Source organism: Podarcis raffonei, chromosome 8 (assembly GCF_027172205.1).
Source record: "Podarcis raffonei isolate rPodRaf1 chromosome 8, rPodRaf1.pri, whole genome shotgun sequence".
Lineage (NCBI taxonomy): Eukaryota > Metazoa > Chordata > Lepidosauria > Squamata > Lacertidae > Podarcis > Podarcis raffonei.
The window spans coordinates 13,794,366-13,933,185 of record NC_070609.1 but is presented as its reverse complement, the minus strand read 5'-3'; the positions used below and the strand labels follow the sequence as shown (position 1 = coordinate 13,933,185).

Here is a 138,820-nt window from a genome sequence, read left to right as displayed (position 1 = left end):
CCACATAACTTCATTCCAGCATCCTTCTAGCATTCCTTAATTTTACAGTGTTTCTGTAAATAGTCTTTAAATTTCTTCCAATCTCTTTCTACCGACTCTTCTCCCAGGTCTCGGATTCTGCCAGTCATTTCCGCCAGTTCCATGTACTCCATCACCTTCATCTGCCATTCTTCCCGGGTGGGTAGATCTTGTGTCTTCCAATACTTTGCGATGAGTATTCTTGCTGCTGTTGTGGCATACATAAAAAGGTTCTATCCTTCTTTGACACCATGCCCAGGAGAAAGGCCTCTGGTTTCTTCAGAAAGGTATATTTAAATACCTTTTTCATTTCATTATAAATCATCTCCCAGAAAGCCTTAATCCTTGGGCACGTCCAACAAAGGTGAAAGAATGTACCTTCAGTCTCTTTACATTTCCAGCATTTATTATCAGGCAAATGATATATTTTTGCGAGCTTGACTGGTGTCATGTACCACCTGTATATCATTTTCATAATATTCTCTCTTAAGGCATTACATGCCGTGAACTTCATACCTGTGGTCCATAACTGTTCCCAGTCAGCCAGCATAATGTTGTGTCCCACATCTTGTGCCCATTTAATCATAGCAGATTTCACCATTTCATCCTGAGTGTTCCATTTCAGCAGCAAGTTATACATTCTTGACAGAATCTTAGTTTTGGGATCTAGCAGTTCTGTTTCCAATTTTGATTTTTCCACCTGGAAGCCAATTTTCTTGTCCAAATTGTATGCCTCCATTATTTGATAATAATGAAGCCAATCTCGCACTTTGTCTTTTAGTTTTTCAAAGCTCTGCAATTTCAATTTATCTCCCTCCTGTTCCAAAATTTCCCAATATTTCGGCCATTTAGCCTCCATATTGAGCTTTTTCTGAGCCTTCGCTTCCATCGGTGACAACCACCTTGGGGTTTTATTTTCAAGTAGGTCTTTATATCTTGTCCAGACATTAAACAATGCTTTCCTGACAATATGGTTTTTAAATGCTTTATGTGCTTTGACCTTGTCATACCACAGATATGCATGCCACCCAAATACATTGTTGAAACCTTCTAAGTCCAAAATGTCTGTGTTTTCAAGAAGCAGCCATTCTCTCAGCCAGCAAAATGTGGCTGATTCATAGTAAAGTTTAAGGTCTGGCAGGGCAAATCCACCTCTTTCTTTTGCATCCGTTAGTATTTTAAATTTTATTCTGGGCTTCTTGCCCTGCCAGACGAATCTAGAAATATCTCTCTGCCACTTCTTGAAACAGTCCATTTTATCCAAAATTTGCAGTGTTTGAAAGAAAAACAACATTCTTGGCAATACATTCATTTTTATCGCAGCGATACGGCCTAGCAATGAAAGCTTCAAATTTGACCATACTTCTAAATCTTTTTTCACTTCTGTCCAGCATTTTTCATAGTTATCTTTAAATAAATTCACATTCTTGGCTGTCATATTAACCCCCAGGTATTTCACTTTCTTAACCAATGTTAAACCTGTCTCCTTCTGAAACCCCTCTCTCTCAATCACTGTTAGATTTTTTCTCTAAAACCTTAGTTTTTAACTTATTCAACTTAAATCCTGCAACCTGACCAAATTCTTGAATCAGTTCCAATACTCTTTTAGTACTAGATTCTGGCTCCTGTAATGTCAATACTAAGTCATCTGCAAATGCTTTCAATTTGTACTGTTTGGCTCCGACTTGTATACCCTTAACCAATTGCTCTTTTTCTATTACACATTGTTATCCATCTTATTTAGTATTTCAGCATTTAAAACGGAACTTGTTTATTCTAATAGGAGTTCTGATTTTTCAATATGGTTTTGCAAGTATCCTTTAAACACCTTCCAGTCCTTGTCTATCTTCTCTTTTGAGATCCTTCCAATTTCTCCCATTGTTTTGGATATATTGTAATACTCCAATAATTTGGCAAGTCAATCTGTTTTTGTCGGTATAATACCACTTTTCCAATTTTTAAATCTCTGTTGTAATTCTGAACCGTTGTCTTCTTCTCTGGAAGGGTCAGGTTGGGGAGATGGTCTCCACCATTCCTCCTCTGTTCTGTCCCTGACATCACCCCCCCTTCCCACAGTCCTCCTCCACCCACCCTAGTGGTTTTGGTACATTGGGGTAGTGTGTATGAAACGCCCTTTGCAAATCTGGTGCATGGACGTGTTCTGTGTACTCCCATGATCTTTCTTCTGGTCAATACCCCTTCCACGCAATCAGGTATTGCAACTTCTTTCTTCACATCCTGGAGTCTAAAATTTGTTCTAATTCATACTCTTCCTCTCCTACCATGACAGGCGGTGGAGGTGCTTGTCTAGGTGCCTGGTAAGGGTGTGCAGGTACAACCGGTGACAAGACCGATCTGTGGATGACGGGGTGAATCTTCCTGGATTGCTGACAGTTTTTCTACAAAGTCTTCTGCTGCTGGAACCGACAGAGTGTTGGTTGGGGTTGAGAAGGTTGTGAGGATGTTATCCATAACTGACAACACGACAGAGGCTGAATCCCACAGTGTTCATTAAAAAGATTGCATCCAACATGAAAAAAGAGCTTTGTGTTACAACAGAAAAATATAGCATTTCTGGGGAAGCATGCACTCTCTATTTCCATAATTTCCTGCTCCTCACTGGACCAGTTCTTCCCAGTTGGAATCCTTGAGCACCTTTCCTTGGCCCATAAATTCCTCCAAGTCAGCTTCTTCTTCCAAAGGTCACCTGCTGGTTCGTTTCTCCTTGGCTTTTGATCACTCTGTCATTATGAGGGCCTTCTTGAGTATATTCTTCTTCTTATACGGTTGCTTTCGACTACTGCCCAGGTTAAGCAATATAGAGGTATGGGAGCAGTGCAATGGTTGGGCAAGCCCCTTCTTTCTGGTCTGAAAGAAGCAGCAGAAGGAGGTCTCCTGGCTGGAGGTGTGAGGACAGGTTCCTAGTGTGAAACGGCCTTCTTCCAAAGCCTTCTTTCAAAGCCTAGTAAGCACAAACTATGCTTTGGGAAGGAGCCCTCATGTCTCTTTCCCAATGCCACTGCCACCCCAGGAGCTGCTTCCGTGGCCCTTCTCTGGTGGCAGGGAGAAATCATGACACCTGGAACCAAGGCACAACCCATGACAGCTTAATGAATTCTGTGGCCATTCTGGCCAAATTGGGACTGTTAAAATAACTTTGCCTCCAAGGTGAATAATAATAAATAAACATTAAGAATAAGAATAAAACTTTATTGTCACTACACAACCTATGTGCAGTGAAATTAAATGAGCCGGGGGCCCCCATACACTCAGTCTTGTTCACACTCTGTGTGCTTGTCAGAAGTCAATTGCACCACTATTTTTTTTTCCCATTCAGCAGCCCAACAGCCTATGGATAAAAACTTTTCTTTAACCTGTTGGTGCGGCTGACTATACTTCTGTATCTCCTGCCTGAAGGTAGGAGATTAAAGAGGTGCTGGCCGGGTTGTGAGTCATCCCTAAGAATTTTCCTCACTCTCCTGAGGCAGCGGTCTCCCATTATGTCATTTAGTGAACTCAGGGGACAGCCCATGATGTCATGTGCTGTATTCACCACCCTTTGTAGGGACTTACTGTCCGTGGCTGTCAAACCAGCTTACCACACTGTAATATAGTATGAAAGGACACTTTCTATTGTGGACCGGTAGAAGGAGACCATCAGGGTTTTTTTGCAAGACCCTGAGGAAACAGAGTCTCTGTTGGGCCTTCCTAACCACCTGGGTTATATTGATTTTCCAAGTGAGGTCTTCACTAAGGTAGACTCCCAGGAATTTAAAGGAAGAGACTCTCTCCAAACAGCCCCCCTGATCTACAACAAGGCTAGTTCCCCTCTTATCCTCTGAAAGTCCAACACCATCTCCTTTGTCTTACTGATATCTAGGTTCAAGTTGTTCTCTAGGCACCATGTCAAGACTTTATGAACCTTCTCCCTATAGGCTGATTCATCTCCACCTGTAATTAGACCCATTATGGTGGTATCACCTGCAAACTTAATAATCACAGTAGATGGATCAGATGAGATACAGTCATATGTATACAACGAGTACAGGTAGGGATTCAGCACGCATCCCTGTGGGGTGCCAATGCCGAGCTTCAGAGAGGAAGATGTAACAGGCCCAATCCTCACTATTTGTGTGTGATCCTCAGAAAGTCTTTAATCCGATCACAGATGGTAGAAGAAAGGTCCAGGTCCCTCAGCTTTTTAAAAACAATGTCCGGAAGGATGGTATTAAAAGCCGAGTTATAATCAATAAACAGCATTCTGACATAATTCCCTGGTTTCTCCAGATAACTCGCTGCAAGGTGAAAAGCTGTGGCTATGGCATCGTCTGTTGATGGAACACAATCAGTCTGCAGGGAGATGCTTAAAATCCTTGTCAGGAACCCTGTTAGTTGATCAGCACAGTTTTTATTTACCACTATCCTCATCACCCCATCAGGACCAGCAACTTTATTGGGATTCACTGCCCGCAATGCAGCTTTCATTTGATGGTCATATAGAATAAGTGGCTGAGAGTTTGTAGGCTGGCAGGCAGGAGCCGTGATATTTGATCTTTCTACTTCATAGCGGACAAAGATGTCCAGCTCCTCCGCTAACAAATCATCAGCCTTAACCATGTTCCTTTTATTGCCCTTGTAGTTGGTTAGGTGCTGCAGTCCCTGCCACACTTGTCTCGTTTTCTTATCGGCTAAGCAATTCTCCACTGTATGCCTGCTTCAGATTGGAATACACACAATCGAAAATATTCTTCCCTCTAGTGGGGAATTTCACATACTGTTCAAACTTAGGAAAGACTGCCTTCAGGCAGGCCTGATTAAAGTCCCCTGCCACAACAATAGCACCCTCTGGATGGATTTGCTGCTTCCTAGAAATGACGTCATATAACTTAGAAAGTGCCGCTCTGATATTAGCATCAGGTGGAATGTAAACGGCTATGATAATTGTCACAGTTACTTCTCTAGGCAGATAAAATGGCCTACATGTAACTGCCACCAATTCCACATCTGAGGAGCATTATGTATAAACTCCTCTACTATTGACACACCACCCACCGTGTATATAAATACAGATTCCTCCACCTCTGGCCTTACCAGAATTACTGTCTCTGTCAGTTTTGGATGCTGTAATCTAAAGAGATATTTAGGAACTGGAACATGTGCAAAGAAGGACTACAAAATTGATTTAGGATCTGGAAACCAAGCCTTATGTGAAATGGATGAGGAAGTTGGGTATACTGAGCCTGGAAAGGCGACAACTGAGAGGTCTCCTTTTCAAAGCATTAGCCATTGGACTGTGACAATTAACCTCAGGATTCTGTCCTGCCCTCAGTGCTATTCAACATTTACATGAAACTGTTAGGAGAGGAAATGCCATACCAACTCAGTGAAGGTTGGTTTCTTGGATCCAAGTGAGGACAAAATAGATTGCAAATATAATTTTATTCCACAGGAAACTTTGTGTGTGATTGTGTAAGTGAGAGAAGATTCTTAAACAGTGGCTGTATTTGTAGGATTAAAGTGTGTGAGGCAGGGGAGATAGAGGGAAGCGCCAGAGAAACCAAAAATCCTAACAATACCTTGAAGAAGTCACAAGACAGAACTATACAGTGGTACCTCTAGATACGAACGGGATCCGTTCCGGAGCCCCATTCGCATCTAGAGGTAAACTTATCTAGCGACGGCACATCTGCGCACGCATCGCTTTTTGCCGCTTCTGCGCATGTGCATGACGTCATTTTGAGCGTCTGCCCATGCGCAAGCGGCTAAACCCGGAAGTAATGCGCTCTGTTACTTCCGGGTTGCCGAGGAGCGCAACTCAAATGCGCTCAACTCGAAGCATATTTAACCCAAGGTATGACTGTACACAGTTATCTGGGTGTAGAAGCCATTGAAATCAGTGACACTTACATCTAGGAAGACAGGTATAGAATTGCATTGTAATCCCTTTGAAATAAATGGTTACTACTTCCACCAACAGTGCATAGGTGTGTGCTGAAATACCTACACTGCCTCCAATCTTTCCAGCCAAATTTATTCATTGGTGAGCGATGGGGTGGAAACATGAGAAGCATATTTCGCTTTCAAGGAAGTAACCAAACTTCCTTTGAAAGCGGAGGTAGAACATAGACATTGTGGGTTATTTTGCCCTGCCTGAATTTGTCAAATCCTCTTTTCAAGTAGTCTAAGCTGCTGGCCATCACTGCCTCCTGTGGAAGTGAATTCCATGATTGAACTATGAACTGCATAAAATTTTATACAGCACATAGCTACTGAACTGCACTAAGCATGGTTTTTCCCCTCCTTTCAACTATCTCAGGTAAAATATTTATGAAATTATGGAGTAATTAAAAAGTAGAATACTTTTCTGTCTTCTTTAACTTTATTACACGCAAGCAAAATGAATGTCACAGTCCAGTTTACATGCGGTTGATGTCCCGGCTGAGGATGTTGGGACCAGGGGCAAGACGGCTGGGTGGGTGCAGGAATGAGAGTCCAGAAGCTAGGAGTCCGGAAGCCAAGAGTCCAAGGGTCAGAGAACCAGGAGTCATGAAGCCAAGGGTCCAGGGGTCCGGAAGCCAGTAGTCAAGAAGCCAAATGCAGCAAGGCAGGAAGTGTGTTGCTGTGGCAAAGGGGCAAAGGGAAATGCTGACCTAATATGCCTTACTGGCTCTTGCCACCAGCTGCTGTGAGTTACCAATTGGCCTCACCTGTGCGGCCGCACCTTGCCTCTTCAGAAAAAACTTAGGAAAGCCCCAGTCCTGAGAAGCCCTACCGGTCACAGGCCCTGGCTCCTGAACACACTCCTGCCAATAAATAAGATCAATTAGATTATCTTCTCCAGGACAATCCTTCCAGCCAAATATATTTATTGGGATGGTTGGGAGGGGACACTTGAGAAGCACTTTTGGCTATCAAGGAAGGAGTTGCATTGCTAAGTAGGTCTAACATGAAGCAAAGAAAAACACCCTAAGATAGACAGCTTAGTGCAGAATGTCCTCTGTGACTTTTGTATTGTGTGGCTAAAAAATGCCTTGAGTGGTGGTATGAATAGGAAATTGCTCTGCATCTAAAGCAATGGAAGAAGAAGAAGAAGACAGGCAAAAAGAGAGCACAGCCAGAGCAGTTTCTAGCGTGTCAACTGGGGAGAGAGTCATGAGGCCACAATGGAAGTGAGCTACTGCCCTCCTGTCATGATAGTCCTGTACCCTTGCACAGGAGGGGAGAGACTTCATCAGGCAAGGCCTCTTTCCACCTGCCTTGCCCCACCCCCTGGCCCTGGGATTCTTCATAAGGAAGCTGTGCCTGGAGGAAGAATTGTGAGGGGAGAGACTTCATCAGGCAAGGCCTCCTTCCACCTGCCTTGCCCCACCCTCCGGCCTTGAGTCTCCTCATAAGGAAGCTATGCCTGGAGGAAGAACTGTGAGGGGAGAGACTTTATCAGGCAAGGCCTCTTTCCACCTGCCTTGCCCCACCCCCTGGCCCTGGGATTCTTCATAAGGAAGCTGTGCCTGGAGGAAGAACTGTGAGGGGAGAGACTTCATCAGACAGGGCCTCCTTCCACCTACCTTGCCCCACCCTCCAGTCTCTGCTTCTCATTTTGTATTGTATTATGTTGTGCACTGTGGTTTGCTGTTGTTTTATTGATTGGAGTTTAGAAATTACTTATTGTAACTGATTGAGGGGATTTCTGTTTAATTTTGAAATGCTGATATTTAATATTATTCTATATTATTTTAATGAATGTTGAATGTTATTTTATTTGCATATTGTATATCGTATTATGCATATTGTCTTATTTATATGATATTAGCTGCTCTGAGCCTGGCTTTGGCTGGGGACAGCGGGATACAAATAAATTTTATTATTATTATTATTATTATTATTATTATTATTATTATTATTATCTGATCAGCTGCTCCAAGAAGGATGCTGTAGTATTTCACAGTTCTTCTCATCTTTTGAAAATGGAAGATGGGATTTGAAGCTGGTATAAACAACTAGCTGGGTTCAATTCAAGACAATGTGGCTAAGGACAGTCATCACTAAACAGATCAGCTGAGTCAAAGTATCACTCCCTGTCCCAACAATCTGACACAATTAGAATAAGGAGGGACAAAGTTCCATAAATTGATTTAATTAGCTCTCAGTGATGATCTTGGAGCCATTGTATTCTATTCAGTGTGTACCGGTGTGTCCCTGGCACCTTTCAACAGTCTTGAGCTATGTCTAGCTTTGCCAGCTGAGCAGTCACCTGAGCAGTACCTTGAAACTCTCGTTGCACTTTGATTAGTGGCCTGAAAGATCAGAAAAAGTATTTCGCTCCTTCCAACTCAGTAAGACTTCACATCAAGCAAGAGGAAAGACAGAGGCACTGGCTCACAAAAGACCTTTATCCATGAAGGACCCAGCAACTTCCCATAGACCTTGGATGTGATACTATTAACAGTTTGTGCACATGTCTGTAGCAAATGAGGGCTAGAGGTAGGCACTGAAGAATATGGTTGGCCGTCTTAGCCATTGCTGTTAGTTGTTCTGCTTTAATGATGGGCATAGTCAGATGACCTCAACTGACTTGGTAGCCTTCTTTGAACAAGTTCCTCATTTGGAGCTGTCCGTAGTCCCTACCAGGGGGAGTTGACACCTTCCCTGCTGCCCTGCACCAATTCATGAGACAGCTGCCTCATCTGCTGACAGATAATCTTCTGTACTCTCACTATCCAAAACCTTTCAGGATTCTTTAAGAAGTTTCTGCTTTAGAATTGCTATGTAGATACAACCTCATAAAACTGAATTGTATGCTTTTAAAATAATAAAAACTTAAAAATTAAGTTACAGATAGGTAGCCGTGTTCTTCAGATACCAATATCAGATACAAGTATCTGAAGAAGTGTGCATGCACACGAAAGCTCATACCAAGAACTAACTTAGTTGGTCTTTAAGGTGCTACTGGAAGGAAAACAATTTTTTGTTAAAAATTAAGATTACTAAAGAAAAATTGAAGAGTTGTAGTAGCCTGGCTGCATAAAACAACAAAGTCTCAGAGAAGCGCTGTATTAGATTCAATGTACTGCATCAGATTCAACTTTAGCCACTTTACTAATAATTACTGAAAAACTCTGACCACATGAGCACAGTATTCAAATAATCAGGTTTCCATGCTTTCTGGGAAGTCTACCCTACAGGGAGGAAGGCTAAGTTAATCCTCTGGAGGAACTGAAAACCAAATTTAGGCAATTTCAGAAAATGTGGGCAGGACAGGATTTTGTCTAACTCTTGTATGGAAGCAGCCCTCCCCAAGACTGCCAGCTGTATACTATAGCCTCCAACTGTGACTTCCTGAGAAAAGGACTCACTACTTGTTAGGTGAACTTTGGGTATCAGGTGAAGGTGATGGTAAAGGAAAATGACCCCTGGACGGTTAACTCCAGTTGAATTTGACTTTGGGGTGCGGCACTCATCTCCACTTTCAGGCCGAGGGAGTTGGTGTTTGATTGCAGACAGCTTTATGGCCCATGTTGCCAGCATGACTAAATCGCTTCTGGTGCATAGAGGACTGTGACGAGTGCCTGAGCGCACAAAAACACTGTTTACCTTACGTCAGCTGGGGTATCTATTTATCTACTTGCACTGGTATGCTTTTGAACTGCTCATTTGGAGGATTTGGGACAGAGCAAGAGGAGCTCACCCGTAGTACTGATTCGAACCGCAGACCTTCTGATCAGTAAGCCATTGAGGTTCATTGGTTTAGGCCTCAGCACCACCTGCATCCCTTTGGGTATTAACCCAACATGTACACCTAGGTCCCACTGCTCCATGTTTTCCCAACATTTTCATGGCAGGTCAGAATCCCCCACAAGGAATTAAGGATTGGCAGATGTCTGAAGTGTGCCCTTAACCCCATAAAGGCCATAGAATGCCTAATGTTTTTCACCCCAACCTCATCACCTGCCAAGATGCAGAAGAAGCCAATGGGACCAATTTCTGTCTACTTTCTTTTTTCAGTAGCTCTCCATCTCATCAGCTTTGTTCTTATGTATTTCCTCTGGGGCAAAAATAAAAAGCCTCCCGCAAACAGAATTTCCTTTACTTCCAGATACATATCCTTACATTCTACGTCTGTCTTACTTGTCTTCACATGAAGAGATTGATTCACCCCCCCCACTCTTTTTCTGTGTGGATGCACTAACAGCTTTTGGGGGTAATTTGGAGCTGAACCAACAATGTCTCTTCCTCAAGTGGCCTTTGCCTATGGCCTGGTACCTCCCACTCGACTGGTTCAGAGAATGGCCATGTTTGTGTAGCTCCCTAATGCAGGAAGCTCCATGGCCACTGATGGCTCCAATCAAGACCTTCCTCATCATTGTGTGGGTGACTAATTCATACCTGGCACTCTCTCAGTCATTGGCACATTCAACTCCTGAAGTCTCACTTCATCCCTTCTACCTTTTGGAAAGCACGGCCAAGACAGCAGGATCAGTTTTACTGCTGAAAGCCTCCATTTCATCCATGTGCACCCACAGCCCTTTCCATATGGATCTATTATCCAGGCTTTTCCTGAAGGAGCATCTCCACCCCTGTCATTCAGTCCAGACACTGAGATCCAGCTCTCAGGGCCTTCTGATGGTCCTCTCACTTTGAGAAGTGAGTTCTGAGGGAAGCAGGCAGAGGGCCTTCTTGGTAGTGGTGCCGACACTTTGCAATGACCTTCCATCAAAAGTCAAGTGGATAAGTAACTATAAAACCTTCAGGTGACCTCTGAAGGCAGCCCTGCAAAGGGATGTTTTTAATGTGTGATATTTGATTATGCTTCTGTATTTGCTTGAAGCGACCCAGAGTATCTGCGGTGACCTAGTCAGATGGGTGGGGTTAAAAAAAGTGAAAAATTACTATTATTATTATTATTATTAGGAAGAAATCTGAGAAGTGTCTATGAACAACTACTGAGACCATAGAGAAATAATTCCGACAATTCTGACAGTGAGCTTTGAATTTCAGTATGTCCCTCTTTATCTTTGGTGGTGAAGAAACAACTCCCATTCCCAGACCTCCCTGAACTATTTGTTCCCAAGTGTTCCCTCTGACACAAGTCCATGGCCTATAAATCCATCCAGGTAAGCCTCTACCTGCATCAATTCCCTTTTTGATCCATCTCTGCTCTGAGTGTCCTAATATTTCTAGAATGTTGAAAGCACTCCTGAGCGCATGTCTCCTCTTGGCCCTGCTTTCTCCAGGTAAGATGGGGAACATTTGATAATCTTTAGAGGACACTGAAGAGAACTTGCTTCTTGGGAGGGAAGGGGAGTTAGGAGTGTAGATCAACATCATAGAGAGCAAGGACTGCTGGGTTACCAAGAGGAAATAGAGGAGAGTCAAGTCACGAGATTATTTCTTGTGATGTCTTATACATATACATAGATATACGTAGATTAATTATAGATCTAGATATACATACATATACAGATATAGGGGTGGGTGTAAAATGTGTGTGCGTGAGAGAGAAAGAAAGAAAGAAAGAAAGAAAGAAAGAGAGAGAGATCTTTTAACATTTGAACATTGGACATTTAAGTGTGTGCAGATGCACACAACCACAAACAGACTGGTAGGTATGGAAACTGGGAGGGAGGGATGATTGCAAAGGCGAGAGATTGCCAGATGAAAATGTTGGGCATGATTTCAAAGTGCAGTGAAAGTGCTAAGAAGGTGAACAATCTTTTCTTTAGAGGGGAGGGGGAGAAAATATGTCTTAGAAAACATGATAGAATAATAATTGCTTTGCAATGGAGGGTAAAAGTTCCTCCGGAATGGGAAGGAAAGAAGACAAAGTATGGCCATAGCACGAAGAAATTAAATACATTTTAAAAAGAAAGAAGCCTTCAATTCTACACCTTGGAACAGATCACATAAACCCTCTAGTGCTGTTCCAGATTCCTTTCTAATACTCATTGGTTGTGGAAATCTGGGGAGCTGAATTTAAGAGAGCGAGTGTGCTGTTGTGATTTGATTGTCAGACAAGGATCCAGGAGACCAGGGTTTGAATCCCCACACAGCCATGAAGCTCACTGGACCAGGCACTATCCCTCGTCTTAACCTACCTGACAAGAATCTTGTAAGGATAAAATGGGGGAGGGAAGAAGCATGTATACAACCTTGAGCTTCTTGGAGGAAGTGGTTGCAGATATATAATTAAATTAGAAAAATTAGAAATTAAGAGCAAGCGAAATTGATAGATTGGTTCAACCGTAGTCCTGGATCCTGTCCTCACACTGGCCAATGCAATGACTATGGGAAGCACATAATTAAGCAAGCGGCAAAACCAAATAATAATAATCTTAATGATAATAATAATCAACTAAGTAATATTTTGTTCCTCTCCTCAGCATTACCTCTGAACTGCAGCTATCATTTCAAAATCAAAAGTGCTGAACTGACAGATAATGTCTATGGTGAACAAGCTTGTGAGTCCTTTCAAGATTTCTGTGCTGCCAGTGCTCTGCGAACAAATATAGGTATGATTTGCTTGACTTTTTGTCTTTTGCTGTTGGATTAGATCCAAGTTAAGATAGTTGAACTTTAAGGGCTCTAGTGGCATATAGAAGTTGATGGTGGGGCAACTCACCTATGCAAAAAGTGAGATGAGGAAGCTGTGATACTTCAGCTTTAGATGAATTAAAACTCCCATCAGCCTCAGCTAGCCTGGCCACCAGTCAGGGATGATGGGAGATGTAGTCCAACAACATCTGGAGGATCACAGCTTCCCAATCCTGAAGTAAGGAATGGCAGTTTGTAGTTCGCCTTGAGTACCAAAATGTCTTGGGGCAATCCTAGGGGGATGGTGGTGCACACTTGACCATATTTCCGAACATCATTGCTACATTTTTGGAGGGAGAGGGGCAAGGGGGCAGTGAGGTTGGTGCAGTGCAAGTTTCTTGTCAAGTGTCTTGCGTTGGGCACACAGGAGTTCAGGGAAGCATTTTCCCCAACCTGTAAACTGTTATGATCGACTAGCAGAGAGAGTACAGTGCATGTCAGATGTATTTATATTTTGTCACTGCAGAACCATAAAAGCAGAGGCTGGTCATTTGGATTGAGGAGGCAAGAGACCCCTGCTTGTGGCAAAGAGCAGAACTCTTAAATGCCTGCAGAAAACTTTTCTGTTCCACCGGGGTGGGGTAGAAATTAACAACAACAACAACAACAATTTACATTTAATATAGTTTTTATTGTATCTTTTATGAATTATTACGGAAAAAATATTTTGATATTTTTCCTTTTATGATATAGCCATGCGCACACATTGAAATAAATAAACAGCACCTATCTTTAGAAAGCCAAATTGAATAATACTTTCCATATTGTTAGTTGGAAAATGTCCTGATTCAGTCGACTCAGAAAATTGGAACCATTACAATTAATGTGCCTTAGGAGCAACGGACCTGCATATTTCTTCCAGATCTAGATATTTCTTTCACATTCTTTTTCATAGGGAAACCCCAAGAGCAACTTTTAAATAGATGCTCGTTATCCCGCGATTGCTTCTCAGGTGATTACAGCTTCACTGCAGGGAATGGTAAATTCTTTCAGACAAAGAATCACTGCTGCAACACTGAACTGTGCAACAATGCAACTCTCAGCCGTAAGTTTCTGAAGCATTTTAGAATCCTTAGCATGTTAGGGCTTTGCACTAGACTTGGCCAAGGCTTGGATCCTTAGTCAATCAGCAGTACTCAGAGGACCTGTGCCTTATTCAAATGGGGTGAGCCAGCCCCAGATGGCTACAGGTTGGGTTGAGCAGTACAGCACTATGAGGGCGTCTCAAGGGGTGGAGATGGAGAGGCAAGGATGAGGAGCAACTGTGAAAAAGAGGGACCTACTAGGCAGCTACATCTCTCTGACTGAGAAGGGATGGGTTGCCTTTCCAACCAGGCCTCTCCTTCTTCCTGCCCCTTGAAACAGCACAATGGAGGTGCCAGTGCCCCTTGTCCCAGCCATGTTTTTGCTGGATGTTAAGATATTGTTACACACCGTCCCTATATCCAAGTGATTTGAGATTCCAGAGGTACCAGGTGTGCTTTAACCAAGGGTATGTGTTTCCTGTGGGACCATAGTGCACAAAGGACCCTGTGATATGGGGTATTTATAATATGGGGTATTTATAAATATATACAACCTGAGGCTTACAATGAAGACATCCACCAGAAGATGTCCTGTCCCTCCCATAGACACTGCAGCATCCTCGCCTTGGCAGCTTTCTTTTCTTGAGAACGGTCACATCCCACTTGTTCTAGATTTGCTGACCTAATGCTGGTCTTATTACTACACATGGAGAAGCCCCCATTCCTTTGATGTGTTGCTGTCTTAATCTGTTATTTTAATGATCCACTTTCCCCAAATGGTCACCTCAGAAGTAGATTGGTTCAGAGATAATTCATATTATTTCCTAGGATTAAGAGGTATCTAAGGAGACACAATTTAAGAATTTTGCCCAGATTATTTAACCCAGTGGATAAGTAAACAACAACAACAACAACAACAACAACAACAACAACAACAACATCAACAAACTGGTCCAAGAATACAAAGTTCAAGACACCTTTATAACACTCCCCATGCACGATTACCCTGTGAACGATCTATTTCAACCAATATAACTGGATATCTAAGGTCATGAACAGCTCATAATTAATTTATGGTCCCTTCAAGTTAACTTTCAATTGAATATTCCAAAAATGAACCTTACAATCCACCTATCTTATTCAGGTGTCCTCCTAAATCACCCTTGAGCTGGTTCTGGTCAGTTTTTTAATTGGGAAAATAAGCACTATCTAAGCTGGGAGTTATGAGAGTGCATAAGATAAGTCCCTACCTTACAGCGTTCTCTTAAATTAATTTTTTTATTTATTGAATTTATATACCACCCTATACCTGGGGGTCTCAGGATGGTTCACAGAAACTCATGGATAGCTCATTGTTAAAGAGCAGGAGAGAGAGAGAATCTCCATACAAAAACAGGGGACTATATTTTCAGAGAGGTTACACCGTAATAGATGGCATGAAAACCTTCAGGGAGATTGAGATGGAAAAGAAAGTTCACAATGCCCCACCTCAAATTTGGTAAAGGTCATTCATCTCAGACTCCACTGGTGACTTTATCCTATGGTCAGCCCTGAATGCAGATTGTGCCTTGATCATATTTTATTCAAGAGTACTTGCAGCCCCCCCAAAAAACTGTAAGGCCCTAGGGTTTTTTTCAAAAATATAACAAACAGATACAAAGACAAAGTGATTAGCATGCTCACTATACTTTGGATTTTGGCAGTTCCTGATCGCAACTTGCTGGCTGAAAATGGTCTGCAGTGCCCAGCCTGCTATTCAAATGGAACCAAAAGATGTAAAAGTGAGAAGACCATCAACTGTCTTGAGAATGAGACCCAGTGTGTTGATTTTCAAGGAGCTCTTAATATAGGTAACATTGGTACTCAGACGGGGGGGGGGGGAGCCAACTCATTGGCTGGGTTCTGCAGACTCCCTCCTACTCTCCCTTCCATCCTCCATTAGTGCAAGGATATATAGCTGTGCATCAGAATTTCCACTCTCTTCTGCCTGCACCTTCTCTTCCACACCTGTAGCTTTGTTTTTTTTTTTTTGTTTTTTTTTTGAGGCTGCATCACACTGTGGACTCATGCCAGGTTCACACACTCATGGCTCACACACCAGAGAGGGAGTGTTGTTTTCAAATCTTGCTGTGTGGCCACAGCATGTGGCTTTAAACATGTCCAGGAGATGGCAGGGATAGAATTCCTCCAATTTTTTTTGCAACTCACTTCCCCACAAGAATTTGATTTGGTTAAACTAGCTAATTAGGCCTATTAGCTGATTCTCTAATTTCATTATATTTTATAAATATAACCTGTTTATTAACAATCTTTGTGTCTTGAGACTACTTTGGGTATGATGGCAATGTTGATTTACATTTGAGATTTTTTCCCCCTGAACTTCTGATGTTGAAAATTTTGTATATTCATGTTCCAATGAAATTATGATATTTTTCAGATTTCTTAAATATACACATTTATAACTTATTAAAATTCATATCAGGGATGCGGGTGGTGCTGTGGGTTAAACCACAGAACCTAGGACTTGCCAATCAGAAGGTCGGCGGATCGAAACCCCGCAACGGGGTGAGCTCCCGTTGCTCGGTCCCTGCTCTTGCCAACCTAGCAGTTCGAAAGCATGTCAAAGTGCAAGTAGATAAATAGGTACCACTCCAGTGGGAAGGTAAATGACATTTCCGTGCGCTGTTCTGGTTCACCAAATGACTGTACACCGGCTCCCTTGGCCAATAAAGCAAGATGAACGCCACAACCCCAGAGTCAATCACGACTGGACGTAATGGTCAGGGGTCCCATTTACCATCACAGGCACAATCTCCAATTCCCTGGATAAAGGACTAATCTCAATATTTCTTTCCTTTCCCCTCCAGCTCTCATTCAGCTCCATAAGTTCACTTTCCAAGGCTGTGGAACAACAGATTTTTGTGCCATCTTGAAAAATGAAAGAAGAACAATCAGATTTGGGAACTTTCTCCTTTTTGTTAAGCAAATAAGCTGTTATAATGATTCACAAATCTCACACCAGCTTGAGCATGAGGGGTGAATAGGACAGTGTAGACCTCCTCCTTGTTTATTCCAAAATCCATAGCAATGAGAGGGAATTGGAGTCCTAGTGGTGAAATCCAAGACTCAGGATCTCTGGTTCTTACTTTTTTGATTTTGGTGGTGGAAAAGGAAAGCAAGTGGCACAGAAAAAGGGGTTAAAATTGCCAGTTTGCATTTCTTGAAGTAGAAAATATTCATCTGGTGTGTGGACATCTTTCCTATTCTGATTGATTGAAGAGGGCTCTGGAAGTTTATTTGTGTGAAAGAAACAAGCAGAAGGTTCCTTCAGAGAGGCTTAGTACAGCTAGGTTAAACTGGTTTTCTGTTATCTCTTCTTCAAGGTCATACAGACTCTAGTAAGAGGCCAGAAGGAACCTGACTTTCACTTTCTCTTTCTATCTCTCTTCCTTTTGGTGTGGTGTTCTGAATATAGTGTTAAGATTTAGACTTATTACAGTGGAGGCTTGGGTTGTGAACATGATCCGTGCCGGAAGTATGTTCGCAACCTGCAGCGTTCGCAACCCGTAGCGCTGCGTATGCGCACATGTGTGTGCACATGTGAGTTGCGATTCGGCACTTCTACGCATGTGCAAAGTGCGATTTAGCGTTTCTTCACATGTGCGACTGCTGAAACCCAGAAGTACCCCATTCCAGTGCTTCCAGGTTTCGGTGTGTCTGTAACCCCAAAAAAACGCAACCTGAAGCCTCTGTAACCCGAGGTATGACTGTGTAAGTTCTTTTAAGTTTATGTTAAGTCTTGATGCAAATGGATTTCTTATGGACAGTGCCAATCCTGAAAGTATTGGATTTGTGACTATTATGCTCATTATCCTTCAGTAGCCATAAAGCTCTGCTCGATGAAATGTTAATTTCCTGTGGTCTAATTTTGGGGAATCCTGAAATGTGTTTAAGTTTTTACCCTGCTGACTATACATTGGAATCTGCTGCGGATCAATATTGAGTAGAATTTCCATGACAGGAATGAGGGGATTGTGGATTCTAACTACGAAGAACCCGGTAGTGTATCATTTAAAAATAGTTGAATTTTATTATGTTCATTGCAATAGAAAATAAATGGTTATGGGAAATAAAATGCTGGTTCTGAGATTTGTTTCTTTCACACACAAATGCCATTATTATTTATTTGTTTAGCTGAAGTGATTACAAAAGATAAAATACATAAAACAGGATGAAAACAAACAAAAAAAAATTGCACTGGTAAATCAAGAAAAATAGCAATGATCCCCAGAAAAAATTTCTCCTTATAATCGTCACTGTAAGGGCAGAACGGACCACTTTTTCAGAGGTATAAGGGGACTTACCCCTTAATAAAAAGTTAATCATATACCCAATCCATCTCTCAGTTGGGAGATTTAAATATTTGGACAAAGATTTGTCCACTGCCACCCTAATCAGGTCGCCTCTTAAGTGACCTCTTAGGAGGTGATGCTAGTCTCCTTCCATCCTTGTTTCCCGTGGAGGTCTTTATTCCTCACCCCTTGCATTGTTCATGATGTTGATTTTCACTCAACGCTTCTTCCCTGGAATGGGGAGGGAGCCTTGTCAAGGAGCACATTTTACCAGACAGGCAGAAGTGTGATGAGCACACAAATCATGCTTTAACATATGAGATTTCATATGACAAGGTGCCACCTCAATAGCTAACTCACACAGAATGTCCCAAGAAATATCATAATCATCAATAATGCATAGCATTTCCTTATTCCATGATGGAGGCTCCCTATTGCCAAAAATCAGAATCTCCTTGAAACTTCCACCCCTTCTTTAAACTTTAGCCAATACCTAAGGGAAAGGATATGCACTCTAGCCTTCACTGAACAAACACCAGCTTCCATCGAAGCCAACTCCTAGGGGACAAGGGGTCTTCCCCCCCTCCAATAAAGTATCTGAGGGAGCCGGGCCCTGCCAAAGTTGATAGGCATTAACATTCAAATGGTACATGTGCACCGCATTATGTGATTGATTATACAGGGCAGGGCTTACTTGCCCATCCTCCTTCTTTTATTCAGATTGGCACTGCTGACAACTTCCAAAAGGAGAAGCTTTGAGCAGCTCAAAGATAGTGGAAATATATTTATTCCGTGGTATTTACAGATTCAGTTTTAGAGGAGAACCCCATATTTGTGCACCATAATAGATTTGTGGGATGACTTTGACTTCATAAGTTTTGAGGGCTGGTGGAATTTGTCTACCCCCTTTACTCCAACAGAACCATGATAGAGAGTTCACTGTAGTAATAACCAATGTATTGTATTTACAAAGTGCTTATTCCAATTGAAAAAGCATAAACCTAGATATTTAAAGGATTTCATCTGATCAGTGACGTGTTCCTCAAGTTGCCACTTGTGTTTTTAAACCTATTGGCAGAAATCAAAACATTAAGTTTTAGGTTTTTTGCATTATAAAGCCTTCTTTTGAATGCATACTTCAGAATGCGGAAGCTTATAAAGCAGACAGGAGGGCTGAAAGTTACAGGACCATTGGGGCAATCACGGTGAAATTTCAGTATCAGGATTCAGGTTCAGTTTTCCATTCAATGGTGTATCATTCCTGGACTTAGCCATTCATGTCTCCTGACACTGATCTACAGGCCAGGGTCATGGAAACTGGTCTATCTGTTTCTTCTAGTTGCCTTCAGACAGGGTGACATACACAGTAACTCCCCCGCCCAAATTCCTCTGACTGAGCAGCCTGGCAGAACACATTGGTCATGCATACAGCAGGCATCAGTAGTATAAGGATACTACCTCCTGTCAATTGCTTATGAACCAGCCCTCCTGACCTTGATTGATGATGTCATATGCCATTCCACACCAAAAGTCCCTTCCCAGAAGTTCCAACTTCAAGGGCCACCATGAAATGACTTGGAGTGGGGGTCCATGTAACCCATTGTGTTGATGGCACACCACTGCCTCCTTCAAGTAGGCAGGGACCACCCTGTCTTGCAAGAACCTCCCTACATGGTCAACTTTCCCCTCCCTGCTCCTTATGAAGGGAAGTGTGGTGTAGTGGTTAAGAGTGGTAGACTCCTAATCTGGGGAACCGGGTTCATGTCTCCGCTCCTCCACATGCAGCTGCTGGGTGACCTTGGGCCAGTCACACTTCTTTGAAGTCTCTCAGCCTCACTCACCTCACAGAGTGTTTGTTGTGGGGGAGGAAGGGAAAGGAGAATGTTAGCTGCTTTGAGACTCCTTAAAGGGAGTGAAAGGCGGGGTATCAAATCCAAACTCTTCTTCTTTTCCTCAGACAAGAGGGGCAAGGGGCAATGTCCTTGAATCTTACTAGCTGAAACGTTTCCAACATGAGAAAGCTAGACAGTGCTCGGGACACCCCTTGAGATTCATCTGCTGTACCAGTTCCCAGTGGATGCAAGCAACTTCATCCTCAAAATGCTTTGCAAACAGGTCACAGCATTGACATGTCACAAGCACATTCCCCAACTCCCAATGACAGGCCCTCCCCATTTTTACCTTGGAGCTTTCCTTTCCTCACCCAGTCTCTCGATGCCCACTACTCCACCTCTCAACCTGGTTACTGGCACCAGGTTCAGATTACCCACCACCACTACTTGCAGCACATTAAACATTTTATTTTATTTTTAAAGCTCAGACCAATGTTTCATATGATCATGTGGTTGAGATATCTTAAATTCTGAGATTTAGAGATATCTATATTCTGTTAGTATAAGCAAATACAATAGACACACCAATACAAAGGAAATGAGTAGAAAGAGGAATATTTAAATAAAATTAATAGCAATATTGAAGGTAATGATGATGATTTTAGGGTTTGTGAAAGAGAAAACACCACAAAAGAAAGAAAGGGAAGAGAAAATACAGTTGGCAATATGGTGCATGGACATGTTCTGTGTACTCCCATGATCTTTCTTCCTGTCAATACCCCTTCCACACAATCAGGTATTGCAACTTCTTTCTTCACATCCTGGAGTCTAAAATTTGTTCTAATTCATACTCTTCCTCTCCTTCTACCATGACAAGAGGCGGAGGTGCTTGTCTAGGTGCCTGGTAAGGGTGTGCAGGTACAACCGGTAACAAGACCAATCTGTGGAAGACGGGGTGAATCTTCTTGGATTGCTGGCAATTTTTCTACAAATCATTAATATCCAAGACAACACGATGACCAAGTACAACAATGCAATATCAATATAAACTCTTTATATAGTCTATACAGAACATTGAACAACATGAGAAACCAAATACAGTCATCATCATCAAACCTTTATTGCATTAGCATACAGCCATAGAAGGATAAGACAAAAATGCTAGAGAGAAGCAACCTAACAAAATTCAAACGATATTACTGGCATTGTGACATTTAAATTACCCTAAAACAATAATGTAAAAATTTAGTTGCCAGCGCCAGGAATCTAAAATGCAGATGTATATAAAACATATAATGGCCCCAAAATAGGCTCGGCACATTAGGTTGAAAAGGTAATACAAAGAATTAAAACAGGTCCAGGTCTGGGACACACTACCCAGTCAGTGTAGCCCTGAGTTTCAAAGCCTGCACTATAAAGATTGCCACCCCACGTGAAATTTGGGGATTTGCGTCCACAAGAAGCGATTTCAAACAGTCTTCCTTAGATGTGATGGTGGGCGGGATCAAGAGGAGGAGCTTAGTTCTTATTAGCTCATAAATAGGGCAGTAGAAAAAGAAGTGTATGAAGTCCTCTACTTCATTCATTGTGCATGGACATAGACGCTGAGTATTTTTTTTAAAAGAATATTTATTAGATTTTCCAATTTTTTAAACAAACAAACAAAAACAGAACAAACAAAAACATTAAAAAAGACATAAAGTTCATAAATCATACTTTAAAATAACAAATTTCTCAGACCTCCTCATACTTCTCCTCCTTGTATCCCAATTAAGGTTATTTGTTCAGCAAATCCTTCATTTAAAGCATTACAGCTTATAACATTACCTTATTTTTCAAACCCTTTTTTCCCATCTATGTTTCTTTATATCATTACAGCTAGAAACCACTCAATTTCAATCCAACACCATTTAACTTTCCTTAATTTTACAGTATTTCTGTAAATAGTCCTTAATTTTTTTCCAATCTTCTTCAGCCGACTCTTCTCCCTGGTCACGGATTCTGCTCGTCATTTCTGCCAGTCCCATACAGTCAATCAGTTTCATCTGCCATTCTTCCAGAGTGGGTAGATCTTGCGTCTTCCAATACTTTGCGATAAGTATTCTTGCTGCTGTTGTAGCATACATAAAGAAAGATCTGTCCTTCTTTGGCACCACTTGGCCAGACATACCCAAGAGAAAGGCCTCTGGTTTCTTCAAGAAAGTATATTTAAATACCTTTTTCAATTCATTATATATCATTTCCCAGAAAGCCTTAATCCTGGGACACGTCCACCAAAGGTGAAAGAATGTACCTTCATTTTCCTTACATTTCCAACATTTGTTGTCGGGCAAATGATAGATTTTTGCAAGCTTGACTGGGGTCATGTACCACCTGTATATCATTTTCATAATATTCTCTCTTAAGGCATTACATGCCGGAAATTTAATCCCGGTGGTCCACAACTGTTCCCAGTCAGCAAACATAATATTATGTCCAACGTCTTGTGCCCATTTAATCATTACAGATTTAACCGTCTCATCCTGAGTATTCCATTTCAGCAGCAAGTTATACATTTTTTGACAAAGTCTTAGTTTGGGATTCTAGCAATTCTGTTTCCAATTTAGACATAGACGCTGAGTAATGGGGGTCTTAAAGTAAATCCCCTGCAAGAAGGCCGTGGGTATAGAATGGAAACGGGCCATGGTAAACGCTCTTCTCAAATTGGGCTCCGTCAGGTCTATCAAGTAGTTGCCAAGTGATCTTACCACTTTCACTTTAGGGAGCCACTTGGAGAGGCGAGCTGTGGTGGACTGTGCCCGGTCCATGGCCTTGTCTCTTGTAAGAATCCAGGCCCGGATATTATGATGGTCCCAAGATGACAGCGTGTCAAGATCTGGGAGGGAGTAGCGTGCCGTGATAATCTCCATGGCCTTGGACCATTTGTTGTTATGAGCACAAGTTAAAAAGGCTTGCCTGGCTAGTAGGGAGCCTGGGGCTTTGATTAATTTACAATAAAAACTAATAATTCTAATGTGGGCTCTCGCAACAATAGAGGGGAGGCCCAGTTCTGTTCTTAACTGTGCAGCAACCGAGCCCTTGGGGAGGCCCAGTAACTTTCGTGCAAAAGAGTTTTGTAGAATCTCGAGCCGTTGTAGTGTTTTTAAATTCCACCCCCAGATTTCAACCCCATACAGTAACATCGGGAGGACTTTGCTGATAAATGCTTTTCTGATTGGAGGAACCAACTGGCCGCCTTTTGCATAGAAGAATTTCTCCAAGGCTTTGATGGTTCTACAGGCAGCCAGGATGGTCATATTTAGGTGAGCTGACCAACTAAGCCCATGCTGAAAAGTGATGCCCAAATACTTGAATGCTGAACAATATTCAATAGAGTGGCCCTCAAAATTCCAGAATGGCTTCCGAGTTTTCGTGCCAAACGTAACAATTTTGGTTTTGGCGAAATTGATTTTGAGGGAGTTGGTATCACAATATGTCATGAGCCCTCTGAGCATGTTGTTTAAGCCCTGCTTGGTTAAAGACAGTATCACCATGTCGTCCGCATAGAGTAATATGGGGATCTTGAGCTGTTGTAAAGAGGGGGCAGATTGGTTTAGGGCCTTCATGGTTGTAACGATGTCATTAATGTAGAAATTAAATAGAAAAGGGGCCAAGAGGCAGCCTTGTTTGACCCCTTTATTCAGAGGGAAAGAATCAGAAAAAGCTCCCAGATGGCCAAATTTTACTCTGGCTGATATGTCATTATGAATTTCCATAAGAAGGTGGAGGAGTCTCTTATCTATGTTGGTGTAACTAAGCTTCTGCCATAGCCTATCTCTAGGGATGGAGTCAAAAGCGGAGGTCAGGTCCACAAAAGCCGCGTGTAGTTTGCAGTTGAACCTGATAGGGAAGTAATCAATCAATGTAAATAGAACAAGACATTGGCCAGATGTACTATGACCTTTACGGAAGCCAGCCTGTTCCGGATGGAATAGCTTTGTTTCTTCTGCCCACTCGATTAATTTCTCTAACAAGAATCTAGAGTAAACCTTGTATGATATGTCCAGCAGGCTAATAGGTCGGTAGTTACGCGGATCTTGTGGGTCCCCCTTTTTATGTATTGGGATGACTATGCTCTGTTTCCAGTTAGGTGGAATCTTAAGAGTAGCATTAATAGTGGTAAAGAGAGATGCTAAAATAGGGGCCCACCACGTCTGGTTCGATAAAAATACCTCAGGTGGTATCATATCCTCCCCCAGGGATTTATCCCCTGATAGCATGCTAATTAGTTTATCCGATGAAAACAAGCTGTAAAGCTTTGTTTTATGACGTCCAACGCTGTCGAGGTGGTCTGCAAACAGATGTAGTGAACAGTGATTCTGGATATACCCACTGTTTCGTAGAATTCTTCTTCAGCACAGCAGAAGGATACAGAAATGCTTCATAAACTGCAAATGAATTATTGAAACGATGACCTGCATATACATGGTAACTTACAATAACTCAAATTATTACAACTGATACGCATGAACTATAATGACAATTCAATATGAAATAAAATGAAAAGTACATACCTCATCTATATGGGGTATAATATCTATGGAGCAGTGGTCATAAAGTTATGTAACCACTGCTACTGACTACATGTTGCAAGAAACCTATAAAGCCGACCCCAGGTGGTGCTCATCACCAGGAGATTGAGCTTAAAGATACAGTATAGTTTAAGAGCCAGAATGTAAAGAATGAAATAAAACAATTGAGATCCAGTTTAGAATTAAGTCCTCAAGGATGAATGGTTTTAAACATAAAGATAAACCGAGATTCTTGCTGTCGTAACCGTCTTTCATAATCTTGTCTAATACTTATGGCTTTCTGATTCACCCACAATACCGTTTATAATAAATTCATGTCAGAATGGTTATGAGAAACAAATGTTCTACGAATGCGTGAACTCTGTATTGCTGACAGTTTTCTATGAAGTCTTCTGCTGCCGGAACCAACAGAGTGTTGGTTGGGGTTGAGAAGGCTGCGAGGATGTTATCCATAACTGACAACACCACAGAGGCTGAATCCCACAGTCAATTGCACCACTATTTTTTTTTTCCATTCAGCAGCCCAACAGACCACGGATAAAAACTTTTTTTTAACCTGTTGGTGCGGCTAACTATAATTTTGTATCTCCTGCCTGAAGGTAGGAGATTAAAGAGGTGCTGGCCCGGTTGTGAGTCATCACTAAGAATTTTCCTCACTCTCCTGAGGCAGTGGTCTCCCGAGATGTCATTTAGTGAACTCAGGGGACAGCGCATGATGTATTCACCACACTCTGTAGGGACTTCCTGTCTGTGTCTGTCAAACCAGTGTACCACACTGTACACTTTCTATTGTGGACCGGTAGAAGGAGATCATCAGTTTTTGTTTGACATTGTTCTTTCACAAGACCCTGAGGAAATGAAGTCTCTGTTGGACCTTCCTAACCACCTGGGTTATATTGATTTTCCAAGTGAGGTCTTCACTAAGGTAGACTACCAGGAATTTAAAGGAAGAGACTCTCTCCACACAGCCCCCCTGATCTACAACGAGGCTAGTTCCCTCTTTTCCTCCGAAAGTCCAACACTATCTCCTTTGTCTTACTGATATTTAGGTGCAAGTTGTTCTCTAGGCACCATGTCAGGACTTTATGAACCTCCTCCCTATAGGCTGATTCATCTCCACCTGTAATTAGACCCATTATGGTGGTATCACCTGCAAACTTAATAATCACAGTAGATGGATCGGATGAGATACAGTCATATGTATACAACGAGTACAGGTAGGAATTCAGCACGCATCCCTGTGGGGTGCCAATGCCGAGCTTCAGAGAGGAAGATGTAACAGGCCCAATTCTCACTATTTGTGTGTGATCCCTCAGAAAGTCTTTAATCCGATCACAGATGGTAGAAGAAAGGTCCAGGTCCCTCAGCTTTTTAAAAACAATGTCCGGAAGGATGGTATTAAAAGCCGAGCTATAATCAATAAACAGCATTCTGACATAATTCCCTGGTTTCTCCAGATAACTCGCTGCAAGGTGAAAAGCTGTGGCTATGGCATCGTCTGTTGACCTATTTCTCCTGTAAGCGAACTGGTGTTCATCAAAATCTGGTGGAAAACATGTCCTAAGATGTTGAAGGACCAGTCTCTCAAAGCATTTCATCATTACAGATGTTAATGCAATGGGTCTGTAGTCATTTAGGCAGTTAGTTGCTGTTTTCTTTGGGACTGGGATAACGGTGGCCGCTTTCAAACATGATGGAACACAATCAGTCTGCAGGGAGATGTTTAAAATCCTTGTCAGGACCCCTGTTAGTTGATCAGCACAGTTTTTATTTACCACTATCCTCATCACCCCATCAGGACCAGCAACTTTATTGGGATTCACTGCCCGCAATGCAGCTTTCATTTGATGGTCAAAGAGAATAAGTGGCTGAGAGTTTGTAGGCTGGCAGGCAGGAGCCGTGATATTTGATCTTTCTACTTCATAGCGGGCAAAGATGTTCAGCTCCTCCACTAACACATCATCAGCCTTAACCATGTTCCTTTTATTGCCCTTGTAGTTGGTTAGGTGCTGCAGTCCCTGCCACACTTGTCTCGTTTTCTTATCGGCTAAGCAATTCTCCACTGTATGCCTGCTTCAGATTGGAATACACACAATCAAAAATATTCTTCCCTCTAGTGGGGAATTTCACATACTGTTCAAACTTAGGAAAGACTGCCTTCAGGCAGGCCTGATTAAAGTCCCCTGCCACAACAATAGCACCCTCTGGATGGATTTGCTGCTGCCTAGAAATGACGTCATTTAACTTAGAAAGTGCCGCTCTGATATTAGCATCAGGTGGAATGTAAACGGCTATGATAATTGTCACAGTTACTTCTCTAGGCAGATAAAATGGCCTACATGTAACTGCCATCAATTCCACATCTGAGGAGCATTATGTATAAACTCCTCTACTATTGACACACCACCCACCGTGTATATAAATACAGATTCCTCCACCTCTGGCCTTACCAGAATTACTGTCTCTGTCAGTTTTGGACGCTGTAATCTAAAGAGATATTTAGGAACTGGAACATGTGCAAAGAAGGACTACAAAATTGATTTAGGATCTGGAAACCAAGCCTTATGTGAAATGGATGAGGAAGTTGGGTATACTGAGCCTGGAAAGGCGACAACTGAGAGGTCTCCTTTTCAAAGCCTTAGCCATTGGACTGTGACAATTAACCTCAGGATTCTGTCCTGCCCTCAGTGCTAGTCAACATTTACATGAAACTGTTGGGAGAGGAAATGCCACAGCAACTCAGTGAAGGTTGGTTTCTTGGATTGAGTTTAAAATCCAAGTGAGGACAAAATAGATTGCAAATATAATTTTATTCCACAGGAAACTTTGTGTGTGATTGTGTAAGTGAGAGAAGATTCTTAAACAGTGGCTGTATTTGTAGGATTAAAGAGTGTGAGGCAGGGGAGATAGAGGGAAGCGCCAGAGAAACCAAAACTCCTAACAATACCTTGAAGAAGTCACAAGACAGAACTATACAGTGGTACCTCTAGATACGAACGGGATCCGTTCCGGAGCCCCATTCGCATCTAGAGGTAAACGTATCTAGTGACGGCACGTCTGCGCACGCATCGCTTTTTGCCGCTTCTGCGCATGTGCATGACGTCATTTTGAGCGTCTGCCCATGCGCAAGCGGCTAAACCCGGAAGTAACGCACTCCGTTACTTCCGGGTTGCCAAGGAACACAACTCGAAAGCGCTCAACTCATAGCATATTTAACCCAAGGTATGACTGTACACAGTTATCTGGGTGTAGAACCCATTGAAATCAGTGACACTTACATCTAGGAAGACAGGTATAGAATTGCATTGTAATCCCTTTGAAATAAATGGTTACTACTTCCACCAACAGTGCATAGGTGTGTGCTGAAATACCTACACTGCCTCCAATCTTTTCAGCCAAATTTATTCATTGGTGAGCGATGGGGTGGAAACATGAGAAGCATATTTCGCTTTCAAGGAAGTAACCAAACTTCATTTGAAAGTGGAGGTAGAACATAGAGATTGTGGGTTATTTTGCCCTGCCTGAATTTGTCAAATCCTCTTTTCAAGTAGTCTAAGCTGCTGGCCATCACTGCCTCTTGTGGAAGTGAGTTCCATGATTGAACTATGAACTGCATAAAATTTTATACAGCACATAGCTTCTGAACTACACTAAGCATGGTTTTTCCCCTCCTTTCAACTATCTCATGTAAAATATTTATGAAATTATGGAGTAATTAAAAATTAGAATACTCCGTCTATAACTTTATTCAACACAAGCAAAATGAATGTCACGGTCCAGTTTACAGGCGATTGATGTCCCAGCTGAAGATGTCGGGACCAGGGGCAAGGCGGCTGGGTGGGTGCAGGAATGAGAGTCCAGAAGCTAGGAGTCTGGAAGCCAAGAGTCCAAGGGTCAGAGAACTGGGAGTCATGAAGCCAAGGGTCCAGGGGTCCGGAAGCCAGTAGTCAAGAAGCCAAATGCAGCAAGGCAGGAAGTGTGTTGCTGTGGCAAAGGAGCAAAGGGAAATGCTGACCTAATATGCCTTCCTGGCTCTTGCCACCAGCTGCTGTGAGTTACCAATTGGCCTCACCTGTGCGGCCGCATCTTGCCTCTTCAGAAAAAACTTAGGAAAGCCCCAGTCCTGAGAAGCCCTACCGGTCCCAGGCCCTGGCTCCTGAACACACTCATGCCAATATATTGTGAGATAAGATGGTGCCCGGCAAACTTTTGCTGCGCCGATGGATGCCTGTGCCGATAGTAAAAACTAGAGCTCTCTTAGCAGAGTCCATAGCAGAGTTCTTAGCAGCGGTAGAAAGTCTTGCCTTGTGTGTGGATAATAAATCAGACTGAAAGCAGGCTTCTTGCTAATCTCCAACAGCCTTTAATGAGAAGAAAAACATCATAAATCGGCCCGGCGAGAGAACGGACATCCTTTCGTCTCTCAGCCAAAACGAAAGGAAACTCACACACAAAGAAAGATTCCCGTATGTGAACATAACCACGCCTCAGAATGTGAGACGTCACACAGAACTGTTTAACCCTGTAAGTTCTGATTCTCCTCACACCCCCTCTCGTCTCGCATCCTGAGGGGAACTGTGAGTATAACTCACCCCAAACACAACCCTTCACAGAACTCCCCATGTCGCTGGAACGTCAAGGGTTTGGTAAACCCATCAGCTAGGTTCTCCTGGTTCGAACAATACTTGAGCCGTATCCAACCTGCCTGGACACTCTGACATACATTCTGGAAGTGTATGTCCAAATGCTTGGTTCTGGACTTGAACTGTCCAGATTCTGCCAACCTAAGACAAGGTTGATTGTCTCCCCAAACAGTTATGGGCAAGCAACAATCCCCACAGATCTCTTGGATCAAGCACCGGTAGAAGTCCAACTCCCTGCACAAATCCGACAACGCACTGAACTCAGCGTCAGTGGAAGAAAGTGCAATAAGACTTTGCTTCTGGGACTTCCACCCAACCAGGGATTCCCTGTACTTTACCACCAGCCCAGACACAGACTTCCTGTCCCCAAGAGAAGCCCAATCACTGTCACTCCAGCACATAAGTCGTGAGTCACCTTCAGCTGACAACGTGAGGCAAAACTCTTTGGTATCCTGCAAATACCTCAACACTCTCTTGATGCCTTGCCAGGCATTCACAATGGGCTTTGTAGCCTCCCTGCTGAGCAGATTCACAGCAAACGCTATGTCTGGTCTGCTCCACTGAGAGAGATACAACAGACTCCCTAGCGCTGACTGAAACACCTCAGGGTTTTGGAACTCAGAACGCTCCCCAAGCTGACTGTCCTTCACAAAGTTGGTCTCCATGGGCGTTCTGACCCCTGCACAGTCAGACATCCGGAACTTCTCAAGAAACTGCTCAATCTTGCCTTTCTGACTGAGCGAGAAACTCCCATTCTCAGACCTGTCTATCCTAACGCCTAGATAAACCTGAATGGGACCAAGGTTTTTCAGCTTAAACTTCTTACCAAGCTCTTTGGCTAAACCTTGCACCTGTCTACCTGTCTGTGCCACATACAGAATATCATCTACAAACACCAGAATTGCCTCCTGTGTCTCTCCTGACCCCTTCAGGTACAGGCAACTGTCTGCAAGACTCTTCTGGAAACCCAAACTTTCCAGAGCTTCATTCAGGCACATGTTCCAATTTCTGGCTGACTGTTTCAAACCATAAATTGACTTGTGTAGCTTCCACACAACACCTGGCTCATTGCCCTCAAACCCTGGAGGAGGTAGCATGTACAGATCCTCCTTCAGATCCGAGTTCAAATAAGCCACATCCACATCAAAGTGGTGCACTTGGTGCCCTCTTTGAGCAGCTACTGCTAAAAGCACATGCACTCCGGGACGTAGGAGCATACACCTCGGTGTAATGCAGCCCCCTTCTCTGTGTGAACCCTCTGGCTACAAGCCTCGCCTTGTACTGAGGTTCTCCTGATGCTGTGGGCTTAATCCTGTAAACCCAACGACAGCTCATGGCCTGCTTGCCCTCTGGCAGCTTCGTGGTGGAGAACACACCTAAGGACCTCATTGAGTTCAACTCCTTTCCCATTGCCTCTTGCCACTTCCTGGCTTCTGCTTCAGGCAACTGTTGAACCTCCTCAAAACTCTCAGGTTCGCACTGCGCTAAACCAACCCACACGCTGGTGACCTCAAACCTCTCTTGTGGTACCCCCTTTGTAGTGCGTGTGGAACGTCTGAGCACTGTCTCAGGTGCTCCCTCTGACCCACTGGGGTCAGCAAGTGTGTCCTTGTTATCAGAAGACTCCCCCTCTGACTTACTGCGTCTTCTGGCCTTCTGCACTTGACTAACGGGAGATGAAGGCTCACTCTTGGGCTCTCTTTTAACAACCTGTGGAGATGCCCCTCCCTGTTCTTGACCCTGGTCAGAGACCTGGTCCTCATCAACAGGTTCAGCTTCTAATTCTCCCTCCTCAACAGAATCAGACAGACACTCTGAGAGAATGCCAGGATTCGCATGGATCCTTGACCATCTGCTCACAGAACTCAGCACTTCTGCTGACTAGAATCCTGGACTGATCGCCTTCTGGATAGGCAAACCTCCACCCTTTTGTCGCAGGCTCGTACCCACAAAAGATCATTTTCCGGGACCTCAGGTCACCTTTCTTGCGTTGAGCCTTTGGCACAAGCACCCAAGCTTCGCAACCAAACACACGAAGAAATGCACCTTGGGCTTCTTCCCGTGCAGCAGAAAATAGGGCGTGTCTCCTACAACGGAGCTATAGGACCTGTTCAACGTGAAGCTGGCAGCTTTCCAAGCTTCGGCCCAAAAGCTCTGAGGCAAACCAGAGTCAAACAGTAGAGCGTCAGCTGCCTCAGCTGCCTCAGTTAGCGTTCTGTTCCTGCGTTATGCAACGCCATTCTCCTGGGGAGAATAAGCAACCGTCAACCTGTGACTTATTCCCTTCTGGCGGAAGAAACTCTGCACAGCAGACCCGGTGAACTCTCCGCCTCGGTCGCTCTGAAAACTCTGCACCTTGGTGGAAAACTTTAGTTCCACCGCCGCAACCCAGTCTTTGATCAGTTGTGCCGCCTCGCTTTTCCGTTTCAGCGAGAAATCCCAGCCGTTCCTCAAAACATCATCTGTCAGCGTGAGCGCATACCTGGCCCCGCCCAGACTCAGCACTGGCATGGGACCACAAAGGTCTGTATGCACAAGCTCAAAAGGCCTTGTGGTTACCCTCTCCGATCTGGGATAACTGCACCTTTTTATCTTTGCTCTTTTGCATGCCCTACAATCCAAGAATTTATCACATGCTTTCATCTTACAACCTTCAGTGCATTCTGGCAACTTTTGGATATATTTCCAACAGCTATGCAACATTCTCCTGTGCCACAAGTGAGCACACGAATCATGTGTGGGAACGTTAGCACACTGCGCCTGTGCTGTCTCAGCGCCCCCCTTACCCTCCAGAGATGTCTCCAGAACAAAGAGGTTGTTCTGACATGCAACATTGACCAGTTGTTTCCCACCCCTGGAAATAGAACAGACATCATTTTCAAAGCAAACCTTATAACCCTCCTTTACAAGAGCAGATACCGATAAAAGACAACATTTCATTCCTGGCACAATGTAGACCTCCAGCTCTGCCTGTAAAAAAGAAACAAACACATTGCCAACAGTGGTTAATTGTCTCTGAGAGCCATCAGCAAGAGTGACTGTATTCCCAGTTGAAACAGCCCTGCAGTTCCACATTTGGCCACTAGATGGCGATGGCATCAGGTGATGGCAGGCTCCTGAGTCGATGACCCAACACAGCATGCTGCCCTCACTGGAGTTGTCCCTCAGCGTTGCCATAGAGGCAGCTAGGTGATAAGAAGAACCGTCCTTCTCACTTCCTCTGTCACGTCCTCCCTTCGCATTCCCACGCTGGCCTCCTCTCCTACACTGGCTGCCATGGAAACCTGGCTGGCTGCCACGAGGTCTTGGCTGACTGCCATGGGAAGCGACCTTGGAGACATCCTGCCCGGCCTCTCTGACTCTTCTCGGACAGGACCGACGCAGGTGGTCAACAGACCTGCAGACAAAACAACAACGAGTGGAAAAAGCCTGAACTGTGCCTTCTGGCTTGGCCCCCCCTCTGCTACCGGCAGGGCACCCTGAGCCAGCTCGGCCCTCTCTGAGACGGCGTTCCTCCTCATCACACAAACGACCAGTCACATACTGCAGCGTAAGATCCGCTGGATTCATCGATTCCAAAGTTAGACACAAATTGTCATAAATTTTGTTCCCAAGAGCTGAGCAAAATATAAACTTTTAGTTCCTCAGTAAAGTTGACTTGCAACAGTCTCAGCTTGTTGAAAACAGAGAGCATCTCAGTCATATGCTGTCTGATGCTATCACCAGGACGCAGGTTCAGCTCAAACAAGCTTCTGGTGGTGTGGATCTTTGCCCCAGCTATGATTCTGTGGTGCACTCTCTCTAGTGCCTGGTAGGCCTCCTGGGCAGTCTCAAGACCCTCCACCAAAGGTAGCTGTGAGCCCTCCAAACTGTGCACTATAGCTCCTAGGGCTTTCTGATTTTTCCTCTATGAGGCTTGGGCAGCTGCAACATCTGCTGCTGCAGCTCCGTCTGCAGCTTGCTGTGGGGGCCCTCGGATTGCCTCCCACAGACCGTTGGCTACCAGCCAGGCCTTCAGCTTCCTTGACCACTCCTCCCAGTTTCTCCCATTTAATTTTTCGAAGGGGACGGAGTATGACTCCTGGCCATCTGCCATCTTCTCCCCCGGGGCTGAGCCTACTCACGTAACAGCAGCTCCTCTTGGCACCCGGTCCTGAAGATGAGATCCTCCCCAGCAAGCTTCGCTGCCTCAAACGTTAGGCAGGAGCTCCAGCTGGCTTCTCCCACACACACAGGCACGACGTGGCAACAGCTTCCAAAGCTTGGCTAGCTTCCATAACCTGTGAGATAAGATGGCACCCGGCACACTTTCGCTGCACCGATGGACGCCTGTGCCAATAGTAAAAACTAGAGCTCTCTTAGCAGAGTCCATAGCAGAGTTCTTAGCAGCGGTAGAAAGTGTTGCCTTGTGTGTGGATAATAAATCAGTCTGAAAGCAGGCTTCTTGCTAATCTCCAACAGCCTTTAATGAGAAGAAAAACATCATAAATCAGCCCGGCGAGAGAGCGGACATCCTTTCGTCTCTCAGCCAAAAACGAAAGGAAACTCACACACAAAGAAAGATTCCCATATGTGAACATAACCACGCCTCAGAATGTGAGACGTCACACAGAACTGTTTAACCCTGTAAGTTCTGATTCTCCTCACATAAATAAGTTCAATTAGATTATCTTCTCCAGGACAATCCTTCCAGTCAAATATATTTATTGGGACAGTTGGGAGGGGACACTTGAGAAGCACTTTTGGCTATCAAGGAAGGAGTTGTATTGCTAAGTAGGTCTAACATGAAGCAAAGAAAAGCATCCTAAGATAGACAGCTTAGTGCAGAATGTGACTTTTGTACTGTGTGGCTAAAAAATGCCTTGAGTGGTGGTATGAACAGGAAATTGCTCTGCATCCAAAGCAATGGAAAAAGAAGAAGAAGACTGGCAAAAAGAGAGCACAGCCAGAGCAGTTTTAGCGTGTCAACTGGGGAGAGAGGCATGAGGCTACAATGGGAGTGAGATACTGCCCTCCTGTCATAATAGTCCTGTACCCTTGCACAGGAGGGGAGAGACTTCATCAGGCAAGGCCTCTTTCCACCTGCCTTGCCCCACCCCCTGGCCCTGGGATTCTTCATAAGGAAACAGTGCCTGGAGGAAGAACTGTGAGGGGAGAGACTTCATCAGACAGGGCCTCCTTCCACCTACCTTGCCCCACCCTCCAGTCTCTGCTTCTCATTTTGTATTGTATTATGTTGTGCACTGTGGTTTGCTGTTGTTTTATTGATTGGAGTTTAGAAATTACTTATTGTAACTGATTGAGGGGATTTCTGTTTAATTTTGAAATGCTGATATTTAATATTATTCTATAATATTTTAATGAATGTTGAATGTTATTTTATTTGCATATTGTATATCGTATTATGCATATTGTCTTATTTATATGATATTAGCTGCTCTGAGCCTGGCTTTGGCTGGGGACAGCGGGATACAAATTATTATTATTATTATTATTATTATTATTATTATTATTATTATTATCTGATCAGCTGCTCCAAGAAGGATGCTGTAGTATTTCACAGTTCTTCTCATCTTTTGAAAATGGAAGATGGGATTTGAAGCTGGTATAAACAACTAGCTGGGTTCAATTCAAGACAATGTGGCTAAGGACAGTCATCACTAAACAGATCAGCTGAGTCAAAGTATCACTCCCTGTCCCAACAATCTGACACAATTAGAATAAGGAGGGACAAAGTTCCATAAATTGATTTAATTAGCTCTCAGTGATGATCTTGGAGCCATTGTATTCTATTCAGTGTGTACCGGTGTGTCCCTGGCACCTTTCAACAGTCTTGAGCTATGTCTAGCTTTGCCAGCTGAGCAGTCACCTGAGCAGTACCTTGAAACTCTCGTTGCACTTTGATTAGTGGCCTGAAAGATCAGAAAAAGTATTTCGCTCCTTCCAACTCAGTAAGACTTCACATCAAGCAAGAGGAAAGACAGAGGCACTGGCTCACAAAAGACCTTTATCCATGAAGGACCCAGCAACTTCCCATAGACCTTGGATGTGATACTATTAACAGTTTGTGCACATGTCTGTAGCAAATGAGGGCTACAGGTAGGCACTGAAGAATATGGTTGGCCGTCTTAGCCATTGCTGTTAGTTGTTCTGCTTTAATGATGGGCATAGTCAGATGACCTCAACTGACTTGGTAGCCTTCTTTGAACAAGTTCCTCATTTGGAGCTGTCCGTAGTCCCTACCAGGGGGAGTTGACACCTTCCCTGCTGCCCTGCACCAATTCATGAGACAGCTGCCTCATCTGCTGACAGATAATCTTCTGTACTCTCACTATCCAAAACCTTTCAGGATTCTTTAAGAAGTTTCTGCTTTAGAATTGCTATGTAGATACAACCTCATAAAACTGAATTGTATGCTTTTAAAATAATAAAAACTTAAAAATTAAGTTACAGATAGGTAGCCGTGTTGGTCTGCCATAGTCAAAACAAAAAAAAATTTTCCCTTCCAGTAGCACCTTAAAGACCAACTAAGTTAGTTCTTGGTATGAGCTTTCATGTGCATGCACACTTCTTCAGATACCAATATCAGATACAAGTATCTGAAGAAGTGTGCATGCACACGAAAGCTCATACTAAGAACTAACTTAGTTGGTCTTTAAGGTGCTACTGGAAGGAAAACAATTTTTTGTTAAAAATTAAGATTACTAAAGAAAAATTGAAGAGTTGTAGTAGCCTGGCTGCATAAAACAACAAAGTCTCAGAGAAGTGCTGTATTAGATTCAATGTACTGCATCAGATTCAGCTTTAGCCACTTTACTAATAATTACTGAAAAACTCTGACCACATGAGCACAGTATTCAAATAATCAGGTTTCCATGCTTTCTGGGAAGTCTACCCTACAGGGAGGAAGGCTAAGTTAATCCTCTGGAGGAACTGAAAACCAAATTTAGGCCAATTCAGAAAATGTGGGCAGGACAGGATTTTGTCTAACTCTTGTATGGAAGCAGCCCTCCCCAAGACTGCCAGCTGTATACTATAGCCTCCAACTGTGACTTCCTGAGAAAAGGACTCACTACTTGTTAGGTGAACTTTGGGTATCAGGTGAAGGTGATGGTAAAGGAAAATGACCCCTGGACGGTTAACTCCAGTTGAATTTGACTTTGGGGTGCGGCACTCATCTCCACTTTCAGGCCGAGGGAGTTGGTGTTTGATTGCAGACAGCTTTATGGCCCATGTCGCCAGCATGACTAAATCGCTTCTGGTGCATAGAGGACTGTGACGAGTGCCTGAGCGCACAAAAACACCGTTTACCTTACGTCAGCTGGGGTATCTATTTATCTACTTGCACTGGTATGCTTTTGAACTGCTCATTTGGAGGATTTGGGACAGAGCAAGAGGAGCTCACCCGTAGTACTGATTCGAACCGCAGACCTTCTGATCAGTAAGCCATTGAGGTTCATTGGTTTAGGCCTCAGCACCACCTGCATCCCTTTGGGTATTAACCCAACATGTACACCTAGGTCCCACTGCTCCATGTTTTCCCAACATTTTCGTGGCAGGTCAGAATCCCCCACAAGGAATTAAGGATTGGCAGATGTCTGAAGTGTGCCCTTAACCCCATAAAGGCCATAGAATGCCTAATGTTTTTCACCCCAACCTCATCACCTGCCAAGATGCAGAAGAAGCCAATGGGACCAATTTCTGTCTACTTTCTTTTTTCAGTAGCTCTCCATCTCATCAGCTTTGTTCTTATGTATTTCCTCTGGGGCAAAAATAAAAAGCCTCCCGCAAACAGAATTTCCTTTACTTCCAGATACATATCCTTACATTCTACGTCTGTCTTACTTGTCTTCACATGAAGAGATTGATTCACCACCCCCACTCTTTTTCTGTGTGGATGCACTAACAGCTTTTGGGGGTAATTTGGAGCTGAACCAACAATGTCTCTTCCTCAAGTGGCCTTTGCCTATGGCCTGGTACCTCCCACTCGACTGGTTCAGAGAATGGCCATGTTTGTGTAGCTCCCTAATGCAGGAAGCTCCATGGCCACTGATGGCTCCAATCAAGACCTTCCTCATCATTGTGTGGGTGACTAATTCATACCTGGCACTCTCTCAGTCATTGGCACATTCAACTCCTGAAGTCTCACTTCATCCCTTTTATCTTTTGGAAACCACGGCCAAGACAGCAGGATCAGTTTTACTGCTTAAAGCCTCTATTGCATCCATGTGCACCCACAGCCCTTTCCATATGGATCTATTATCCAGGCTTTTCCTGAAGGAGCATCTCCACCCCTGTCATTCAGTCCAGACACTGAGATCCAGCTCTCAGGGCCTTCTGGTGGTTCTCTCACTTTGAGAAGTGAGCTCTGAGGGAAGCAGGCAGAGGGCCTTCTTGGTAGTGGTGCCGACACTTTGCAATGACCTTCCATCAAAAGTCAAGTGGATAAGTAACTATAAAACCTTCAGGTGACATCTGAAGGCAGCCCTGCATAGGGAGGTTTTTAATGTTTGATATTTGATTATGTTTCTGTATATGTTTGAACCTACCCAGAGTAGCCAGGGTGACCTAGTCAGATGGGTGGGGTAAATTTTTTTAAAAATTATTATTAGTATTATTAAGAGGAAGAAATCTGAGAAGCTTCTATCAACAACTAATGAGATGTTAGAGAAATAATTCAGACAATTCCAAGAGTGAGCTTTTATTTTTCGTATGTCCCTCTTCATCTTTGTAATGAACAAACAACTCCAGTTCACAGACCTCCCTGAACTATTTGTTCCCAAGTGTTACTTGCAACATGAATCCATGGCCATTAAATCTCTCCAGGCAAGCCTCTACCTGCATCAATTCATTTGATGATCCTTCTCTGCTCTGAGTCTCCTATTCTTTCTAGAATGCTGAAGGCACTCCTAAGCGCATGCCTCCTCTTGGCCCCACTTTCTGCAGGTAAGATGGGGAACATCTGATGATCTTTAGAGGACACTGAAGAGAACTTGCTTCTTGAGAGGGAAGGAGAGTTAGGAGTGTAGATCAACACCATAGAGAGCAATCACTGCTGGGTTACCAAGAGAAAGTAGGGGAGAGTCAAGTCAAGAGATTATTTCTTGTGATGTTATTCAGATAAACAATGTCATGTAGAAAAATAATGAAATATCCCACTCTAACATGAAACCTGCATTGCAGCAATACACACAAAATGTGGATCACTCTCTGTGTGTTTGTGTGGTGTGGGGGGGTAGGGACACAGAGGGGGGATTTGCAAAGGCAAGAGATTGCCAGATGAAAATGTTGGGCATGATTTCATAGTGGAGGGAAAGTGCTAAGAAGGTGAATAAGCTTTTCTTTACTGGGAGAGGTAGAGAAAATATGCCTTAAAAATAGGATAGAATAATAATTCCATTGGAATGGAGAGAAAAAGTTGCTTAGGAAAGGGAAGGGAAGAAGACAATGTATGGCCATAGCAGGAAGAAATTAAATACATTTTACAAAGAAAGACACCTTCAAGTCTACTCCTTGGAACAGAGCACATCAACCCACTGGTAAGGATCCAGATCCACAACTACTACAGTGGTACCTCGGGATGCGAACAGGATCTGTTCCGGAGCCCCGTTCGCATCCTGAAGTGAATGCAACACGCGTCCGCGCGTCTCTGCATACATACATAGGTCGTATTTTTCCACTTTCGTGTATGCGCGTATCGTCATTTTGACCCCCTGCGCCTGTGTGTGCGGCGAAACCCGGAAGTAACGCACACCGTTACTTCTAGGTCGCCACAGAGTGCAACCCGAAATACTTAACTTGAAGCACATTTATCCCAAGGTATGACTGTACTCATTGATTGTGGAAATGTGGGGCGCTGAATGTGATTTGAGTGCCAGACAAGGATCCAGAAGGCTAGGGTTTGAATGTTCACTCAGCCACATTCAGAGATGAAGAGGTGTACAAAAAGGCCCAGAAAACTGTGAAAGACTATTTTGAGATAAATCTGAGAACAGAGGTGGAGAAAAGAATAATTTGGGACGCAAGTAAAGCCGTTATGCGAGGATTTTTGATACAGCAGAACACTCTAAAAAAGAAGAGACAGAATGAGAAGAAAGATAAGATTTTGGAAAGAATAAAAGAAGGTGAAAAAAAAACTGAGATCAAAGCCAAAGTCTCATGAAACTCTAAGAGAAATTAAGTTTTACCAGAGACAGTATATGGAACTGATGAACCAGGAGATAGAATGGAAAATAAAGCAAATGAGACAAAAGACATTTGAATCGGCAGATAAATGTGGGAAACTTCTGGCATGGCAATTGAAGAAAAGACAAAAATTGAACATGGTTACAAGCTTAGAGGTTGAAGGAAAGAACATTTTTAGACCAAATGAGATTAGAAACTGTTTTCAGAGTTATTTCAGAAGACTTTATGCACAAGGGCCGGTGGATGAAAAAGAGATAGAAGAATTTCTCAAAAAATATGGATTACAAAAAATATCTGAACAAAGTAAAGTGATTTTAAACCAGAAAATAACCGAGCAAGAAATAGAGGGAGCCATTCAAAATATGCAATTGGGAAAATCTCCAGGACCAGATGGATTGACTTCCAGATACTACAAAGCTTTGAAAGATTGGTTGATACAACCGTTCAAGGAAGTCTGTAATGAAATTCTAGAGGGGAAGAAGGCACCCGAATCGTGGAAAGAAGCATATATTACACTTATACCAAAATCTGAGACTGAAAAGATCCACAACTACTACAGTGGTACCTCGGGATGCGAACAGGATCTGTTCCGGAGCCCCGTTCACATCCTGAAGTGAACGCAACCTGCGTCCGTGCGTCTGTGCATACATACATAGGTCGTATTTTTCCACTTTCGTGTATGCGCGTATCGTCATTTTGACCGTCTGTGCCTGTGCCTGCAGCGAAACCTGGGAGTAACGCACACTGTTACTTCCGGGTTGCCACAGAGTGCAACCCGAAATACTTAACTTGAAGCACATTTATCCCAAGGTATGACTGTACTCATTGATTGTGGAAATGTGGGGCACTGAATGTGATTTGAGTGCCAGACAAGGATCCAGAAGGCTAGGGTTTGAATCTTCTCTCAGCCACGAAGCTCACTGGGGGATCCTAGACCAGGCACTTTCCCTCAGCTTAACCTACCTCACAGGAATCTTCTGAGGATAAAATGGGGAGGGGACAACCAAGTACACTACCTTGAGCTTCTGAGATGAAGTGGCTGCAGATAAATAAATGAATTCGGGGGGGGGGGAGAAATTGACAGCAAGTGAAATTGATAGATTGGTTCATCCCTAGTCGAGGATCATGTCCTAACACTGGGCATCCCAATGACTATGGGAAGTACACAATCAGAACCGCACCACAAAAACACTTACTGTGGGTTCCAGCAACTGTTATTTGAAATATACTACTTTTGATATTGGAGGTAGTACATAGCCATCATGCTTAGTAGCCTTAGTAGTCTTATTCTCCATCACTTTATCAAATCCTCTTTAAAAGTCATTGAAATTGGTGGCATTCAGTGCCTCTTGTAGAAAAGTCCATAGTTTAATTGTGCTCAGATCTAAGCTTGTGACCAAACACTGGGAATAAAATGTATTTAAGTCAGAGTCTGGATGGGAGGAAAAGTTGGCTGTGGGAAAGGGAAGGTACACCTCCCCACTTCTTGGAAATAAGTAAACCAGTGTTCTGAACAATGGCTACAAGAGTTTTAATTAATGAGTGTTTTACTCATTTCATTTCATTCTCTTCTATTAAAATGCTTATTAAATTGAACACTTTTAATTTTAATTCACTATCATCTCCTCCTCTGTATCTCATTAAGCAAACAGCATAACCAAATGATGATGATGATGATGATGATGATTCATGAATCTTTTGTTCCTGTCATCAGCAGTATCTCTGACGTGCAAACATAGGTTTAATGGGACTGGAATGACATCCAATGGCAATGCAGAAACATCTTGTAATAATAATGTTATATATACCTGTTCTGCCAGTGTTCTGCGTACAAATATAGGTAAGATTTGCCTGTCTTTTTGTCTATGGCTGTTGGATTTGACCCAGGTTAAGATATAGGTGAACTTTAAGGGTTCTACTAGCATATAGAAGTCTATGCTGGAACAACTCACCTATGAAAAAAGTGAGATGAGAAAGCTGTGACACTTCAGCTGTAGATGAATTAGAACTCCCATCAGCCTCAGCTAGCCATCCACCAGTTAGAGATGACGGGAGATGCAGTCCAACAACATCTGAAGTAGGGAATGAATGGCTTGCATATGAAAATGGGGAATCTAACATCACCTGATCACAAGCAGTGGCTGAATTTGGTGCTGATCGCCAAGCTTGGAGAAATTGATTTGCATCAACCAGAAATCCCTATTGAGCCAAACCAATGAACTCCTGTTTAGTTTTGGTTATCAAACCAGGACAAGAAGCCTGGAATATAAACTGAATATTCCCTTTGCCGCAAATGACATTAAAATTGAGAATCCTTTCACAGATGTATAAAAACTATTCAAAACCTGAGCAACCAGGATGGGAGATGAAGATGCTTCACAAATTCATGGCTCCTTATCCCCCCTCAAGTAATTTTGAAAGAATTCTCAGTGATGAAATGATGAGGAAGGAACCAGCATGACGGAAGTATTCCTATAGTTCACCTCTTATAAAGGGTTTTAGTTACCCAGCTTGATTCAGAGTGGGTCCCTCCACCTAGATGGTTATTGGTTCCTACTTCAACCATTGGTTCAGGTTGATTTGATCCCTTTGCTTGTTCCTGATTCACCCACCCCTTCTACCCAGGAGGGAGTGGGTGCCATTTTGTGGTTCACCTCATTGCCAAAATGCCTTGGGGCAATCCTGGGTGGGATGGTGCTTGCTTGACCATCTGTTCCAACATCACTGCTACGTTCTTGGAGGGAGAGGGGCAAGGGGGTAGTAAGATTGGTGTAATGCAAGTGACTTGCAAAGTGTCTTGTGTTCAGCAACAGGAGCTCAGGAAAGCATGCCCCGAACCTGCAAACTGTTAGGACCAACTAGAAGAGAGAGTGCAGTGTATGGCAGATGTATAGAAAAAGGCATAATTCTTCATGCAACAAATCTGACCTAAAATGAAATTCTGCATAAATTCCACATTTAATGCATTTTGCAAATTAATTGTTAACATAAAAAGAGAGGCTGGTTCTATGGATTAAGGAGGAAAGAGACTACTGCTTGTGATTGAGAGATGAACTCTTAAATGCCTGCAGAAAAGCTTTCTTTTCCACCAGACCTGTGCAGACCATTAAGAATACACCAGTTTATTGAAATCTATCTATTTACCTTTAATATGGTTCTTATTGTTTCTTTTATGTATTATAACTGAAAAACAATATTAAGTTAGGAAAGGCAATATTAAGTTACGAAATGCGTAAGAAGTGATTAAGATGAAGGATTATCAGAGGTGCTGATGGAAGTCCAATAAGAATGTATTTGTCATAAATTGTGTGGTATGTTTTATAATTTTGTATGTTAAAAACCAATAATTTTTTTTAAAAAAAGAAAATTGGAACCATTATAATGAATGTGCTTTAGGAGCAATTAACCACATTTCCCCCAGGATCCTGATAGTTCTTTAAAATTCTTTTTCACAGATAAAGCGGAAATGCAAATTCAGAATACATGTTTGTCATCCAGATATTGTTTCTCAGGTGATTACAGCTTCACTGCAACGGATGGTAAATTCTTTGAGATGAAGATGCAATGCTGTAACACTGACCTGTGTAACAATGAAACTCTCAGCCGTAAGTTTCTGCATCATTCTAGAATCATTAACATGTTAGGGCTGTGCACTGGATTTGGCCAAGGCTTGGATCCTTAGTCAATCAACAGTACTCAGAGGGACCTACTAGGCAGCTTTGTCTCTGCCTGAGAAGGGATGGGTTACCTTTCCAGCCAGGCCTCTCCTTCTTCCTGTTCCTTGAAGCAGCACCATGAAGTATCAGATATATAATTGGATACCTAAGCTCCTGAAGAGCTCATAAATAGCTTTTGGTCCCTTCAAGTTCACTTTCAATTGGATGTTTCGAATATGGACCTTCCAACCAAACTATCTTATCCAAGTATCCTCCTGAATCACCCTTGAGCTAGTTCTTCTCTGTCTTTTAATTGGCAAGCACTGCCTACCCAGCAGGGACGCGGGTGGCACTGTGGGTTAAACCACAGAGCCTAGGACTTGCTGATCAGGAGGTCAGCGGTTCGAATCCCCGCAATGGGGTGAGCTCCCATTGCTTGGTCCCTGCTCCTGCCAACCTAGCTGTTTGAAAGCATGTCAAAGTGCAAGTAGATAAATAGGTACTGATCCGGCGGGAAGGTAAATGGTGTTTACGTGCGCTGCACTGGTTCGCCAGAAGCGGCTTAGTTATGCTGGCCACATGACCCGGAAGCTGTACGCCAGCTCCCTCAACAAATAAAGCGAGATGAGCGCCGCAACCCCAGAGTCGGCCACAACTGGACCTAGTTGTCAGGGGTCCCTTTACCTTTTTATCTAACCCAGCAGTTATCATTGTGCAAATATAAGACCCTACCTTACATCATTCTCTGACATTTATTTATTGAATTTAGGAACCACTCTGTAGCTGGGTGTCTCAGGGTGGTTCACAGAAACACTCAGATAGCTCATTGCTAAGAGCAGAATAGAGACAGAATCTCTGTACAAAAATGGGGGACTAAGAAACTATATTTTCAGAGAGGCTACACCATAATCGATGGCATGAATAAATTCCGAGAGATTAAAAGGAAAATAAAGTTCACACTCTCCCACCCCACTTTGGGTAAAGGTCATTCATTTCAGAGACCAATGGTGACTTTGTCTCATGCTCAGCCGTGAACCCATATTGTTTCTAGATCGTTTTCATCCAAGAACACTTGCAGCTGCCCCAGCAAAACTAAGTTCCTAGGCGAGATTCCATTTACATAACACAGAGATACAAAAACAGACAAAGACATTAACATGCTCACTTTACATTTGATCTTGGAAGTTCCTGATCGCAACATGCTGGCTGAAAATGGTTTGCAGTGCCCATCCTGCTTCTCCAAAGGGGAGGAAATGTGTAAAAGTGAGAAGACCATCAACTGCCTTGAGAATGAGACCCAATGTGTTGATTTTAGAGGAGCTCTTCATAAAGGTAACATTGCTATTTCGTCAGGGGAAAAGGCCTAGTCATCGCCTGGGTCAGGCAGACTGTGTCCTGATCTCCTTCTCTCCCTTCCTTCCTCTCTTTATCCATTGCACGTTGCTGGAAAAGTGTGTGGGGTCATATCTCTTAGTGGCTGCACTCTGCACTCTTCCTTAGTGTTTTGCCTGCCTGGACTTTGCCCTTTAACTTTCATAATGCCACTTGCTTGTCTAGAAGCAGGATTCAGATTCTGATGTTTATATTAAATACGCTTCTGGACAAAAGGGGAAAGTGCATTCATTGCTCCACCCCAGTTGCTCTTGATCTTTCTACCACTGGAATGCAGTTCAGGACAAAATGTGTGCCTCATTCTCAAAAAGCATATTTATTATGTAAAGAAATATAACTAAATTTCCTTAAATACTGTGACAATGAGCAGTATCTAGCTAGGTGCTCTGTATCCTCCTAAAAGCTACTCCCGATCAACAGTGTTTTTGAGGAATAATGCTGTTTGGAAAGGGACCAAATTTACCCTTTCTTCCTGAAAAGAAGAGGGAATTGGAAATGAATAGGGGAGGGGTATATGGGCTGATTTTCCCCAGGAAGGAAGAGGCAGAGTCCAGGCCATCTAAGCTGCCTCTGCCCTACATCCCCCCCCCATCCTTCTCCTGCCCTTTACAGCCTGGGCTTTGCTAGTTTCACTTTTGAGGGCGGAGTAAGAATTCAGACAGGAGTTCCTGATCAGCTTTTGGAAACCCCCTTTTCCGCCAGTTCATGTTAGATGTGTTTGACATGAAAACGGATATGGGAAAACAAAAGGAGGATTCTCTGGATGCTTAGGTCACAGTTTGGGACAATGAGGGAGCCTCAGTTGGCATCCAACCATCCTGAGAGACAATGGAATGCAACTCCAGCTTTCTATGCGGCTGCATCACACTGTTCTCATGCCAGGATCACACACTCAAGGCTCAAGGGAGGGAGTGTTGTTTTCCAATATTGTTGTGTGGCCACAACATGTGCCTTTTAACAAGCCCAGGAGATGGCAGGGATAGAATTCCTTGCATTTTAATGCAAATCACCTGACCACAAGAATTTGATTTTGTTAACATATTAATTAGGGCAGTTTATAAAACCTCTAATTTCATAATATTTTATAAATAGAACCTGTTTATTAATAAACTTCATGTCTTGAGACTCCTTTGGCTATGATGCCAATTTTGATTTACATTTGAGTAATTTTTTTACCTGAATTCCTAATGTTTAAAATTTTGTATATTCATGTTCTGATGAAATTATATTTTTCAGATTTCTTAAATATACACTTTTTAAATCTAACGTGTTAAAGTTCTCATTCACCATCACAGGCACCATCTCCCATTCCCTCGGTAAAGGACTAAAGTCAGTATTTGTTTACCTTTTCCCCCTAGGTTTCTTAGAGCACCACAGATTCACTTTCCAAGGTTGTGCAACAACAAATCTTTGTACCACCCGCAAAAGTGGAAGATTTCTTATTGGAACTGGGAGATTTGTTCTTATGGTTACCGAAGCAAGCTGTTATAGTGCTTCACGAATCTCAACCAGCCTGAACAGGAAGGCTAAATGGGACAGTGTAGACCTCCTCCTTGTGTATTCCAAAATCTATGGCAATGAGGGGGAATTGGAGGCCTAGTGGTGAAATCCAGGACTCGCGATCTCTGTTTCTTTCTTGCTTGCTTTTGTTGGAGGTAAAGGGAAATAAGAGCAGAGAAAAGGGGGTCAGAATGTGGGGACTGTGGATTCTAAACACAAAGAACTCTGTAGTGTATCATAAAAACTTTTCATTATGATCATTATAATGCGAAATAAATGGTTATTCAAAATAAAATGCTGTTTCTTGGAATTGTTTCTTTCAGACACAAACGCAATAATTATTTATTGATTTGGCCAAGGACATTACTAAATATAAAATACATAAAGCAGGATGAAAACCAAATAATATACACTGCACAGAAAAGAATCATTATTAAAATCAGAGGTTTTGTTAGATAAGAGTATCTCCTCTGAAGATTTTAACTTAGGGCATTTTTACAGCCAGAGTTCACTGGAGCTCAGCTCTGGCACCTCTCATGTGGGTGCCATTGCCATTCTGAGAGAACAAGGAAGACGTTCATGGTGAGCTCCAACAGCTCTTTTTCTAGAAAGAAATCACCGATGGGCAGAAGATGTGGGACATAATATACAGATGATGGATTGATTGATTATGCAGAGTGAGGCTTTCCTGCCCCCCACTCCATTTTATTCAAGTTACCACTGATGACAACTTCCAAAAGGAGAAGCTTTGGAAACTCAAAGATGGTGCAAATTTATTTATTCTGTTACAGATTCAGCTTTTGAGGAGATCCCCATATTTGTGCACCATAACAGATTTGTGGATTGACTTTAACTTTGTTTTAAACTGCCTTTCGATTGTATTTGTTATTTTTTAAAATTGTTTTAAGCTGTTTTTATGTGTGGGGGGGTTGGGGGTGTAATTCGGCTGTTTCTGTGTATATATAGTGTTTTTATATTTTAATTTTATCTTGTGAAACACACTGAGATGTGTGGGTATAGTTCAGTATATAAATTTAATTTAACAACAACAAAAACAACAGATTTTGAGGGCTGGGGGAATCAGTGTACTCCCTTTATTCCAACAGAACCTTGATAGAGAGTTGACTGAATTAATAACCAATATATTGTTTTTCCAAAGTGATTATTCCAACTGAAAAGTATAAACCTAGATATTTAAAGGATTTCACCTGATCAGTGATGTGCTCCTCAAATTGCCACTTTTGTTTTTAAACCTATTGGCCTATATCAAAACATTAACTTTTAGGTTTTGTGTTATTACAAAGACTTCTTTCAGATGAATACTTCAGAATGCAGAAGAATATATATAGCAGACAGGATGGCGAAAAGTTACATGTCCCTTGGGGCAATCATGGTGAAGCTTCAGTATCAGGATTCAGGTTCAGTTTCCCAGTCAATGGAGTATCATTCCTTGACACAACAAGCTCATCTCTCCTGACATTGAAGTGAAGCCAGGGGCATGGCAACTGGTCTATCGGTCTCTCCTGGTTGCCTTCAGACAGGATGAAATAGGCAGAGCCCCCTCCCCATTCCACTGACTGAGCAGTCTGGCAGGATACACTAGTCATGCATGCAACAGGCACCAGTAGTATAGGGATACTAAAAGAACCCCTGACCCGTTAAGTCCAGTCGCGGACGACTCTGGAATTGCGGCGCTCATCTCACTTTACTGGCTGAGGGATTTGGTCGGGAGACTGCTTCCAGGTCATGTGGCCAGCATGACTAAGCCACTTCTCACAAACCAGAGCAGAGCACCGAAACACTCTTTACCTTCCCGCCAGAATGGTAGCTATTTATCTACTTGCACATTGATGTGCTTTTGAACCTCTAGGTTGGCAGGAGCAGGGACCGAACAATGGGAACTCACCCCATCATAGGGATTCGAACCTCCGACCTTCTGATCGGCAAGCTCTAGGCTCTGTTGTTAACTAAAGATACTACAGATATAGATGGATACTACTTCCTGTCAATTGCTTATGTCCTGCTCCACCTGACTTTGATTGATGATGTCATATGACACGCCACCCCAAAACTCCCATCCCAGAAGTGCCAGCTTCAAGGTCCACCATAAAATGACTTGGGGAGGGGGACCACGTTACCCATCTGTGATGAGGGCACACCATTGCCTCCTTAAAGGTTTATCCTGAACCATAATTACCAATCAAAGTGAGGCTGTTGTGAGATTTGTGAAGCATTATAACAGTTATTTCAATTGGGAAAGTGATCTATTGCTCCAATTTCAAGCCTGGAAACCAAGCCTTATGTGGAATGGATGAGGGAGTTGGGTACACTTAGCTTGGGAAGGAGGCAACTGAGAGGATTTCTTTTCAAAGCCTTAGACATAGGACTGTGACAACTGATCTCAGGATTCTGTCCTGTCCTCAGTGCTATTCAACAGTTACATGAGAGTTTTGGGAGAGGAAGTGGCACACCAACTCAGTGAAGGTTGGTTTCTTGGATTGAGTTTAAGATGAAGGTGATGACAAAATAGTTTGCAAATATAATTTCATTCCGCAGGAAACTTTGTGTGTGAGTGTAAGTGAAAGAAGATTCTTAAACAGTGGCTGTATTTGTAGGATGAAAGAATGTGAGGAAGGGGAGATAGAGTGAAGCGCCAGAGAAACCAAAACTCCTAACAATACCTTGAAGAAGTCACAAGGCAGAACTATACACAGTTATCTGGGCATAAGAACCATTGAAATCAGTGACGCTTACATCAAGGAAGACAGATATAGAATTGCAGTGTAATCCCTTTGAAATAAATGATTACTACTTCCACCAACAGGCAATGAGGGGGAATTGGAGGCTTAGGGTTGAAATTCAGGACTCAGGATCTGTGGTTCTTTCTTTTATGCTTTTGGTGGAGGTAAAGGGAAGCAAGGGGGAGAGAAAAAGGGGTCAGAATGTGCGCATTGTGGATTCTAAATACAAAGAACTTAGTAGTGTATCATTAAAGTAAGGTTACCAGACATCCCTGTTTCCTGGGGACAGTCCCTGGATTTACAAATCAGTACCCTGACAAAAACCATCTATTTAATAGGAAGTTGAAAAGTGTCCCCGGATTCATTGAAAAAAATCTGGTAACCTTACATTAAAGAATAGTTAATTTTTCATTATGATCATTACAATGCAAAATAAATGGTTATGAAAAATAAAATGCTGGTTCTTGGAACTGTTTCTTTCAGATACAAATGCAATTATTATTTATTGATTTGGCCAAGGACATTACTAAATATAAAATACATAAAACGGGATGAAAACAAAATAATATACATTGCACAGGAAAAAAATCATTATTAAATTCAGAGGTTTTGTTAGAAAAGAGGTGTCTCCTGAAGAATTTAACTTAGGGCATTTTTTCAGCCAGAGTTCACTGGAGCTCAGCTCTGGCACCTTTCGGGTAGGTGCTATTCATGGTGAGCTCTGGCATTTGTAAATCTAGAAAAACAGCACTGATCCCTACAACCCCCCCCCCCCCAAATCATCCTGTCTTTTTATAATTACCATATTTTTCACTCCATAAGGCGCACCTAGTTTTTAGAGGAGGAAAACACAGAAAAAAATATTCTGAACCATGGCCTTCTGCAGAGGAGGAGGGGAGGGAGCCATCATAGCTCAATGGGGAGAGCATGGAGAAGATCCCAAGTTCAGTCCTTGAAAGCTTCTTCGGGTAGGGCTGAGGGTGTGTCTCCTGAAACCCTGGTGAGCCTCTGTCCATCAGTGAAGACAAAACTGAGCTAAATGGGCTCAGGGGTCCTGACGTGGTACAGGGACGATCCCTCTGTTCCTTTTTAAATTAGCCCTTTCTTCAGAACCATGAGGACTACAATCTTAGTTTGTTTTTAAAGGGAACAGCTGTAACCTCAGTGGCTTTGCATGCAGAACACCACACATTCAATCCCTGGCTTCTCCAGGCCTGAAACTCTGGCAAACTGCTGACAGTCAGTGTTGACATTACTAAGCTAGATGGAGTAGTGGGTCTGACTCCTTATAAGGCAGCTTCCTAGGTTTCCATTTATGCTTCAGATCTGAGTGTGAGGCTTGCTGTCACATTTAGTGTCGAGAGGGTGGTTCTTTGCACATCTGGAAGATGACTGTGTCACCTCCCATCACCCTATTGAAGGTGCTTTTACAGCTCAGGGGAAAGGGCAGGTGGCCACAGCATCTGTAGACTGTAGCATCCTGAATTAAGGGAGGGAGGGATTCCCGTTGCGGCCAAATGATTGTTTGAGGCCACCACAAATGAGCTGATCTTAAGCTTGAAACCAGGACTTGCTCTTTAACCATGCTGCTCCTCCAGTTGCCAATGCCATCCATGTAATCTGTGTGAATATCAAGCATGGGTTGTGTCCAGGAACCTGGGAGGATTTCTTTCACTTGTGTGCATGTTTTTGTCTTTAAATAAACAGCCCATGCAAGTTTCCAGCTCTTATGGCCATCAAGATTAGCCTGGCCATCTCAGTGGAAAACTGGGGAGGCTGAGGTAGACTTTCCAGTGGTCAAAGAAAGTGTGGTTGTGTCTTCCTGCCTGGCATCTATTTCCTGCCCTCTTTCCCCCCTGCACCCCCGCACCCTGCTTCAAAGCAAGCCATGGAGGAGGGAAGGAAGCGGAGCCATGGATCCTCTGCTCGCAACCGCAGCAGATTCCCTCTGCTTTGAAGCAGGAAAGTGGGAGAGGAGCTGCTTACACGAGTGTAAGCTGCTCCCCTCCCACTATACTGCTTCAAAGGGAGCCCGGGAGGAGGGAATCAGCTGCATGGATCTTCTTCCTTCCCTCCTCCATGGTTGCTTTGAAGCAGGAAAGTGGGAGAGGAGCTGCTTACACGAATGTAAGGGGTTCCCCTCCCACTTTCCTGCTTCAAAGGGAGCCCGGGAGGAGGGAATCCACTGCAGCCGCGAGCAGCGGAGGATAAATGGTCCCCTTCCTTCCCTCCTCTGTGGTTGCTTTGAAGCAGGAAAGTGGGAGAGGAGCCGCTTACACAAGTGTAAGCGGCTCTGCTCCCACTTTGCTTCTTCAAAGCGAGCCACAGAGGAGGGAGGGACAGATGGAATCCCCTCCCCGGCTCAGCTCAGCAGCAGTGGCTCTTGCTGGCTTTACAATGAGCCGGGAGAGCTGTGCAGAGCGTGTCAGCAGCAGCAGCTCTTGCTGGCTTCGCTCCATAAGATGCACATACATTTCCCCTTACTTTTTAGGGGAGGAAAAGTGCGTCCTATGGAGCGAAAAATACAGTAAGTTTTAGTTTTTCTTGCATTACCAAGTCTTCTTTCAGATGAATATTTCAGAATGGGGAAGCATATATAGCAGACAGGAAGCCTAAAAGTTACAGAACCCTTGTGGCAATCATGGTGGAGCGTCACTATCAGGATTCAAGTTCAGTTTTCCAGTCCATGGTTTATCATTCCTGGACTCAGCCATCTCATCTCTCTCCTGACACTGAACTACAGGCCATGGGTATGACAACTGGTCAGTATGCCTCTCCTAGTTGCCTTCAGACAGGGTGCCATAAACAGTGCCACCCATCCCCGCAAAAAAATTCCACTGACTGAGCATCATGGCAGGATACTTTGGTCATGCAAACAATGGCCATCAGTAGTAAAAAGCTACTAGGGGTCTTTACTCCCCCACCCCCAATAAAATGTCTGAGGGAGCCGGTCCCTTCCAAAGTTGATGGGCATGGCAACTAGTCTGTCTGTCTCTCCTAGTTGCCTTCAGACAGGGTGCCATATACACCCCCGCAAATCCACTGACTGAGCAGCCTTGCAAGATACATTGGTCTTGCATACAACAGGCACCAGTAGTATTAGAATACTATTAGAATACTACCTCCTGTAAGTTGGTTATGCCCCACCCCTCTAGAGTTTGATTGAAGATGTCATATGACACTCCACCCAAAAAGACCCATCCCAGAAGTCCCACCTCCAAGGGCCACCATGAAATAACTTGGGGGGGGGTACACATAACCCATCTGTGTTGATGGCTCACCACTACCGCCTTCAGGTAGGCAGGGACCACACCCTCTTGTAAGGAGGCATGAATCACATTTTTGAGCCAGTCAGCTGTCCCCTCCCTGGTCCTTTTCGTCAGACAAGAGGGGCAAGGGGCAATATCCTTGAATGTTACCAACTGAAACACTTCCAACACATCAGGGCTGGACAGTTCTCTGGACACCCCTTGAGTTTCGTCCGCTGTAAAAGCAGAGTCAGGTTTCCAGTGGATGCAAGCAATTTCATCCTCAAAATGCTTTGCAAACAAGTCACAGCATTGACAAGTCTCAAGCACATTCCCCGGCTCCCAATGACAGGCACCCCCCATTTTCACCTTGGACTTTTCCTTTTCTCACCCAGCCTCTCACCCTGGGAGACGCCAACTTCTAAACCTCTCAACCTGGTTACTGGCACCAGGTTGAGTTCCCTCCCCCCACTTGACAGCACATTAAGCCTTTTATTTTATTTTAAAAACTCAGACCAATGCTTTCATATCATGTGTTTGAGATATGTATCTTAGTAATGCCAAATTCCCAGAATAATAGAATGTCACCACTCTTGCTGAAAATTCTTCCTTTCAGGTCCAGGAAACCACAGTGGGTACAAAGGACATCTGGATGATTCCAGAAAGCAAGAGCTTTTGCCAGATGTCTCCAGCAGAACATAACAGCCAGGATTCCCAAAAGGATCTGAGGTACTGGTTTGGATCAAGACTGTATCCAAATATCCACAAAAAGTACAGAATACATTTTTATTTAAGAAAAATAAGACAACAGTGCAGTAAGAATCCAGTTACCAAATAGGAATAAAAAATGTCAGAAGAAGGTCACTTAAGAATTTGGGGACATTTGGGGAAATATGTACATAGAAATCAACAAATCTGATGTAGTCTAAGCTAGTATATTTTAACACCACTTTCTGAACCTCAAAGAGATGTGGCAGCCATGTTAAAGTTTGTGGGTCATAAATCCTTTGGCCCACGGAGTCTGCTGCAACGGCACTGCAATAAATTTGATTTATTGACACTCCGACAAACTTCAGTGGTGCCCACACGCTACCACTCGAGTGCTGCCACTCTTCTCTGTTGCCGGATGTTAGCAGAGTTCACATGCAGTGTAAAAAAACTTTGTCTGTGTCTGCGTGGTGTCCTCAATAACTCAGCTCATCACCAGTGCTTCTATTATATCACTCTTTATTTAGAAGCATAGAAAAACAGAAAAGAAAAACCTACAGAATCTAGCTGCATACTTGCAGCTTTCTGTATCTAACAAAATGAAACTACCTTGCTCACATTCTCAGACAGACTGCTCTCAGCAGCCCCCAGAGAGCACAGATCAAAGGAAAATGCCTGGGTCATGTGGGCAGTGCACCCAGTTGATAAGAACACTCCTGGAGTGTTAACTCTTAACTGTCCAGAACCCCCCCTCATTCGCAATGACCTGGGTGCGAATGTACAAACAGTTCAACCCATGTTTAGCCCCTCACAGAACTCTCTGTGCTTCTGGAAACTTAAGGGCTTGGTAAAACCATCAGCAAGGTTCTCTTCGCTAGGACAATACTTCAGTTTGATCACGTTTGTCCTAACACCCTCACACACGTTTTTGAACCGTATGTCCAAATGCTTGGTTCGGGCATTGAATTGGCCTGTCTCTGCCAGTTTCAGGCAAGCTTGATTGTCCTCCCACACTGTTATGGGTAGCCAACAAACTCCACATATCTCCTGGACCAGACATGTGTAGAATTCCAGCTGTCTACACACTCCTGAAAGAGAGCTGAATTCTGCCTCAGTTGATGACAGAGCAATGAGGCTTTGTTTCTTGGACCTCCAGCCAATTACAGAATCTCTGTACATTACAACCATTCCGGAGATAGACTTTCTGTATGAGTTGTTGGCCCAATCTGCATCTGCCCAACACTGAATCTGTGCATCTCCCTGAGCTGACAGTGTGAGACTATACGCCTTGGTCTCTTGCAGATACCTAAGGACCCTTTTTACGCCATTCCAGGCCACCACACCGGGTTTTGCAGCCTCTCTGCTTAGGAAATTAACAGCAAAGCTATATTGGGTCTGCACCATTGTAAGAGATATAGCAGACTCCCCAGAGCAGATTGAAACACCTCCCAGTTCTCGAACTCTGGCTTTACCTCAGACTGGCTGTCTTTCAGAAAACACGTTTCCATTGGTGTTCTGACACCTTTGCAGTCTGCCATCTTGAACTTTTGCAGTAATTGCTCTATCTTTCCTCTCTGATTTAGCAAAAAAACTGCCATCTTTGTCCCTGTGAATCTGCACCCCAAGGTACAAGCTCACAGGACCTGATTCCTTGAGTTTGAAGTGCTGCTTCAGCTTCCTTGCAAACTCCTGCACCTGTTTACCTGTCCTGGCAACAAATACAATGTCATCAACAAAGATAAGAGCCAGTTCCTGTTGCTGGCCTGTCCCCTTCAGGAACAGGCAGCTGACTGCCAGACTCTTCTGAAACCCTAGCTTCCCCAGAGCTTCGTTGAGACATAAATTCCAATTTCTGGCTGATTGCTTCCAGCCATAAATGGAACGGTGCAGTCTCCATACCAGACCTGGTTTGTCGCCCTCAAACCCTGGTGGAGGTAACATGTAGATCTCCTCCTGCAGCGGTGAGTTTAAATAGGCAATATTGATGTCAAAATGAGCGACCTCAGAACCTCTCTGCGCTGTTATTGTCCAAAAGCAATTGCATGGTCTCATTTCTGGCCGTGGGCATGTAAACCTGGGAATAGTGTAGACCCAGTCACTGGCTAAAACCTCTTGCCAGCAATCTGGCTTTATATTGTGGCTCTCCACCTCCAGTGTGTTTCAACCTGTAGACCCAGAAACAACTCACCGCCTGCTGGTCAGCTGGCAGAGTTGTGAGCATGAAGATTCCTAGAGACTTCATGGAACTAAGCTCCTTTTCCATGGCTTGCTGCCACTTGCTGGATTCTGCCTGAGGTAACTTCTGAACCTCAGCAAAGCTTTCTGGTTCACACTGAGCAAAACCAGCCCACACATTCGTGACTGTGAAACAGTCAGGTGGATTACCCTTCGTAGTCAGCTTAGACCGTCTTGGCCCCATGCCGGACTCCCCATCTGACCCAGACATGCTGGACTCTGGTAGGGAGTTCCTAGCGTCTGGTGAACCACCAAGTGACTTGCTGCACCTGTGTTGTGATCCTGGACTGCGCCTGTCTGTGGGACATAAAGGAGACCTTCCGTGCCTGTGTCAACTAGGCCAAGCCTGTGGAGATGAGGGTACACTCCTGGGTTCTGATTTCACCTTTCTCTTTGGAATTGCCCCCTCTGGCACTGCACCCTGGTGGTGGTCGGCAGCTCGGTCCGGACCGCCAGCAGGTGCATTGCCATCAGCTCCACTAGCAGGTGCAATTGGTTGATCCTCTGAACCAAGATCTCTAAACCAATCTGTCCAGAACCACAACAAGCCATTAGTGTGTGCACATCCCTTGTGGGTCACACCTTCCACTGTGATCTGCAACAACTGGTATTAAGAGGCTTAATGGCTCTCATGCTGGAGGGAAGATAGCTATCATGACTAGATTTTAAAAGAAAAATACGGAAAAGCTACAAAACTGACAGTAAAAACTTGAATGGCCCCATGGTTGTGAGCAGGTTCCAGGTTCACCTGATTTTTGGGAAGAGCATGTGTGTGACATGCTAATTGTTGATTACTTTGTGCCTCATTAGAATTAGGTTCTTTCAATCTCAGTTTTATCATAAAGCCCAAGGGAGGAACACATTTATTTAAAGTACCTGTTTACTCACAGTGTAGGTGTGGTTAGACTGGAAGAGGCATCTGGCTGATTTGCACAGAGTTCCTTAAAAAGATTGCATCCAATATGAAAAAAGACACTTAACTGACCTGGAACAATCTACCAGAGAAAAGGCCGCCGCCCATGGGACAGAGGGTCATGGATGAATGATAATTCAGCTTCTACCTAGGGTTTTAATAGGTCATAAGATTTTATGGTAACTATATTCGTAATGCATTTTTGTCGGTGTTTGTCCTTTGATGCTATGGCCTGTTGGCTACGCAAATAAAGTCTATTCTATTCTATGAAAAAAGAGCTTCGTGTTACAATATAAAAATATAGGACTTCTGGGAAACCTACAGAATCTAGCTGCATGCTTGCAGCTTTCTGTCTCTAACAAAACGAAACTACCTTGCTCACATTCTCAGACAGACTGCTCTCAGCAGCCCCCGGAGAGCATAGATCAATGGAAAATGCCCGGATCATTTGCACAGTGCACCCAGTTGATAAAAACACTCCTGGAGTGTTAACTCTTTTTTAAAAAAAATATATAATTTTTATTAACAGGCCAATCAAATCACATTATTTCCAAATCACATTAGTTCCAAATTATACAGCCAGATTTTTAAATTTTTGTTGGCGGTACCCATACTTCAAGCTCCGAAAAGGGGTCCAAACATCACTTATATTGCTGCTTTAATTAAACAGTTCTATCCAGTTCTGTCCAGATAGTCTCTTTGTTACTTTCCTCATCTTCTTGTTGTTATCATATATTCCTTTCTTTGTGATCTCTGATAATCTTCACAAGCGGGTTGAAAACAAACATCCTCTGTGTGGATTTTACACTCTCCAAAAATCATATCACATAAGGACAGATGCCATTCCACACCTCCTTAAAGAACTTTCCCTCAGTCTGTCCGTTGATTTCCCCAGGCTTGCCAAACATATCTCAGAGGGCTCTGCCAGGTCTAGATCACTTCCGATAATCATTTGCATTCCAATGACCCTGGTTCTCCTCCCCCCGTCCTTCTTAGGCAAGCCTGTCTTGGCGAGACTCCATTTGAAACTGCGTCATAAAACTTTCCTCCGTTCTCCGATGTTTACCAATCCTCTCTTTGATCAATAATTCACTCCACACAGTTCTTAAATTCCTGCTTGTGATTAATAAACTGCAACAATTCTTCTCTCTGGGGTGGAGTGTTATTAATACTCACATAAGGCAAAAAAGAAAGAAAGGTTTTTTCTTTCACCCCCTTTCCATTTCACTCCAAACATACCAGTCTTTTAATGGTGGTTCATCACTTGATTTATTTGTCCCGCCCGTCGCTCCGCTCACAGAGATCCATTAATCAGCAGTCTTGACTCCCGATCTTCGCTTGATGTATATGCTTTGGCTTCTTTCCAATTATGTATTTCCAAATATATATTTCAAGCCAAAGCAAACCAGTGTGCTGATTGGAGACAGCGTCAGGAAGAGCCGACTTCACACGAGGGCTTGTGCCAAGTGTCCGCACCCCCTTCTTTCGAATCCAGGGGTGAATTATGGACACCGCTGGCAAGGCGGTCCCCCCATCCCCTTGGGGGGCCCGGGAAGGCTGCATACTTCCCATAGCAGCCTCTTAATTACCTCGTGTGGGTCGGAGAGATGTTATTGTCAGCCATCTTCCAATGTGCCCCCTGGTGGCCCCTGGAGTGTTAACTCTTAACTGTCCAACAACTGAGAAGAGTGGCAGCACGGGAGTGGAAGCGTGTGGGCATCATTGAAGTTTGTCGGAGTGGCAATAAATCAATTTTATTGCAGTGCTGTTGCAGCAGACTCCGTTGGTCAAAGGATTTACGACCCACAAACTTTAACAGGTTATGGGCGGCAGTAACATGCTAATGGCTGAGTGTCCTGAGGTGATTGATGGCCCTGGAATCAAGGCACAGCCCATGACAGCTTAATGAATTACGTGTCCATTCTGGCCAAATTGGGACTGGTGAGGGGTATACATTCAAATCAGCTTGAAAATAATTTTGCCTCCAGGGTGAATGGACTCTTCAACTGTAAGGAGAATATTAGAACATTTACAACTCAAAATGGTCAGAGTTGGAGGCCATAGGATTGGCGTAAAAGTCCATTGCCTTTTAAATATGACTTTTTGTATGTTGTGTTTTAAAAAGGCTAAAGTACCTGAACATACAAAGATTGTTAGGCCATACAGTCTCTTCCACCACCTGTTCTAACTCTTTTATCATTTCACTTAGTTGAGAGATGTGTCGTCTTGTATTGGGGTTAGATGACATAACCTTGCATTCAAAAACTGTCAAACCTCTGCTTGCCTTCTGTTTTACATTAAAAACAAAACTCTGATGCTTTATATCAGGAAATACCATACTTCCCCATTCCAAACTATTGATTTGAAAGATGTACATTTTAGAACCAACTTTTTATTTCACACAATCCTTTATATTTATCATAATAAGCATAATGACACACTATAATACAGCACACTTTTCTCTGTGTCCTGTATCCCATTTCCCTCCATCAACAGCAAAAAAGGAAGAGACACGGATCCTGAGGGCTGACTCTCACCACTAGGCATCCAACTCCCCAACTGCCCAACTGGACATAAAGAGAGAAGACAAAATCGTATTGTATCAGATTCAACTGGAGCCACTTTATTAATTATTACTGAAAAACTCTGAACCACATAGGTGGGAAAGACCACATATGTATAGTGTGCAAATCATCAGCTAGGCTCCAATTCTTTTTGGGAAGCCTGCCCTGCAGGGAGGACAGGTAAGTGAATCTTCTGGAGGAACTGCAAACAAATTCAGAAAATGTTTGCAGGTGAGGATTTTGTCTATCTCTTGTATGGAAGCAGCGCCCACCCCCCACCCCCATCCCGACTGCCAACCTCCAACTGTGGCTTCCTGAGAAAGGATGGGGAGAAAAGGACTGACTTCTTGTTAGGTGAGCTTTGGGTATCCAGTACAGTGGTACCTCAGGTTAAGTACTTAATTTGTTCTGGAGGTCTGTTCTTAACCTGAAACTGTTCTTAACCTGAAGCACCACTTTAGCTAATGGGGCCTGCCGCTGCTGCTGCGCCGCCACTGCACAATTTCTGTTCTCATCCTGAAGCAAAGTTCTTAACCTGAGGTAATATTTCTGGGTTAGCGGAGTCTGTAACCTGAAGCCTATGTAACCCGTGGTACCACTGTAAAGGTAAAGGTAAATGACCCTGTCACGGCTAAAAATTGGCTGCTGTTTCTTTAATGCTAAAAGAACTAAGTCAGCATGAGTCAGCGGCCTACAATGACTCATGCAACCTAGTTAGTATGGAATGATTTATTTGTAGCTTTACCAGCCCCCCGGGGGTCCACATGCTTCCTCTGCGTGGTGCTCTGCTCCCGGGGCTCCTCTCAGTTTCAGCAGAGTGTAAACACAGCGTAGAAACAGGAACAGTTGCCGTGTGTGCGTAATAAATCAGGCTTAACGCACGGTGTTTTCCTTATCTTACTTTAAGTCTTTATTCTCGTAGCAAAACACAGTTCATAACTCTCCTGGTGACAAAGCACACATCTTGCTCCTTTCTCGCAACGGAGCAAAACACACACACTGAGAGAGACACAGTAAAACACTCCCCTCAGTATTCTAAACCACGCCTCAGAATGTGAGACGTCACTCAGAACTTCTTAACCCTGTAAGTTCTGATTCTCTCCACACCCCCTCTCGTATCACTTTCTGAGAGGGGTTGTGAACACACATTTACAGACCTCTGAGTGTTCAACACCTTCTCCACTGCCTTTCGCTCCTTCCTGGCATCATTGTCAGGCACCTGTTGAACCTCCTCACAAATCTCAGGTTCGCACTGTGCGAGACCAACCCACGCATTTGTGACCTGAAACCTCTCAGGTGGGATTCCCTTTGTTGCCCGAGATGATCGCCTGGGCACAAACTGGGGTGCTTCTTCTGACCCACTGGGGCCAGCAAGTGCGTCTCCTTCATCAGACGACTCCCCCTCTGACTTGACACGTCTGTGAGCTTTCTCCATTATGCTAACAGGAGATGAGGGCTCACTCTTGGACACTCCTTTAACAACCTGTGGAGACGCCCTACTCTGTTCAGGGACCTGGTCCCCAGCAGCAGGTTCAGCCTCTGGCTCTCCCTCCTCCTCAGATTCAGACAGACAATCTGAGTGAACGTCAGGGCTCGCTTTGCGCCTTGCCCAACCATCCTGTTCATAGAACTCAGCATGTTTACTGATCAGAAGCTTGGTCTGATCACCTTCTGGATATGCAAATCTCCACCCCTTTGTTGCAGGTTCATACCCACAGAAAATCATTTCCTGGTACTTGGGCCACCCTCTTGCTGCTGAAACTTTGGTACAGGCACCATGGCTCTGCTACTGAACGCACGAAAGAAATGCACCTGCGGCCTCTGTCCGTGAAGCAAGAAATACGGGGTGTCACCTACCACTGAATTGTAGCACCTGTTCATCGTGAAATTGGCCGTCTTTACCGTCTCCCCCCAAAAACTTTGAGGCAAACCAGAGTCACACAGTAGAATCTCTGATGCTTGAACCAGAGCTTTACTCCTAAGCTCTGCCACGCCACTCTCCTGAGGAGAAGTCACCTTGTGACGTATCCCTCTCTGGCAAAAGAAACTCTTTAGAGCAGACCCAGTGACTTCTGAACCTCGGTCACTCTGAAACCCCTGCACTTTGGTGGAGAACTTTAGTTCCACCTCTGCAACCCAATCTTTGATCAGTTGCGTTGCGTCCTCCTTCGTTCTCAGCGTGAACGCCCATGAGTTCTGCGAAAAATCATCTGTCAGCGTCAGCACCCACTTGGCCTTGCCCAGACTTGGCTGTGGCATGGGCCCAAAAAGGTCTGTGTGCCCAAGCTCAAAAGGCTTTGTGGTTACTCTCTCCACCCTGGGATAACTGTATCCCTTGATCTTGGCTTTTTTGCAAGCCCTACACCATATAGTTTCCCCACATTCTCTTACCTTGCACCCTTTGGTGCACTCTGATAACATCTGAATGTCTTCACAGGAACCATGTGACATTCTCTTGTGCCACACGCAAGCACATGAAACATGAGTGTGAATGGCGGCTTTCCCAGAATTCCCCTCACCCTCCAGAGGTGTTTCCAGAACAAAGAGGTTGTTCTGATTTCTCTCAACACGTACTAGCTGCTTCCCCCCTCTGGAAATTGTACAGACATTCTTCTCAAAACAAACTATACACCCCTCCTGTAAGAGGCAAGGTACAGATAAAAGACAATGCTTTCTCCCTGGCGACACGTAGACTTCCAGCTGCGCCTGCAAGAAAGAAACAAACACATTTCCCACATTAGTAACACGTCTCTGTGACCCATCAGCAAAACACACTGTTTTCCCAGCTGAAACAGCCCTGCAGTTCCTTATCTTGACACCAGGTGTCTCAGTGACTAGATGCGTATTAGCAGCAGAGTCCACAATCCAACGCAGCACTCTCTCCTCACTGGAGCTGTCCTTCTTTGTTGCCTTAGCAACAGACTTCCCGCTGCCCCCGTCCTTGGGGCCTATGCAGGTGTTTTCTAAAACTGCCATCGAAGCAGATAGCTGATAAGCGCCTTCTTCCACTTCTGAGTCACGTCGTCTCTGCGCCTTCCCACGCCTGCCTCCTCTGCTGGACTGGTTGCCATGGAAACCCGGCTGGTTCCCATGGGAAGCGACCTTGGAAACATCCTGCCCTGTCTCCCTTGCTCTCTGTGGGCAGTTGCGACGCAGATGTTCAGGGGAATTGCAAACAAAGCAACGGCGAGTGGAAAACTTTGCAAACTTGCCTTTGGTCTTCTATGCCCCCCCCCAACCTTGCCAGCAGCGCTCCTCGAGGCTGTGCTGCTTCTGGGGACGTGGCTTTTGGCTTCCGCTGTGGTTTCTCTGCAAACCCTCTCCAGCTCCTGCCAAACAGCCTGGGCACTCTCAAGACCCTTGGAATGGCCTGCCTGGCCTGCACCCCCACTCCCGGGTGCATAGCTTCCAGTGGAACAGCTTGCCACTGCTTCTCTCTTTTCCTCTCTCAGCCACTCTTCAGCACACAGCCCATGTGTTGAAGCATTGCAATAGCCTCCCAACACAGTCCCAGCCCCCTCTGGGCTTTCTGGGCGTCCCTCAGCCCCTCCTGGGCTTGGTGCTTCCTCTGAGCAGCTTCCAGCCCCCTCTGGTCTGGCTCCCACTGCGGCTTGACATGCCGTCTCCAGTGCCTGCCACGCGACCCAGGGCTTGCTCCCGTCCACCTTATCAAAAGGGACTGTGTACGATTCATGGCTGTCTGCCATCTTCTCCCCTGGGGGCCCAGCTTACTTACAGTAACAGCAGTAGCACCTCCCGGTTCGGCAGACCAGATCTTCCCAGCGAGCTCCCTGCCTCAAACGTAGGCACAGCTCCAGCTGGCTTCGGCTGCTCCGTCTTCTGCGTTTCCCCAGCGTCTCTTCAGCTGGCCACACACACAGGCACGTCTTTGCAACTGCTTCAAAGCGTTTGCTGACCACACCCATAACCTATGGAATGATTTATTTGTAGCTTTACCAGCCCCCCGGGGGTCCACACGCTTCCTCTGCGCGGTGCTCTGCTCCTGGGGCTCCTCTCAGTTTCAGCAGAGTGTAAACACAGCGTAGAAACAGGAACAGTTGCCGTGTGTGCGTAATAAATCAGGCTTAACGCATGGTGTCTTCCTTATCTTACTTTAAGTCTTTATTCTCGTAGCAAAACACAGTTCATAACTCTCCTGGTGACAAAGCACACATCTTGCTCCTTTCTCGCAACGGAGCAAAACACACACACTGAGAGAGACACAGTAAAACACTCCCCTCAGTATTCTAAACCACGCCTCAGAATGTGAGACGTCACTCAGAACTTCTTAACCCTGTAAGTTCTGATTCTCTCCACAGTTAGATCACCCAAAATGGCATCTAAATTATCCACCAAATCTCCACTCATCTCTTCAGTGGGTTCTGTTTTTATTTTCATCTCTTTTTCTTGACTTGAAGTAGTTATGGCAGAACTACAGCACTGTCCCATCTTGCTGTCCAAATTTTCTATTTTAGGTTTAATGTCTTTCGAAAGAGGATCTTTTACATCATCCTTGTCAAGCAAGTATCTAAGGAGGGCATGGTTTTCCTTCTTTTTAGGACTCATTTGTTCTTGCTTGACTGTTCCTTCGCCACAGGAAACAGCACTACTGTCATGGTATGTGTCTTTACCAGTAGCTTCAGCTGTGATTTTTGCCACTTCTGCTGGAGAGTTACCATTCTGCAGCAATTTATGCAAAATCCTATGCTTCTCTTGCATGTTTGATGAAGAGACCCCTCCAGATGTAGAAGATGAGACTCCAGATGAAGGGCTTGTGGCATTGGCAGTAGGTTCTTTGCAACTGGAGTCCAAAGGGGAGTTTGACAGTGTAGGGTGTCCCCTGTCCTCTGAGGAACAAGTTAGCAACTGGAGAAGTTTTTTGTGCCCTTTGCTTTCAGGTAGTCCCCTCTGATCAGAGCCTTCAAGGCCCTCTTCTTTGATCTCTTTGTTACTAAGGGAGTCCCTGCTGTTTGACTGACACATGGAACGCTCCACTTGATTTTGCTCACAAAACAAGCCAGGGGGGCTCTTTGAATCCTGATTGCCCATTTTACTTTGCTGAGAAACATTCATATTTGGAGAATTGTCTAGTTTTGGACCTGGTGAAGAAAGGGTAGACAGAAGGGAAGTTCCAACTTCCTCACTAATCGCTTGAAGAGCACTAAGTGAGCTGCTTGAAAAATTGTTGTTGCTAGTGTTGCTGGCAGTTCCCATTGGAGAGTTCACACCTGCTACAGGAGAAAATTGATGTGAATTCACTTTTGGACTCCCTCGATTCCTAGGGGATATCATTAAATTCTGTTGACTGGAAGTCATGCCTGGGCTCCCATGTGGTGGGCTGCTCATATTTAATCCATAGTTACTCTGATAAGGAGAAGACTGTATTCCTTGTCCAGAGTTCACAGGTCCCATGTTTCCAGGACCTCCATATCTAGCACCACTCATCTGCCCCATTAAGTTAGGATCTCCCATACCATAGTTCCTGTTCTGCAAAGGTATATTTTGCCCAGATGACATGTTCATGACACCACTGACTGAATTTGTACTTGCAGTTGTAGATGTTCTGATGTTCTGTCCCATTGCACTGGGATTTGGTCGATATCCATTTTGTTCTCTTTGAAGAAAGTGAGTGGAGATAAACCCATGCCGGTCATTGGTAACAGGGTTCCGGAACAATTTACTTTTTGTTTGTGCTGTCACTATTGTTCCATCAGCTAAGGAGAACCGATAGAGTGGCGTTTCAGCAAGACCTTGCATATAAGCTTCATGATAGTGGCGTTTGTTTGACCAGGGCTGTCCTTCATTTTGACATAAAAATCTCTGAATACAACGACGAATTGTATCTTCAAAGCCAGGTCTCATGGACCTTAGAGAATTTGTATCTCTGTTAATAAGTTTACCTGAAAGGCCATGTCTAGTAACAAAGCTCTCTGTATTTGGTGAAAATACCCTTTCTACTGCTGAGATACGGCGTGCCACACATATCATACAGGATTGCAAATCTTCACCTTCTTCCAGCATGGCTCTTGGTTGTGATAAAGCAAAACATTGCATGGTTTCAAATCTTTGATGTGTATCTTGGTTGTTCCCTACATCTTCCAGAAGATCGTGTACAGTGTTAACCATCATGCGACAATTAAATGTATGACTCTTCTGTCTAGGTGCTTCATTGGTCCAAGAAACTCCATTCACTGTACATTTTGGTAAATTTTTAAGAAAATCCTTCTGGTCCTCTTCATGCAAGATACTGTAAACACTTGTATTAACCAGGTCCTCTTGTTTATATTGCAAATACTGAGTGACATTTTCGGATACGAATACAATGTTCCCATCTTGATTTACTACGAATAAGAAGCCATCTAATGCCTGTAACAGAAGAGGTCCCAATGAATCCTTATCAATAACCCCTTGACCTGTTGAAGATACGTTAGCCTTCTGTACATCGTCATCAGTGGAAGCTGTTTTTCCTTGCTCCTTTATCTGCCGTATCGGTCTAACAGTTTCCTTTAAAATTGCACATTTATCCGGCTTGACATTGAAATTGTCAATGTCACTCAGATTAGCAGAAATCAGCTCAGCCAGTTCTTCAATATATTTACTTTCCTGTTCACGTCGACGTTTCTCTCCACTGCAGATCAGATCAAAAACGCCCAACATTGCAAGGGACATCTTGTATTTGGAAAATGTTGAGTGGTACAGGCACACAAGAACAGAAGGTCAATACCTGGTCCTGGGGTATCACAGGGCAATGGCTTGCGTTTTCTTGAATCACTGGTCATGCTGTCCAAGGAGTTCTCCCCTAATCCACTCATTCTGATCACACATCAGCAAATGTCCTTAAAACTCAAACATGCACAGATGATTTTTCAATGGCAGGCATCAGGATCAGTAGGCATTGTGTGTCACGTTCACAGGAAATCTTGCCCTCCAGGACATAAACATATGTTTAAAACACTTTCGGAGGATTTGTGAGAGGAGGGGGGCAGAGAGAAAAAGGAGAAGGAGAGCCGAGCGTTGCCTTCTGCCCAGCGCCCCCCTCTCGCTCTCGATCTCTCCTCCCTGCCTCACGCTCAGCTCGCGTCTGCCATTTTGATCTCTTGACTGGATTTAAAATAGGAACCAGCCTCCTCAGAAGCAGCCGCCAGATACAGCCGGAGCCAGCCCGGCAAGCGCGCGGGCAGCTGGGATTTGTAGTTCAGCATCCGCCCCCTAAGGGACATCGGGGTCGTCCCTACAATGACTCGTGCAACCTTTCCCCAAATTGTACCTGCATATATAGAGTGGTCAATGTTAGTGCGGGTGTGGGTTGGTTGGATGGTAGACAGCTAGTTGCGTTTGGTATGTGTAAAAGCTGTCGGTCATGGTTGGAGAAGGAGACGTTTTAAGAATAAAAGGAGCATTCTGCAAAGTACTCGTTCTTAAGGACTCTTTGTGCCAACTAGGGTCTGAGAACCAGGCAAAGGAGGTCAGAACCATTTTTCTTTTTTACAAACACTGACAGACCCCTGAACGGTTAAGTCCAGTTTAATTTCCTTTGGGGTGTGGCACTCATCTAACTGGGTCACCCCAGTCACTCTTTGCCTATTTGGCTCTCAATTGCTTTCTTGAGTGCCTTCACCATTTAAATTGTAAATGATGTATATGAAAAAAGTAATCAGAAGCATCTATCAGAAACTAGGGAGAGCATAACCAATGAGCTTTGCATTTCAGTATCTCCCTCTTTATCTTTGTAGTGAAAAAGCAACTCCCATTCCCGGACCTCCCTGAACTATTTGTTCTCAAGTGTTCCCTGCGATATGAGCCCATTGCCTTTAAATCCCTCCAGGTAAGCCTCTACCTGCATCAAGTCCCTTGTTGATCCATCCCTGCTCTGAGTCTCCTAATCATTCTAGAATGCTGAAAGCACTCCTCAGCGCATGCCTCCTCTTGGCCCCACTTTCTGCAGGTAAGATGGGAAACAATTGATAATATTTAGAGGACACTGAAGAGAACTTGCTTCTTGGGAGGGAAGGGGAGTTAGGAGTGTAGACAACACCATAGAGAGCAAGGACTGCAGGGTTACAAAGAGAAAGTAGGGGAGAGTCAAATCAAGAGATTATTTATTGTGATGTCATACAGATAAACTATGACATGTAGAAAAATAATGAAATCTCCCACTCTAAGATGGAAGCTGCATTTCAGCAATACACACAAAGGCGTGGGTGAGTGAGGGTAGGGAAACCGAGGGGGGGGGATTTGCAAAGGCAAGAGGTTGCCAGATGAAAATTTTGAGCATGATTTCAAAGTGCAGGGAAAGTGCTAAGAAGGTGAATAAGCTTTTCTTTAGTAGGAGAGATGGAGAAAATATGCCTTAAAAATAGGACAGAATAATAATTCCATTGGAATGGAGCGTAAAAGTTGCTTGGGAAAGGAAAGGGAAGAAGAAAAAGTATGGTCATAGCAGGAAAAAATTAAATTCATTTTACAAAGAAAGACAGCTTCAAATCTACTCCTTGGAACAGATCACATCAACCCACTGGTGGGGATCCAGATTCATTACTACTACTTGTTGATTGTGGAATTTTGGGGAGCTGAATGTGATTTGAGTGTCAGACAAGGATCCAGGAGGCTAGGGTTCGAATCTTCAATCTACCACGAAGCTCACTGGGGGACCCTAGACCAGGCACTTTCCTTCAGCTTAACCTACCTCACAAGAATCTTCTTAGAATAAAATGGGGAGGGGAAAACCATGTACACTACTTTGAGCTTCTTAGAGGAGGTGGCTGCAGATAAATAAATGAATTAGAAAAATAAGAAATTGACAGCAAGTGAATTAAGAGCAAGTGTACATGGTTTTCCCCTCCCCGTTTTAAGAACAAGTGAAATTGATAGATTGGTTCATCCCTAGTCCAGGATCCTGTCCTAACACTGGTCAACCCAATGACTATGGGAAGTACACAATCAGGACCACACCACAGCAACACTCTGGCTTACTGTGGGTTCCAGCAACTGTTATTTGAAATATGCTACTTTTGATATTGGAGTTAGTACATAGCCGTCATGCTTAGTAGCCTTAGCAGTCTTATTCTCCATCAATTTATCTAATCCTCTTGAAAAGTCATTGAAATTGGTGGCATTCAGTGCCTCTTGTAGAAAATTCCATAGTGTAATTGTGCTCAGATCTAAGCTTGTGACCAAACAGTGGTATTTAAGTCAGAGTCTGGATTTGGGGGGGGGGGGAGTTGGTTGCGGGAAAGGGAGGGTACACCTCCTTACTTCTTGGAAATAATTAAACCAGTGTTCTGAACAATATCTACAAGAGTTTTAATTAATGAGTGTTTTACTCATTTCATTTCATTCTCTTCTGTTAAAATGCTTATTAAATAGAACACTTTTTAATTTAAAACTTTAATTCACGATCACCTCCTCCTGTGTGTCTCATTAAGCAAAGCAAAATGATGATGATGATGATAATTCATGAATCTTTTCCTCCTGTCCTCAGCAGTATTTCTGGAGTGCAAATATAAGTTTAATGGGACTGGAATGACAGATAAGAGCAATGCAGAAACATCTTGTAATAATAATGTTATGTATACCTGTTCTGCCCGTGTTCTGCGTACAAATATAGGTAAGATTTGCAAGTCTTTTTGTCTTTGCTGTTGGATTTGACCCAGGTTTAGATAGGTGAACTTTAAGGGTTCTACTAGCATATAGAAGTCTATGCTGGAACAACTCACCTATGAAAAAAGTGAGGAGAAGAAGCTGTGACACTTCAGCTGTAGATGAATTAGAACTCCCATCAGCCTCAGCTAGCCACCCACCAGTCAGGGATGATGAGAGATGCAGTCCAACAACATCTGAAGTGAGGAATGAATGGCTTGCATATGAAAATGGGGAATTTAACATCACCTGATCACAAGCAGTGGCTGAATTTGGTGCTGATCGCCAAGCTTGGAGAAATTGATTTGCATCAACCAGAAATCCCTATTGAGCCAAACCAATGAACTCCAGTTTAGTTTTGGTTATCAAACTAGGACAAGAAGCCTGCAAAATAAGCTGAATATTCCCTTTGCCGCAAATGACATTAAAATTGAGAATTCTTTCACAGATGTATAAAATCTATTCAAAAGCTGAGCAACCAGAATGGGAGATGAAGGTGCTTCACACTTTTATGGCTCCTTGAGGGGGGCCTCAAGTAATTTTGAAATAATTCTCAGTGATCAAATGATGAGGAAGGAACCAACATGAAGGAAGTATTCCTGTAGTTCACCTCTTAAAAAGGGTTTCAGTTACCCAGCTTGGTTCAGAGTGGGTCCCTCCACCTGGATGGTCTTTGGTTCCTACTTCAACCATTGGTTAAGGTTGATTTGATCCCTTTGCTTGTTCCTGATTCACCCACCCCTTCTACCCAGGAGGGAGTGGGTGCCATTTTGTGGTATACCTCAGTGCCAAAATGCCTTGGGGCAATCCTGGGTGGGATGGTGCTTGCTTGACCATCCCTTCCAACATCACTGCTACATTCTTGGAGGGAGAGCGGTAAGGGGGTAGTAAGGTCGGTGCAATGCAAGTGTCTTGCCAAGTGTCTTGTGTTCAACAACAGGAGTTCAGGGAAGCATGTCCCGAACCTGCAAACTGTTAGGATCGACTATAAGAGAGAGTGCAGTGTATGGCAGATGTATTGTCAGATGTATAGAAAAAGGCCTGATTCTTCATGCAACAAATTTGACCTAAAATGAAGTTCTGCATAAATTCCAAATTTAATGCATTTTGCAAATTATTTGTGAACATACACTGATTTATTGAAATCTAACTATTAACTTTTAATATGGTTCTTATTTTATCTTTTATGTATTATAACTGAGAAACATTTTGATTTCCCTTTCCTTTTATGATATAGCAGTGCACACATATTTAAATAAGTAAACAGCACCTCACTTTAGATCGCCAAATTGAATAATATTTTACATATTGTTACTTTGAAAAAGTCCTCATTCAGGCAACACAGAAAATTGGAACCATTATAATGAATGTGCTATAGGAGCATTAGACTGCATTTCCCCTCCAGATCCTGATAGTTCTTTCAAATTCTTTTTCATAGATAAACCTGAAGTGCAGATTGAGAATACTTGTTTGTCATCCAGATATTGTTTCTCAGGCGATTACAGCTTCACTGCAGCGGATGGTAAATTCTTTGAAATGAAGGCGCAATGCTGCAACACTGACCTGTGTAACAATGAAACTCTCAGCCGTAAGTTTCTGCATCATTGTAGAATCATTAACATGTTAGGGCTGTGCACTAGATTTTGCCAAGGCTTGGATCCTTAGTCATTCAGCAGTACTCAGAGGACCTGTGCCTCGTTCAAATGGGGTGAGACAGCCCCAGATGGCTGCAGTTTGGGTTGAGCAGCTCAGGACTATTAGGGGCTCTCAACTGGTGGGAATTCAGATTGGACCTCTGTCAGAGAGTCAGGCATGAAGAGAAACTGTGAAAAAGAGGGGACTACTAGGCAGCTTTGTCTCTGCCTGAGAAGGAATGGGTTGCCTTTCCAGCCAGGCCTCTCCTTCTTCCTGTCCCTTGAAGCAGCACCATGAAGGATCAGATATATAATTGGATACCTAAGCTCCAGAACAGCTCATAAATAGCTTATGGTCCCTTCAAGTTCACTTTCAATTGGATGTTTTAAATATGGACCTTACAACCCACCTATCTTATCCAAGTGTCCTCCTGAATCACCCTTGAGCTAGTTCTTCTCTGTCTTTTCATTGGCAAGCACTACCTAAGCCATCAGTTATAATGGTGCAAAGATAAGACCCTACCTTACAGCATTCTCTGACTTTATTTATTTATTTATTTATTTATTTATTGGATTTATGTACCACCCTGTACCTGGGTATCTCAGGGCAGTTCACAGAAACTCTTTGATAGCTCATTGCTGAAGAGCAGAAGAGAGACAGAATCCCTGTACAAAAATGGAGGACTAAGAAACTATATTTTCAGAGAGGCTACACCATAATCGATGGCATGAATAGATTCAGAGAGATTAAAGGAAAATAAAATTTACACTCTCCCACCCCACTTTGGGTAAAGGTCATTTATCTCAGAGACCAATGGTGACTTTGTCCCATGCTCAGCCCTGATCCCAGATTGTTTCTAGAGCATGTTTTCATCCAAGAACACTGCCCCAGCAAAACTGTAATTTCCTAGGGTGGATTCCATTTATATAACACAGATACAAAAACAGACAAACACATTAACACGCTCACCATACTTTTGATCTTGGAAGTTCCTGATCGTAACATGCTGGCTGAAAATGGTCTACGATGCCCATCCTGCTTCTCCAAAGGAAGGAAAAAGTGTAAAAGTGAGAAGACCGTCAACTGCCTAGAGAATGAGACCCAATGTGTTGATTTTAGAGGAGCTCTTATAACAGGTAACAATGCTATTCAGCCAGGGGGAAAGGCCTAGTCATCAGCTGTGTCATACAGACTCTGTCCTGATCTCCTTTTCTCCCTTCCTTCCTCTCTTTTTCCATTGCACATTGTTGGAAAAGTGAGAGGGATCATATCTCTTACTGGCTCCACTCTGCACTCTTCCTTAATGTTTTGCCTGCCTGGACTTTGTCCTTTAACTTTCATAATGCCACTTGCTTGTCTAGAAGCAGGATTCAGATCGGGATGTTTATATTAAATACCATTCTGAACAAAAGAGGAAAGTGCATTCATTGCTCCACCCCAGTTGCATCTGGATCTTTCCACCACTGGGATGCAGTGCAGGACAAAATGTGTGCCTCTTTCTCAAAAAGCATAATTCTTATGTAAAAGAAATGTAATTAAATTTCCTTAAATTCTGTGACCGTGAGCAGTATCTGGCTAACTCAGACCATTAGTGCAAGGATTTATAGTTGTGCAACAGAATTTCCACACTCTTCTGCTTGTAGGTGTTCTTTATCCTCCTAAAAGCTGCTCCTGTCATAATCTAAGCTGCTGTCATAATCTAACTGAATTCGTAAAAAGATAAGTCGCTTTATATGCATTACACCACTGTGACAACAGATGGCAATGTGGAGTCCTATCTTTCTGCATGGCTGTTTTCTGAATCGCTGTTTTCATGTGCCTGGATCCAGCCTTACATGCACACCTCCTTATCAACAGAGTTTTTGAGGAATAATGCTCTTTGGATAGGGACCAAATTTACCACACCCTTTCTTCCTGAAAAGAAGAGGGGATTGGGAATGAACGGGGGAGGGGTATATGGGCTAATTTGCCTCTGGAGGGAAGAGGCAGAATCCAGGCCATTTGAGCTGCCCTACATTCCCCCCTTCTCATTCTCCTGCCCTTTGCAGCCTGGGCTTTGCTAGTTTCACTTTTGAGGGCTGAGTAAGAATTCGGATAGCAGTTCCTGATCTGCTCTTGGGACCCCCCCTCTCTCCGACTTCATGTTAGATGTGTTTAACATGAAAATATATATGATAAAATAAAATGAGGATTCTGTGGTTGCTTAGGTCACAGTTTGGGACACTGAGGGAGCCTCAGTTGGCATCCAAATGAGGTATCTGATCAAGGCATGTATTTTAAAATGAGCTTAAAGATATATTTGCAAATGTTTGTATGTTTCATGCCAGGCAGAAAAGCAGCTGGCTAAGTACTTTGGCAAATGTTTATCTTCCTGAGCAGGGCCCCCCTGATTTATAGCAGGAGACAAATTTCTCAAAGTTGTAAAAGGGAATTACAGGCTGGGAGCAAAGGTTATACTGACCCTACATATTACAGAATACAATCAAGCTGCAAAAACACTAATTAAGAGTTGGTAAATAGTAAGATTTATTGTTTAACAGAAAATAATACCATGTGCCTCCCATCAGACTCTAGCCACATTTTCCTAAGGTTAAAGGGCAAGAGCTAATGGGAAAAGCAGCTGGCTGGGAAAGGGGGGGTGTAAACTGAAGAGGTTTTACTTTGCAAAGGCCTTTTCTTCTAAAAAGCTATCTATGTTAATGTATGAGATTTGTTGGCTTAAATGTAATTATGCAAAGGATTTAGAAAGTAAGAAATGTTAGATTCTTATTTCATTGATGGTGTGTGACAATGTGAACCCAAGATCTCTGTTTAGACAGAATGTAAGACCATGAGCCATCTGTTTTGGAATGGAGGGGGAAAAGGGGCAAAAGGTGATCTGGTAATTAAGGTGCCTTGTCGAGGCAAATGTAAGATATATGGCTACTTGTTTGCCATTTATGGATAGAAGGAAATATAGCTCTTTGTCTCCCATAAAAGGTAATAGGAAATGGGTGTATCTTTTATGATTGGTTCTAGCAAACAGCCAATAAGAATTTCAACCAGGCTAATTGGACAGAGGCAGCCAAAGGAGGAGCAAGGGGGCTGGGCTGAGGAAATATAAGTGCTGACCATCAGGGCTGGAGTGGGCAGAGCTTTGGTAACCATATGCCACTGTGCCTATCATTTATTTGTCTGACAAATAAATTATTATTTTAATTTCTCTATTGCTGCATTGAATATTTCATTCCAGCTAAGCGTTAACCACAAGCAGGGTGCTACACAAGCATCCTGAGAGACAATGGAGTGCAACTCCAGCTTTTTATGCGGCTGCATCACCCTGTTCTCATGCCAGGATCACACACTCAAGGCTCACAAACAAGGGAGGGAGTGTTGTTTTCCAATATTATTGTGTGGCCACAGCATGTGCCTTTTAACAGGTCCAGGAGATGGCAGGGACAGAATTCCTTGCATTTTAATGCAAAGTACCTGACCACAAGAATTTGATTTTGTTAACATAGTTAATCAGGGCAGCTTTCAGAACCTCTAATTTCATTATATTTTATAAATAGAACCTGTTTATTAACAAACTTCATGTCTTGAGACTCTTTTGGGTATGATGCCAATTTTAATTTACATCTGAGTAATTTTTTTACCTGAATTCCTAATGTTGAAAATTTTGTATATTCATGTTCTGATGAAATTATAGTTTTCAGATTTCTTAAATATACACTTTTTAAAACTAACATGTTAAAATTCTCATTCACCATCACAGGCACCCTCTCCTATTCCCTGGGAAGAGGACTAAAGTCAACACTTTCCCCCTTTTTTCCAGGTATTTTTTCCCCCATGTTGTTCACTTTCAAAGGTTGTGCAACAACAAATTTTTGTGCCATCCGGAAAAATGGAGGATCTTTTATTGGAACTAGGAGAATTGTTCTTCCAGTTTACGAAGAAAGCTGTTATAATGCTTCACGAATCTCACACCAGCCTGAACAGGAAGGGTAAATGGGACAGTGTAGACCTCCTCCTTGTGAAATCCAAAATCCATGGCAATGAGGGGAAATTGGGGGCCTAGTGGTGAAATCCAGGACTCCGGATCTCTGTTTCTTTCTTGCTTGCTTTTGGTGGAGGTAAAGGGAAATAAGAGCAGAGAAAAGGGGTTCAGAATGTGGGGATTGTGGATTCTAAATACAAAGAACTCTGTAGTGCATCATTAAAAAATAGTTAAGTTTTCATTATGATCATTATAATGGAAAATAAATGGTTATGGAAAATAAAATGCTGGTTCTCAGATCTGTTTCTTTCCAATACAAATGCAATTATTATTTAGCTGAAGAGATTACAAGAATAAAATACATAAAATTGGATAAAAACAAAATAATATACATTGTGCAGCTAAAATCATTATTGTAATCAGACAATTTGTTAGATAAGAGGCTTCTCCTCTGAAGAATTTAACTTAGGGCATTTTTTCAGTCAGAATTCACTGGAGCTCAGCTCTGGTAACTCTCATGTGGGTGCGATTGCCATTCTAAGAGAACAAGGAAGAAGTTCATGGTGAGCTCCAACAGCTCTTTTTCTAGAAAAAAACACTGATGGGCAAAAGATGTGGGACATAATATACGGATGACAGATTGGGAAAGATTATGGAAAAATTATAGAAAATTTATGGCATGTATGGCACTTAAGGAGAATTATATGAATATGATGTACCAATGGTATTTAACTCCGGTTTAAGTATCAAAAATGTACAAAAGAAAATAAGTGTTGGAAGTGTAAAAAAGCAGGCGGAACCTTTTACCATATGTGGTGGCAATGTAAGGTTATAAAAAGTTTTTGGGAAATGATCAAGAATGAATTGGAAAAAAGGTTAAAATAACATTTGTTTAAAAACCGGAAGCTTTCTGAATAGGTATAACTGGAATGGATATACCGAAAGAATACAATAATCTGTTTATAACCACAACATCAGCTGCACGGACATTGATAGCCCAACACTGGAAAAAAGAACAAGTCACAACCAAAAAAGACTGGCAAATTAAACTAATGGAATATGCTGAAATGGCTAAATTAACTGTAAAACTAAGAAATCAAGAAGACAACAAATATATATATAAAAGAGTTAAAATGGTTATTGCATATTTACAAAAGCATTGTAAGGAAATTAACACAATAACAGGTTTTCCAAAAAATAAGAACCACTTGTAATATTAAGGACAATGTTCAAAATTGGGAATAATTAAGCATAAGGAAATTATAGACATGTACAATAGAAGATAATACAAAAGAACCAGGGGAGGGAATGGAGGGAAGTCGAAGGATCTGAGTTATCCCCAAATACGGTGTGATTGATTATGCAGAGTGAGGCTTTCCTGCCCCCCTCTATTTTATTCAAGTTACCAGTGCTGACAACTTCCACAAGGAGCAGCTTTGGAAGCTCAAAGATAGTGCAAATGTATTTATTCTGTTACAGATTCAGCTTTTGAGGAGATCCCCATATTTGTGAACCATAACAGATTTGTGGGTTGACTTTGACTTTGTTTCTTTTAAACTGCTTTTTAATTGTCTTTGTTATTTTTAAAAATTGTTTAAAACTGTTTTTATAGGGGGGTTGGGGGGTTATTCGGCTGTTTCTGTATATATAGTGTTTTTCTATTTTAATTTTATCTTGTGAAACACCCTGAGATGTGTGGGTATAGTGCAGTATATAAATTGAATTTAACAACAACAACAACAACAACAACAACAACAACAACAACAACAACAACAACAACAGGTTTTGAGGGCTGGGGGAATCAGTGTACCCCCTTTATTCCAACAGAACCTTGATAGAGAGTTGACTGAATTAATAATCAATATATTGTAATTTACAAAGTGTTTATTCCAACTGAAAAGTATAAACCTAGATATTTAAAGGATTTGACCTGATCAGTAATGTGCTCCTCAAGTTGCCACTTGTGTTTTTAAACCTATTGGCAGAAATCAAAACATTAGCTTTTAGGTTTTATTGTATTACAAAGTCCTTTTTTCAGATGAATACTTCAGAATGCAGAAGAATATATCTAGCAGACAGGATGGCTGAAAGTTACAGGACCCTTGGGGCAATCATGGTGAAGCTTCAGTATCAGGATTCAGGTTGAGTTTTCCAGTCAATGGAGTATCATTCCTTGACACAACAAGCTCATCACTCCTGACATTGAAGTGCAGGCCAGCGGCATGGCAACTGGTCTATCGGTCTCTCCTTGTAGCCTTCAGACAGGGTGGAATAGACAGAGCCCCCCCCCCCATTCCACTGACTGAGCAGTCTGGCAGGATACATTGGTCATGCATGCAACAGGCATCAGTAGTAGAGGGATACTAAAAGGACCCCTGACCATTAAGTGCAGTCACGGACAACTCTGGGATTGCGGTGCTCATGAAGAAGAAGAAGAAGAAGAAGAAGAAGAAGAAGAAGAAGAGGAGGAGGAGGAGGAGGAGGAGGAGTTTGGATTTGATATCCCGCCTTTCACTCCCTTTCAGGAGTCTCAAAGCGGCTAACATTCTCCTTTCCCTTCATCTCCCACAACAAACACTCTGTGAGGTGAGTGGGGCTGAGAGACTTCAAAGAAGTCTGACTGGCCCAAGGTCACCCAGCAGCTGCATGTGGAGGAGCGGAGACGCAAACCCGGTTCCCCAGATTACGAGACTACCGCTCTTAACCACTACACCACACTGGCTCTCTAGCTTTACTGACCAAGGGATCCGGCGTTTGTCCACAGACAGCTTCCGGTTCATGTGGCCAACAAGACTAGGCCACTTCTGGCGAACCAGAGCAGCGCACGGAAATGCCATTTACATTCCCACCAGAGCGGTACCTATTTATCTACTTGCACTTTGATGTGCTTTTGAACTTCTTGGTTGGCAGGAGCAGGGACCTAACAATGGGAGCTCACCCCATCGCAGGGATTCAAACCGCCGATCTTCTGATTGGCAAGCCCTAGGCTCTGTGGTTTACTACAGTTACTACAGATACAGAAGCATACTATTTCCTGTCAATTGCTTATGCCCTGCTCCTTTTGACTTTGATTGATGATGTCATATGACACACCACCCCAAAACTTCCATCCCAGAAGTGCCAGCTTCAAGGGCCACCATGAAATGACTTGGTGGGGAGGGGACCACGTAACCCATCTGTGATGAGGGCACACCTCTGCCTCCTGAAGGCAGGGATTACCCCCTCTTGCAAGGAGGAATTAATCACCTTCCTGACCCAGTCAGCTTTCCCCTCCCTGCTGGTTTTCCTCAGACAAGGGGGCAAGGGGCAATGTCCTTCAATCTTACCAACTAAAACGCTTCCAACATGAGAGGGCTAGGCAGTGCTCTGGACACCCCTTGATATTCATCTGCTGTAACAGCAGAGTCAATTTCCCAGTGAATGCAAGCAATTTCATACTCAAAATGCTTTGCAAACAGGTCACAGCATTGACAAGTCTCAAGCACATTCCCCGACTCCCAATGAGAGGCCCTCCCCATTTTCACCTTGGAGCTTTCCTTTTCTCACCCAGTCTCTCACCCTAGGAGATGCCCACTTCACCTCTCAACTTGGTTACTGGCACCAGTTTGAAATTTCCCACAACCACCAGTTGCAGCACATTAAGCATTTTATTTTATTTTATTTTTAAGTCTCTGACCAATGTTTCATATCATCATGTGGTTGAGATATCTTAAATTCTGAGATTTAGAGATACCGATATTCTGTTAGTATAAGCAAATATAAAAGACACACCAATACAAAGAAAATGGGTAGAAAGAGGAATATTTAAATAAAATTAATAGCAATATTGATGGAGATGATGATGATTTTAGGGTTTATGAAAGAGAAAACAGGACGGAGACAGCAGGCTAGTCAGACTCCTCTGCTTTTAACTAAGCTTTTAAGTAGTTTTTAAGTAGTTTTTAACCACTTCCTGGTTTTAAACTCTCAGTTTTAACGTTTTACTAGCTGTTTTATTACCTCCTCGCTTTGTTTTTAGTTTATTGTTTTATTGTTTTATTGTTTGACTGGAGAACGGCGGGGCGGAGCAGTGGGTCGAGGGAAGCCACTTTCTACCTCTGAATAGCGACGCCCCAAGCTCGCAGAGAAAGCACCTCGCTCTCAAGTTAAAGAAATTTGGAGCATAAAGTGAAGTCTGGGAGCAACAAGGAGAACCCGGAGAGAAAAAATTTTGTGGAGTTCAGCTGACAGCCGAAATCAGCACAGACGCAAAGCTATATGCAGAGCGGAAAAAGGAAAGTGAGTTGCCCTAGCGGCCATTGTTTCTTTCCCCCTACTAACTTTTTTAAAAAGTAACTTTTTAAGAAGATACACTGAGTGTTTTATCATTGTTTTAAGTGATAAGGAAGGCTAATAGCTGAAGGAAACCTGCTGTGAACTTTTACTGCAGCTGAGCATTGTAGCATGTTTATTACAACAATAAAGAAATAATTTACAACTTTAAAGAAACAATGGTGATGACCAGAAGTGGTTGCAAAACCTCAGGCTTTTCTCTGAAGGCTGTAAGACCCACCTTTAAAAGAACCACTCTAAAGAATGCGCAAACAAAAATCACTCGCTTCTACATGAACAAAGCAAAATGTGGAACAAATGAGGAAACGACTGAAATGAGTGAGAACAAGAACAAGGAGGGAAGAGAAATTCTACTCTCTCCTACCAATCTCTCTTACAGCCATAGTGAAGGACTGGTTATGCAAAGAAAGGAGTGTACTAAAAGCAGTGATAAAAGCCTGAATATATTGGAAGCAACACAAAATATCCTCGATACAGCCGATGAGGCATCCCCGAAACTGAAAGCCAAATCCCAAATTCCACCCGAACCATCGTTAGATCAAAAAATGGAGGAACTAATGTTAAAACAAATTTCGGAATTGGCCTCGGGAAACAATAAACCTTCGAAAGACTCTTATCCTCATTCCCATGAGACAAATGAAGAGGGTCTCTCAATCATCAAATGGCTAGTGCTCCTTACTGAGGACATTGAATCCATAAAGTCCTACCTGGACATTTGCACAAAAATTCTTACCATCATGGCTGACTCCTGTAAAACTTTCTGGAGAAAACCCGTCGGAATGCCTGCAGAATCGGAAAGTAACCATGGCCTCGCCTCCACCCTCTGTAGGAGTGGCCCATTAAGGAAGGGTAAGAAAGCCTGCAGAGCTAATGCTTGTAAAAGAAGATCCATAGTTGTAAAGAATGTTAAAAAAAGTAAAAACATAAAAAATTTTAAGTCAGTGCATTATAAAAAAATGGTTTTTAAAAAGCTTTTTAACCTACTTGAGAGCACAACAGCCTCTGGGACTAGAGGGAACCTGGTGAAGTCTATAGCCAAGAAGTCAGTTAAACAGGATTTGCCCCCAAACGTCTGTGCTGATAAAGCTCTGGATTGTCTCAAACCTTCAGCGCATGCTCCACCACTAAGCTCTAAGCAAGATTTATTGCCCCAAGACCCATGGTCCTACGTTTTAACCATAGACAACTCCAAATCCAATAAGGAGAGCATTCCAACAAATAAGAACTGGAAGCTGGTGTTGCTTCAAAACAAGCTTGTTTTTTCAAGCTATCCTAAGCCTCCAGGATTTATATCACAAGAGAATCACAAAGTCCATTTACTGAACTTCCTTAAGGCATACATGCCAGGTACTTTGAGTAATCCCTCGGAGTTGGACAAAGTGGAATATCTATATTTTGATGGCTTGCTTGCCAGGGCGGTGGTTACATTCCATGATCGGAGATTGGCAAAACTGATATATAAACACAGAGATCACCTAAAGACAAGTGGTGTAAAAATATCAAGATACTTTAAAAATGAGGCCTCTCCTATCCCACTGTTCCCCAGTCCTGAAACCTCGACGGCAGCACCTCATCAAAAGGCTGAATACCACACTTTAATTGATATAAAAGCCAGTGAGGACTCGCCTAATCACCACCCAGAGTTACTTACTAATGATCTTCTAAGACCAGACTCTCCTGGGACTTTATATGAGGCGAGCCAAGGTAACGGGTTCAAAAGTTTTGAAAATAACTTAATTAACTCCTACTGCGCTCTCCCCCAAGAAACTCAGAACAAAATACTCTATAGACTGAATAACCTTCGTTCTTGTCTGACAAAGCTGACGAAGGACCAACTGGGACCACACAACAAAACATATCTGATTATGTCCCAGATCAGGCTTCATGCTTCTATCGTCACGAGCTGGATTTATGGGTCGGGAAACCCTCCGTCACCCCAGGCCAATTGGTTGTTGCGGAGATGAATCCATCCTCTCAGATCTTGGAATCGAAACGCCCCTCCTATAACCCAGCTCGCATGCAACCCATCTCAGAGGCAAACCTGGTCACTACATTAGCATGGGATAAAATGAGAGAATTAAATGAGACTGAATTGGGCTCCCCAAATAAAGTCCCCAGCATGGGTGCGCCAGGTTGCAATCTTAGCATTCCACCCTCCTCAAATGTGAGCATACTGAATACATCTTTAAACATCATTGAATTAGCATCTGAACTATCTGAACCCGATGAAAGGGCTAATAGTAAGAATCAGAGGAACTTGGTGTGACATCCGGAATGCACCACGCACACCTCACTAGCACCCTTAAATCAAAGATCTCTCCAAACTCTTTCTATTATGTCCTGGAATGTAGCTGGACTCTCATGTAAATTAGCTGATTCTGATTTTATAAATTTTCTTGAGTCTTATGATATAATACTTCTGCAAGAAACCTGGTCTCTTAAACCTTTAAATATTCCTAATTTTATTACTTATAATTTACCTGCTACTAAAATGTCAACAAAAGGTCGCCCTAAAGCTGGTTTGATCTGTGGTATCAAACAGTCTTCTAACCTTAAAATTAATTATATCAGAAATATTGGACAGTATGCACAACTGTTATCATTTTCCATTGTTTACAGGGAAATTCTTCTTTTAAATATATATTTTCCTCCCTTAGAGTTAGAAATTAGACCAGATTATGGTTGGAATATAGTCTCTGAAGAGTTGTATTTAATACGTAGTAAATCCCCAAATATCCCCCTGATTGTAATGGGAGACACCAATGCTCGAATTGGATCAGATAATACAGCTCTCTATAAACACTATGTCTCAAATCTAGCTGAAGACGCCCCACTTCCATTGAGAATAGGGAGGAATTCAAAGGACATCATTATTAATAAAGCAGGAGGAAAACTCTTACAATTGGTTTTAGAATTTAACCTCTCATTTTTGAATGGCTCAATGTGGCCGGATATTCCAGGAAATTTTACCTTCAGCTCCAAAAGGGGTAGGAGCGTAATCGACTATTCTCTAGTTTCCGTTGAAATGTTAAATGAAGTTGCCTCTTTTACAGTTGTACCTCGCTCAGAAAGTGACCACTTCCCAATAGTTTTAGAGATGTACAGGAATCCTAGAAATAATGATATTAGTCCTCTTATTAGTATTGATAAGACTATCTATGCCAAAAGAGTTTATATAAGTGATAAAAATAGGGAGGATCTATTAGCAGTATTTGAAAATAACCCAGTTATTCTCGAGCCTGTGGCTAACCAAAATTTGATGCCCTTGGAGGATAATGATTGTTATTATAAGACTATCCAGGATTTATTTTCTTCTTTTTTAGACCCTCAGTTCAGCAACAAACCTTCAAATAAGTATAACTGGTTTGATAAAGATTGTATTAACTATAAGAAAGAACTTAGAACTTGTCTAAAAGAAGCCTATATTACCAACTCTCAAGGTCTCTGGAAGACTTATTTTGAAATGAAAAAGGCTTTTAAGAACATGCTCCTGGAAAAAAAATCTGAGTTCGCACTAGCCAAATGGTCTAAAATTGTTACTGCATTAGAAATTAAAGATACCAAAACTTTTTGGTCACTTCTCTCAATAAAAGATATCATTGATTTCCCTAATATAAGCGATGAGGCTTGGATTTCACATTTCACTGCTGTTTTTTATGATCACCAAGTTTGTAAAAAGGAAAATTTTAAATTTTCTCTGGCAAAACCACACAATTTCAAATTACTGTTGAGGAGATGAAAAGGATAATCTTTTTGTTTAAGCAAGGGAAATCACCTGGTATGGATGGCATTCCAATAGACCTGTTGAGATTAGATGTAGAATGGTGGGCCAATAAACTTGTACCGCTTTTTAATTCTATCTATCACTCAGCTCTTGTACCTAAGTCGTGGAACAACTCAATAGTGGTACCGATCTTTAAAAAAGGTGATAGGAATTGCCAAGAGAACTACAGGCCTATAAGTTTGTTACCATGCATAAGTAAAATCTATGCCAAATCTCTGCTTATTAAATTGGAAGAATGGATGCTGACAAAAGGTCTACCTGGTAAAGAGCAGGCTGGTTTTAAGGCAGGCTCGTCAACTCTTGACCAGTGTCTAGTGTTAAGTCATCTTGTGGATAAATATGTCATGAGAAATAAACGAAAACTCTTTGTGGCATTTGTGGATTTCAAAAGTGCCTTTGATTCGGTCGACCGCAATAAACTATGGACTAAACTGGAACATCTTGGTATCGACCCATATCTACTTACACTGATTCAAAGTTTACATTCTAATAACCAAATATATGTTAAAGTATCAAAAGATGGTAGACTTGCAGGTCCTATTCTGAATAATCGAGGAGTTAGGCAAGGCTGTATCTTGGCCCCTACCCTATTTAATTTATTTCTATCTGACCTACCATTATTTCTTCAAAACGCAACCACTCATACTCCTTATTTAAACAATAGCCCACTCTTTTTATTACTTTATGCAGATGATGCTGTAATTATTTCACTCTCTGTTTTGGGTTTAAAAAAATTATTTAAGAGTTTCTCAAACTACTGCTCTCTCAATAATCTCAAAATTAATTATGATAAGACAAAGATTATGCAATTCAGAAAGAGAGGGAACCCAAAAGGCTGTATAATTAATGGACATCTAATACAGGAAGTTAAGCACTTCAATTATCTGGGAATCACATTCAAAAATAATATGAATTGGAATACACATATATGTGCTGCAATAGCTAAGGCCAAAGTGACAGCCCACCATATCAAATCCTATTTTTTTTCTCCAGTAGGAAACAGATTTATTCCAGCTGTATTGCAAGTGATTGACATGAAACTCTGTGCTCAACTTCTATACGGCACACCAGTGTGGATTTCAGGTGACCTCAAGAGGTTGGATAAATTTCACGCATCCCTTTTGAGGTCATTATTAGGACTTGCAAACTCTGTAAAATATGAAACAATATGTTGTGAGCTGGGAATACTGCCTTTATCAGTAAGGGCATGGCTGAGGACCTTGAAATATTGGATCTTCCTCCATTATAGAGCCCTATCCCCTAATACTATACTTTACGATCTTTTAAGTGATAGTGCAATCTACAATCTATCAGTGATTTGTAGGAGAAAACTGGATTCGATAGGGCTCACTCTAACTGATTTTGAAATCTCTGATCCCAAAGATATATGGGAAATTATCAGGAAGACCCTCACAGAAAAAAGTGTTCTCGCCATGCTTGAGGTTGCAAAGCACAGCACCTGCTCTCCTATCCACCTAAATCTCCCTTTGTGTAGAGATTTCCAAAAGGGATACATGACAAATCTGAAGAAACATGAATCGTGTAGGCTGTTTATGTTGGCCAGATTTAACATGTTTCCCTCGGCGGTAGTGAGAGGAAGATACTTAGCTATCCCAGAATCAGAGCGTCTCTGTAAATGCAGAAAACAGGAACCCGATACCCTAGAGCATATATTCTTTTCCTGTGATTTTGGCAGCTATGCCAGAAGACAATTATTTGAGGCCCTAAAATTTAATAGACAGTTTTTTACGCAACCAAATGTTCAGGACCTGCTGGCGGACAGCGATGATCAAATTACTTTAATAGCGGCTGAATTTTTAAGTGCTGTCCATGGAGAAAGAATGGGCCATAATAAAGAGACTTAGTGGTTTTTAATGGTAGGTGATGTTGCTGTGTTGTATTATATTATTTATGTACATTGATTTATTTTTTGGAGTTAAGAATAGGACTGGGATAAATTGTGTTCGCTGAGCCCGTATTTTATACAGTCTGTATATGATGTTTGTTTGTTAATGTGAGGTGTGATATGCCTAATAAAGGATTTTGAATTTGAATTTGAATTTGAAAGAGAAAACACCATAAAAGTAAGAAAAGGAAAAGAAAAGAAAGTTGGCAATATGAGAAAATCTAAAAAGATGAAGAAAGAGAGAGAGAGAGAGAGAGAGAGAGAGAGGGAGGGAGAGAGATGGGTTACAAGATGAGATGTAGCTTATGAAAAGGATCCATCAACACTCTTGCTAACAATTCTTCCCTTCTGGTCCAGGGGACACCTGTGGGTACAAAGGACATCTGGGTGATTCCAGAAAGCAGGAGCTAAATGACCACTCTCTGTTGCCCGATGTCTCCAGCAAAATATATCACCCAGGATGCCAAAAGAGTTCTGAAGTACTGGTTTGGATCAAGAGTGTATCCAAATATCCACAAAAAGTAAAGAATACATATTTATTTAAGAAAAGTAAAGAATACATATTTATTTAAGAAAAATAAAATAATGGTGTAGCTAGAACCCTGTTATCATATCATAAGAGATAATAGAAGAAGGTCACTTAGGGCCTCTTTGCTCTCCTACTTTGCAGGTTCGCTGGGTTCTGGGAGATGGTGGGACTCGAATGCTTTCTAGTGATAACGTATCAGCTGGCTGTTCCGGCTCTGCTTCTTCCTCTTCTCCCATTATCTCCCCTCATCTTCCTCTGAGCTGTGGCCTCCTCTCAAATCTCTGTTGTATTTCTTTTTGTTTTGTTTTGTTTTGTTTTCTTCCTTTTCCCATCACCATCCCTCACCCCTCACCCCACCCTTGTGTTAGACTTCCAGTCTACTCAATTGCAATTTCTTTCCACTTCAATTACTTTCTTTCACACACTTTTAAACCAATTTTCTGCTTCTTTTTCTATTACACATTGTTATCCATCTTATTTAGTATTTCAGCATTTAAAACGGAACTTTTTTATTCTAATAGGAGTTCTGATTTTTCAATATGGTTTTGCAAGTATCCTTTAAACACCTTCTAGTCCTTGTCTATCTTCTCTTTTGAGATCCTTCCAATTTCTCCCATTGTTTTGGATATATTGTATTACTACAATAATTTGGCAAGTCAATCTGTTTTTGTCGGTATAATACCACTTTTCCAATTTTTAAATCTCTGTTGTAATTCTGAACCATTGTCTTCTTCTCTGGAAGGGTCAGGTTGGGGAGATGGTCTCCACCATTCCTCCTCTGTTTAGTCCCTGACATCACCCCCCTTTCCACAGTCCTCCTCCACCCACCCTAGTGGTTTTGGTACATTGGGGTAGTGTGTATGAAACGCTCTTTGCAAATCTGGTTCATGGACGTGTTCTGTGTGCTCCCATGACACCCCTTCCACGCAATCAGGTATTGCAACTTCTTTCTTCAAATCCTGGAGTCTAGAATTTGTTCTAATTCATACTCTTCTTATCCTTCTACCATGACAGGAGGTGGAGGTGCTTGTCTAGGTGCCTGGTAAGGTTGTGCAGGTACAACCGGTGACAAGACAGATATGTGGATGACGGGGTGAATCTTCATGGATTGCTGACAGATTTCTACGAAGTCTTCTGCTGCTGGAACGGACAGAGTGGTGGTTGGGGTTGAGAAGGTTGTGAGGATGTTATCCATAACTGACAACACCACAGAGGCTGAATCCCACAGTGTTCATTAAAAAGATTGCATCCAACATGAAAAAAGAGCTTTGTGTTACAACAGAAAAATATAGCATTTCTGGGGAAGCATGCACTCTCTATTTCCATAATTTCCTGCTCCTCACTGGACCAGTTCTTCCCAGTTGGAATCCTTGAGCACCTTTCCTTGGCCCATAAATTCCTCCAAGTCAGCTTCTTCTTCCAAAGGTCACCTGCTGGTTCGTTTCTCCTTGGCTTTTGATCACTCTGTCGTTATGAGGGCCTTCTTGAGTATATGCTTCTTCTTTATACAGTTGCTTTCGACTACTGCCCAGGTTAAGCAATATAGAGGTATGGGAGCAGTGCAATGGTTGGGCAAGCCCCTTCTTTCTGGTCTGAAAGAAGCAGCAGAAGGAGGTCTCCTGGCTGGAGGTGTGAGGACAGGTTCCTAGTGTGAAACGGCCTTCTTCCAAAGCCTTCTTTCAAAGTCTAGTAAGCACAAACTATGCTTTGGGAAGGAGCCCTCATGTCTCTTTCCCAATGCCACTGCCACCCCAGGAGCTGCTTCCGTGGCCCTTCTCTGGTGGCAGGGAGAAATCATGACACCTGGAACCAAGGCACAACCCATGACAGCTTAATGAATTCTGTGGCCATTCTGGCCAAATTGGGACTGTTAAAATAACTTTGCCTCCAAGGTGAATAATAATAAATAAACATTAAGAATAAGAATAAAACTTTATTGTCACTACACAACCTATGTGCAGTGAAATTAAATGAGCCGGGGGCCCCCATACACTCAGTCTTGTTCACACTCTGTGTGCTTGTCAGAAGTCAGTTGCACCACTATTTTTTTTTCCATTCAGCAGCCCAACAGCCTATGGATAAAAACTTTTCTTTAACCTGTTGGTGCGGCTGACTATACTTCTGTATCTCCTGCCTGAAGGTAGGAGATTAAAGAGGTGCTGGCCGGGTTGTGAGTCATCCCTAAGAATTTTCCTCACTCTCCTGAGGCAGCGGTCTCCCATTATGTCATTTAGTGAACTCAGGGGACAGCCCATGATGTCATGTGCTGTATTCACCACCCTTTGTAGGGACTTACTGTCCGTGGCTGTCAAACCAGCTTACCACACTGTAATATAGTATGAAAGGACACTTTCTATTGTGGACCGGTAGAAGGAGACCATCAGGGTTTTTTTGCAAGACCCTGAGGAAACAGATTCTCTGTTGGGCCTTCCTAACCACCTGGGTTGTATTGATTTTCCAAGTGAGGTCTTCACTAAGGTAGACTCCCAGGAATTTAAAGGAAGAGACTCTCTCCAAACAGCCCCCCTGATCTACAACAAGGCTAGTTCCCCTTTTATCCTCTGAAAGTCCAACACCATCTCCTTTGTCTTACTGATATCTAGGTTCAAGTTGTTCTCTAGGCACCATGTCAGGACTTTATGAACCTTCTCCCTATAGGCTGATTCATCTCCACCTGTAATTAGACCCATTATGGTGGTATCACCTGCAAACTTAATAATCACAGTAGATGGATCGGATGAGATACAGTCATATGTATACAACGAGTACAGGTAGGGATTCAGCACGCATCCCTGTGGGGTGCCAATGCCGAGCTTCACAGAGGAAGATGTAACAGGCCCAATCCTCACTATTTGTGTGTGATCCTCAGAAAGTCTTTAATCTGATCACAGATGGTAGAAGAAAGGTCCAGGTCCCTCAGCTTTTTAAAAACAATGTCCGGAAGGATGGTATTAAAAGCCGAGCTATAATCAATAAACAGCATTCTGACATAATTCCCTGGTTTCTCCAGATAACTCGCTGCAAGGTGAAAAGCTGTGGCTATGGCATCGTCTGTTGACCTATTTCTCCTGTAAGCGAACTGGTGTTCATCAAAATCTGGTGGAAAAAATGTCCTAAGATGTTGAAGGACCATCATTACAGATGTTAAAGCAATAGGTCTGTAGACATTTAGGCAGTTAGTTGCTGTTTTCTTTGGGACTGGGATAACGGTGGCTGCTTTCAAACATGATGGAACACAATCAGTCTGCAGGGAGATGTTTAAAATCCTTGTCAGGACCCCTGTTAGTTGATCAGCACAGTTTTTATTTACCACTATCCTCATCACCCCATTAGGACCAGCAACTTTATTGGGATTCACTGCCCGCAATGTAGCTTTCATTTGATGGTCATATAGAATAAGTGGCTGAGAGTTTGTAGGCTGGCAGGCAGGAGCTGTGATATTTGATCTTTCTACTTCATAGCGGACAAAGATGTCCAGCTCCTCCGCTAACAAATCATCAGCCTTAACCATGTTCCTTTTATTGCCCTTGTAGTTGGTTAGGTGCTGCAGTCCCTGCCACACTTGTCTCGTTTTCTTATCGGCTAAGCAATTCTCCACTGTATGCCTGCTTCAGATTGGAATACACACGATCGAAAATATTCTTCCCTCTAGTGGGGAATTTCACATACTGTTCAAACTTAGGAAAGACTGCCTTCAGGCAGGCCTGATTAAAGTCCCTTGTCACAACAATAGCACCCTCTGGATGGATTTGCTGCTGCCTAGAAATGACGTCATATAACTTAGAAAGTGCCGCTCTGATATTAGCATCAGGTGGAATGTAAACGGCTATGATAATTGTCACGGTTACTTCTCTAGGCAGATAAAATGGCCTACATGTAACTGCCACCAATTCCACATCTGAGGAGCATTATGTATAAACTCTTCTGCTATTGACACACCACCCACCGTGTATATAAATACAGATTCCTCCACCTCTGGCCTTACCAGAATTACTGTCTCTGTCAGTTTTGGATGCTGCAATCTAAAGAGATATTTAGGAACTGGAACATGTGCAAAGAAGGACTACAAAATTGATTTAGGATCTGGAAACCAAGCCTTATGTGAAATGGATGAGGAAGTTGGGTATACTGAGCCTGGAAAGGCGACAACTGAGAGGTCTCCTTTTCAAAGCCTTAGCCATTGGACTGTGACAATTAACCTCAGGATTCTGTCCTGCCCTCAGTGCTAGTCAACATTTACATGAAACTGTTGGGAGAGGAAATGCCACAGCAACTCAGTGAAGGTTGGTTTCTTGGATTGAGTTTAAAATCCAAGTGAGGACAAAATAGATTGCAAATATAATTTTATTCCACAGGAAACTTTGTGTGTGATTTTGTAAATGAGAGTAGATTCTTAAACAGTGGCTGTATTTGTAGGATTAAAGAGTGTGAGGCAGGGGAGATAGAGGGAAGTGCCAGAGAAACCAAAACTCCTAACAATACCTTGAAGAAGTCACAAGACAGAACTATACAGTGGTACCCCTAGATACGAACGGGATCCGTTCCGGAGCCCCGTTCGCATCTGGAGGTAAACATATCTAGCAACAGCACATCTGTGCGCACGCGTATCGTTTTTTGCCGCTTCTGCGCATGCGCGTGATGTCATTTTGAGCGTCTGCCCATGCGCAAGCGGCTAAACCCGGAAGTAATGCGCTCCGTTACTTCCGGGTTGCTGAGGAGCGCAACTCAAATGCGCTCAACTCGAAGCATATTTAACCCAAGTTATGACTGTACACAGTTATCTGGGTGTAGAACCCATTGAAATTAGTGAACTTCCGGGTTAGCGCCAGCGCTGAATGGCGGATTTCTCCCGGAGCTCCGGGAGAGATCTGCTTCGCGGGTTCGGGTCCCGTAGCTCACGGCGGAGCAAGGACCCTTAAAAGTCACAGGCGCGTAGCCTGTGAACCGGAGACTCGGCGGGCACCTTTGCCCCCCCCCCGACGTTGTGAAATAGCCTTTTTAAAGGCTATAGATCAGCGGAGGGTGCGTGGAGCGGTGCTGAGAGTCGCTTTCACCCAGCCTGCGAAGCGAAGCCGCGTCGCCATTAGCGGAGAGCGCTGACTTCTTCCGAAGATTTTGGATTTAAAAAGAGCAACTTTCTGTGAGTAGGATTGAGCTTGCATTAATAATTGGACACTAAAACTAAAGAAATTGGGCACCGAGACGGATAAGCATTAAAAAGGAAGTCTGCTTTCCGTCCTGCAGCAAGATTAAAGCGAAAGGCATTTAAGCTGTAACTTTTGACAGGAGAGTTTATGAGCTAAGAAACCCAACACCAAGTAAAGAACTCCCCCCCCAGAAGGCAGGGGGGGGGGAGAAGATTTTAAAGGGATTCCCTGCCTGTTTTTAAAGGAGATTGAACTGTTTACCGCTGCTCATCTACCTGGGGGTCGGACTGCCGGAGGAAAGGAACCGGCCAAGGACGGTCGTTACAAAAAAGGTTAGAAAGTAACTGTAATATAGACTCTGGCTACTCTCAACTTGAAACATCGTATTTTGCTATATAGTAAGTTACTTGCAGGACACTATTGATTTGGATCTTTTACAAAGAAAGGGACTTGGAGGGCTTTTGCCTTTTGAGTGTGGGAACAATTTAAAGTTCAAGAACTGACTTTACGCCCTCTAGAGGATTTGGACAGTTTCAGCAACAAGTGGAATTTAAAACTTGAGAACTTTTATATTTTGACAGCTTAAGAGTGTGGGAATGACCTTGAGTGAAAGACTTTGTTATGGCAGATGGTAAACAGAAAGAAGATTCACAAGAAACGACTTTGAGATCTGGTAGACAATACAAAGTTGATCTTTCTATGCAAAGAAGGGCCTCTGTATCTGTGGAGTTTGGAACTGACAGGGTCAGTACTCCGGTATGTCCTGTGTCTGAGAAGGAAAGGAGGGGGAGCAGGAGGAGTCTGCTGTCGCAGAGCAGTGACGCAGCGCGTCTCTCTGTTTCCAGACTCACTTTCACTTCTCGCTGAGCAGCAGAAGCTGCGAGTGTGCTCTTGGAGCACAGATGAGAATGTCGGAAGTTTCGGACGGATTTATTGCCTTGTAAATAAACGCTTTAGAGATAAGAACTGAACTGTCTCTGGACTTGATTTATCCCTCATCTCACACGGACGGGACCGCTGCAGCTCTGCTCTCCTGCCAGGTCAACTTCCAGCAGAGCGACGCAGGGAAGTGTGACTGGACGCAGGGGTTTGATTTTTGCAAAGGTTATGGACGTGTCGCGTTTCCTGACAAGTGTGAGAAGGAAAAGGCTGCCAGCGACGTGTTGCTGTAATCTCCTGCCAGGAAAGGGCAGAAGGGAGGTGCCGGAGAGCGGAGCCAAGAGCCAGAAGGAACGGCTGCTTCGGAGGTCCGGCTTGCTGGCAAACTTGTGAGTACGCTGAAGCCCCGGGGGGGAGAAGAATGGCTGCTGCACAGGCACAGCAGAGCCAAGAGAGCTACCCCGGTGAGAGGCTGAATGGGGCCATCTGGGAGGCCTGGTCAAGAGGAGCAAGGGGGTGGTTTGTGGCCACAGGGCTCTGGAGTCCAGTCCAGAAGGAGCCGGCCCCACCCATGCAAGCTACTGCTCTGCTGAGTGAGAGAGGGCAGAGAGAGCTTTGCCTGCTGAAAGCAAGTGTGGACGCTTTGCTGTTGCCCCACCTGGAGGGCGTTGAATCGGCTGAGGCCGTTTGGCAGGTGCTGAGGAGCCTGTGCGAAGGCTCAGCAGAAGCCAAGGGCCGGGAGAAAGCCGAGGGCCAAGGGAGCAAGCTCCAGGCCGGAGTGGGAGCCAGATCAGAGGGGGCTAGAAGATGCCCAGAGGAAGCCAGACCAGAGGGGGCTGTTCTGGGAGGCTGTTTCTATGCTTCGACACCTCTGTGTGCTGGAGAGCAGCTGGGAGCTGTGGAAGAGAGCGCAGGCTGCACCCCAAAGGGCAGTGGGGGGGCAGGCCAGGCAGGCCATTCCAAGAGCTCTGAGAAAGCGAAAGGCTTCGAAAGTTGTTTGTGCTTTGAGGCGACGTCCAACAGCGCTGGGAAGCATCCGCTAGAGGCCCAGGCTGCCAAGGAGACTGGCCGGCGTGGAATGTCAACAAAGCAGGTTCCCAGGGCCGGTTCCCAGCATAGACGTGGGAAAGCAGCAGGCCAGGAGAAAAACAAAGACAAGGCGTCTTATCACCTCACAGCTGCGCTAGCGTCTCTGAGAAAAGGCAAGAGCCCTAGCCCGGGAAAGGCTGTCGCCGTGGCAACCGATGGGAGTGCTAGCAGCGCCATGGCATCTGTGGAAAACAACCAGAGACACTCTTTATCTTTCGTCATCGATTCAGGCGCCTCGCATTGTTTAGTGACATCAGCTGGACATTTGAGGAACTGCAAGACAGTTAAAACTGGACGCTATGTTACTTTGGCTGATGGGTCTCAAAGACCATTGACTGAAACTGGTCTTCTTTATTGCTCTTTCATAGATCATTGGGTAGAAGCTTTTGTGGTACCAGAGCTTGCCCACTCTCTTTTAAGTGTGCCAGCCCTTATGGCTGCTGGTTTTGATGTTTTGTTTTCTAACAATGTGTGTTCCTTTTTCAGGAATGGGAAGAAGATCCACAGTGTCCAGAGAAAAGGCACACTCTTCCTGATTGAGATGCCCATTGAAGATGGGGCTGGTGGGAAAATGGGGCTGGTGGAAAATGGGGCTAGTGGAGAGTCCATTGAAGATGCCCAAGGGCAGTGTGCCAATGTCCCACCACACCATGATTGCTTACACTTATGGCATCGCAGGTTTGGACACGCAGGGTGGTCATATGTGAGGAAGGCCACAGACAACACCATTGGGTGCAGGTTCAAGGCATGTGACAAATACCTAGATTGTCAAGCCTGTAAGCAATCAAAGGTCGTAACATGCTCATATCCCAGGTCTGAGAGGAAAACCAGTAAACCCTTTGAACTTATCCATGCAGATTTGTCGGGACCCATGCCGACACCTTCGTTAGCTGGATCAAAGTGGGTTCTGGTTCTGGTTGATGATTTTACAAAACATGCTTGGCTATTTGCACTGCAACAGAAGTCAGAGGCAGCTGCACTGATCAGGGATTGGATCACAGCGGTAGAGCTACGGTTCTCTACCAAAGTAGTTTCCTTTCAGTCCGATCGTGGGGGGGAGTTTACAGGTTCTGCGCTGCAATCGTTCTTCAGGCAGAAGGGTATCAGTCATCGACTGACGGCCCCCCACTCTCCGCAACAAAATGGGGTTGCAGAGAGGAAGTTTCGCACGCTACAGGAGTCAGCGAATGCTATGTTGGCAGACTCGGGGCTGCCACAGCGCTTTTGGGCCGAGAGTTATAGAACAGCTTGCTTCCTGCAGAATAGAGTGTTCAATTCCAGTGTAGGGGACACACCGTACTTTCTGCTTCATCGGAAAAAGCCGAAAGTACATTTTCTGCGCACTTTTGGATCTACAGCTTGGGTTCTGATTCCAAAGGCCATGCGCAGAAAAGGGGAACCAAGATCCAGGAAAATGATCTTTGTGGGCTATGAGCCGGGTTCAAAGGCGTGGCGCTTCGCATACCCTACTGGCAACCAGTCCAGGCTGCTTATTAGCGGCAGTGCTGAGTTTTGCGAGCAGAGTGGGTGGAAGCGGCTTCACGGAAACCCGGATGTTCTGGGAGACTCAGATGAGGAAGAGGAGGGCGAGGCTGAACCTGTTGCTGATGAGCACAGTCCACGGCCACAGAGTCCAGAGCCGGGATCTCCAAGGGAGAGGCTCCGTATCTCTCCAAAGGGGAGTCCCAGGACCCCTCCACAGGTCTCTGTCAAGTCTGAGCCAAGGAGTGAACCATCCTCGCCAGCAGGACCAGCTGTTCGCCCTAAACGGCGCAGCAGGTCAGAGGGGGATGATTCTGACATAGAGGATAGGAGGGTTGATCCAGGTGAATCAGGCGCAGTTCCAGAATTCACGCTGAGGAGGTCAGCAAGATCAACCAGAGGAAAGCCACCTGAAAGGTATGAGGCCACGAGTGTCTGGGTTGGTGTGGCTAGATGTGAACCTGAATCCTTTGAGGATGTTCAGAAGTTGCCTCGGGAAGAAGCCAGCAAATGGCATGAGGCGATGCAGAAGGAGATGAACTCAATGGAGTCTCTTGGAGTGTTCTCACTCACACAGCTGCCGGCTAACCAGCAAGCTGTAAGCTGCAGATGGGTTTACCGTCTTAAACCCACAGAAGCAGGAGAGCCACAGTACAAAGCGAGGTTAGTGGCGCGTGGATTTACGCAGAGACGCGGAGTCCACTTCACAGAGGTCTATTCGCCGACTTCAAGGGCGGAGACTTTGAGAATGCTGTTGGCAGTAGCAGCACAGAGAGGTTGGAAGGTGAACCATTTTGATGTAGATGTCGCCTACCTGAACTCAGATCTCCAGGAGGAGTTGTACATGCGTCCTCCTCCAGGGTTCGAAGTCAGTGAGCCAGGCGTTGTGTGGCGGTTGCACAAATCCATCTATGGGTTACGCCAATCTGCCAGGAATTGGAATATGTGCCTACATGAAGCCTTAGAAAAGCTAGGTTTTAAGAGATCTCTTGCAGACAGTTGTCTTTACATTAGAGATTCAGGCTTGCTACAGCAAGTGGCACAGGTGTTTGTTGATGACATCTTGTTGATGGCAAGGACAAGTGAACAGGTGGAGAAGTTTGCTAAGGAGCTTGGTAAGCGGTTCAAGCTGAAGCAACTTGGAGATGTCAAGTCCTATCTAGGCGTAGAAATCGCAAGAGCAAGTGATGGAAGCTTTTTGCTTCGCCAGAAAGGTAAGATTGAGCAGTTGCTTGAGAAGTTCAGGATGTCTGATTGTGCAGGTGCCAGATCACCCATGGAGGCTGGGTATGTGAAGGAGTGTCAGCAAGTAGAACGCGTGGTGTTCGAAAACACTGAACTCTTTCAGTCAGCTCTGGGTAGTCTGTTGTATCTGTCACAGTGGAGCAGACCAGACATAGCGTTTGCTGTCAATCTGCTCAGTAGAGAGGCTTCAAGTCCTAGTGTACAGGCCTGGAATGGTGTTAAGCGGGTGCTACGTTACCTGCAAGATACCAAAGACTTTTGCCTCAAGATGTCAGCTGAGGGTGATGTCAAGCTGACCGCCTGGGTGGATTCGGATTGGGCTAACCTTGAGGACCGCAAGTCAGTGTCAGGCCTAGTGGTGAAGTTTGGGGACTCAGTGATTGGGTGGAGGTCCCGGAAGCAAAGTCTCATAGCGCTTTCATCTACTGAAGCTGAGTTCAGTGCGCTATCAGAGGTTTGCAGAGAACTGGAGTTCTATGTGTGTTTGGTCGAGGAAATCTGTGAAGAGGATTGTCTGCCCGTGGTGGTGCATGAAGACAATCAACCATGCCTTAAATTAGCTGAGACAGGGCAATTCAAGGCGAGGACCAAACATTTGGACATACGTTTCCGGAACGTATGTCAGAGCGTTCATGAGGGGCTAGTCGCTCTGAAATACTGTCCCTCAACAAAGAACCTCGCTGATGGTTTTACAAAACCATTGACCTTCCAGAAGCACGAGGAGTTCTGTGAGGGTCTGTGTATGGGGAAAGCTTTGATGGCTACTGTCTCCAGACGCAGGACAAGAGGGGGTGTGGAGTTTGGAACTGACAGGGTCAGTACTCCGGTATGTCCTGTGTCTGAGAAGGAAAGGAGGGGGAGCAGGAGGAGTCTGCTGTCGCAGAGCAGTGACGCAGCGCGTCTCTCTGTTTCCAGACTCACTTTCACTTCTCGCTGAGCAGCAGAAGCTGCGAGTGTGCTCTTGGAGCACAGATGAGAATGTCGGAAGTTTCGGACGGATTTATTGCCTTGTAAATAAACGCTTTAGAGATAAGAACTGAACTGTCTCTGGACTTGATTTATCCCTCATCTCACACGGACGGGACCGCTGCAGCTCTGCTCTCCTGCCAGGTCAACTTCCAGCAGAGCGACGCAGGGAAGTGTGACTGGACGCAGGGGTTTGATTTTTGCAAAGTATCAGGGGCCTCGGGAACTGCAGCTGTCACAAAGGCAAAAGTGAAAACAATGTCTTCTGAAGAAGCGTTTGCAAAGGCATTGGGAAAAATAAATGATTCTTTGGAGGAATTAAAGAAGCAAGGCGCTGAAACAAATAAGAAAATTGAAGAAATCTCTGGGAAAATTGACTTAAATATTAAAAGCATAACTGACCTCGGGAATAAAGTGAACTCTAATGCAGAAGCAATTGGGAAACTATTGGAAGATTCATCTACAACACGAAAGATAGCTGAGGAAGCCAAGGAAATTGCTACTGCTGTTGAAGGGAAACTTCCACCGGTGTACAGGAAACTGGATGAGTATGAACTGACACTTTCTATGCAGGATATGCAACGCAAGGAGAAAAACCTAAGGATTAGACTTGTGTCGGAAAAGGAAGGAGACAACTTGGTGGATTACTTGACAAAAGAGTTTTCCGACTTCTGGAAGCAAGATTTGAAAGAAGAAGAGTTCAAAATAGAGAGTGCATTTAGGTTGGGAATAAGGCAGAGGAAGAATAGACCCAGAGATTGCTTGATAACTCTAAGATCCAAAGAAGAGAGAGATAAAATATTGAACCTGCACTACCAAACAACCCTTCGAATTGAAGATTTTCATATTGAGATCTTTAAAGATATTCCCAAAAGTATTTTGGATGCAAGAGGTCCTTATAAGGATTTGGTGACACTACTGAAGAGGAACTACATACTATTCAGGTGGGAGTTTCCCCAAGGCCTGTCTTTTAAATACAAGGGGAAGAAAAGAAGAATAAAAACAGTGAGTGATAAAGACAAGTTCCTGGGAGAACACGAAGAAGACCTACAGAAAGAGACCTATCCAGGAGAAGGACATCCTTCAAGACTAGACACGGACACAGAACCACCAACAAAGGACGAACAACAATTGGGAGCTGTAGGAGGAATTAAATAACCCCATCATGGCTTTGCAACTTCTAACCTGGAATTGTAATGGTCTAAACAATCCCCGAAAAAGGAAAAATATATTTCATGCTTTAAAGAAAGACCAATTGGACTTGATTTGTCTACAAGAGACCCACGTAACAAGAGCACACAGAAAACTATTAATAAATAAGAGATTGGGACAAGAATTTATATCTTCAGACAAAGTAAAAAAAAGAGGAGTGGTGATCTACGCAAAGGAAAATCTGCAGCCGAAACAAATTTTCAAAGATGATCAAGGAAGATATCTGGCAATTGAAATTCAATTTCAAGGAGAAAAACTTTTGATAGTGGGGATATACGCACCAAATGAAGGGAAAGCAGAATTTTTTAAGAAGTTGCATGAGACTTTAATGGACTATATGGATTATAAACTAATTATGATGGGAGACATGAATGGAGTAGTTTCAACAAATATGGATAAAGCACAAAGACAGGTAGTTACAAAAGATGGAAGACTACCAAAAACTTTTTTTGAAATGACTGACAATATGGATTTGATAGATATCTGGAGAACAAAACACCCATTAGAGAGAGAGGGAACCTTCTTTTCTGAAGCCAAAATGACATGGACTCGGATTGACCAAATTTGGGTGACTAGCAACATGGCGTCGAACATAAAGAAAGTGGAAATCTGCCCAAAAACTCTCTCCGACCATAACGCAGTAAAGATGGTGATGAAGCAAACAACAACTGGTTCCTTCAGATGGAGAATGAATGACACCTTATTCAGAGACGAGGAGATCTGTAAAAAGGCCCAAAAAACTTTGAAGGATTATTTCGAAATTAATCTAAGATCTAAAGTAGAAAAAAGAATAATATGGGACGCAAGTAAAGCCGTGATGAGAGGGTTTTTGATACAACAAAATACATTAAAGAAAAGAAAGCAAAATGAGAGGAAAGAGAAAATTCTGGAAAAGATAAAGGAAGGGGAAAGGAAACTAAGATTGAAGCCAAAATCGCAAGTGGTTTTAAGAGAAATTAAACTGTACCAAACACAATATATGGAACTGATGAATCAAGAAATAGAATGGAAAATCAAACAAATGAGACAAAAGACCTTCGAATCTGCAGATAAATGTGGCAAGTTACTGGCTTGGCAAATAAAGAAGAGACAAAAACTCAACACGGTAACAAATTTAGAAGTGGAGGGAAAGAACATATGCAACCCAGTGGAAATTAGGAATTGTTTCCAGAGCTACTTTAGACAATTGTATACACAAGGGCCGCAGAAAGATAAAGACATACAACAATTCCTCGAGAAAAATGGACTGAAAAAGATTTCTCAGGAAAGTAGGACAATTTTGAACCAGGAGATATCAGCACAGGAAATAGAAGATGCCATTCAAAACATGACGTTGGGCAAATCACCTGGACTGGATGGATTGACTTCCAAATACTACAAAGTTTTGAAGGAAGGGCTTATACAACCTTTGAAGGAAGTCTGCAACGAGATCATGGAGGGGAGAAGGGCACCCGATACGTGGAGAGAGGCCTACATTACACTTATACCAAAGACAGAGACTGAAAAGACCCAACTTAAGAACTACCGACCCATCTCCTTACTAAATGTGGATTACAAAATCTTTGCTGATGTTTTAGCAAAGAGACTGAAAAGAGTTTTGATGGAGGAGATTCATGGGGACCAGGCGGGCTTTCTCCCGAAAAGGCATTTGTCGGACAATGTAAGGAATATAATTGACATTTTGGAGAAGTTGGAAGTGAATATAAACACTAAGGCGGTTTTGATATTTGTGGACGCCGAGAAAGCCTTTGACAATATTTCTTGGAGCTTCATGTTGAAGAACCTCCGGGGGATGGGGGTAGGCCAAGGGTTTGAAAATGGTATAGGTGCAATATATTCTGAACAGAAAGCAAAATTAATTGTAAATAATGTGGTAACAGAAGAGTTTAAGATTGAAAAAGGGACACGTCAGGGGTGCCCTATCTCCCCATTACTTTTTATTTCGGTCCTGGAGGTTTTGCTTAATATGATTAGGAAGGACCAGTCGGTGAAAGGGGTTTAGGTCGGAGTTAAACAATATAAACTGAGAGCATTTGCAGATGATCTAGTACTTACTTTACAGGAGCCAGAAGCTAGTACGAAAAGAGTTTTAGAGATAATTCAAGAGTTTGGCCAATTGGCAAGATTTAAACTGAATAAGTCAAAGACTAAGGTATTGGAGAAAAATTTAACACAGATTGAAAAAGAAAGGTTTCAGAATGAGACGGGGTTGACTGTGGTCAAAAAAGTGAAATATCTGGGTGTGAATATGACAGCTAAGAATGTGAACCTATTTAAAGACAATTATGAAAAAACTTGGACAGAAGTGAAAAAAGATCTGGAGATCTGGTCAAATCTGAAGCTTTCCTTGTTAGGGCGAATTGCAGTTATAAAAATGAATGTATTGCCAAGAATGTTGTTTTTGTTTCAAGCATTACAAATAATGGATAAAATGGACTGTTTCAAGAAGTGGCAGAAAGATATATCTAAATTTGTCTGGCAGGGCAAGAAGCCCAGAATAAAGTTTAAGATATTAACGGATTCAAAGGAAAGAGGGGGGTTTGCCCTGCCAGACTTTAAATTGTACTATGAAGCGGCAGCTTTCTGCTGGCTAAAAGAATGGCTGCTTCTTGAAAACACAGACATTTTGGATTTGGAAGGATTTAACAATATTTTTGGGTGGCATGCATATTTGTGGTACGACAAGGTTAAAGCGCATAAAAGTTTCAAAAATCATATTGTCAGGAAAGCACTATTAAATGTCTGGGTTAGATATAAGGACTTGCTGGAAAATAAGACTCCAAGATGGCTATCACCAATGGAAGCTAAGGCAGTTAAAAAGCTAAATATGGAGTCGAAATGGCCAAGATATTGGGAAATTCTGGAAAAGGAAGGGGACAAATTGAGATTGCAGAGCTTTGAAAAACTAAAAGGGAAGGTGAGAGATTGGTTACATTATCATCAAATAAATGAAGTGTTTAAATTAGACAGTAAAATAGGCTTCCAGGTGGAAAAATCAAAATTAGAGACTGAACTGTTAGAATCCAGTACTAAGAATTTGTCAAAAATGTATGATCTGCTGCTGAAATGGAATACACAAGATGAAATGGTAAAATCAAGTATGATTAAATGGGCTCAGGATATTGGTCATAACATCATGTTTGCTGATTGGGAAAAGTTGTGGACCACCGGGTTGAAGTTTACGGCGTGTAATGCCTTAAGAGAAAATATAATGAAAATGATTTATAGGTGGTACATAACCCCAGTCAAGCTTGCAAAGATCTACCACTTGCCTGACAATAAATGTTGGAAATGTAAAGAAAAGGAAGGTACATTCTTTCACCTCTGGTGGACGTGCCTGAAGATTAAGGCATTCTGGGAAATGATTTACAATGAACTGAAAAAGGTATTTAAATATACTTTCCCCAAGAAACCAGAGGCCTTTCTCTTGGGTATTGTCGGCCAGGGGGTGTTAAAGACAGATACAACTTTTTTTATGTACGCTACAACAGCAGCTAGAATACTTATTGCAAAGTACTGGAAGACACAGGATCTACCCACACTGGAAGAATGGCAGATGAAGGTGATGGACTACATGGGCTTGGCAGAAATGACGAGCAGAATCCGAAACCAGGGAAGAGAAGCGGCGGAAGAAGAATGGAAAAAGTTCAAGGACTATTTAAAGAAATATTACAAAATTAATGACAGTTAAAATGATGTTGGATTAAAATAAATGGTTACTATTAGTATTGGTTAAGACAAAGAGAATAAGGATGATTAACATAAATTTATAGTAAAATAAGGGAAAGATTCGCTGAATAATTATAAGAATTTGGAATACAGAAACGGGAGGCAAGAGGAAGTCGAGGAAGAAAGGTTAAAGAAATTAGGATATGAAATGGTACTTGTTTTTTGTTCTGTTATTGTTTGTTGTTTATTTATGTATGTTTTGTTTGCATTAATATAAAAATTGTTTAATAAAAATATTATAAATAAAAAAAAATGAAAGCGGAGGTAGAACATAGACATTGTGGGTTATTTTGCCCTGCCTGAATTTGTCAAATCCTCTTTTCAAGTAGTCTAAGCTGCTGGCCATCACTGCCTCCTGTGGAAGTGAATTCCATGATTGAACTATGAACTGCATAAAATTTTATACAGCACATAGCTTCTGAACTGCACTAAGCATGGTTTTTCCCCTCCTTTCAACTATCTCAGGTAAAATATTTATGAAATTATGGAGTAATTAAAAAGTAGAATACTTTTCTGTCTTCTTTAACTTTATTACACGCAAGCAAAATGAATGTCACAGTCCAGTTTACATGCGGTTGATGTCCCGGCTGAGGATGTTGGGACCAGGGGCAAGACGGCTGGGTGGGTGCAGGAATGAGAGTCCAGAAGCTAGGAGTCCGGAAGCCAAGAGTCCAAGGGTCAGAGAACCAGGAGTCATGAAGCCAAGGGTCCAGGGGTCCGGAAGCCAGTAGTCAAGAAGCCAAATGCAGCAAGGCAGGAAGTGTGTTGCTGTGGCAAAGGGGCAAAGGGAAATGCTGACCTAATATGCCTTCCTGGCTCTTGCCACCAGCTGCTGTGAGTTACCAATTGGCCTCACCTGTGCGGCCGCACCTTGCCTCTTCAGAAAAAACTTAGGAAAGCCCCAGTCCTGAGAAGCCCTACCGGTCACAGGCCCTGGCTCCTGAACACACTCCTGCCAATAAATAAGATCAATTAGATTATCTTCTCCAGGACAATCCTTCCAGCCAAATATATTTATTGGGATGGTTGGGAGGGGACACTTGAGAAGCACCTTTGGCTATCAAGAAAGGAGTTGCATTGCTAAGTAGGTCTAACATGAAGTAAAGAAAAACACCCTAAGATAGACAGCTTAGTGCAGAATGTCCTCTGTGACTTTTGTACTGTGTGGCTAAAAAATGCCTTGAGTGGTGGTATGAACAGGAAATTGCTCTGCATCCAAAGCAATGGAAGAAGAAGAAGAAGACAGGCAAAAAGAGAGCACAGCCAGAGCAGTTTCTAGCGTGTCAACTGGGGAGAGAGTCATGAGGCCACAATGGAAGTGAGCTACTGCCCTCCTGTCATGATAGTCCTGTACCCTTGCACAGGAGGGGAGAGACTTCATCAGGCAAGGCCTCCTTCCACCTGCCTTGCCCCACCCCCTGGCCCTGGGATTCTTCATAAGGAAACAGTGCCTGGAGGAAGAACTGTGAGGGGAGAGACTTCATCAGACAGGGCCTCCTTCCACCTGCCTTGCCCCACCCTCCAGTCTCTGCTTCTCATTTTGTATTGTATTATGTTGTGCACTGTGGTTTGCTGTTGTTTTATTGATTGGAGTTTAGAAATTACTTATTGTAACTGATTGAGTGGATTTCTGTTTAATTTTGAAATGCTGATATTTAATATTATTCTATATTATTTTAATGAATGTTGAATGTTATTTTATTTGCATATTGTATATCGTATCATGCATATTGTCTTATTTATATGATATTAGCTGCTCTGAGCCTGGCTTTGGCTGGGGACAGCGGGATACAAATAAATTTTATTATTATTATTATTATTATTATTATTATTATTATTATTATTATTATCTGATCAGCTGCTCCAAGAAGGATGCTGTAGTATTTCACAGTTCTTCTCACCTTTTGAAAATGGAAGATGGGATTTGAAGCTGGTATAAACAACTAGCTGGGTTCAATTCAAGACAATGTGGCTAAGGACAGTCATCACTAAACAGATCAGCTGAGTCAAAGTATCACTCCCTGTCCCAACAATCTGACACAATTAGAATAAGGAGGGACAAAGTTCCATAAATTGATTTAATTAGCTCTCAGTGATGATCTTGGAGCCATTGTATTCTATTCAGTGTGTACCGGTGTGTCCCTGGCACCTTTCAACAGTCTTGAGCTATGTCTAGCTTTGGCAGCTGAGCAGTCACCTGAGCAGTACCTTGAGACTCTCATTGCACTTTGATTAGTGGCCTGAAAGATCAGAAAAAGTATTTCGCTCCTTCCAACTCAGTAAGACTTCACATCAAGCAAGAGGAAAGACAGAGGCACTGGCTCGGAAAAGACCTTTATCCATGAAGGACCCAGCAACTTCCCATAGACCTTGGATGTGATACTATTAACAGTTTGTGCACATGTCTATAGCAAATGAGGGCTAGAGGTAGGCACTGAAGAATATGGTTGGCCGTATTAGCCATTGCTGTTAGTTGTTCTGCTTTAATGATGGGCATAGTCAGATGACCTCAACTGACTTGGTAGCCTTCTTTGAACAAGTTGCTCATTTGGAGCTGTCCGTAGTCCCTACCAGGGGGAGTTGACACCTTCCCTGCTGCCCTGCACCAATTCATGAGACAGCTGCCTCATCTGCTGACAGATAACCTTCTGTACTCTCACTATCCAAAACCTTTCAGGATTCTTTAAGAAGTTTCTGCTTTAGAATTGCTATGTAGATACAACCTCATAAAACTGAATTGTATGCTTTTAAAATAATAAAAACTTAAAAATTAAGATTACTAAAGAAAAATTGAAGCCTGGCTGCATAAAACAATAAAGTCTCAGAGAAGCGCTGTATTAGATTCAATGTACTGCATCAGATTCAACTTTAGCCACTTTACTAATAATTACTGAAAAACTCTGACCACATGCACACAGTATTCAAATAATCAGTTAGGTTTCCATGCTTTCTGGGAAGTCTACCCTGCAGGGAGGAAGGCTAAATTAATCCTCTGGAGGAACTGAAAACCAAATTTTGGCAAATTCAGAAAATGTGGGCAGGACAGGATTTTGTCTAACTCTTGTATGGAAGCAGCCCTCCCCAAGACTGCCAGCTGTATACTATAGCCTCCAACTGTGACTTCCTGAGAAAAGACAGTGAGAAAAGGACTCACTACTTGTTAGGTGAACTTTGGGTATCAGGTGAAGGTGATGGTAAAGGAAAATGACCCCTGGATGGTTCACCCCAGTTGAATTTGACTTTGGGGTGCGGCACTCATCTCCACTTTCAGGCCGAGGGAGTTGGTGTTTGCTTGCAGACAGCTTTATGGCCCATGTCGCCAGCATGACTAAATCGCATCTGGTGCATAGAGGACTGTGACGAGTGCCTGAGCGCACATAAACACCGTTTACCTTACCTCAGCTGGGGTATCTATTTATCTACTTGCACTGGTATGCTTTTGAACTGCTCATTTGGAGGATTTGGGACAGAGCAAGAGGAGCTCACCCGTAGTACTGATTCGAACCGCAGACCTTCTGATCAGTAAGCCATTGAGGTTCAGTGGTTTAGGCCTCAGCACCACCTGCATCCCTTTGGGTATTAACCCAACATGTACACCTAGGTCCCACTGCTCCATGTTTTCCCAACATTTTCGTGGCAGGTCAGAATCCCCCGCAAGGAATTAAGGATTGGCAGATGTCTGAAGTGTGCCCTTAACCCCATAAAGGCCATAGAATGCCTAATGTTCTTCACCCCAACCTCATCACCTGCCAAGATGCAGAAGAAGCCAATGGGACCAATTTCTGTCTACTTTCTTTTTTCTGTAGCTCTCCATCTCATCAGCTTTGTTCTTATGTATTTCCTCTGGGGCAAAAATAAAAAGCCTCCCGCAAACAGAATTTCCTTTACTTCCAGATACATATCCTTACATTCTACGTATGTCTTACTTGTCTTCACATGAAGAGATTGATTCACCACCCCCACTCTTCTTCTGTGTGGATGCAGTAACAGCTTTTGGGGGTAATTTGGAGCTGAACCAACAATGTCTCTTCCTCAAGTGGCCTTTGCCTATGGCCTGGTACCTCCCACTCGACTGGTTCAGAGAATGGCCATGTTTGTGTAGCTCCCTAATGCAGGAAGCTCCATGGCCACTGATGGCTCCAATCAAGACCTTCCTCATCATTGTGTGGGTGACTAATTCATACCTGGCACTCTTTCAGTCTTTGGCACATTCAACTCCTGAAGTCTCACTTCATCCCTTCTACCTTTTGGAAAGCACGGCCAAGACAGCAGGATCAATTTTACTGCTGAAAGCCTCCATTTCATCCATGTGCACCCACAGCCCTTTCCATATGGATCTATTATCCAGGCTTTTCCTGAAGGAGCATCTCCACCCCTGTCATTCAGTCCAGACACTGAGATCCAGCTCTCAGGGCCTTCTGATGTTCCTCTCACTTTGAGAAGTGAGTTCTGAGGGAAGCAGGCAGAGGGCCTTCTTGGTAGTGGTGCCCACAATTTACAATGACCTCCCATCAAATGTCAAGGTGATAAGTAACTATAAAACCTTCAGGTGACCTCTGAAGGCAGCCCTGCAAAGGGATGTTTTTAATGTGTGATATTTGATTATGCTTCTGTATTTGCTTGAAGCGACCCAGAGTACCTGCGGTGACCTAGTCAGATGGGTGGGGTTAAAAAAAGTGAAAAATTACTATTATTATTATTATTAGGAAGAAATCTGAGAAGTGTCTATGAACAACTACTGAGACCATAGAGAAATAATTCCGACAATTCTGACAGTGAGCTTTGAATTTCAGTATGTCCCTCTTTATCTTTGGTGGTGAAGAAACAACTCCCATTCCCAGACCTCCCTGAACTATTTGTTCCCAAGTGTTCCCTCTGACACAAGTCCATGGCCTATAAATCCATCCAGGTAAGCCTCTACCTGCATCAATTCCCTTTTTGATCCATCTCTGCTCTGAGTGTCCTAATATTTCTAGAATGTTGAAAGCACTCCTGAGCGCATGTCTCCTCTTGGCCCTGCTTTCTCCAGGTAAGATGGGGAACATTTGATAATCTTTAGAGGACACTGAAGAGAACTTGCTTCTTGGGAGGGAAGGGGAGTTAGGAGTGTAGATCAACATCATAGAGAGCAAGGACTGCTGGGTTACCAAGAGGAAATAGAGGAGAGTCAAGTCACGAGATTATTTCTTGTGATGTCTTATACATATACATAGATATACGTAGATTAATTATAGATCTAGATATACATACATATACAGATATAGGGGTGGGTGTAAAATGTGTGTGCGTGAGAGAGAGAGAAAGAAAGAAAGAGAGAGAGAGAGAGAGAGAGAGAGATCTTTTAACATTTGAACATTGGACATTTAAGTGTGTGCAGATGCACACAACCACAAACAGACTGGTAGGTATGGAAACTGGGAGGGAGGGATGATTGCAAAGGCGAGAGATTGCCAGATGAAAATGTTGGGCATGATTTCAAAGTGCAGTGAAAGTGCTAAGAAGGTGAACAATCTTTTCTTTAGAGTGGAGGGGGAGAAAATATGTCTTAGAAAACATGATAGAATAATAATTGCTTTGCAATGGAGGGTAAAAGTTCCTCCGGAATGGGAAGGAAAGAAGACAAAGTATGGCCATAGCACGAAGAAATTAAATACATTTTAAAAAGAAAGAAGCCTTCAATTCTACACCTTGGAACAGATCACATAAACCCTCTAGTGCTGTTCCAGATTCCTTTCTAATACTCATTGGTTGTGGAAATCTGGGGAGCTGAATTTAAGAGAGCGAGTGTGCTGTTGTGATTTGATTGTCAGACAAGGATCCAGGAGACCAGGGTTTGAATCCCCACACAGCCATGAAGCTCACTGGACCAGGCACTATCCCTCGTCTTAACCTACCTGACAAGAATCTTGTAAGGATAAAATGGGGGAGGGAAGAAGCATGTATACAACCTTGAGCTTCTTGGAGGAAGTGGTTGCAGATATATAATTAAATTAGAAAAATTAGAAATTAAGAGCAAGCGAAATTGATAGATTGGTTCAACCGTAGTCCTGGATCCTGTCCTCACACTGGCCAATGCAATGACTATGGGAAGCACACAATTAAGCAAGCAGCAAAACCAAATAATAATAATCTTAATGATAATAATAATCAACTAAGTAATATTTTGTTCCTCTCCTCAGCATTACCTCTGAACTGCAGCTATCGTTTCAAAATCAAAAGTGCTGAACTGACAGATAATGTCTATGATGAACAAGCTTGTGAGTCCTTTCAAGATTTCTGTGCTGCCAGTGCTCTGCGAACAAATATAGGTATGATTTGCTTGACTTTTTGTCTTTTGCTGTTGGATTAGATCCAAGTTAAGATAGTTGAACTTTAAGGGCTCTAGTGGCATATAGAAGTTGATGGTGGGGCAACTCACCTATGCAAAAAGTGAGATGAGGAAGCTGTGGTACTTCAGCTTTAGATGAATTAGAACTCCCATCAGCCTCAGCTAGCCTGGCCACCAGTCAGGGATGATGGGAGATGTAGTCCAACAACATCTGGAGGATCACAGCTTCCCAATCCTGAAGTAAGGAATGGCAGTTTGTAGTTCGCCTTGAGTACCAAAATGTCTTGGGGCAATCCTAGGGGGATGGTGGTGCACACTTGACCATATTTCCGAACATCACTGCTACATTTTTGGAGGGAGAGGGGCAAGGGGGCAGTGAGGTTGGTGCAGTGCAAGTTTCTTGTCAAGTGTCTTGCGTTGGGCACACAGGAGTTCAGGGAAGCATTTTCCCCAACCTGTAAACTGTTATGATCGACTAGCAGAGAGAGTACAGTGCATGTCAGATGTATTTATATTTTGTCACTGCAGAACCATAAAAGCAGAGGCTGGTCATTTGGATTGAGGAGGCAAGAGACCCCTGCTTGTGGCAAAGAGCAGAACTCTTAAATGCCTGCAGAAAACTTTTCTGTTCCACCGGGGTGGGGTAGAAATTAACAACAACAACAACAACAACAACAACAACAACAACAACAACAACAACAACAATTTACATTTAATATAGTTTTTATTGTATCTTTTATGAATTATTACGGAAAAAATATTTTGATATTTTTCCTTTTCTGATATAGCCATGCACACACATTGACATAAATAAACAGCACCTATCTTTAGAAAGCCAAATTGAATAATACTTTCCATATTGTTAGTTGGAAAATGTCCTGATTCAGTCGACTCAGAAAATTGGAACCATTACAATTAATGTGCCTTAGGAGCAACGGACCTGCATATTTCTTCCAGATCTAGATATTTCTTTCACATTCTTTTTCATAGGGAAACCCCAAGAGCAACTTTTAAATAGATGCTCGTTATCCCGCGATTGCTTCTCAGGTGATTACAGCTTCACTGCAGGGAATGGTAAATTCTTTCAGACAAAGAATGACTGCTGCAACACTGAACTGTGCAACAATGCAACTCTCAGCCGTAAGTTTCTGAAGCATTTTAGAATCCTTAGCATGTTAGGGCTTTGCACTGGACTTGGCCAAGGCTTGGATCCTTAGTCAATCAGCAGTACTCAGAGGACCTGTGCCTTATTCAAATGGGGTGAGCCAGCCCCAGATGGCTACAGGTTGGGTTGAGCAGTACAGCACTATGAGGGCGTCTCAAGGGGTGGAGATGGAGAGGCAAGGATGAGGAGCAACTGTGAAAAAGAGGGACCTACTAGGCAGCTACATCTCTCTGACTGAGAAGGGATGGGTTGCCTTTCCAACCAGGCCTCTCCTTCTTCCTGCCCCTTGAAACAGCACAATGGAGGTGCCAGTGCCCCTTGTCCCAGCCATGTTTTTGCTGGATGTTAAGATATTGTTACACACCGTCCCTATATCCAAGTGATTTGAGATTCCAGAGGTACCTGGTGTGCTTTAACCAAGGGTATGTGTTTCCTGTGGGACCATAATGCACAAAGGACACTGTGATATGGGGTATTTATAATATGGGGTATTTATAAATATATACAACCTGAGGCTTACAATGAAGACATCCACCAGAAGATGTCCTGTCCCTCCCATAGACACTGCAGCATCCTCGCCTTGGCAGCTTTCTTTTCTTGAGAACGGTCACATCCCACTTGTGCAGATCAACTAGCAGGAGTTTTCACTGGGATTTTAAATCGATCCCTAGCCCAGGCTATTGTTCCATCCTGCCTAAAGTCCTCTATTATCGTTCCAATAGCAAAAAAACCTAACCCGGAAGATCTGAATGACTTTCGTCCAGTAGCACTCACACCTATAATCATGAAGTGCTTTGAAAAGCTGGTACGAAATCATGTCATTGCCTGCCTACCAGAGGGACTGGACACATTCCAATTTGCTTATAAAACAAAAAGATCGACAGAGGACGCTGTGGCGATTGCCCTCCATGCCGTCCTTGCACATTTGGAGCAGCGGGGGGGTTATGCCAGACTGCTTTTTTTAGATTTCAGCTCGGCATTTAATACCATTCTACCACAGCGTCTGATGTCTAAACTGGAAGATCTGGGGCTTCCGTTATCACTTTGTGGGTGGATATTGGACTTTTTGTCAGACCGCTCCCAGAGGGTTCGGTTGGGCCCTTATACCTCTAAAATGCTTAAGACTAACATAGGAACACCACAGGGATGCGTACTCAGTCCGCTCCTTTATATTCTCTACACGTACGATTGTGTCGCTGCTCACCCTAGTAATAGGGTTGTCAAATTTGCAGATGACACAACCGTGATTGGGCTCATCCCTGAAAGGGAGGGTGAAACGCACTATAGAGATGAGGTGGAGCGGCTGACAGAGTGGTGCAGAGCTAACAACTTGCTCATAAATACAAGGAAGACAAAGGAGCTTGTGGTGGACTTCAGGAGACAGAAGAGCAATATCCAGCCACTTTTGATTGATGGGGTCTGTGTGGAGAGGGTAACAACGTTCAGATTTTTGGGCATTGAATTACAAGAGGATCTGTCCTGGAGTGTCAACACAAGGGGGCTTGTGAAGAAGGCGCAGCAGAGACTGTACTTTTTGAGAATTCTAAGGAAAAACCATCTTCCGCAGAAACTGCTGCTTGCCTTCTATCACTGTGCCATTGAGAGCGTGCTCACTTATGGCTTATGTGTGTGGTACGGAAGCTGTACTACCCAGGACAGGATGGGGTTGTGCAGAGTTGTTAAGGCAGCAGAGAGCATTGTTGGCTGCCCACTCTCCACCTTAGAGCAGATTTATGCCACAAGGTGCCATAGGAAGGCACTGGACATAGTAAAAGATCCATCGCATCCTGGTCACTGTCTCTTCGAGCTCCTGCCGTCGGGACGGAGATACAGGACGATGAAGACAAGAACGAGCCGTCTTAACAGCTTCTTCTCCAGAGCGATCTCAGCCCTGAATGGGAAGCCTGGACTTTGAAAGTCATCTAATCTTCCTTGCTGTACTATACTGTATTGTTTTAATTAGTGTTTTTATGGAGCAGTCGAGTAATTTCGTTGTCCCTGAGAGGGGGCAATGACAATAAAGATATTATTATTATTATTATTATTATTATTATTATTATTATTATTATTGTTGTTGTTGTTGTTGTTGTTGTTGTTGTTGTTGTTCTAGATTTGCTGACCTAATGCTGGTCTTATTACTACACATGGAGAAGCCCCCATTCCTTTGATGTCTTGCTGTCTTAATCTGTTATTTTAATCTGTTATTTTAATGATCCACTTTCCCCAAACGGTCACATCAGAAGTAGATTGGTTCAGAGATAATTCATATTATTTCCTAGGATTAAGAGGTATCTAAGGAGACACAATTTAAGAATTTTGCCCAGATTATTTAACCCAGTGGATAAGTAAACAACAACAACAACAACAACAACAACAACAACATCAACAAACTGGTCCAAGAATACAAAGTTCAAGACACCTTTATAACACTCCCCATGCACGATTACCCTGTGAACGATCTATTTCAACCAATATAACTGGATATCTAAGGTCATGAACAGCTCATAATTAATTTATGGTCCCTTCAAGTTAACTTTCAATTGAATATTCCAAAAATGAACCTTACAATCCACCTATCTTATTCAGGTGTCCTCCTAAATCACCCTTGAGCTGGTTCTGGTCAGTTTTTTAATTGGGAAAATAAGCACTATCTAAGCTGGGAGTTATGAGAGTGCATAAGATAAGTCCCTACCTTACAGCGTTCTCTTAAATTAATTTTTTTATTTATTGAATTTATATACCACCCTATACCTGGGGGTCTCAGGATGGTTCACAGAAACTCATGGATAGCTCATTGTTAAAGAGCAGGAGAGAGAGAGAATCTCCATACAAAAACAGGGGACTATATTTTCAGAGAGGTTACACCGTAATAGATGGCATGAAAACCTTCAGGGAGATTGAGATGGAAAAGAAAGTTCACAATGCCCCACCTCAAATTTGGTAAAGGTCATTCATCTCAGACTCCACTGGTGACTTTATCCTATGGTCAGCCCTGAATGCAGATTGTGCCTTGATCATATTTTATTCAAGAGTACTTGCAGCCCCCCCAAAAAACTGTAAGGCCCTAGGGTTTTTTTCAAAAATATAACAAACAGATACAAAGACAAAGTGATTAGCATGCTCACTATACTTTGGATTTTGGCAGTTCCTGATCGCAACTTGCTGGCTGAAAATGGTCTGCAGTGCCCAGCCTGCTATTCAAATGGAACCAAAAGATGTAAAAGTGAGAAGACCATCAACTGTCTTGAGAATGAGACCCAGTGTGTTGATTTTCAAGGAGCTCTTAATATAGGTAACATTGGTACTCAGACGGGGGGGGGGGGAGCCAACTCATTGGCTGGGTTCTGCAGACTCCCTCCTACTCTCCCTTCCATCCTCTTCAATTCCCTTTCATGTTGCTGGATAAGTGAGAGGGATCAATGGCCCCACTCTGTACCCTTCCTCAGTGTTTCGTCAGAAGAACTCAGACCATTAGTGCAAGGATATATAGCTGTGCATCAGAATTTCCACTCTCTTCTGCCTGCACCTTCTCTTCCACACCTGTAGCTTTGTTTTTGTTTTTTTTGAGGCTGCATCACACTGTGGACTCATGCCAGGTTCACACACTCATGGCTCACACACCAGAGAGGGAGTGTTGTTTTCAAATCTTGCTGTGTGGCCACAGCATGTGGCTTTAAACATGTCCAGGAGATGGCAGGGATAGAATTCCTCCAATTTTTTTTGCAACTCACTTCCCCACAAGAATTTGATTTGGTTAAACTAGCTAATTAGGCCTATTATCTGATTCTCTAATTTCATTATATTTTATAAATATAACCTGTTTATTAACAATCTTTGTGTCTTGAGACTACTTTGGGTATGATGGCAATGTTGATTTACATTTGAGATTTTTTCCCCCTGAACTTCTGATGTTGAAAATTTTGTATATTCATGTTCCAATGAAATTATGATATTTTTCAGATTTCTTAAATATACACATTTATAACTTATTAAAATTCATATCAGGGATGCGGGTGGTGCTGTGGGTTAAACCACAGAGCCTAGGACTTGCCAATCAGAAGGTCGGCGGATCGAAACCCCGCGACGGGGTGAGCTCCCGTTGCTCGGTCCCTGCTCTTGCCAACCTAGCAGTTCGAAAGCATGTCAAAGTGCAAGTAGATAAATAGGTACCACTCCAGTGGGAAGGTAAATGACATTTCCGTGCGCTGTTCTGGTTCACCAAATGACTGTACACCGGCTCCCTTGGCCAATAAAGCAAGATGAACGCCACAACCCCAGAGTCAGTCACGACTGGACGTAATGGTCAGGGGTCCCATTTACCATCACAGGCACAATCTCCAATTCCCTGGATAAAGGACTAATCTCAATATTTCTTTCCTTTCCCCTCCAGCTCTCATTCAGCTCCATAAGTTCACTTTCCAAGGCTGTGGAACAACAGATTTTTGTGCCATCCAGAAAAATGAAAGAAGAACAATCAGATTTGGGAACTTTCTCCTTTTTGTTAAGCAAATAAGCTGTTATAATGATTCACAAATCTCACACCAGCTTGAGCATGAGGGGTGAATAGGACAGTGTAGACCTCCTCCTTGTTTATTCCAAAATCCATAGCAATGAGAGGGAATTGGAGTCCTAGTGGTGAAATCCAGGACTCAGGATCTCTGGTTCTTACTTTTTTGATTTTGGTGGTGGAAAAGGAAAGCAAGTGGCACAGAAAAAGGGGTTAAAATTGCCAGTTTGCATTTCTTGAAGTAGAAAATATTCATCTGGTGTGTGGACATCTTTCCTATTCTGATTGATTGAAGAGGGCTCTGGAAGTTTATTTGTGTGAAAGAAACAAGCAGAAGCTTCCTTCAGAGAAGCTTAGTACAGCTAGGTTAAACTGGTTTTCTGTTATCTCTTCTTCAAGGTCATACAGACTGTAGTAAGAGGCCAGAAGGAACCTGACTTTCACTTTCTCTTTCTATCTCTCTTCCTTTTGGTGTGGTGTTCTGAATATAGTGTTAAGATTTAGACTTATTACAGTGGAGGCTTGGGTTGTGAACATGATCCGTGCCGGAAGTATGTTCGCAACCTGCAGCGTTCGCAACCCGCAGCGCTGCGTATGCGCACATGTGTGTGCACATGTGAGTTGCGATTCGGCACTTCTACGCATGTGCAAAGTGCGATTTAGCGTTTCTTCACATGTGCGACTGCTGAAACCCAGAAGTACCCCATTCCAGTGCTTCCAGGTTTCGGTGTGTCTGTAACCCAAAAAAAACGCAACCTGAAGCCTCTGTAACCCGAGGTATGACTGTGTAAGTTCTTTTAAGTTTATGTTAAGTCTTGATGCAAATGGATTTCTTATGGACAGTGCCAATCCTGAATGTATTGGATTTGTGACTATTATGCTCATTATCCTTCAGTAGCCATAAAGCTCCACCTATTGGCAGAAATCAAAACATTAAGTTTTAGGTTTTTTGCATTATAAAGCCTTCTTTTGAATGCATACTTCAGAATGCGGAAGCTTATAAAGCAGACAGGAGGGCTGAAAGTTACAGGACCATTGGGGCAATCACGGTGAAATTTCAGTATCAGGATTCAGGTTCAGTTTTCCATTCAATGGTGTATCATTCCTGGACTTAGCCATTCATGTCTCCTGACACTGATCTACAGGCCAGGGTCATGGAAACTGGTCTATCTGTTTCTTCTAGTTGCCTTCAGACAGGGTGACATACACAGTAACTCCCCCGCCCAAATTCCTCTGACTGAGCAGCCTGGCAGAACACATTGGTCATGCATACAGCAGGCATCAGTAGTATAAGGATACTACCTCCTGTCAATTGCTTATGAACCAGCCCTCCTGACCTTGATTGATGATGTCATATGCCATTCCACACCAAAAGTCCCTTCCCAGAAGTTCCAACTTCAAGGGCCACCATGAAATGACTTGGAGTGGGGGTCCATGTAACCCATTGTGTTGATGGCACACCACTGCCTCCTTCAAGTAGGCAGGGACCACCCTGTCTTGCAAGAACCTCCCTACATGGTCAACTTTCCCCTCCCTGCTCCTTATGAAGGGAAGTGTGGTGTAGTGGTTAAGAGTGGTAGACTCCTAATCTGGGGAACCGGGTTCATGTCTCCGCTCCTCCACATGCAGCTGCTGGGTGACCTTGGGCCAGTCACACTTCTTTGAAGTCTCTCAGCCTCACTCACCTCACAGAGTGTTTGTTGTGGGGGAGGAAGGGAAAGGAGAATGTTAGCTGCTTTGAGACTCCTTAAAGGGAGTGAAAGGCGGGGTATCAAATCCAAACTCTTCTTCTTTTCCTCAGACAAGAGGGGCAAGGGGCAATGTCCTTGAATCTTACTAGCTGAAACGCTTCCAACATGAGAAAGCTAGACAGTGCTCGGGACACCCCTTGAGATTCATCTGCTGTACCAGTTCCCAGTGGATGCAAGCAACTTCATCCTCAAAATGCTTTGCAAACAGGTCACAGCATTGACATGTCACAAGCACATTCCCCAACTCCCAATGACAGGCCCTCCCCATTTTTACCTTGGAGCTTTCCTTTCCTCACCCAGTCTCTCGATGCCCACTACTCCACCTCTCAACCTGGTTACTGGCACCAGGTTCAGATTACCCACCACCACTACTTGCAGCACATTAAACATTTTATTTTATTTTTAAAGCTCAGACCAATGTTTCATATGATCATGTGGTTGAGATATCTTAAATTCTGAGATTTAGAGATATCTATATTCTGTTAGTATAAGCAAATACAATAGACACACCAATACAAAGGAAATGAGTAGAAAGAGGAATATTTAAATAAAATTAATAGCAATATTGAAGGTAATGATGATGATTTTAGGGTTTGTGAAAGAGAAAACACCATAAAAGAAAGAAAGGGAAGAGAAAATACAGTTGGCAATATGGTGCATGGACATGTTCTGTGTACTCCCATGATCTTTCTTCCTGTCAATACCCCTTCCACACAATCAGGTATTGCAACTTCTTTCTTCACATCCTGGAGTCTAAAATTTGTTCTAATTCATACTCTTCCTCTCCTTCTACCATGACAAGAGGCGGAGGTGCTTGTCTCGGTGCCTGGTAAGGGTGTGCAGGTACAACCGGTAACAAGACCAATCTGTGGAAGACGGGGTGAATCTTCTTGGATTGCTGGCAATTTTTCTACAAATCATTAATATCCAAGGCAACACGATGACCAAGTACAACAATGCAATATCAATATAAACTCTTTATATAGTCTATACAGAACATTGAACAACATGAGAAACCAAATACAGTCATCATCATCAAACCTTTATTGCATTAGCATACAGCCATAGCAGGATAAGACAAAAATGCTAGAGAGAAGCAACCTAACAAAATTCAAACGATATTACTGGCATTGTGACATTTAAATTACCCTAAAACAATAATGTAAATATTTAGTTGCCAGCGCCGGGAATCTAAAATGCAGATGTATATAAAACATATAATGGCCCCAAAATAGGCTCGGCACATTAGGTTGAAAAGGTAATACAAAGAAGGTCTGGGACACACTACCCAGTCAGTGTAGCCCTGAGTTTCAAAGCCTGCACTATAAAGATTGCCACCCCACGTGAAATTTGGGGATTTGCGTCCACAAGAAGCGATTTCAAACAGTCTTCCTTAGATGTGATGGTGGGCGGGATCAAGAGGAGGAGCTTAGTTCTTATTAGCTCATAAATAGGGCAGTAGAAAAAGAAGTGTATGAAGTCCTCTACTTCATTCATTGTGCATGGACATAGACGCTGAGTAATGGGGGTCTTAAAGTAAATCCCCTGCAAGAAGGCCGTGGGTATAGAATGGAAACGGGCCATGGTAAACGCTCTTCTCAAATTGGGCTCCGTCAGGTCTATCAAGTAGTTGGCAAGTGATCTTACCACTTTCACTTTAGGGAGCCACTTGGAGAGGCGAGCTGTGGTGGACTGTGCCCGGTCCATGGCCTCGTCTCTTGTAAGAATCCAGGCCCGGATATTATGATGGTCCCAAGATGACAGCGTGTCAAGATCTGGGAGGGAGTAGCGTGCCGTGATAATCTCCATGGCCTTGGACCATTTGTTGTTATGAGCACAAGTTAAAAAGGCTTGCCTGGCTAGTAGGGAGCCTGGGGCTTTGATTAATTTACAATAAAAACTAATAATTCTAATGTGGGCTCTTGCAACAATAGAGGGGAGGCCCAGTTCTATTCTTAACTGTGCAGCAACCGAGCCCTTGGGGAGGCCCAGTAACTTTCGTGCAAAAGAGTTTTGTAGAATCTCGAGCCGTTGTAGTGTTTTTAAATTCCACCCCCAGATTTCAACCCCATACAGTAACATCGGGAGGACTTTGCTGATAAATGCTTTTCTGATTGGAAGAACCAACTGGCCGCCTTTTGCATAGAAGAATTTCTCCAAGGCTTTGATGGTTCTACGGGCAGCCAGGATGGTCATATTTAGGTGAGCTGACCAACTAAGCCCATGCTGAAAAGTGATGCCCAAATACTTGAATGCTGAACAATATTCAATAGAGTGGCCCTCAAAATTCCAGAATGGCTTCCGAGTTTTCGTGCCAAAAGTAAGAATTTTGGTTTTGGCGAAATTGATTTTGAGGGAGTTGGTATCACAATATGTCATGAGCCCTCTGAGTATGTTGTTTAAGCCCTGCTTGGTTAAAGACAGTATCACCATGTGATTTTGGTTTTGGCGAAATTGATTTTGAGGGAGTTGGTATCACAATATGTCATGAGCCCTCTGAGCATGTTGTTTAAGCCCTGCTTGGTTAAAGACAGTATCACCATGTCGTCCGCATAGAGTAATATGGGGATCTTGAGCTGTTGTAAAGAGGGGGCAGATTGGTTTAGGGCCTTCATGGTTGTAACGATGTCATTAATGTAGAAATTAAATAGAAAAGGGGGCAAGAGGCAGCCCTGTTTGACCCCTTTATTCAGAGGGAAAGAATCAGAAAGAGCTCCCAGAGGGCCAAATTTTACTCTGGCCGATATGTCATTATGAATTTCCATAAGAAGGTGGAGGAGTCTCTTATCTATGTTGGTGTAACTAAGCTTCTGTCATAGCCTATCTCTAGGGATGGAGTCAAAAGCGGAGGTCAGGTCCACAAAAGCCGCGTGTAGTTTGCAGTTGAACCTGTTTAGGTATTTATCAATCAATGTAAATAGAACAAGACATTGGCCAGATGTACTATGACCTTTACAGAAGCCAGCCTGTTCCGGATGGAATAGCTTTGTTTCTTCAGCCCACTCGATTAATTTCTCTAACAAGAATCTAGAGTAAACCTTGTATGATATGTCCAGCAGGCTAATAGGTCGGTAGTTACGCGGATCTTGTGGGTCCCCCTTTTTATGTATTGGGATGACTATGCTCTGTTTCCAGTTAGGTGGAATCTTAAGAGTAGCATTAATAGTGGTAAAGAGAGATGCTAAAATAGGGGCCCACCACGTCTGGTTCGATAAAAATACCTCAGGTGGTATCATATCCTCCCCCGGGGATTTATCCCCTGGTAGCATGCTAATTAGTTTATCTGATGAAAACAAGCTGTAAAGCTTTGTTTTATGACGTCCAACGCCTTCGAGGTGGTCTGCAAACAGATGTAGTGAACAGTGATTCTGGATATACCCACTGTTTCGTAGAATTCTTCTTCAGCACAGCAGAAGGATACAGAAATGCTTCATAAACTGCAAATGAATTATTGAAACGATGACCTGCATATACATGGTAACTTACAATAACTCAAATTATTACAACTGATACGCATGAACTATAATGACAATTCAATATGAAATAAAATGAAAAGTACATACCTCATCTATATGGGGTATAATATCTATGGAGCAGTGGCCATAAAGTTATGTAACCACTGCTACTGACTACATGTTGCAAGAAACCTATAAAGCCGACCCCAGGTGGTTCTCATCACCAGGAGATTGAGCTTAAAGATACAGTACAGTTTAAGAGCCAGAATGTAAAGAATGAAATAAAACAATTGAGATCCAGTTTAGAATTAAGTCCTCAAGGATGAATGGTTTTAAACATAAAGATAAACCGAGATTCTTGCTGTCGTAACCGTCTTTCATAATCTTGTCTAATACTTATGGCTTTCTGATTCACCCACAATACCGTTTATAATAAATTCATGTCAGAATGGTTATGAGAAACAAATGTTCTACGAATGCGTGAACTCTGTATTGCTGACAGTTTTCTATGAAGTCTTCTGCTGCCGGAACCAACAGAGTGTTGGTTGGGGTTGAGAAGGTTGCGAGGATGTTATCCATAACTGACAACACCACAGAGGCTGAATCCCACAGTCAATTGCACCACTATTTTTTCCCCCCATTCAGCAGCCCAACAGACCACGGATAAAAACTTTTTTTTAACCTGTTGGTGCGGCTGACTATAATTTTGTATCTCCTGCCTGAAGGTAGGAGATTAAAGAGGTGCTGGCCCTGTTGTGAGTCATCCCTAAGAATTTTCCTCACTCTCCTGAGGCAGTGGTCTCCCGAGATGTCATTTAGTGAACTCAGGGGACAGCGCATGATGTATTCACCACACTCTGTAGGGACTCCCTGTCTGTGGCTGTCAAACCAGTGTACCACACTGTAATACAATATGAAAGGACATTTTCTATTGTGGACCGGTAGAAGGAGATCATCAGTTTTTGTTTGACATTGTTCTTTCGCAAGACCCTGAGGAAATGAAGTCTCTGTTGGACCTTCCTAACCACCTGGGTTATATTGATTTTCCAAATGAGGTCTTCACTAAGGTAGACTACCAGGAATTTAAAGGAAGAGATTCTCTCCACACAGCCCCCCTGATCTACAACGAGGCTAGTTCCCTCTTTTCCTCCGAAAGTCCAACACTATCTCCTTTGTCTTACTGATATTTAGGTGCAAGTTGTTCTCTAGGCACCATGTCAGGACTTTATGAACCTCCTCCCTATAGGCTGATTCATCTCCACCTGTAATTAGACCCATTATGGTGGTATCACCTGCAAACTTAATAATCACAGTAGATGGATCGGATGAGATACAGTCATATGTATACAACGAGTACAGGTAGGGATTCAGCACGCATCCCTGTGGGGTGCCAATGCCGAGCTTCAGAGAGGAAGATGTAACAGGCCCAATTCTCACTATTTGTGTGTGATCCCTCAGAAAGTCTTTAATCCAATCACAGATGGTAGAAGAAAGGTCCAGGTCCCTCAGCTTTTTAAAAACAATGTCCGGAAGGATGGTATTAAAAGCCAAGCTATAATCAATAAACAGCATTCTGACATAATTCCCTGGTTTCTCCAGATAACTCGCTGCAAGGTGAAAAGCTGTGGCTATGGCATCGTCTGTTGACCTATTTCTCCTGTAAGCGAACTGGTGTTCATCAAAATCTGGTGGAAAACATGTCCTAAGATGTTGAAGGACCAATCTCTCAAAGCATTTCATCATTACAGATGTTAATGCAATGGGTCTGTAGTCATTTAGGCAGTTAGTTGCTGTTTTCTTTGGGACTGGGATAATGGTGGCCGCTTTCAAACATGATGGAACACAATCAGTCTGTAGGGAGATGTTTAAAATCCTTGTCAGGAACCCTGTTAGTTGATCAGCACAGTTTTTATTTACCACTATCCTCATCACCCCATCAGGACCAGCAACTTTATTGGGATTCACTGCCCGCAATGCAGCTTTCATTTGATGGTCATATAGAATAAGTGGCTGAGAGTTTGTAGGCTGGCAGGCAGGAGCCGTGATATTTGATCTTTCTACTTCATAGCGGGCAAAGATGTCCAGCTCCTCCGCTAACACATCATCAGCCTTAACCATGTTCCTTTTATTGCCCTTGTAGTTGGTTAGGTGCTGCAGTCCCTGCCACACTTGTCTCGTTTTCTTATCGGCTAAGCAATTCTCCACTGTATGCCTGCTTCAGATTGGAATACACACAATCGAAAATATTCTTCCCTCTAGTGGGGAATTTCACATACTGTTCAAACTTAGGAAAGACTGCCTTCAGGCAGGCCTGATTAAAGTCCCCTGCCACAACAATAGCACCCTCTGGATGGATTTGCTGCTGCCTAGAAATGACGTCATATAACTTAGAAAGTGCCGCTCTGATATTAGCATCAGGTGGAATGTAAACGGCTATGATAATTGTCACAGTTACTTCTCTAGGCAGATAAAATGGCCTACATGTAACTGCCATCAATTCCACATCTGAGGAGCATTATGTATAAACTCTTCTACTATTGACACACCACCCACCGTGTATATAAATACAGATTCCTCCACCTCTGGCCTTACCAGAATTACTGTCTCTGTCAGTTTTGGACGCTGTAATCTAAAGAGATATTGAGGAACTGGAACATGTGCAAAGAAGGACTACAAAATTGATTTAGGATCTGTAAACCAAGCCTTATGTGAAATGGATGAGGAAGTTGGGTATACTGAGCCTGGAAAGGCGACAACTGAGAGGTCTCCTTTTCAAAGCCTTAGCCATTGGACTGTGACAATTAACCTCAGGATTCTGTCCTGCCCTCAGTGCTATTCAACATTTACATGAAACTGTTGGGAGAGGAAATGCCACAGCAACTCAGTGAAGGTTGGTTTCTTGGATTGAGTTTAAAATCCAAGTGAGGACAAAATAGATTGCAAATATAATTTTATTCCACAGGAAACTTTGTGTGTGATTGTGTAAGTGAGAGAAGATTCTTAAACAGTGGCTGTATTTGTAGGATTAAAGAGTGTGAGGCAGGGGAGATAGAGGGAAGCGCCAGAGAAACCAAAACTCCTAACAATACCTTGAAGAAGTCACAAGACAGAACTATACAGTGGTACCTCTAGATACGAACGGGATCCGTTCCGGAGCCCCATTCGCATCTAGAGGTAAACGTTTCTAACGACGGCACGTCTGCGCACGCATCGCTTTTTGCCGCTTCTGCGCATGTGCATGACGTCATTTTGAGCGTCTGCCCATGCGCAAGCGGCTAAACCCGGAAATAACGCGCTCCGTTACTTCCGGGTTGCCAAGGAACACAACTCGAAAGCGCTCAACTCATAGCATATTTAACCCAAGGTATGACTGTACACAGTTATCTGGGTGTAGAACCCATTGAAATCAGTGACACTTACATCTAGGAAGACAGGTATAGAATTGCATTGTAATCCCTTTGAAATAAATGGTTACTACTTCCACCAACAGTGCATAGGAGTGTGCTGAAATACCTACACTGCCTCCAATCTTTTCAGCCAAATTTATTCATTGGTGAGTGATGGGGTGGAAACATGAGAAGCATATTTCGCTTTCAAGGAAGTAACCAAACTTCCTTTGAAAGTGGAGGTAGAACATAGAGATTGTGGGTTATTTTGCCCTGCCTGAATTTGTCAAATCCTCTTTTCAAGTAGTCTAAGCTGCTGGCCATCACTGCCTCTTGTGGAAGTGAGTTCCATGATTGAACTATGAACTGCATAAAATTTTATACAGCACATAGCTTCTGAACTGCACTAAGCATGGTTTTCCCCCTCCTTTCAACTATGTCAGGTAAAATATTTATGAAATTATGGAGTAATTAAAAAGTAGAATACTCCGTCTTTAACTTTATTAAACACAAGCAAAATGAATGTCACGGTCCAGTTTACAGGCGGTTGATGTCCCGGCTGAGGATGTCGGGACCAGGGGCAAGACGGCTGGGTGGGTGCAGGAATGAGAGTCCAGAAGCTAGGAGTCTGGAAGCCAAGAGTCCAAGGGTCAGAGAACCGGGAGTCATGAAGCCAAGGGTCCAGGGGTCCGGAAGCCAGTAGTCAAGAAGCCAAATGCAGCAAGGCAGGAAGTGTGTTGCTGTGGCAAAGGGGCAAAGGGAAATGCTGACCTAATATGCCTTCCTGGCTCTTGCCACCAGCTGCTGTGAGTTACCAATTGGCCTCACCTGTGCAGCCGCATCTTGCCTCTTCAGAAAAAATTTAGGAAAGCCCCAGTCCTGAGAAGCCCTACCGGTCAAAGGCCCTGGCTCCTGAACACACTCATGCCAATATATTGTGAGATAAGATGGTGCCCGGCAAACTTTTGCTGCGCCGATGGACGCCTGTGCCGATAGTAAAAACTAGAGCTCTCTTAGCAGAGTCCATAGCAGAGTTCTTAGCAGCGGTAGAAAGTGTTGCCTTGTGTGTGGATAATAAATCAGACTGAAAGCAGGCTTCTTGCTAATCTCCAACAGCCTTTAATGAGAAGAAAAACATCATAAATCAGCCCGGCGAGAGAGCGGACATCCTTTCGTCTCTCAGCCAAAACGAAAGGAAACTCACACACAAAGAAAGATTCCCGTATGTGAACATAACCACGCCTCAGAATGTGAGACGTCACACAGAACTGTTTAACCCTGTAAGTTCTGATTCTCCTCACACACCCTCTCGTCTCGCATCCTGAGGGGAACTGTGAGTATAACTCACCCCAAACACAACCCTTCACAGAACTCCCCATGTCACTGGAACGTCAAGGGTTGGGTAAACCCATCAGCTAGGTTCTCCTGGCTCGAACAATACTTGAGCCGTATCCAACCTGCCTGGAAACTCTGACATACATTCTGGAAGTGTATGTCCAAATGCTTGATTCTGGACTTGAACTGTCCAGATTCTGCCAACCTAAGACAAGGTTGATTGTCTCCCCAAACAGTTATGGGCAAGCAACAATCCCCACAGATCTCTTGGATCAAGCACCGGTAGAAGTCCAACTCCCTGCACAAATCCGACAACGCACTGAACTCAGCCTCAGTGGAAGAAAGTTCAATAAGACTTTGCTTCTGGGACTTCCACCCAAGCAGGGATTCCCCGTACTTTACCACCAGCCCAGACACAGACTTCCTGTCCCCAAGAGAAGCCCAATCACTGTCACTCCAGCACGTAAGTCGTGAGTCACCTTCAGCTGACAACGTGAGGCAAAACTCTTTGGTATCCTGCAAATACCTCAACACTCTCTTGATGCCTTGCCAGGCATTCACACTGGGCTTTGTAGCCTCGCTGCTGAGCAGATTCACAGCAAACGCTATGTCTGGTCTGCTCCACTGAGAGAGATACAACAGACTCCCTAGCGCTGACTGAAACACCTCAGGGTTTTGGAACTCAGAACGCTCCCCAAGCTGACTGTCCTTCACGAAGTTGGTCTCCATGGGCATTCTGACCCCTGCACAGTCAGACATCCAGAACTTCTCAAGCAACTGCTCAATCTTGCCTTTCTGACTGAGCAAGAAACTCCCATTCTCAGACCTGTCTATCCTAACGCCTAGATAAACCTGAACGGGACCAAGGTTTTTCAGCTTAAACTTCTTACCAAGCTCTTTGGCTAAACCTTGCACCTGTCTACCTGTCTGTGCCACGTACAGAATATCATCTACAAACATCAGAATTGCCTCCTGTGTCTCTCCTGACCCCTTCAGGTACAGGCAACTGTCTGCAACACTCTTCTGGAAACCCAAACTTTCCAGAGCTTCATTCAGGCACATGTTCCAATTTCTGGCTGACTGTTTCAAACCATAAATTGACTTGTGTAGCTTCCACACAACACCTGGCTCATTGCCCTCAAACCCTGGAGGAGGTAGCATGTACAGATCCTCCTTCAGATCCGAGTTCAAATAAGCCACATCCACATCAAAGTGGTGCACTTGGTGCCCTCTTTGAGCAGCTACTGCTAAAAGCACATGCAGAGTCTAACTCCGGGACGTAGGAGCATACACCTCGGTGTAATGCAGCCCCCTTCTCTGTGTGAACCCTCTGGCTACAAGCCTCGCCTTGTACTGAGGTTCTCCTGATGCTGTGGGCTTAATCCTGTAAACCCAACGACAGCTCACGGCCTGCTTGCCCTCTGGCAGCTTCGTGGTGGAGAACACACCTAAGGACCTCATTGAGTTCAACTCCTTTCCCATTGCCTCTTGCCACTTCCTGGCTTCTGCTTCAGGCAACTGTTGAACCTCCTCAAAACTCTCAGGTTCGCACTGCGCTAAACCAACCCACACGCTGGTGACCTCAAACCTCTCTTGTGGTACCCCCTTTGTAGTGCGTGTGGAACGTCTGAGCACTGTCTCAGGTGCTCCCTCTGACCCACTGGGGTCAGCAAGTGTGTCCTTGTTATCAGAAGACTTCCCCTCTGACTTACTGCGTCTTCTGGCATTCTGCACTTGACTAACGGGAGATGAAGGCTCACTCTTGGGCTCTCTTTTAACAACCTGTGGAGATGCCCCTCCCTGTTCTTGACCCTGGTCAGAGACCTGGTCCTCATCAACAGGTTCAGCTTCTAATTCTCCCTCCTCAACAGAATCAGACAGACACTCTGAGAGAATGCCAGGATTCGCATGGATCCTTGACCACCCACTCTGCTCACAGAACTCAGCACTTCTGCTGACTAGAATCCTGGACTGATCGCCTTCTGGATAGGCAAACCTCCACCCTTTTGTCGCAGGCTCGTACCCACAAAAGATCATTTTCCGGGACCTCAGGTCACCTTTCTTGCGTTGAGCCTTTGGCACAAGCACCCAAGCTTCGCAACCAAACACACGGAAGAAATGCACCTTGGGCTTATTCCCGTGCAGCAGAAAATAGGGCGTGTCTCCTACAACAGAGCTATAGGACCTGTTCAAGGTGAAGCTGGCAGCTTTCCAAGCTTCGGCCCAAAAGCTCTGAGGCAAACCAGAGTGAAACAGTAGAGCGTCAGCTGCCTCAGCTGCCTCAGCTAGCGTTCTGTTCCTGCGTTATGCAACACCATTCTCCTGGGGAGAATAAGCAACCATCAACCTGTGACTTATTCCCTTCTGGCGGAAGAAACTCTGCACAGCAGACCCGGTGAACTCTCCGCCTCGGTCGCTCTGAAAACTCTGCACCTTGGTGGAAAACTGTAGTTCCACCGCCGCAACCCAGTCTTTGATCAGTTGTGCCGCCTCACTTTTCCGTTTCAGCGAGAAATCCCAGCCGTTCCTCAAAACATCATCTGTCAGCGTGAGCGCATACCTGGCCCCGCCCAGACTCGGCACTGGCATGGGACCACAAAGGTCTGTATGCACAAGCTCAAAAGGCCTTGTGGTTACCCTCTCCGATCTGGGATAACTGCACCTTTTTATCTTTGCTCTTTTGCATGCCCTACAATCCAAGAATTTATCACATGCTTTCATCTTACAACCTTCAGTGCATTCTGGCAACTTCTGGATATATTTCCAACAGCTATGCCACATTCTCCTGTGCCACAAGTGAGCACACGAATCATGTGTGGGAACGTTAGCACACTGCGCCTGTGCTGTCTCAGCGCCCCCCTTACCCTCCAGAGGTGTCTCCAGAACAAAGAGGTTGTTCTGACATGCAACATTGACCAGTTGTTTCCCACCCCTGGAAATAGAACAGACATCATTTTCAAAGCAAACCTTATAACCCTCCTTTACAAGAGCAGATACCGATAAAAGACAACATTTCATTCCTGGCACAACGTAGACCTCCAGCTCTGCCTGTAAAAAAGAAACAAACACATTGCCAACAGTGGTTAATTGTCTCTGTGAGCCATCAGCAAGAGTGACTGTTTTCCCAGTTGAAACAGCCCTGCAGTTCCACATTTCACCACTAGATGGCGAAGGCATCAGGTGATGGCTGGCTCCTGAGTCGATGACCCAACGTAGCATGCTGCCCTCACTGGAGTTGTCCCTTAGCGTTGCCATAGAGGCAGCTATGGGAGTTGTCCCTTAGCTATGCCATAGAGGCCTTCTCACTTCCTCTGTCACGTCCTCCCTTCGCATTCCCACGCTGGCCTCCTCTCCTAGACTGGCTGCCATGGAAACCTGCCTGGCTGCCACGAGGACTTGGCTGACTGCCATGGGAACCGACCTTGGAGACATCCTGCCCGGCCTCTCTGACTCTTCTCGGACAGGACCGACGCAGGTGGTCAACAGACCTGCAGACAAAACAACGAGTGGAAAAAGCCTGAACTGTGCCTTCTGGCTTGGCCCCCCCTCTGCTACCGGCAGGGCACCCTGAGCCAGCTCGGCCCTCTCTGAGACGGCGTTCCTCCTCGTCACACAAACGACCAGTCACATACTGCAGCGTAAGATCCGCTGGATTCATCGATTCCAAAGTTAGACACAAATTGTCATAAATTTTGTTCCCAAGAGCTGAGCAAAATATAAACTTTTAGTTCCTCAGTAAAGTTGACTTGCAACAGTCTCAGCTTGTTGAAAACAAAGAGCATCTCAGTCACATGCTGCCTGATGCTATCACCAGGACGCAGGTTCAGCTCAAACAAGCTTCTGGTGGTGTGGATCTTTGCCCCAGCTATGATTCTGTGGTGCACTCTCTCTAGTGCCTGGTAGGCCTCCTGGGCAGTCTCAAGACCCTCCACCAAAGGTAGCTGTGAGCCCTCCAAACTGTGCACTATAGCTCCTAGGGCTTTCTGATTTTTCCTCTATGAGGCTTGGGCAGCTGCAACATCTGCTGCTGCAGCTCCGTCTGCAGCTTGCTGTGGGGGCCCTCGGATTGCCTCCCACAGACCCTTGGCTACCAGCCAGGCCTTCAGCTTCCTTGGCCACTCCTCCCAGTTTCTCCCATTTAATTTTTCGAAGGGGACGGAGTATGACTCCTGGCCATCTGCCATCTCCCCCGGGGCTGAGCCTACTCACGTAACAGCAGCTCCTCTTGGCACCCGGTCCTGAAGATGAGATCCTCCCCAGCAAGCTTCGCTGCCTCAAACGTTAGGCAGGAGCTCCAGCTGGCTTCTCCCACACACACAGGCACGACGTGGCAACAGCTTCCAAAGCTTGGCTAGCTTCCATAACCTGTGAGATAAGATGGCACCCGGCACACTTTCGCTGTGCCGATGGACGCCTGTGCCAATAGTAAAAACTAGAGCTCTCTTAGCAGAGTCCATAGCAGAGTTCTTAGCAGCGGTAGAAAGTGTTGCCTTGTGTGTGGATAATAAATCAGACTGAAAGCAGGCTTCTTGCTAATCTCCAACAGCCTTTAATGAGAAGAAAAACATCATAAATCGGCCCGGCGAGAGAGCGGACATCCTTTCGTCTCTCAGCCAAAAACGAAAGGAAACTCACACACAAAGAAAGATTCCCATATGTGAACATAACCACGCCTCAGAATGTGAGACGTCACACAGAACTGTTTAACCCTGTAAGTTCTGATTCTCCTCACATAAATAAGTTCAATTAGATTATCTTCTCCAGGACAATCCTTCCAGTCAAATATATTTATTGGGACAGTTGGGAGGGGACACTTGAGAAGCACTTTTGGCTATCAAGGAAGGAGTTGTATTGCTAAGTAGGTCTAACATGAAGCAAAAAAAAGCATCCTAAGATAGACAGCTTAGTGCAGAATGTGACTTTTGTACTGTGTGGCTAAAAAATGCCTTGAGTGGTGGTATGAACAGGAAATTGCTCTGCATCCAAAGCAATGGAAAAAGAAGAAGAAGACAGGCAAAAAGAGAGCACAGCCAGAGCAGTTTTAGCGTGTCAACTGGGGAGAGAGGCATGAGGCTACAATGGGAGTGAGGTACTGCCCTCCTGTCATAATAGTCCTGTACCCTTGCACAGGAGGGGAGAGACTTCATCAGGCAAGGCCTCTTTCCACCTGCCTTGCCCCACCCCCTGGCCCTGGAATTCTTCATAAGGAAACAGTGCCTGGAGGAAGAACTGTGAGGGGAGAGACTTCATCAGACAGGGCCTCCTTCCACCTACCTTGCCCCATCCTCCAGTCTCTGCTTCTCATTTTTTATTGTATTATGTTGTGCACTGTGGTTTGCTGTTGTTTTATTGATTGGAGTTTAGAAATTACTTATTGTAACTGATTGAGGGGATTTCTGTTTAATTTTGAAATGCTGATATTTAATATTATTCTATATTATTTTAATGAATGTTGAACGTTATTTTATTTGCATATTGTATATCGTATTATGCATATTGTCTTATTTATATGATATTAGCCGCTCTGAGCCTGGCTTTGGCTGGGGACAGCGGGATACAAATAAATTTTTTATTATTATTATTATTATTATTATTATTATTATTATTATTATTATCTGATCAGCTGCTCCAAGAAGGATGCTGTAGTATTTCACAGTTCTTCTCATCTTTTGAAAATGGAAGATGGGATTTGAAGCTGGTATAAACAACTAGCTGGGTTCAATTCAAGACAATGTGGCTAAGGACAGTCATCACTAAACAGATCAGCTGAGTCAAAGTATCACTCCCTGTCCCAACAATCTGACACAATTAGAATAAGGAGGGACAAAGTTCCATAAATTGATTTAATTAGCTCTCAGTGATGATCTTGGAGCCATTGTATTCTATTCAGTGTGTACCGGTGTGTCCCTGGCACCTTTCAACAGTCTTGAGCTATATCTAGCTTTGGCAGCTGAGCAGTCACCTGAGCAGTACCTTGAGACTCTCATTGCACTTTGATTAGTGGCCTGAAAGATCAGAAAAAGTATTTCGCTCCTTCCAACTCAGTAAGACTTCACATCAAGCAAGAGGAAAGACAGAGGCACTGGCTCACAAAAGACCTTTATCCATGAAGGACCCAGCAACTTCCCATAGACCTTGGATGTGATACTATTAACAGTTTGTGCACATGTCTGTAGCAAATGAGGGCTACAGGTAGGCACTGAAGAATATGGTTGGCCGTCTTAGCCATTGCTGTTAGTTGTTCTGCTTTAATGAAGGGCATAGTCAGATGACCTCAACTGACTTGGTAGCCTTCTTTGAACAAGTTCCTCATTTGGAGCTGTCCGTAGTCCCTACCAGGGGGAGTTGACACCTTCCCTGCTGCCCTGCACCAATTCATGAGACAGCTGCCTCATCTGCTGACAGATAATCTTCTGTACTCTCACTATCCAAAACCTTTCAGGATTCTTTAAGAAGTTTCTGCTTTAGAATTGCTATGTAGATACAACCTCATAAAACTGAATTGTATGCTTTTAAAATAATAAAAACTTAAAAATTAAGTTACAGATAGGTAGCCGTGTTCTTCAGATACCAATATCAGATACAAGTATCTGAAGAAGTGTGCATGCACACGAAAGCTCATACCAAGAACTAACTTAGTTGGTCTTTAAGGTGCTACTGGAAGGAAAACAATTTTTTGTTAAAAATTAAGATTACTAAAGAAAAATTGAAGAGTTGTAGTAGCCTGGCTGCATAAAACAACAAAGTCTCAGAGAAGCGCTGTATTAGATTCAATGTACTGCATCAGATTCAACTTTAGCCACTTTACTAATAATTACTGAAAAACTCTGACCACATGAGCACAGTATTCAAATAATCAGGTTTCCATGCTTTCTGGGAAGTCTACCCTACAGGGAGGAAGGCTAAGTTAATCCTCTGGAGGAACTGAAAACCAAATTTAGGCCAATTCAGAAAATGTGGGCAGGACAGGATTTTGTCTAACTCTTGTATGGAAGCAGCCCTCCCCAAGACTGCCAGCTGTATACTATAGCCTCCAACTGTGACTTCCTGAGAAAAGGACTCACTACTTGTTAGGTGAACTTTGGGTATCAGGTGAAGGTGATGGTAAAGGAAAATGACCCCTGGACGGTTAACTCCAGTTGAATTTGACTTTGGGGTGCGGCACTCATCTCCACTTTCAGGCCGAGGGAGTTGGTGTTTGATTGCAGACAGCTTTATGGCCCATGTCGCCAGCATGACTAAATCGCTTCTGGTGCATAGAGGACTGTGACGAGTGCCTGAGCGCACAAAAACACCGTTTACCTTACGTCAGCTGGGGTATCTATTTATCTACTTGCACTGGTATGCTTTTGAACTGCTCATTTGGAGGATTTGGGACAGAGCAAGAGGAGCTCACCCATAGTACTGATTCGAACCGCAGACCTTCTGATCAATAAGCCATTGAGGTTCAGTGGTTTAGGCCTCAGCACCACCTGCATCCCTTTGGGTATTAACCCAACATGTACACCTAGGTCCCACTGCTCCATGTTTCCCCAACATTTTCATGGCAGGTCAGAACCCCCCACAAGGAATTAAGGATTGGCAGATGTCTGAAGTGTGCCCTTAACCCCATAAAGGCCATAGAATGCCTAATGTTCTTCACCCCAACCTCATCACCTGCCAAGATGCAGAAGAAGCCAATGGGACCAATTTCTGTCTACTTTCTTTTTTCAGCAGCTCTCCATCTCATCAGCTTTGTTCTTATGTATTTCCTCTGGGGCAAAAATAAAAAGCCTCCCGCAAACAGAATTTCCTTTACTTCCAGATACATATCCTTACATTCTACGTCTGTCTTACTTGTCTTCACATGAAGAGATTGATTCACCACCCCCACTCTTCTTCTGTGTGGATGCAGTAACAGCTTTGGGGGGTAATTTGGAGCTGAACCAACAATGTCTCTTCCTCAAGTGGCCTTTGCCTATGGCCTGGTACCTCCCACTCGACTGGTTCAGAGAATGGCCATGTTTGTGTAGCTCCCTAATGCAGGAAGCTCCATGGCCACTGATGGCTCCAATCAAGACCTTCCTCATCATTGTGTGGGTGACTAATTCATACCTGGCACTCTTTCAGTCTTTGGCACATTCAACTCCTGAAGTCTCACTTCATCCCTTCTACCTTTTGGAAAGCACGGCCAAGACAGCAGGATCAGTTTTACTGCTGAAAGCCTCCATTTCATCCATGTGCACCCACAGCCCTTTCCATATGGATCTATTATCCAGGCTTTTCCTGAAGGAGCATCTCCACCCCTGTCATTCAGTCCAGACACTGAGATCCAGCTCTCAGGGCCTTCTGGTGGTTCTCTCACTTTGAGAAGTGAGCTCTGAGGGAAGCAGGCAGAGGGCCTTCTTGGTAGTGGTGCCGACACTTTGCAATGACCTTCCATCAAAAGTCAAGTGGATAAGTAACTATAAAACCTTCAGGTGACATCTGAAGGCAGCCCTGCATAGGGAGGTTTTTAATGTTTGATATTTGATTATGTTTCTGTATATGTTTGAACCTACCGAGAGTAGCCAGGGTGACCTAGTCAGATGGGTGGGGTAAATTTTTTAAAAAATTATTATTATTATTATTAAGAGGAAGAAATCTGAGAAGCTTCTATCAACAACTAATGAGATGTTAGAGAAATAATTCAGACAATTCCAAGAGTGAGCTTTTATTTTTCGTATGTCCCTCTTCATCTTTGTAATGAACAAACAACTCCAGTTCACAGACCTCCCTGAACTATTTGTTCCCAAGTGTTACTTGCAACATGAATCCATGGCCATTAAATCTCTCCAGGCAAGCCTCTACCTGCATCAATTCATTTGATGATCCTTCTCTGCTCTGAGTCTCCTATTCTTTCTAGAATGCTGAAGGCACTCCTAAGCGCATGCCTCCTCTTGGCCCCACTTTCTGCAGGTAAGATGGGGAACATCTGATGATCTTTAGAGGACACTGAAGAGAACTTGCTTCTTGAGAGGGAAGGGGAGTTAGGAGTGTAGATCAACACCATAGAGAGCAATCACTGCTGGGTTACCAAGAGAAAGTAGGGGAGAGTCAAGTCAAGAGATTATTTCTTGTGATGTTATTCAGATAAACAATGTCATGTAGAAAAATAATGAAATATCCCACTCTAACATGAAACCTGCATTGCAGCAATACACGCAAAATGTGGATCACTCTCTGTGTGTCTGTGTGGTGTGGGGGGGTAGGGACACAGAGGGGGGATTTGCAAAGGCAAGAGATTGCCAGATGAAAATGTTGGGCATGATTTCATAGTGGAGGGAAAGTGCTAAGAAGGTGAATAAGCTTTTCTTTACTGGGAGAGGTAGAGAAAATATGCCTTAAAAATAGGATAGAATAATAATTCCATTGGAATGGAGAGAAAAAGTTGCTTAGGAAAGGGAAGGGAAGAAGACAATGTATGGCCATAGCAGGAAGAAATTAAATACATTTTACAAAGAAAGACACCTTCAAGTCTACTCCTTGGAACAGAGCACATCAACCCACTGGTAAGGATCCAGATCCACAACTACTACAGTGGTACCTCGGGATGCGAACAGGATCTGTTCCGGAGTCCCGTTCGCATCCTGAAGTGAATGCAACACGCGTCCGCGCGTCTCTGCATACATACATAGGTCGTATTTTTCCACTTTCGTGTATGCGCGTATAGTCATTTTGACCCCCTGCGCCTGTGTGCGCGGCGAAACCCGGAAGTAACGCACACCGTTACTTCCAGGTCACCACAGAGTGCAACCCGAAATACTTAACTTGAAGCACATTTATCCCAAGGTATGACTGTACTCATTGATTGTGGAAATGTGGGGCGCTGAATGTGATTTGAGTGCCAGACAAGGATCCAGAAGGCTAGGGTTTGAATCTTCTCTCAGCCACGAAGCTCACTGGGGGATCCTAGACCAGGCACTTTCCCTCAGCTTAACCTACCTCACAGGAATCTTCTGAGGATAAAATGGGGAGGGGAAAACCATGTACACTACCTTGAGCTTCTTAGAGGAAGTGGCTGCAGATAAATAAATGAATTCAAAAAATAAGAACTTGACAGCAAGTGAAATTGATAAATTGGTTCATCCCTAGTCTAGGATCCTGTCCTAACACTTGCCAACTCAATGACTATGGGAAGTACACAATCAGGACCACACCACAGCAACACTCTGGCTTACTGTGGGTTCCAGCAACTGATATTTGAAATATGCTACTTTTGATATTGGAGGTAATACATAGTCATCATGCTTAGTAGCCTTATTCTCAATCAATTTATCAAATCCTCTTTAAAAGTCATTGAAATTGGTGGCATTCAATGCCTCTTGTAGAAAATTCCATAGTTCAATTGTGCTCAGATCTAAGCTTGTGACCAAACAGTGGGAATAAAATGTATTTAAGTGAAAGTCTGGATGGGAGGAAAAGTTGGCTGTGGGAAAGGGAGAGTACACCTCTCCACTTCTTGGAAATAATTCACCCAGCATTCCGAACAACGGCTACAATAGTTTTAATTAATGAGTGTTTTACTCATTTCATTTCATTCTCTTCTATTAAAATGCTTATTAAATTGAACACTTTTTAATTTAAAAGATTTAATTCATGATCACCTCTTCCTCTGTGTCTCATTAAGCAAACAGCAAAACGAAATAATGATGATGATGATGATGATTCATGAATCTTTTCCTCCTGTCCTCAGCGGTATTTCTGGAGTGCAAATATAAGTTTAATGGGACTGGAATAACATCTAATGGCAGTGCAGAAATATCTTGTAATAATAATGTTATATATACCTGTTCTGCCAGTGTTCTGCGTACAAATATAGGTAAGATTTGCCTGTCTTTTTGTCTTTTCTGTTGGATTTGACCCAGGTTAAGATATAGGTGAACTTTAAGGGTTCTACTAGCATATAGAAGTCTATGCTGGAACAACTCACCTATGAAAAAAGTGAGGTGAGGAAGCTGTGACACTTCAGCTGTAGATGAATTAGAACTCCCATCAGCCTTAGCTAGCCTGGCCACCAGTCAGGGATGATGGGAGATGCAGTCCAGCAACATCGGAAGTAAGGAATGCATGGCTTGCATATGAAAATGGGGAATCTAACATCACCTGATCACAAGCAGTGGCTGAATTTGGGTGTTGATCGCCAAGCTTGGAGAACTTGATTTGCATCAACCAGAAATCCCTATTGAGCCAAACCAATGAACTCCAGTTTAGTTTTGGTTTTCAAACTAGGACAAGAAGCCTGCAAAATAAGCTGAATATCCCCTTTGCCGTAAATGACATTACAATTGAGAATCCTTTCACAGATGTATAAAAACTATTCAGAAGCTGAGGAACCAGAATGGGAGATGAAGATGCTTCACAAACTCATGGCTCCTTATCCCCCCTCAAGTAATTTTGAAAGAATTCTCAGTGATGAAATGATGAGGAAGCAACCAGCATGAAGGAAGTTTTCCTGTAGTTCACCTCTTATAAAGGGTTTCAGTTACACAGCTTGATTCAAAGTGGGTCCCTCCACCTTGATGGTCTTTGGTTCCTACTTCAACCATTGGTTCAGGTTGATTTGATCCCTTTGCTTGTTCCTGATTCACCCACCCCTTCTACCCAGGAGGGAGTGGGTGCCATTTTGTGGTTCATCTCAGTGCCAAAATGCCTTGGGGCAATCCTGGGTGGGATGCTGCTTACTTGACCATCTGTTCCAACATCACTGCTACATTCTTGGAGGGAGAGGGGCAAGGGAGTAGTAAGGTTGGTGTAATGCAAGTGTCTTGCCAAGTGTCTTGTGTTGGGCAACAGGAGCTCAGGGAAGCATGCCCCGAACCTGAAAACTGTTCGGACTGACTAGAAGAGAGAGTGCAGTGTATGGCAGATGTATTGTCAGATGTATAGAAAAAGGCATGATTCTTCATGCAATAAATTTGACCTAAAATGAAATTCTGAATAAATTTCAAATTTAATGCATTTTGCAAATTAATTGTTAACATAAAAAGAGAGGCTGGTTCTATGGATTATGGAGGCAAGAGACTACTACTTGTGGTTGAGAGCTGAACTCTTAAGTGCCTGCAGAAAACCTTTCTTTTCCACCGGACCATTAAGAATACACTAGTTTATTGAAATCTATCTATTTACTTTTAATATTGTATCTTTTATGTATTACAACTGAAAAACATTTGATATCTCTTTCCTTTTACGATATAGCAGTGTGCACAAATTTAAATAAATAAACAGAACCTTACTTTAGATTGCCAAATTGAATAATACTTTCCATATTGTTACTTTGAAAAGGTCCTCATTCCGACAACACAGAAAATTGGAAGCATTATAATGAATGTGGTTTAGGAGCAATAGACCGCATTTCCCCCCAGATCCTGATAGTTCTTTCAAATTCTTTTTCACAGTTAAACCTGAAGTGCAAATTGAGAATACTTGTTTGTCATCCAGATATTGTTTCTCAGGCGATTACAGCTTCACTGTAGCGGATGGTAAATTCTTTGAGATGAAGATGCAATGCTGCAACACTGACCTGTGTAACAATGAAACTCTCAGCCGTAAGTTTCTGCATCATTGTAGAATCATTAACATGTTAGGGCTTGGATCCTTAGTCAATCAACAGTACTCAGAGGGACCTTCTAGGCAGCTTTGCCTGAGAAGGGATGGGTTACCTTTCCAGCCAGGACTCTCCTTCTTCCTGTCCCTTGAAGCAGCACCATGAAGGATCAGATATAAAATTGGATACCTAAGCTCCTGAACAGCTCATAAATAGCTTATGGTCCCTTCAAGTTCACTTTCAATTGGATGTTTCAAATATGGACCTTACAACCAACCTATCTTATCCAAGTGTCCTCCTGAATCACCCTTGAGCTAGTTCTTCTCTGTCCTTTAATTGACAAGTACTACTTAACACAGAAGGGACGGGGGTGGCGCTGTGGGTTAAACCACAGAGCCTAGGACTTGCCAATCAGGAGGTCGGTGGTTCGAATCCCCACAATGGGGTGAGCTCCTGTTGCTTGGTCCCTGCTCCTGCCAACCTAGCAATTTGAAAGCACATCAAAGTGCAAGTAGATAAATAGATACTGCTCTGGTGGGAAGGTAAACAGCTTTTCCGTCCGCTGCTCTGGTTCTCCAGAAGCAGCTTAGTCATGCTGCCCACATGACCCGGAAGCTGTATGCCGGCTCCCTCAACAAATAAAGCGAGATGGCCCTAGTGGTCAGGGGTCCCTTTACCTTTTTATCTAACCCATCAGTTATAATTGTGCAAATATAAGCCCCTACCTTACAGCATTCTCAGACATTTATTTATTGAATTTAGGAACCACCCTGTACCTGGGTGTCTCAGGGCGGTTCACAGAAACTCTCGGATAGCTCATTGCTGAAGAGCAGAAGAAAGACAGAATCTCTGTACAAAAATGGAGGACTAAGAGCTTATATTTTCAGAGAGGCTACAGCATAATCGATGACATGAATACATTCCGAGAGATTAAAAGGAAAATAAAGTTCACACTATCCCACCCCACTTTGGGTAAAGGTCATTCATCTCAGAGACCAATGGTGACTTTGTCCCATGCTCAGCTCTGAACCCAGATTGTTTCTAGATCATGTTTTCATCCAAGAACACTTGCAGCTGCCCCAGCAAAACTAAGTTCCTAGGCTAGATTCCATTTACATAACACAGAAATACAAAAACAGACAAAGACATTAACATGCTCACTTTACATTTGATCTTGAAAGTTCCTGATCGCAACATGCTGGCTGAAAATGGTCTGCAGTGCCCATCCTGCTTCTCCAAAGGAAAGAAAAAGTGTAAAAGTGAGAAGACCGTCAACTGCCTTGAGAATGAGACCCAGTGTGTTGATTTTAGAGGAGCTCTTCATAAAGGTAACATTGCTATTCCGTCAGTGGAAAAGGCCTAGTCATCGCCTGGGTCACACAGACTCTGTCCAGATCTCATTCTGTCCCTTCCTTCCTCTCTTTTTCCATTACACGTTGCTGGAAAAGTGTGTGGGGTCATATCTCTTAGTGGCTGCACTGCACTCTTCTTTAGTGTTTTGCCTGCCTGGACTTTGCCCTTTAACTTTCATAATGCCACTTGCTTGTCTAGAAGCAGGATTCAGATTCTGATGTTTATATTAAATACGCTTCTGGACAAATGGGGAAAGTGCATTCATTGTTCCACCCCAGTTGCTCTTGATCTTTCTACCACTGGGATGCAGTTCAGGACAAAATGTGTGCCTCTTTCTCAAAAAGCATATTTATTGGGTAAAGAAATGTAACTAAATTTCCTTAAATACTGTGACAATGAGCAGTATCTAGCTAGGTGCTCTGTATCCTCCTAAAAGCTGCTCCCGATCAACAGTGTTTTTGAGGAATAATGCTCTTTGGAAAGGGACCAAATTTACCACACCCTTCCTTCCTGAAAAGTAGAGGGGATCGGGAATTTCCCCCCCTCATCCTTATCCTGCACATTACAGCCTGGGCTTTGCTCGTTTCACTTTTGAGGGCGGAGTAAGAATTCGGACAGGAGTTCCTGATCGGCTTTTGGAAACCCCCTTTTCCGCCAGTTCATGTTAGATATGTTTAAACACATATATGGGAAAACAAAAGGAGGATTCTCTGGATGCTTAGGTCACAGTTTGGGACAATGAGGCAGCCTCAGTTGGCATCCAACCATCCTGAGAGACAATGGAATGCAACTCCAGCTTTTTATGTGGCTACATCACACTGTTGACTCATGCCAGGATCACACACTCAAGGCTCACAAACAAGTGAGGGAGTGTTGTTTTCCAATACTGTTGTGTGGCCACGGCATGTGCCTTTTAACAGGGCCAGGAGATGGCAGGGATAGAATTCCTTGTATTTTAATGCAAATCACCTGACCACAAGAATTTGATTTTGTTAACATATTAATTAGGGCAGTTTATAAAACCTCTAATTTCATAATATATTATAAATAGAACCTGTTTATTAATAAACTTCATGTCTTGAGACTCCTTTGGGTATGATGCCAATCTGAGTAATTTTTTTACCTTAACTCCTAATGTTGAAAATTTTGTACATTCATGTTATGATGGAATTATGTTATTTCTCAGATTTCTTAAATATAGACTTTTTAAAACTAACGTGTTAAAATTCTCATTCACCATCACAGGCACCATCTCCTATTCCCTGGGAAAAGGACTAAAGTCAACACTTCTTTTCTTTTTTCCAGATACCTTCTTTATCACCTTTTTCACTTTCAAAGGTTGTTCAACAACAAATCTTTGTACCATCCGCAAAAATGGAAGATTTCTTATTGCAACTGGGAGATTTATTCTTACAGTTACCGAAGAAAGCTGTTATAGTGCTTCATGAATCTCACACCAGCCTGAACAGGAAGGGTAAATGGGACAGTGTAGATCTCCTCCTTGTGTATTCCAAAATCTATGGCAATGAAGGAAAATTGGAGGCCTGGTGGTGAAATCCAGGACTTGGGATCTCTGTTTCTTTCTTCCTAGCTTTGGTAAATGAAAACAAAAGGGGGTCAGAATGTGGGGATTGTGGATTCCAAATACAAAGAACTCTGTAGTGTATGATTAAAAAAAATTCATTATGATCATTGTAATGCAAAATAAATGGTTAAGAAAAATAAAATGCTGTTTCTTGGAACTGTTTCTTTCAGATACAAATGCAATTATTATTTATTGATTTGGCCAAGGACATTACTAAATCTAAAATACATAAAACGAGATGAAAACAAAATAATATACATTGCACAGGGGAAAAAAATCATTATTCAATTCAGAGGTTTTGTTAGATAAGAGTTTTCTCCTGAAGAATTTAACTTTCGGGTAGGTGCTATTCACGGTGAGCTCTGGCATTTGTAAATCTAGAAAAACAGCACTGATCCCTACAACCCCCCCCCCCAATCATCCTGTCTTTTTATAATTACGGTAAGTTTTAGTTTTTCTTGCATTACCAAGTCTTCTTTCAGATGAATATTTCAGAATGGGGAAGCATATATAGCAGACAGGAAGCTTAAAAGTTACCAAACCCTTGTGGCAGTCATGGTGGAGCATCAGTATCAGGATTCAAGTTCAGTTTTGCAGTCCATGGTTTATCTTTCCTGGACTCAGCCATCTCATCTCTCTCCTGACACTGAGCTACAGGCCATGGGTATGACAACTGGTCTGTATGTCTCTCCTCGTTGCCTTCAGACAGGGTGCCATAAAAAGTGCCCTCCACCCCCGCAAAAAAAATCCACTGACTGAGCGTCATGCAAACAATAGGTATCGGTAGTATAAAGCTATTAGGGGTCTTTACTCCCCCACCACCAATAAAATGTCTAAGGGACATTTTAAAACCACTTTCTGAACCTCAAAGAGATGTGGCAGCCATCAGTGTGTGCACATCCCTTGTGGGTCACATCTTCTACTCTGATCTGCAACAACTGGTATTAAGAGGCTTAATGGCTCTCATGCTGGAGGGAAGATAGCTATCATGACTACATTTAAAAAGAAAAATACTGAAAAGCTACAAAACTGACAGTGCAAACTTGAATATTCCTATGGTTGTGAGCAGGTTCCAGGTTCACCTGATTTCTGGGAAGAGCATGTGTGTGACATACTAATTGTTGATTACTTTGTGCCTCATTAGAATTAGGTTCTTTCAATCTCAGTTTTATCATAAAGCCTGAGGGAGTAACACATTTATTTAAAGTACCTGTTTACTGAAAGTGTAGGTGTGGTTAGACTGGAAGAGGCATCTGGCTGCTTCCCACAGAGTTCCTTAAAAAGACTGTATCCAAAGAAAAAAAGAGCTTTATGTTACAATATAAAAAGTATAGGAATTCTGGGAAAGCATGCATTCTCCATTTCCATAATTTCCTGCTCCTCACTGGACCAGTCCTTCCCAGCTGGAATTCTTGGGCAACCTATCCTTGGCCCATAATTCCCTCAAGTCAGCTTCTTCTTCCATAGGTTACCTGCTTGGCTTTTGATCCCTCTGGCATTATGATGGCCTCCCTGGGGATATGCCTTTTTTCACAGTTGGTTTCGACTAGTGCCCAGGCTGAACAATACAGAGGTGTGGGAGCAGTGCAATGGTTGGGAAAGCCCCTTCTTTCTGGTATGAATGAAGCAGCAGAAGGAGGCGCTTGTGCGGCTTCTGGGAGGAGGCTCT

General features: G+C 43.3%; 4 protein-coding genes and 1 pseudogene across 4 annotated transcripts; 4 read left to right on the top strand and 1 right to left on the bottom strand.

The window, feature by feature from the left end:
* Positions 1-37,884: 37,884 nt before the first annotated feature.
* Positions 37,885-45,792, top strand: LOC128419187 (phospholipase A2 inhibitor and Ly6/PLAUR domain-containing protein-like; annotated as a pseudogene).
* A 9,283-nt stretch (positions 45,793-55,075) lies between these two features.
* LOC128419186 (nuclear receptor coactivator 3-like) lies at positions 55,076-65,343 on the bottom strand. Its single transcript, XM_053399604.1, has 3 exons — positions 64,883-65,343; positions 62,489-64,799; positions 55,076-55,222 (listed from the first exon to the last, which is right to left on the bottom strand). The coding sequence occupies exons 1-3, from the start codon at positions 64,981-64,983 to the stop codon at positions 55,076-55,078; spliced, it is 2,559 nt and encodes an 852-aa protein (XP_053255579.1). The 5' UTR covers positions 64,984-65,343.
* LOC128419185 (phospholipase A2 inhibitor and Ly6/PLAUR domain-containing protein-like) lies at positions 65,041-73,432 on the top strand. The gene is made up of 5 exons (XM_053399603.1): positions 65,041-65,059; positions 65,997-66,116; positions 69,249-69,398; positions 70,435-70,581; positions 73,260-73,432. Exons 1-5 carry the CDS (start codon positions 65,041-65,043, stop codon positions 73,430-73,432), a joined length of 609 nt encoding a protein of 202 aa, XP_053255578.1.
* Positions 73,433-103,638: 30,206 nt separating this feature from the next.
* On the top strand, positions 103,639-111,777 carry LOC128419182 (phospholipase A2 inhibitor and Ly6/PLAUR domain-containing protein-like). The gene is made up of 5 exons (XM_053399598.1): positions 103,639-103,720; positions 105,901-106,029; positions 107,040-107,189; positions 110,360-110,506; positions 111,605-111,777. The coding sequence occupies exons 1-5, from the start codon at positions 103,639-103,641 to the stop codon at positions 111,775-111,777; spliced, it is 681 nt and encodes a 226-aa protein (XP_053255573.1).
* Positions 111,778-130,533: 18,756 nt separating this feature from the next.
* Positions 130,534-137,014, top strand: LOC128420301 (phospholipase A2 inhibitor and Ly6/PLAUR domain-containing protein-like). The gene is made up of 4 exons (XM_053401908.1): positions 130,534-130,585; positions 134,065-134,214; positions 135,395-135,541; positions 136,872-137,014. The coding sequence occupies exons 1-4, from the start codon at positions 130,534-130,536 to the stop codon at positions 137,012-137,014; spliced, it is 492 nt and encodes a 163-aa protein (XP_053257883.1).
* Positions 137,015-138,820: the final 1,806 nt, after the last annotated feature.

What these genes read in the sequence shown, in the direction of transcription:
- LOC128419182 (XM_053399598.1), top strand. Translation starts at nt 103,639, where the DNA reads ATGTCTTACTTGTCTTCACATGAAGAGATTGATTCACCACCCCCACTC. An exon ending in TGCTCTGCGAACAAATATAG is followed by an intron (nt 106,030 to 107,039) that starts GTATGATTTGCT and finishes TCTTTTTCATAG; the next exon opens with GGAAACCCCAAGAGCAACTT. An exon ending in TCAAGGAGCTCTTAATATAG is followed by an intron (nt 110,507 to 111,604) that starts GTAACATTGGTA and finishes TTTCCCCTCCAG; the next exon opens with CTCTCATTCAGCTCCATAAG.
- LOC128420301 (XM_053401908.1), top strand. Translation starts at nt 130,534, where the DNA reads ATGCTGAAGGCACTCCTAAGCGCATGCCTCCTCTTGGCCCCACTTTCT. An exon ending in TAACAATGAAACTCTCAGCC is followed by an intron (nt 134,215 to 135,394) that starts GTAAGTTTCTGC and finishes TGATCTTGAAAG; the next exon opens with TTCCTGATCGCAACATGCTG. An exon ending in TAGAGGAGCTCTTCATAAAG is followed by an intron (nt 135,542 to 136,871) that starts GTAACATTGCTA and finishes TCTTTTTTCCAG; the next exon opens with ATACCTTCTTTATCACCTTT.
- LOC128419185 (XM_053399603.1), top strand. An exon ending in CTTGGCCCCACTTTCTGCAG is followed by an intron (nt 66,117 to 69,248) that starts GTAAGATGGGAA and finishes TCTTTTTCATAG; the next exon opens with ATAAACCTGAAGTGCAGATT. An exon ending in TAGAGGAGCTCTTATAACAG is followed by an intron (nt 70,582 to 73,259) that starts GTAACAATGCTA and finishes CCTTTTTTCCAG; the next exon opens with GTATTTTTTCCCCCATGTTG.
- LOC128419186 (XM_053399604.1), bottom strand. Translation starts at nt 64,983, where the DNA reads ATGAGTGGATTAGGGGAGAACTCCTTGGACAGCATGACCAGTGATTCA. An exon ending in GGACCAGGTATTGACCTTCT is followed by an intron (nt 64,800 to 64,882) that starts GTTCTTGTGTGC and finishes TCTGATCTGCAG; the next exon opens with TGGAGAGAAACGTCGACGTG. An exon ending in CCATTTTGGGTGATCTAACT is followed by an intron (nt 55,223 to 62,488) that starts GTGGAGAGAATC and finishes GGTTCTGGACAG; the next exon opens with ATTGGTTTAGAGATCTTGGT.